This window comes from Schistocerca americana, chromosome 7 (genome assembly GCF_021461395.2).
Source record: "Schistocerca americana isolate TAMUIC-IGC-003095 chromosome 7, iqSchAmer2.1, whole genome shotgun sequence".
Taxonomy (NCBI): Eukaryota; Metazoa; Arthropoda; class Insecta; order Orthoptera; family Acrididae; genus Schistocerca; species Schistocerca americana.
Window position 1 is genome coordinate 312,275,453 of NC_060125.1, and position 144,179 is coordinate 312,419,631.

Genomic DNA, 144,179 nt, shown 5'->3' on the forward strand with positions numbered 1-144,179 from the left:
CACTAAGAAAAAAGTTAGGACATATATAAGTCAGCTTAAGGTTGGGCCTGATAACTGTGATGCTGAACCACAATCTATACCTTAATCATATTAGTGCCTATCCCCTACGCTTCCTTTTAAGGGAAGGGCAATGGAGACTTGCATGCGCTAGTATCGATACCTGACGCTCATAAAACTTCTCTGTACTTCGTGTTACAGCGATGGGTTCGCCGGTCTACCATCAGAGGCAGCATAAGCGCTCGCTGAGCAGATTTAATTGCAAGTGCGCCCTCTCCTGCTCTCAATGTTTACCTGTTCTTCTCCGTGATGACTAGCGTTGTTCACCGAGGAGAGGTCCAGTTTGTTATGTTAAGAATGGTGATCTTTAATAGTGAAAAGTGGGCCTATGACATTCGAGGAATTACTGCTTGCCACTGCCTTTGTGCTTGCAGGTTCACAACTACATAGTGGGCACGTTTGTCATTTCTACTGCTTCGGCTTGTGGATGCTGAACTGCCAGTATTTGTCAGGGACGACCAAAAAGTTTCCGTTTGACGGCGTTGCTGGAACCCTGCGCAACTCCGATGCGGGTATGTAAGTACCGTCATGATGGCAAGAGGTTGGTGTGGGTTTCGAACGGAAGTTTTTTGATTGTCCTTTATACTGTACAACCGAGGACTGACACAGAAAGAAATCTGTGATCGTCTTTTGTTAAGTATGACAAAAGTACTTGTTGTGATTAGCGAAAACGCTTATTCTTTGAGCGAGGCCTTGTTATAGAAATTTTGCTTGGGTTCTCGAACGTAGCACTGTCCAGCTTTGATTAGTGACTTTCATATTTGCCTAAGGCCTCAGTGTGGATCAACATTCCGAATGACCAGAAAATACCTAAGTTATGCTAATGCCCACTTGTAAAATGTAGTACCTTGGCAAACTGAGACTCTTTTACTATTTGGTCAATATGGCTGGGCACGAAAAAAAATCAGTCATTTTTAAATTTAGTCTTTCCTTTTAAAGACACATGAGTTAAAATTGCCGTGAAAAATTAATATTTTGAATTGTTTGTTCCCTTTTAAATACTCACATGTTAAGCTGCCACAATTATTTTCAAGATTACTGAAACGAAATATAAAAACGTATTTTGTTAACAGTTAAAGTCTGTAGGGGCCTTATGAGATCTTTCGGCGTGCGATTTGTAATTAATTTCTTCTGTTAAGCTGGCCAGCTTACGTCCATACTTTTTAACCAAGTGTATTTGCTTTGAGCTTCTTGAATTGTGATTTAATACTGATAACATTTTCATTGATTACGTATGATTTGAACATTTTGTTATCTCACCTGTTGAGTAACGGTAAATAGTAGTGAAACTTGTAAATTCTGTTGTTACTGATTCTGAAATTCTTTGTGGGATTCAAAACTCGAAAGTGTACTATTTTAAAATTTTCTTTCATTGTTTAAGAGAATATCTTGTAGTGTCATTCTCATTGTGTTATTGATTAATAGCTTTATGGTGGTTCCTATATCACCTCTTTTGGAAGAAGGCAAAATAATTGTGTGTTTCCAGAAATATTATCTTTCTCAGTATTGTCTGAATTCCGCTGAGGCGATTAACAGTTATAATAAAGTCTCTCTTTTTTCTGGATTTGTTGAGTTCAGAAATTTACCACTCCTAGATCCAAGATATAGACCATTTCACTAGTATTTCGAAGAAATTATAAATTAAACTGACGTATACATCATTGATCTATAAGTCTGGTCTAATTAGAATTTTGTACTATGCTACATCTGTACTGAAAGGGGAATAAATGAAATATATAAAAGCTACGTCAGTGCCTCATAAACATATCGGATGAACATTGTACGTTAGTTTCTTCACTTTTTTCCCAGGATATGATTTATCAAATTTCCTTTATAACTATTTTTTGGATCCACCAAAATTTTGCAAATCAATCCCACAAATTATTAAAAAGTAGATACGATATTTGTTTTCTCTTGTACAAAATGAACTAGTTCGTACAGCTTCCTTAACTGAAATATAGTCGTAGTACTTCTGCTAGTTCTTGTTCGAACAACAGACTAAAACTGTATTACTTACTTAATCCCGAGTTGCACTTAAATGGGCGAAGAAGAGTCCCCGTAGTAAGTGCACACATTGACTGGAAAAGTTTCTGTAGTGCCTTTTTGGTGTGCAAGTCTGTTTAAAAGAAGACCTTATTTATTTTTGACAAATATTTATTTTAACATCATACAATAACACTTACAAAACAGTTGATATCACATGAAATGGCAAATTCTGACAGATATCCGACAGTTAGAATCATTCTGTTCCCATATAACGGACGGTGAAACATGCAATGGTGGAGGAATTAGCGGCGAGAAAGAGATATCAACCTTCATGACGCCCAGAGGGGGGCCTATGGCTCGTCAGCGGTTGCAACTCAGCCTCCACGCTTTCCTTCCCTGACTACACAATCTCACTAAGATCTTGGCCTCCGCTGGCTGGAGGACTACAGCGAAAGGCCATTGGCAGTTAACAAAATCATCAGTCCTGCCAGAGGTGAACTGTTGAAACTCGATCTGACGGATTCCTGCACAACAGCCCTTCGATTGCGGCATCGAAATAGAGCATTAGGACTTAAAAGAACAGAAATTGGTTTAAATTGAGACACAATGTCGCGAAGGAGGCACAGCATCCCTTTAAGATTGTCTCGTTTCGCTAAATAACAAATATCCACTTCTTACGAGTAGAAATGGTTTTTGGACAGAAACAGAAACAAACATTGTTCAGAGTATCGTGTAAAGTGATGAAGCTACTAACAAACAAAGTAGCATCAGCACTTGACACGATACGTTGTACGATGTTTGATCCTGATATCGCTGAGATGGCCCATGCTCGGACCGCGTCAACAAAGCATTTACGAGTATAACAAGTGTATACTTGTTATTTAGTGACATTAGACTACATTAAGTATGTGTACCTAGTATAAAACTTTTATTTCTCACTCTTTGTACTTCATATTTGCGATCCTACTAATGGCTACATGCTACGAAACTGACAAGTAAGTCTTAAGTGCAGATTCTTTGTATGATGAAAGTGATGCTGTTGTGCCCAGCACCAACCACAAATTCGTAGCATCTGAAGATCTAACATCCACAGAATTTTGGTGCAGTTAAGCTGTTCAGTACTTAACTATTACTTCGATGGTTCTATGAATTAATGTGTGATAAATATTCACCTACTAAACCACTACACATTATCCATATGATTTACTAAATACAGTTGTTCTCAGCCTAGGCATGCCTAAGGATACTGTACTTCCGAAGTGAATTCGTCCGTCAGCCGTAAACGTAATTACAGTGAAACTCTTCGACGCTGTATCATATTCACAAGCAACCTGATACCTGCCAACCCCAAGCACCGTTGTGCATTCACGGCGACCACATTGCCAGCTTCCCCTAATATGTGTAGTGGATCGTCACCTAGATCGGCAGATACAAAATACAGTAAGGTTAGCTCCTTCAAAGGTGGTCCGAGGACGGCGGGTCACCGTTGGTGGACTGCATGCACTTCCCCAAGTCTTGACGCTTGCTCTGCATTCAACCACCTGGAAGTCAGCTCTCTATGTACAGTGGATCCTGAATACAGAAGTGTAACCTCCTCCAAAGAGGACCTGAGGGCAGTGGTTGATCGTCGGGGGGCTGTAAGTAGATCTCCAACTCCAGATGCGTGGGAAGTGCCCAGCCGCCTGGGAGCCTAAGCCAGCTTTCCCTGCTGTGTACCATGGACCATCACCTGGCGCGTCGGATCCAGAATACAGAGGAGGAACCTCCTCTGAAGACGGCCCAGGGATAGCAGGCCACCATCGGTGATCTGTACGCAGTTTCCCAAGTGCGGACACGCGGTCGGCGTCCAGGCGTTCGAGCGCCTACGCAGCGTCGGGTGCGCGCTTGAAACAGAGCGGGATCCCGCCAACTGTTCCAGTCATAAAGGAGTACTTGTTGAAGCGCAGCGGCGGTGTGGGCGTGTCCTCGGCCGGCACCACCTGCACCCCGCTGGATATTATCTTCACCAGTGCCAGACGCATCACCATCTGAGCGAACCGGGTGCCTGCAATCAATAAATCCGCCACTGTGACGAGGAATACTGCACTTGACAGAAGGTTTACAATGGCTACAGAGAGTAAACTTCAAAATGAATGAAAACACACGTAGCACTAATGTAATATTCTACAATATTTATTATTTATTTCACAAAACAATTTTTGGCTGTTACGCCATCATCAGGTATAAAGATAAGTAGATATTGACAGATGTGAAAATTACCGAACTATCAGTTTCATAAGTCACAGCTGCAAAATACTAACGCGAATTCTTTACAGACGAATCGAAAATCTGGTAGAAGCCGACCTCGGGGAACATCAGTTTGGATTCTATAGAAATGTTGGAACACGTGAGGCAATACTAACCTTACGACTTATCTTAGAAGAAAGATTAAGGAAAGGCAAACCTACGTTTCTAGCATTTGTAGACTTAAAGAAAGCTTTTGACAATGTTGACTGGAATATTCACTTTCAAATTCAAAAGGTGGCAGGGGTAAAATACAGGGAGCGAAAGGCTATTTACAATTTTTACAGAAACCAGATGGCAGTTATAAGAGTCTAAGGGCACGAAAGGGAAGCAGTGGTTGGGAAGGGAGTGAGACAGGGTTGTAGCCTCTCCCCGATGTTATTCAATCTTATATTGAGCAAGCAGTAAAGGAAACGAAAGAAAAATTCGGAGTAGGTATTAAAATCCATGGAGAAGAAATAAAAACTTTGAGGTTCGCCGATGACATTGTAATTCAGAGACAGCAAAGGACTTGGAAGAGCAGTTGAACGGAATGGACAGTGTCTTGAAAGGAGGATATAAGACGAACATCAACAAAAGCAAATCGAGGATAATGAAATGTAGTCGAATTAAGACGGGTGATGCTGAGGGAATTAGATTAGGAAATGAGACACTTAAAGTAGTAAAGGAGTTTTGCTAGTTGGGGGGCAAAATAACTGATGACAGTCGAAGTAGAGAGGATATAAAAGGCAGACTGGCAATGGCAAGGAAAGCGTTTCTGAAGAAGAGAAATTTGTTAACATCGAGTATATATTTAAGTGTCAGGAAGTCGTTTCTGAAAGTATTTGTATGGAGTGTAGCCATGTATGGAAGTGAAACATGAACGATAAATGGTTTAAACAAGAAGAGAATAGAAGCTTTCGAAATGTGGTGCTACAGAAGAATACTGAAGATTAGATGGGTAGATCACATAACTAATGAGGAGTTATTGAATAGAATTGGGGAGAAGAGGAGTTTGTGGCACAACTTGACCAGAAGAAGGGACCAGTTGATAGGACATGTTCTGAGGCATCAAGGGATCACAAATTTAGCATTGGAGGGCAGCGTGGAGCGTAAAAATCGTAGAGGGAGACCAAGAGATGAATACACTAAGCAGATTCAGAAGGATGTAGGTTGCAGTAAGTACTGGGAGATGGAGAAGCTTGCACAGGATAGAGCAGCATGGAGAGCTGCATCAAACCAGTCTCAGGACTGAAGACAACAACAACAACAACAACAACAACATATAGTGCAATGAAATTTTGTTGGATCAATGATTTTAAACCAGTGCATCTACAGAGTATCTCCATATTCAGAGATAAAAAATGTTAACGTTAGGTGTAGGAATAAAACGAGAGGGATTATTTCAATGTAAAAGCGGTGTAAGATTGGTTAACTAAGATAAAGTATCTGAAACATAAACTAATTTACTGTGTACAAATTACAACAGTTGTTCATAGAAAAAAAATAAATTGAACAATAAACTCTGGTGATGTGTTCCAAAAATATGTCTGAACAAAATAACCTTGCCTTTAATAGGTCCTAGATTACAAGCAGATAATAACTGAAGCAGCTGTGATTATATATAGTAATTTTCTTAACACAATAAGAGAATTTAAAGTAAATATAATAAAGGGAAATGAGACTTGTGAGTAAGAGGGGTAATTTACAACATGACATGGATGGGATTATGAATAGTATCTGCAGTTAGAATTATCGAGTAAGAGAACTGTGTCTGGCCATTCAGGACTAGTATCTGCAGTTGGAATTGTCGAGTAAGAGAACTGTGTCTGGCCATTCAGGACTAAGCTTGGGCTGACGGCCATATGTTTATTAATTTCCATTACTTCAAGATAGCCCATCTTCCTTTCTTTATGGATGTGATTTAATGCTTCATATTTCACCTTGTAACTGTAGCCCTTCTTTAAGCAAGTGGTCTGTAATAGTAGTCTCTCATTTCCTAAGTGTCCAACTTCTGTGGTGTTCCTTAAAGACGATTATTTTGTTCAGCCAGATCTTTCGAACACGACACCGAAGTTTATTATTCAATTTATTTTCTTCTATGAACAACTGTTGTAATTTGTATATAGTTCATTAGTTAGTATGACATATATTTCCTCTTTGTTAAATAATCTTACATAGGATTAACAGTGAAATTACCCTCTTGTTTTATTCGAAAACCTAACGTTAACATTTTCAATCTCTGGAAATGGAGATACTCTGTAGATACACTAGTTTAAAATCTTTGAGCTAATAAAGTTTCATCGCACCATATAAGTACCTTTGTACCTGATGATTGCGTGGCTTCCGCCAGCTCCCCCTCCCTGATGATGTCCTCGTCCCCTCCATCTACCCCTCTTATCAACTTTGATCCTCCCCCCCACCTCCTGTGTCCTCTCCTTTAGGCACCCTCCCTCCCTCCCTTCCCTTCCCTCCTCTTTCCTTTCCCCCCTCCCTCCTCCCCTCTCCACCGGGCTTCCCCTCCCCCTTCCTCCCTCCCCCTCTCTCCTTTGCCCATGGCATCTCTGCTCCCCCCTCTCCCATTCCCCTTCCCATTCCTCCTCCTCCACCTCCTCTCTTGGCAGGTCCCCGGACTCGTACACGCTCAGTGAACATTCGCGCGCCGGAGATCATCGCCGTCAGTGTTTCGTGTGTGTGCCTTCGTTTGTGTGTAGTGTTGTTCGCCGTCACGCCCCCACCGTTCACGTGCCGTCGCCATCATCCATGTTCTGTGCATCGTGTCGCCCAGTGTTAGTGATGTTTCTCGTCCAGCGTGAACGGCTACGTGTTTTTTCGATTTTTAGTGTCTACATTTTTTTGCCCACCGTTTTTACTGTCTACTCTGTGCCACCTTTATGTACTACTTGTTGTAACACTCAAGGCTGAAGAGCGGCGTATTGTGCTGCTGCCAGCCCGCCTTTGTATAAGGTGTTAAAATCACAATAAAGAAAAAAAAAAAATGATGATTGCGTAGTAGCCAAAAATAGCTTTGTGAAACAAATAACAAATATTGTAGAATATTGTAGTGTGTGTTTTCATTCATAATGTATAAAATATTCCACCAATAACTGACAGAACAGTCAATCAATAGAAATAAACTTCAAAACACGAGAAAAGGAATACCACGGAGAAATTATACAGAGCGGTTACCCCCACATTAGCTGTCAAGCAAAGTTAAAACTAGTAAAGCAAACCCCGATGTAGAGCGGCATGTACAAACCTAGCAAGTAATAAGTTGGACCATTCTGTTTTATGGAAGCTAAAAAGTGCCAGAACTGTTTATAACCTCGAAGTACAATGTCTGGTACGTAGCACAAAAAAGTATACAGAAAATATGTATACTGTTAATATTTGCAGTAACTTCTCCTCAGTTGCTACTTCAACTACGTTTATCACAGGTGGACAGTAAACGCCTAACGCAGATGCTATATATTTCTGGATTGGTTGGTTTAAACCGAGCGACATTCTCCGTTTGTAAGAGTAATGGTGGTTTACAGACTATTTCTGACACAATGAGCCGGAGGAGTGAGGGAAAGACAGCAGATGATGTACTCTTTCGCTGTTTGCGTGGAGAGGGGCCGTTCCAATGACGCTCTTGAAGCAGGAACACGTAGCGGGAGCGAGTGCACTCTTTCGTGTACACAGAGAGCGAGGAACAAAGTCTCTACTCGTTACTGCACTGAGAGAGCACCTCTGTCGCTAGCGAATCGGAATGATACCCTATACTGAGTTGCTCGCCATTAAGCGTTTGTTCACTGTGTTGGCCGCGACACTTAATGTGCGGTGTGAACACAGACGTAGTATTAGTTAGCGCCTGCGGGCGAACATTGAGTGGCACCGCAGTGGACTGGTTATCTGACCAGTGTACCAATAGTTAGACTAGGGGCAGATAGGAGTCCTTGACTTCATCAAGGCGCAGTGAGAGTTCGTTTGGTGAAGGTCAATCCAGATAGAAAGAGATAGTTTTGTTATTTTTCAGCGGCGAACGACGCAGGCAGCAGTCGTCGCAGCTCACGGTATTGTGTGCTACAGCGTAGGTGAGCCCCATCTTTCCTCCATTAGAAATAAAATACCTTATTCACGTCACTCTATTACATTTCTCACGCGACAGCCTCGACCGTACTTAGAAAAATTCAATCGGATAATTATTCAAGTTGAGTAGGCATAGCTCTCAGCCATTCTGCCGAGTAAATAACATTCTTAAAGAAAAGGGATAAATGAGCTTTCCCACACTTTGTACATAAATTTCATTAACAGGATTCCGAAAAAACGCAGAAATTTGTGTATCAGTTTGTAAATAAAAGTTTCACTTGATTTTCTCAGATTTTGTAATAAGTAATATTTTCCATTCGTTTAATGTTTTTGTTACACTAACTAGCAATACTCCAGTACCCAAGTATCCCACTAGTTACGCAAGAAAATATAATATTTTTGTGTCTTTTCCTTACAGCGGTCGACTCCAGAAAATATTTATTGCTGAAAGTTTTTCAGGCATTTCTTTTTGGTACGTTAGGAGCGTCGAGCGTCTGTCTGACTTCTGTAGTAGTGTGGGGTGGAAATTACTTCTTGCAGGAGCCAAAGGGTACTTGCCAGATCAATCCGTTGCGCAACTCGTCAACAAAATAAAACACACACACACACACACACACACACACATACACACAGTGAACAAAAGGCGAACGACTTTTATGATCAAGTCTACGGTGAGGCCGTAGATTTGAACACATTTCTTTGGCGAAAGGCGAGATTTGCCAAAGTTCCCTATTACAATGTCAAATTTCTTTGACATAATTATTTGACATATCAACTTTGAGAAAGAAATATAGTATAATACCGGCCTAAGGTACTGTTGTTATGTTCGTTGTTTTGGATCGTATGAAAAATTTTGACTTTCCTTAACTGAATAAATGAAAAGAGAGTAAAATTGTTACCAATGCAGATGCGAGGTCCGTCGCCGAAGGGCAGGTAGCCCTTGGGTCCCTTGCCGACCACCTCCGGAGCGAACCTCTCCGGGTCGTAGCGGTCGGGTTCTGGGAAGAGCTCGGGGTCGTAGTGCATGGCCATGACGGGCACCACGATCGGCGTGCCCTTCTCGATGCGTAGTCCGGGCACCAGCGAGTCGCACGTTCGCACGCACTCACGGTCCAGCTGCGGCAGCGGCGGGTACTTGCGCAGCGTCTCTGTAACACCGACCACCGACCACCGTGACGCTCTGGCCAGCTAACAGCGGCCGACCACCACAGGCAGAGTCCGCCTTATTAGCTGCCTTACCCCCTACTGACAGTGTGAAGGTAGAGCGTAGCCAAATGTACATCTACACCTATACTCCGCGAAACACTCTTGGGTGTGTGGCAGACGTTATCTCCAGTACATCTACATGGATACTCTGCAGATCACATCTAAGTGTCTGGCAGAGGGTTCATCTAACCATCTTCACAATAATTCTCTCTTATTCCAATCTCATACAGCTCGCGGGAGACACGAACACCTATATCTTTCGGTGGTAGCTCTGATTTCCCTTATTTTATTATGATGATCGTTTCTACCTATGTTGGTCGGCGTTAACAAAATATTTTCGCATTCGGAGGAAAAAATTGGTGATTCAAATTTGATGAGAAGATTCTGCCGCAACGAAAAACGCCTTCTTTTAATGAATCCAACCCAAACCCTGTAACAATTCAGTGACAATCCCCTATTTCGCGATAATACAAAACGTGCTGCCCTTCTTTGAACTTTCTCGATGTACTCAGTCGATCCTGTCTGGTAAGGAACCCACACCACGCAGCAGTACAGTAAAAGAGGACGGACAAGCGTAGTGCATGCAGTCTCTTTAGTAGATTTGTTACATTTCCTAAGTATCTTGCCAATAAAAGGCAGTCTTTGATTAGTCTTCCGCACAAAATTTTCTATGTGTTCCTTCCAATTTAAGTAGTTCGTAATTGTAATTCCTAGATATTTAGTTGAATTTACGGTCTTTAGATTTAACTGATTTATCGTGTAACCCAAGTTTAACTGATTTCTTTTAGCACTCATGTGGATGATCTCACACTCTTCGTTTATAGCGTCAATAGCCAATTTTTGCACCATACACATATCTTCTCTAAATCGTTTCGCATTTTATTTTGATCTTCTGATGACTTTAATAGGCGATAAACGACAGCAGCCGGCCAGTGTGGCCGAGCGGTTCAAGGCGCTTCAGTCTGGAACCGCGCGGCCGCTACGGTCGCAGGTTCGAATCCTGCCTCGGGCATGGATGTGTGTGATGTCCATAGGTTAGTTAGGTTTAAGTAGTTCTAAGTTCTAGGGGACTGATGACCTCAGATGTTAAGTCCCATAGTGCTCAGAGCCATTTGAACCATTTTTTAAACGACTGCATCATCTGCAAACAACCTAAGACGGCTACTCGGATTGACTCCTAAATCGTTTATATAGATAAGGAACACTATCTTGGGGAACGGCAGAAATCACTTCTGTTTTATTAGATGACTTTCTGTTAGTTACTACGAACTGTAACCTCTTTGACAGGAAGTCACGAATCCAGTCACATAACTGAAACGTTATTCCATAAGTACCCAATTTCACTACAAGCCGCTTGTGTAATACTTATCCCCATCCTCTGTCATCACTTCTAACTGGATGGATGCGGTCCGAAAGGAATTCTTCTTATGCGCCAATCTCTTCATCTAAGAGTAGCACTTGCACCCTACGTCATTAATTATTCGTCAGATATATTCCAATATATCGTCTCCTACAGCTTTTTTAACACTGTACAGCTGCCACAAGTACGATGTAAGTTATTCTTCGATGTATTAACACATATCCTATCATACGAATTCTGATTTTGTGCCAACCTCATCGTCTAAGAGTAGCACTTGCACTCTACATCTTTAATTACTTGTTGGATGTATTTCAATATATCTTCTCCTGCCGCTTTTTAACCCCATAAAGCTCCCTCAAGTACGATGCAAGTTATTCCTTAATTTATTAACACGTGTCCTATGATACTGTTCCTTCTTCTAGTTAGAGCATTTCACACGGCTCTCTGCTTGCCGAATTTGTGGAGAACCTTCTCTTTTTTAGGTTTCCGTAACGCAATCGGTAAAAACGAAATTCTTGTAGGAGCGCTGTCTATGAATCTGTGTGTCTGACTGTTAAGAATCCATTTTCTCAGGAGTAGGAAGACGTATCAAGTTCAAATTTATGTCACATATTAACACCTATGGTCCCTTGGCAGTGTAAAAATTTAAGCTTTTAACTCAGTTCAATAAAAAAATACGGCCATTTATGTCACACATTTCGATACTCGCAAACTCATTCAACAAAACCTGTAGGGTACTTTCCGTTGACCAAGAACAACGAAATTTGTCAAGAAGCAAGATTTCACGGTAAAAGTGAAGGGAAAAAATCCAAAAATTTGTAATTTGTAATTATATAGCACTATAAAATATTTTTTGTCGTTTTTCATCCGCCCATCTCTTTGTCTGTCCGTCTGTAAAGCCCCATTTTTCTCTCAAAAGGTTGGCTACCAAATTCAAATTTATGACACATACAAAAATCTATGGTTCCTTGGTGGTGTAAAAATTTTAAACTTGTAAGTCAATTCGATCAAAGGATACAACCTTTCACGTTACATACTTGGATACTCGCGAACTCGCTTATCAAAAACTACAGGGGACATCCCGTTGACGTAAAATCATGAACATTGGCAAGAATCGAGGTTTCACAGTACAAGTAAAGTAAAAAAAAAATCTGAATGTTGTTAAACTGTAATTATATCACATAAAAATATCTGTATGCCATCAAACGTACATTCCATCATGATACGTCAAAACGATGATAGGAAAATATTACTGCATGCAAACAAAATGTAAAGTGTACTCATGTTTCAATAACTAAATAAAAAACATTTTATTAAATTTTGTGTATCTACATGCCGGTATATAAACTAAAACCACCTGCTCCGTGTTTTTGGAAGGCCGGGCTAGTATGAGTAGAGATTCTGATACGGTCTTGAATTCGCGAGACCGATATGTTTCCGGACTCTATATCGAAAACAGGCAAAAATGGTTGGAGTTGTCGGAAGTACAAGTGACCGGGAGACACCAGGGGGCTTCAGAAATAATACATCTAAATTTAAACTCCGCAAGCCACTTGACGGTGCGTGGTGGGGGGTACTTTCGGTGACACTAACTGATCCCCCCTTCCTTGTTCTTTTCGCGTATGGCGCGTGGGAAGATCAATTGTCGGTAAACCACCGTGTTAGCTCCAGTTTCTCGAATCGAATTTTCTCCTTAAGGTCATCGCACAAGACGCTTGTAGGGGAAGTAATATGTTGTCCGACCTTTCCTGGAATGTACTCTGCGGTATCATTGCGACACCCAATATTGTTTCCCGTTACAAGCAAAGTGTTTTTTGAAGCGGACATTTACGTGCCCATTTGATTGAGCGGTGCCAAATTATTCCAGCGCGATATTCGTTTTACCGAAGTGCTTTTTGATGCGGAGATTTACGTGACCATTCGATTGAGCGGTCCCAAATTAGTCTGTTGCGATATGTGCTCTATCGAGATTTATTAACGTGAACAGTAAAACACGAAGAGTAACCAGTACTCCAGCGGCAACGGCACCGCCCTGGCCCGTGCTGACTGCTACCCCCATTCAACGGCACATATCACAACAGACTAATCTGGGACCGCCCAATCAAGTAGGCTCGCAAAATTCCCATTTGAAAACAATTCTGCTCATAACGGGATACAAACCGACACTTTCTGTAGGTACTGGACGTCTCGTGGAACACGTGATGAGCAGTATTTACGTGGACTGACTCCAGCTACACGTTGCAAAAAATAAATGATAAATATCTGCGGAAACACCAGAGAAAATGCGCCTGACGACTCTTAGGAGTGACACACTGTATATGCAGAGCTATTAAAAAAGAAGGAACGCACTTCAAACATTTATTGCTGTCAACACAATTCCAACGTTCCTGGAAAGAGAAAAGTTCAAATTTTTATGGATTCAGTGTAAACACCATGTATCAATACAGTGGCTCATTCCCTGCCACACACGAAGCAGCTGGTCCCTCGTTATCGAATTCACAGCTTCAACAGTGCGATGTCGCCGACTTTCAAGTGTGTGAGACATAGAGGGGGTAAGAACGCAGTCTTTTACGTAACTAAAATAAACTCCTCCCGAACAGGCCACGAAGGCTCAACTGTACCGACCGGCCACCGTGTCATCCTCAGCTCATAGGTGTCACTGGATGTGGGTATGGAGGGGCATGTGGTCAGCACACCGCTCTCCCGGCCGTACGTCAATTTCCGAGATCGGCTTTTACGTAACTCCACAGATAAAAGTCACAATGTGTGAGGTATGGAGACCGAGGAGGCCGTCGGTAATGAAGTTCATCTTCTGATTCTCCTCTTTCATTCCAACGTCCTGGAATGGTACCATTCAGGTAACTTCGGGCGTGCTTAGGGAACTTCTCTAAGCACGCACAACGTTACCTGAATGCTTAGAGAATCTCGCACCTCTGGGATTACATCAAGACTTTGGTGTACGAATTCCCCGTAGAAAGGGATGAAGAACTGACTACTGGGGCCCAATCTGCCTGTCTCCTGGTACAACGGACAGCAGGGATCTTTGAGAGAGTGCGGCAGAAATTAATGCGCCGTTGCAACACGGTGGTCGTCACACTGGCCGTCGTCACACTGAACAACTAATGTGAGGTACGTTGTTGTCATGTGGTGTACGCTGTATATGTCTACAACACAATAATTATGCACTTCCGACCATTTCCCTGTCTCAGTATAATCGGTTGCGGACCAACTATCACCTATTTCAATCTGACCTAAAAGGTTTGAGACACACTGTAGATGTCTGCGTAATTGACGGATGTAAGTTTTCACAATTTAATCTGCTAACACGCCTGAAGTTTGCTGGCTTTCAAATAAAATGAAATGAAATGAGGTGGCTCTCAACTACGTTCCCCCCGACTCAGAGTTGAAGTATTAAAAGTTTTGGCTGCTCTCGCTGTCTAGGGGCTAGGATACGTAGTTGCCGCATTACAGGCCAAATACTGCTGAGTCTACAGTATACGATAGGAATACACACATGAATCGAATGGTCGAAGGTTTCTATCACTCGGCAATTGCGAATTATGAAAGTAACATATAAATTCGTAAATGAAAAATTGCAATTACGAGGGCAGTTCAATAAGTAATGCAACACATTTTTTTTCTCGGCCAATTTTGGTTGAAAAAACCGGAAATTTCTTGTGGAATATTTTCAAACATTCCCGCTTCGTCTCGTATAGTTTCATTGACTTCCGACAGGTGGCAGCGCTGTACGGAGCTGTTAAAATGGCGTCTGTAGCGGATGTGCGTTTCAAACAAAGGACAGTGATCAAGTTTCTTTGGCGGAAAACCAGGGCATCTCAGATATTCATAGGCGCTTGCAGAATGTCTACGGTGATCTGGCAGTGGACAAAAGCACGGTGAGTCGTTGGGCAAAGCGTGTGTCATCATCGCCGCAAGGTCAAGCAAGACTGTCTGATCTCCCGTGTGCGGGCCGGCCGTGCACAGCTGTGACTCCTGCAATGGCGGAGCGTGCGAACACACTCGTTCGAGATGATCGACGGATCACCATCAAACAACTCAGTGCTCAACTTGACATCTCTGTTGGTAGTGCTGTCACAATTGTTCACCAGTTGGGATATTCAAAGGTTTGTTCCCGCTGCGTCCCTCGTTGTCCAACCGAACATCATAAAGAGCATAGGAGAACCATCTGTGCGGAATTGCTTGCTCGTCATGTGGCTGAGGGTGACAATTTCTTGTCAAAGATTGTTACAGGCGATGAAACATGGGTTCATCACTTCGAACCTGATACAAAACGGCAATCAATGGAGTGGCGCCACACCCACTCCCCCTACCAAGAAAAAGCTTAATGCCAGAACTATAGACCTATTCTGTTCGATGTCCTTCCCCATGGTCAAACGATCAACTCTGAAGTGTATTGTGCTACTCTTCAGAAATTGAAGAAACGACTTCAGCGTGTTCGTAGGCACAAAAATCTGAACGAACTTCTCCTTCTTCATGACAACGTAAGACCTCACACAAGTCTTCGCACCCGAGAGGAGCTCACAAAACTTCAGTGGACTGTTCTTCCTCATGCACCCTACAGCCCCGATCTCGCACCGTCGGATTTCCATATGTTTGGCCCAATGAAGGACGCAATCCGTGGGAGGCACTACGCGGAGGATGAAGAAGTTATTGATACTGTACGACGTTGGCTCCGACATCGACCAGTGGAATGATACCGTGCAGGCACACAGGCCCTCATTTCAAGGTGGCGTAAGGCCGTAGCATTGAATGGAGATTACGTTGAAAAATAGTGTTGTGTAGCTAAAAGATTGGGGAATAACCTGGTGTATTTCAATGCTGAATAAAACAACCCCTGTTTCAGAAAAAAAATGTGTTGCATTACTTATTGAACTGCCCTCGTAAATAAAATCTGCAGGTACTATCTTAACGACTTTAAATGATGGGTACGATAGTAGAAGTCCTTTTGAGAATGCCTTATATTTCTGCAAAACACTTATTGGTGTCGATGGTCCAGCAATTAAATAAAATATAAGCTGAATAACAGGGAAACAATAGATTCCTACTGTACGTAATTAGTTATGAACAACAACATAGCTGGCGAGATATTCACTTCTAAACGCGCACTACGTCTTCACTGTAGAAGCCACGGAAATCTCACAAGTGCTCAAGTCGGCACTCCAAAGTATTTCTCTCTTCCGCGACCTCGCGCAAACAGCTCCGCTCTCCAAGTCTGTCTCGCGACCGTGCGTCCGCCGCGCCGTCGCGTCCAGCCCTCCTGTGCCGTACTCCGCACTCTCCCGAACTGCACTGTCCTCTCTGGAAACGATGCTCTTCTCCCGCTTCCATCCAGTCTCCCCATTCACGAGCACTGTGATTGGCTAGAGCGCTCGCGCCATGTCTTCAAGGTGACGCACCCACAAACATATTTAAGCACATAGGAAATACTGGATCTACATTTAAATACTTGAAATTAAATAAATATTCCTACAGCTGGACCATAAACACGCTCTAACACACATTATATGTTCAACAATGTGATGCCGCCGACTTTCAAGTGTGTCAGACACTAGGGGGTATAAGAACGCAGTCTTGTACATTATATATATAATATGAACATCAACAAAAGCAAAACGAGGATAATGGAATGTAGCCAAATTAAGTCGGGTGATGGTGAGGGAATTAGATAAGGAAATGAGACACTTAAAGTAGTAAAGGAATTTTGCTATTTGGGAAGCAAAATAACTGATGATGGTCGAAGTAGAGAGGATATAAAATGTAGACTGGCAATGGCAAGGAAAGCGTTTCTGAAGAAGAGAAATTTGTTAACATCGAGTATAGATTTAAGCGTCAGGAAGTCGTTTCTGAAAGTATTTATATGGAGTTTAGCCATGTATGAAAGTGAAACGTGGACGATAAATAGTTTGGACAAGAAGAGAATAGAAGCTTTCGAAATGTGGTGCTACAGAAGAATGCTGAAGATTAGATGGGTAGATCACATAACTAATGAGGAGGTATTGAATAGAATTGGGGAGAAGAGGAGTTTGTGGCACAACTTGACAAGAAGAAGGGACCGGTTGGTAGGACATGTTCTGAGGCATCAAGGGATCACAAATTTAGCATTGGAGGGCAGCGTGGAGGGTAAAGATCGTAGAGGGAGACCAAGAGATGAATACACTAAGCAGATTCAGAAGGATGTAGGCTGCAGTAAGTACTGAGAGATGAAGAAGCTTGCACAGGATAGAGTAGCATGGAGAGCTGCATCAAACCAGTCTCAGGACTGAAGACAACAACAACAACACACATTATTAAATACATAAACAAATTAAATAAACATATATCAAAGGAATCGCAACAAGAGGTAGGCCAGTAGCGTAATGTCTCTGTGCTTTCTAAAACGCAGTAAATATTTAACCAGTTTCTTCATGAATAGTATATATTGGATATAAACAAAGACAGAGATGAATAAATATATTTATAAGTATGCTGCTACCGTTTTTTCGTGTATCTGTGGAGTACTTATTGCCTGACGCGATCAATAGTAATCGGCCACTTTGACCTCCAATAGCTCATGAAATATTCAAGTTACATGCCTGTAATTTATACCAATTTAGGGTTACACTAATAGCTTTGTAAAGACACGTCGATCGACGAAATCGGATGAAGCGTTTAAATTTCGGAAATTCGTTCTTGGGTGTTACATGTATAATTTACCGTCAGATACTAAACTTTAAACTAATAAAGATATTGAAAATCTGATTACACCATCAGAATCGTCGTGCAAATACTGTTTCTTTTTGAGGTATCATGATTCGTCTGGCTACTATTAATTTCTATACGAACTGCAGAACGTCTGCCATTAAGGTTTCACAAAGTCCACCATCTTTGTCCCTCCCGGCGTGTCTCCGTCATCAACATAGTGTCACCATGGAATTCCCAGCCACACGACTGGACCCCCCTTGCTTCGGCCAGCGTCCGCCACCACGTGGTCGGCCTGCCGAGCTGCCCGTGTTGCCACTGCTTCCCCCGAAGTTAGAATATTTTCAGGGCGCGACGACTCGCCCGTTACCTCACAAGTTATGAGTTACGAAGATGGTTTAGGATCCTCCACCATCTGTACAGTTTCTATTCTCAGCGTTTGCTGCACACTGTAACGGATGAAAGTGAGGCGAGTGGGTGTACCGACCTGCGATGCACATGTTGAGGTATCGGATGTCGGCGACCGTGTCGTAGGTGAGCGGCCCCTGAGGCGCCTTGGCCAGCGCCTCCAGCACCTCCGCCCTGAGGCGCTCCTGCACTTCCGGGTTGTGCGCCAGCTCGTACATCATGAACGTCAGCGCCGAGCCCGTCGTCTCGAAGCCCGCCGAGAAGAACACCGACGCCTGCGCCACCAGGTCGTCGCCCTCGAAGTCTGCAGTGGAAAATAAAACAAGTAAGCGCCGTCTCTTATTTTTGGTCCCACAGGCTGATTGGTTGATTTGGAGAGGGAACCAAACAGCGAGGTTATCAGTCTCCTCGATTAGGGAAGGAAGGATGGAGAAGGAAGTCGGCCGTGCCTTTTCAAAGGAATCACAACGGCATTTTCCTGTGACGATTTAGGGAAGTCACGGAAAACCTAAATCAGGATGGCCGGACGCGGGTTTGAACCGTCGTCCTCCCGAATACGAGTCCAATGTGCTACGCGCTGCCGGCCGCGGTGGTCTAGCGGTTCTAGGCGCGCAGTCCGGAACCGCGCGACTGCTACGGTCGCAGGTTCGAATCCTGCCTCGGGCATGGATGTGCGTGATGTCCTTAGGTTAGTTAGGTTTAAGTAGTTCTAAGTTCTAGGGGACTGATGACCACAGTAGTTAAGTCCCATAGTGCTCAGAGCCATTTGAACCATTTTTTTTTTTTTTTTGCTACGCGCTGCGCCATCTCACTCGGTGTCGTCCCACAGAAACTACTGTGTGTCCGAGAATTTCATATATTCCTAAAGCAAAACCGTATATTCTGTACCGGAGTATGTATACAGGGTGGTCCATTGATCGTGACCGGGCCAAATATCTCACGCAATAAACTTCAAACGAAAAAACTACAAAGAACGGAACTTGTCTAGCTTGAAGGGGGAAACCAGACGGCGCTAGCATAGGTCAAATGGATATCAACTGCGTTTTTTTAAAATAGGAACCCCCATTATTTATTACATATTCGTGTAGTACGTAAAGAAATATGAATGTTTTAGTTGGACCACTTTTTTCGCTTTATGATAGATGGCGCTGTAATAGTCACAAATATATGGCTCACAATTTTAGACGAACAGTTGGTAACAGGTAGGTTTTCTAAATTAAAATACAGAACGTAGGTCCGTTTGAACATTTCATTTCGGTTGTTCCAATGTGATACATGTATCTTTGTGAACTTATCATTTCTGAGAACGCGTGCATGTACAGCGTGATTACCTGTAAATACCACATTAATGCAATAAATGCTCAAAATGATGTCCGTCAACCTCAATGCATTTGGTAATACGTGTAACGACATTCCTCTCAACAGCGAGTAGTTCGCATTCCGTAATGTTCGCACATGCATTGACAATGCACTGACGCATGTAGTCAGGCGTTGTCGGTGGATCACGATAGCAAATATCCTTCAGCTTTCCCCTCAGAAAGAAATCCGGGGACGTCAGATCCGGTGAATGTGCTTCGACGACCAATCCACCTGTCATGAAATATGCTATTCAATGCCGCTTCAACCGCACGCGAGCTATGTGCCGGACATCCATCATGTTGGAAATACATAGCCATTCTGTCATGCAGTTAAACATCTTGTAGTAACATCGGTAGAACATTACGTAGGAAATCAGCATATATTGCACCATTTGGATTGCCATCGATAAAATGGGGGCCAACTATCCTTCCTCCCATAATGCCGCACCAAGGCCGCTGATTTTCCACTTGTCGCTGCCATCGTGGACTTTCCGTTGCCCAATAGCGCATATTATGCCGGTTTACGTTACCGCTGTTGATGAATGACGCTTCGTCGCTAAATAGAACGCGTGTAAAAAATCTGTCCCGTAATTTCTCTTGTGCCCAATGGCAGAAGTGTACACGACGTTCAAAGTCGTCGCCATGTAATTCCTGGTGCATAGAAATATGGTACGGGTGCAATCGATGTTGATGTAACATTCTCAAACACCGACGTTTTTGAGATTCCTGATTCTCGCGCAATTTGTCTGCTACTAATGTGCGGATTAGCCGCGACAGCAGCTAAAACACCTACTTAGGCATCATTTGTTGTAGGTCGTGGTTGACGTTTCACATGTGGCTGAACACTTCCTGTTTCCTTAAATAACGTTAACTATCCGGCGAACGGTCGCTTGGATGATGTCGTCCAGGATATCGAGCAGCATACATAGCACACGTCCGTTGCTCATTTTGATCACAATAGACATAGATCAACACGATATCGACCTTTTCCGCAATTTGTAAACGGTACATTTTAACACGGGTAATGTATCACGAAGCAAATACCGTCCGCACTGACGGAATGTTACGTGATACAAAGCACTTATACGTTTGTGACTATTACAGCGCCATCTGTCTCAAAGCGATAAAAGTGGTCCAACTAAAACATTCATATTTCTTTACGTACTACACGAATATGTAATAAAAATGTGGGTTCTTCTTTAAAAAAACGCAGTTCATATCTGTTTGACCTGTGGCAGCGCCATCTAACGGGCCAAGCATAGCGCCATCTGGTTTCCCCCTTCAAGCTAGACAAGTTTCGTTCTTGGTAGTTTTTTCGTTTGATGCTTATTTCGTGATATATTTCGCCCGGTCACTATCAATTGACCACCCTGTATACAAGAATTCGGTATCCAATGAATCTACAGGGCGTTTCAGGAAAATTAGTTTATACACTCCTGGAAATTGAAATAAGAACACCGTGAATTCATTGTCCCAGGAAGGGGAAACTTTATTGAAACATTCCTGGGGTCAGATGCATCACATGATCACACTGACAGAACCACAGGCACATAGACACAGGCAACAGAGCATGCACAATGTCGGCACTAGTACAGTGTGTATCCACCTTTCGCAGCAATGCAGGCTGCTATTCTCCCATGGAGACGATCGTAGAGATGCTGGATGTATTCCTGTGGAACGGCTTGCCATGCCATTTCCACCTGGCGCCTCAGTTGGACCAGCGTTCGTGCTGGACGTGCAGACCGCGTGAGACGACGCTTCATCCAGTCCCAAACATGCTCAATGGGGGACAGATCCGGAGATCTTGCTGGCCAGGGTAGTTGACTTACACCTTCTAGAGCACGTTGGGTGGCACGGGATACATGCGGACGTGCATTGTCCTGTTGGAACAGCAAGTTCCCTTGCCGGTCTAGGAATGGTAGAACGATGGGTTCGATGACGGTTTGGATGTACCGTGCACTATTCAGTGTCCCCTCGACGATCACCAGTGGTGTACGGCCAGTGTAGGAGATCGCTCCCCACACCATGATGCCAGGTGTTGGCCCTGTGTGCCTCGGTCGTATGCAGTCCTGATTGTGGCGCTCACCTGCACGGCGCCAAACACGCATACGACCATCATTGGCACCAAGGCAGAAGCGACTCTCATCGCTGAAGACGACACGTCTCCATTCGTCCCTCCATTCACGCCTGTCGCGACACCACTGGAGGCGGGCTGCACGATGTTGGGGCGTGAGCGGAAGACGGCCTAACGGTGTGCGGGACCGTAGCCCAGCTTCATGGAGACGGTTGCGAATGGTCCTCGCCGATACCCCAGGAGCAACAGTGTCCCTAATTTGCTGGGAAGTGGCGGTGCGGTCCCCTACGGCACTGCGTAGGATCCTACGGTCTTGGCGTGCATCCGTGCGTTGCTGCGGTCCGGTCCCGGGTCGACGGGCACGTGCACCTTCCGCCGACCACTGGCGACAACATCGATGTACTGTGGAGACCTCACGCCCCACGTGTTGAGCAATTCGGCGGTACATCCACCCGGCCTCCCGCATGCCCACTATACGCCCTCGCTCAAAGTCCGTCAACTGCACATACGGTTCACGTCCACGCTGTCGCGGCATGCTACCAGTGTTAAACACTGCGATGGAGCTCCGTATGCCACGGCAAACTGGCTGACACTGACGGCGGCGGTGCACAAATGCTGCGCAGCTAGCGCCATTCGACGGCCAACACCACGGTTCCTGGTGTGTCCGCTGTGCCGTGCGTGTGATCATTGCTTGTACAGCCCTCTCGCAGTGTCCGGAGCAAGTATGGTGGGTCTGACACACCGGTGTCAATGTGTTCTTTTTTCCATTTCCAGGAGTGTATTTCAGGAGGCGGTAGCATAGCCTAATGAAAAAAGTACAAGCGTTTTGAATACTACATTGAGTGGGTGATTGGACTAAAGAGTTTCTAGCAATCAGAACACAGTATTTTATGTATATAGACTGAACCGGCGAGTAAAAAGTTTGCACCATGGCCAGGAATCGAACCCGGGTATCCTGCTAATTAGTCAGGTGCGATAGCCACTATTTTTTTACTCTCTTTTTTTTTTAAATCTCATTTTGTTCAGTATTGTTCGTTGCATTTGTTCATGGCGGATATCCCATGACACCCACTGAAGTTCATGATTGATTCATTCACTTGGTTTTTTAAATTTCAGGTGGCATCTAACCCTCGATCAGAACACGCTGAGCTACCATGCCGGCTTTTTTATCTCATTTTGTTCGTTAGTGTTCGTTGTATTTGTTCGTGGCGGACGTCCTTTGATGCTTGTTCAACTTCCTTGTTCGACCATTAACTCATTTTATTATTACAGAGGGCAGCTAACCTTCTGACCAACACGCTGAGCTACAGCGCAGCGCCGGCGCCACTAGGCCACCTCAGAACAGCAGTTCCAACAAACTGCTCGAACTACCCTGGCACCCCTCCCTCCTCGGTCCAAACTCTTACTGCCGCTGCAGTCTACTTTAAATTCCCCTTCCACACGAACAGAATTGTCGAGGCTCTCCGTGTTCTGCAATAGCACCTCAGCATCGAAAGTAAATGTGGTATCCAGCCTGAAACCCAGGTGAAAGTACTCATGCGAATGTCCACTCACCTCATCAGTCTATACGCATAAAATTATATCTGTATGAGACCAGTAAAGTCTCTGAAATTTTAGAACACAGTAAGTCATTCTGAACGCAAGGAAGTCTCAAGACGTAAAAGTAGCTTTGGCGTACCACGGGGGACTGTCATAGACCATTACTTTTCACAAAATGTAAAATGACCTACTAGATAATGTCGGAAGTTTCATGAGGCTTTCTGCGGATGATGGTGTTGTATACAGAGAAGTCGCGACTCTGGAAAATTGTAGCGAAATGTGGGAAGACCTGAAGAGGATCAACGCTTGGAACAAAGAGTGACAGTTCACCCTCAACATAAAGAAACGTAACACATTGCTAATACACAAACAGAAAGACTCTTTTGTGTGTGGTTACAGAATTGCAGAACAGTCACTTGAAGAAGCTGCTTTCATAAAATACCTGGAAGTAAGCTTACGGAATGATTTGAAGTGGAGCGACTACATAGAATTAAAAGCGAGTGAGTCAGATGCTAGACTGAGAATCAGTGGAAGAATCCTCAGGAAATGTAGTCCATCAACAGAGTAAATAGCTTCCAAAACACAAGTGCGACCAATACTTGAATATTGCTCATCATTATGGGATCCTACAGGGTAGGACTGGTAGAAGAGATCCAAAGAAGAGCACCAAGTTTCGTTACAGGTTCATTTAGTAAGCGCGAAAGCGTCACAGAGATGCTCATCCCGGTCTAACGGCAGGCGCTGAAAGACAGGCCTTCTGCATCATTCACAGTAGTCCTCTCAGATCGTTTACAGATGATGCTGTCATACACCGTCATGTAAAGTCATCAGATGATCAAAACGAGTTGCAAAATGATGTAGACAAATTTCCGTATGGTGCAAACATTGGCAATTGTCTATAAACCATGAAAAAGTGTGGAGTCATCCAAATGAGCACTTAAAAGAATTCGCTACACGACAAATCACACAGTTTTAATGGCGTAATCTCAACTAAATACTTAGGGATTACTATTACGAATAACTTAAAACTAGAACAATCACATGGATAATGTTGTAGCGAAAGCAAACCAAAGACTGCCATTTATTGGCAGAACACTTAGAAAATGTAACAGGTTTTCTAAAAAAAGGTTGCTTACAGTAGGCTTGTCCGTCCTCTTCTGGAGTATTGCTGTGGGATGTGGAATCATATCAGACAGGACTGACGGAAGACATCGAAAGAGTTCAAAAAAAGGGCAGCTCGTTTTGTATTATCGCGAAATAGATGAGAGAGTGCCAAATTTTTCGCTCCGGCAGAACCTTCACATGAAATTTCAATCACCAGCTTTCTTCTAAAAGTCCGAAAGTATTTTGTTGGACCCAGCCTACATGGGAAGAAGTGATCATCATAATAAAATAAGAGAAATCTGAACTCACACGGAAAGATTTAAATGTTCGTTTTTCCCGCGCGTTGTTCGAAAGTGGAACTGTAGGGAAGTAGCTTAAAGGTGATTCGATGAAACCTCTGTAAGGCATTTAATAGTGAATTACAGAGTAATCATGGGGTCACAGATTTCCATTGTGGTCTACTCTTAAAATACCAGGAGCGTACCTTCCTAGAAAAGATAATCGATATGTTGCTTCCTCCTACGTATATCTTGCTAAAAGTCCATGGAGATAAAATTAGAGAGGTTCGAGTCCACAAGGAAGGTTACCAGGAGTCGTTCTTCCTGCGAACCATATGCGACTGGAACAGGAAAAGCAGGAAGTGCACTGGTGCACAAAGTTCGCTTCGCCACACACCGTGAAGTGACTTGCGGAGTACAGATGTAGAAGTAGACTAATACAAATAAAACGTTTCATACTCGGTGGGGAAAATAAAACTTGTCCATAAAATATTTCACGCACCTTAAGATAGACCACCCAACTTCTGCACTCGGGGAAGATGGTGGAAGTGGGGTTGCCTACCTTCAGGTGCTTGAAATATTTTATGGAGCACTTTTATATTACCAACCTTGCATACCCTGCGTCCCATATATATCTGTAACATAGACACGGCTATTGGAATGTAAACTAAACTGCGGCGTTGGTGACCAAGAACTATGAAAATTTCTACCGTTGCATCTTGCGTGGAATGTTAGGTTAAGACGATGTGTTACCTGACTGCCAGGATATGCAAGGATCCCTGTCATGCTGGGAGAACTGACCTACCCGTGTATCCAAAGAAATCTCTTCCACCAATGCTCGAAGCTCGTTTTCAAGAGAGTTTAGATAACGGGGTGATTTAAGACGATTCGGTAGCACAACACTCCCATTCAAGTGATTGTCTGTCATACCACACCACATATTTACAGAGAAGCATTCTTCAAAATGTGTCCCGACAAAGTCATGCGGGTTTCCGTTGGACCACCATTGTGAGTTACGAGTGTTACTGATACTATCACAAGTGAAAATGGCTTCATCAGTAAACACTATTACACATACATCTACATCATACTCTGCAAGCCAGCTAATGGTGTGTAGCAGAGGGCACTTCTGGTACGACTAACTTGATCACCCCTTCACCGTTCTACTAGCGATTGGCGTTTGGGAAGAATGATTGTTCGTAAGCGTCTCTATGAGTTCTAAATTCTCGGATTTTCTCGTCGTGGTCATTTCGCGAGACGTATGTGAGAGCAAGTGCTCTCTTGAAATTGAAAAATTAAGCCTCTCTCTCATGCATAATGACTTTCTTATAGCGTCTGCCTGCCGGCCGAAGTGGCCGTGCGGTTCTAGGCGCTGCAGTCTGGAACCGCGAGACCGCTACGGTCGCAGGTTCGAATCCTGCCTCGGGCATGGATGTGTGTGATGTCCTTAGGTTCGTTAGGTTTAACTAGTTCTAAGTTCTAGGGGACTAATGACCTCAGAAGTTGAGTCCCATAGTGCTCAGAGCCATTTGAACCATAGCGTCTGCCACTGCAGTTTGTGGAGCACTTCTGTAACGCTCTTGCGCCGCCTAAACAATCCCGTGACGAAACTCGCTGCTCTTCTTTGGACCTTCTCTAACTCTTTTATCAGTCCTACCTAGTGAGGATGAACAATATTCAATAATCGGTCGATCAAGCGCCTTATATGCCGCTTCCTTCGTGGATGAGTTACATTTCCTTAGGATTCTTTCTATGAATCTTAATCTAGCATCTACTTTTACTTTCCCTACTATCTGTTTTATGTGGCCATTCCACTCAATATCAATCTGGATAGTTATTCCTAGATATTTTACAGTAGATAACGTTTCCAGCAATTTGTCATCAATAGTGTACTTCTATAGTAGTGGATTTCTTGTCTTATATATGCCAATATGTTACATTTATTTACGATCAGGGTCACTTGCCAGAACGTGCACCATTTATCAATCCTCTGCAGCTCATTCTACAAATCGATACTGTCTTCTGGCTTTCTTATAGACAACAGTACCATCTGCGAACACTCTCAAGATTTTCCGGTGCTTTATTCTAATCATTTATATATACTGTCAATACCAACGATCCCATCACACTTCCTTCGGGTACTCCGGTAATTATCTGTACATTTGTCGATTTTGTTCCGTTAAGAGTTCTGTCTGCATGGAATTCTTGAATCCAGTCGCAAATCTGATCCAATAAACTCGTTTTTTTTTTTTTTTTACTAAACGACAGTGCGAGACGGTGTCAAATGTCTTTCGGAAATCGGGGAACACTGCATCAACCGGAGCGCTATGTATGGATCTCATGCAGAAAAAGGGCGAGCTGAGTTTTGCAAGAACTCTGTTTGCGGAATCCATGTCGATTTTTATAGAGGAGATTGTCGTTCTCCAAAAACGTCATAATAAATTAATGAATTACTCGACGATTTGCAACTAGTCAATGGCAAAGTTCCAATCCTCTGCGTTCGTCTCCGTCTGGAATGTGCTGAACATGCTGCAGTTGATTACGATAGATACGTAACGTTCGCGACATTCTCGTCTGTGCAGTACCAATACATGCAGAAATTCTACACGTGGAATATGCTCCACCAACTGAATAATGCCTTTAACTTCATTCACACCTTGTTTATTTGCAAGTTCAGGTGAAACAGCCCTGCTGCCCGCTGCAACAGTCTCATACAGCGTACTGGAAACACCGGGTAACACCCTTCAATTTGGTTATGTGCAGTTAGGAAATCGTATACTGTATTCTCTACAAGCTTTCGTGGAAACCTCGAAATTCTCCAGTGTATTTCGGTGTCGAGGAGAAAAATAAACTGTAGATGGAAATCTATGTCTGAAACCATCATCCCAAAAGGCAACAGAGCATTGCATTCATAGGAGACAAGGCCTGTCTACGCAGCAGCTAGCTCCATCTTCTCCACTGGTGATGGGGTAATCAGTCGCGATCACTGGATAACAAACAACATTGCGAGACGATCCACCAGCGGCCCGTCAGCGCACACAGTGACGTCTGCTGCCGAGGGGATGGCCTATGGCAGGCGCCGGCGCCTACCACTCCGACACTTTGTAGCGTCGTTGGATGACGTTTCCGGACACGGTTTTTCGTGGTCTCGATTTATTCCTCAAGACACCCTCTATAACTCCTCGAAGTTCGTCACAACATTCCCGGGACGTACTGTGTAGAGTACCAAAACAGAAATGCTCACCTTAACAAAGCATCAACCAAAGCAAAACAAGATCGACCACATGCTGTCTTATGGAAATGTCATAACAAAGAAGTAAGAAATTGAGTATAGTGAACAACGTCACTTACTGCAATAGTGATAATGGAAAATAAAGGACATGAGGCACATGACATTGTGTGTTACTCCCCTGAAAATCTTTTCTTCAATATTATCCAAAAATAAAATTTTCTTCGATTTTTTCGTGCCTTTTTGATATAGTTAAGTCTTGAAAAGCATTTGTGGCTATTTTTCAGCCTCCTTCTTTATTTCCTTTATTGAGCGATTGGAATAGCTAGTGATTCATGTAATCCTCTCAAGCACGCTTATTAATGATACTTTTGCTTCCTCGTTTGCCACTTGCAGCAAAAATTTAATAGTATTGCATGTAATCGTAGCTGTCTGATTATGAAGAACATTTCCTGCTCCCATGGAGCGCAATGACTGCTGTGCCACTCTAGGTGGCAAAGTGATAGCAACTAGAGTGTTTGAAGTGCGCAGGTCAGCAGTCGACAGACAGACAAATGGACTCGCCCCGCTGTCTCAACTAGGATGCGCTTTTGCGCCGGCGACACCGTATTTTGCAAGAAATCTCCTTGTAGGAATGCGCAGGTAGAGGCTTACCGAATAGTCCCTTGTCCTTGGCCTCCACATTGCTGCCGTCCTTCTCCTCCCCAGCTGGCGAGATGACGCCCTTGTTCTTCAGCTGGATCAGCAGCTCCACGAAGTCACTCCTCTTCTCGCCACTCTGTTCCCTGTAACAGAGCAAACCGGTTGGTGGCCTTACATTTAAGCAGACACAAGGCGCTGTGACAAAGCTTGTACAAACCCTAGGGATTGGTCGATGAGAGAATACGGAACAAAAAAGGACTATGAATTTATGTCCGTAAAGGCATGGTTTCCACGCAAGAGACCATTTATTAAATCATGCTTTGTTACAGAGAGTATGGTCTAATACCATCTGTACCGTGCAGCCACAGTTACAATGTGCTGAATATGGTTTCCTTGAGTATCGACGCATGCGTGTACGTGTCGTAGCATGTTCTGTCTCACAAGTTCACATTGACCACGCTGCATCCGAACAGTGTCAAAGGTAGCACGAATACACTGCTCCAGTGTCCCAACGTATGGAATGGGCTCTGCACACACGATACTTTTGAGATGGCCCTATTACCATAAATCGCACATGTTGAGATCCGATGAACGAGCAGGCTATGCAACTGGACCTCCTCGTCCGATCCATCGACCTGGGGAGACACTATTGGGATGCATCCGTACGTTAGCAGCGAAGTGAGCTGGAACTCAAACCATCATGTAGCATCCATATAACCCTTCGAATCATCAATGGCACTTCCTCCAGCAGGCGAAGAAGGAAGGAAGACTGGTCCCAAAATACGGCCATCAATTATACCGGCCCACATATTACGGCTCCACCAATACTGACGATTCGCTGTCACCATACCATGGGGGTTCTGCATACTATCCCACAGATGACTGTTACGAAAGTTGAAGATACCACTCCGCGTAAAGATGGCCTCATCTGTGATACGAAGTATGACACAAATTCTGGAATCGTGGTTGCCTGGTGAAGAAACCAGTGGCAATACTGCTCCCGAGGTCTAAAGTCTGTTCCTAGTAAACCCTGGACACGCTCTCAGTGATAAGGGTAGTAACAGTTGTCATGGAGAATGTTCCACACGGTCGTCTGGCTTACCCTGTACTGGCGGGTCAACTGCCTGGTACTGACACGGCGGTCGCCTTCCACAGTGTCAATCACATTTTGCTTCGAGTCTGATGTCCCAACATTTCGGGCACGTCTTACACGATTTCTTGCTTCGTGAAACGACCCTGTATTAGACAAACGGCGTAACACTGTTGCAAACATTGAATATTGTGGTGGTTGTCGGCGGGGATAGATCTCCTGATACAACGTCCCTCCCCGCCGCCCATTGCCATTTGCCTTTTCGTAAGTAAACACTATGTCCCCAAGCTCACGCTTTGAATAAGGAACCATTGTGTACAACGCTATACCACATTCACTACAAGGGGAGCCAGCAAGAGAAGTGAATCGGAGGCAACATTTCCAATTACTATGGCAGCAGAGTGCACTAGGGCATGACGTATGAGGAACAGTACCACTCCTGGGAGGAAACCATGCGTACTGTAACTGTAGCTGCAAGGTACCAAACTTCTGTTCACTGTCCCATTGTTTTATGCTAGTAAGAAGATAAATACCATGCGCAGCAGAATGTATTATTGTGCACAATATTTGTTTGGCATTACTGACCAGTAGGGTTACTCGACAGCTGAGTAGTGTGAAAGAGGTAGGTCATGGGCATCAACAGAAATTTATCTCGCGGAGAGGGGTCAAGATTCTAAAACTACCAGTTTTGACAGGAGTGTAAATGAACTGGTCACATTCAAGACGTGTCATATCACAAGAACTGAAACCGAGCGAGGTGGCGCAGTGGTTAGCACACTGGACTCGCATTCGGGAGGACGACGGTTCAATTCCGTCTCCGGCCATCCTGATTTAGGTTTTCCGTGATTTCCCTAAATCACTTCAGGCAAATGTCGGGATGGTTCCTTCGAAAGGGCACGGCCGATTTCCTTCCCCATCCTCCCCTCACCCGAGCTTGCGCTCCGTCTCTAATGACCTCGTTGTCGACGGGACGTTAAACACTAATCTCCTCCTCCTCCTCCTCCAAGATCTGAATTTCATAGGTGACACAAAAGAGTTACCGGTATCATATCACTGACAATTGATGGGTACCCATACAATATTTGTTATAGGTGGATTACCTTGATACTTAAAAGGTAAGTCTTTTTTGTGTTACTAAAATAATCATGGACATGGCACATTTTTGAAGTTGATCTGAAGTTATAGGTGGATTAAAAAAAATGGTTCAAATGGCTCTGAGCACTATGGGACTCAAGTGCTGTGGTCATAAGTCCCCTAGAACTTAGAACTACTTAAACCTAACTAACCTAAGGACATCACACACATCCATGCCCGAGGCAGGATTCGAACCTGCGACCGTCGCGGTCGTGCGGTTCCAGACTGTAGCGCCTTTAACCGCTCGGCCACTTCGGCCGGCATAGGTGGATTATCTTGATACTTAAAAGGTAAGTATTTTTTGTGTTACTAAAATAATCATGGACATGGCACATTTTTGAAGTTGATCTGAAGTTATATCTTAATGGGATTTAATGTGAGATGTATCGAACACAATGATCAGTAAGTTAGGAAATAAAACAGTAAAATATTTAGGAAAGATATTTCTGTTCATATTGCAATAACATTAGATTGATACTGAATATGAAAAGTGTGAAGTATGAAAAAGTCAGAAATGAGAAAATACTGTTGGTCATAGACAAAAAAGTCACTTAACAAGGTGCCTTTGACGAACCTTCGTCGAAAGTGATTGCCTTGTTACGATTGAAACAGACACATCTGCTGCAAGCCACAGTTTCGTTCTTCGTGTAAAACTAACTGCAGTCTCAGCAAGCTACCACAAGGATTGTTTGTGCACAGACGAAAAGTCAAGTGCTGCAGTGTCGAAGAGAGTTGAGGTGACTTTCTGAGAACTGGTGACGGGCGCCGGCCAAGTACACTACTACCATCTTTACGTAGCGCGGTATTGAAAAGAGGAAGGTTTCATTCCAGGATTTCCTGGTGGCCTGTCTCTGTGTTGGACTGATCCTTGTCTGTACCCTGACAAGGACAGGTAGGAGGAATCGACAGGAAATGGACTGGGAGGGGGGGGGGGGGGGGGCGGCTCTTTTTCAGCAATCTCCAGCAAACGCCTGAATTTTTTTGAGTTTAGGTCAGCGCAAAGTCGCAGCTGTGCCGGATGAATTAGTACAATTTTCCATGAACATTGTGACAGCCAAACACAAGTTATACAGCAGTTGCTAAAGCATTGTATGTAAATTGAAGCCCGCATCTCGTGGTCGTGCGGTAGCGTTCTCGCTTCCCACGCCCGGGTTCCCGGGTTCGATTCCCGGCAGGGTCAGGGATTTTCTCTGCCTCGTGATGGCTGGGTGTTGTGTGCTGTCCTTAGGTTAGTTAGGTTTAAGTAGTTCTAAGTTCTAGGGGACTGAAGACCATAGATGTTAAGTCCCATAGTGCTCAGAGCCATTTTTTGTAAATTGAAGGGGGATCACTGCTGTCAGCTGCAGCGGGGCATTAAGCGGAATAGATGGCGCTCGCTGGGAGTGTGGATCGGCCGTGACGTGTGCCGGGATAGTAGGTGACAGTAGGCGATAACGCTGTCCCCTGCATGGCGCAGTCGTTACCCCACCTGTCTAGTAAGCAGGAGATCCCGGGTTCGAATCCCAGTCCGGTACACATTTTCGCTCGTCGCCGCTGATCCCTCTTAATGTCCTGCTGCAGCTGACAGCAGTGATCCCACCCCCGCCCCCCCCCCCCCCTTCCTCAATTTACTTGCAATATTTCGAAGCTGCGGACACCACACACTCAATAACTGTTGAAATGGTAGTATTGTCTCACTGCTATCAGCTAGATTGTGCTACAGTTACCTAAACGAGAGGTTTAGAGGAATCTCTACTACAGTTATTAGTCCAACAGCTATCTGAATATGGAATTCTCTAATGAGTAAAAAGTCTGTACTCGAGAAACAACTTACGGGCGCCTACGGGTGCATCCCCGACCAATTTTCCGAACTCCGAGCTGTTAGCTCACAGTGTGTGCTCGGAATGTGATCGCGAAAAATAATTTTGTGGGTAACCACAACGTCATTAATTTATCAGTGACGAGAAGGAGGCAGTAATGAAGGAACGCGTAGGCAAACCTTTAAAGTTGAGAAAGTCCATACGTGCAAAATACAGCTGGAGGAGCACAATGCTTAGTGGAGTGGAAACAGAGAAGAATAAACAAAATCCCACTGCCTTTATGAAATGTGTTGATAAGGTTTGAGGACTACTCTCAAACAAAACTTTGTTGTGCTATAGAGAAAATGGTTCAAATGGCTCTGAGGACTATGGGACTTAACTTCTAAGGTCATCAGTCCCCTAAAACTTAGAACTACTTAAACCTAACTAACGTAAGAACATCACACACATCCATGCCCGAGGCAGGATTCGAACCTGCGACCGTAGCGGTCTCGCGGTTGCTGACTGTTGCGCCTAGAACCGCTCGGCCAGCCCGGCCGGCTGCTATAGAGAGCATATGCATATAGACGTGTAGCAAATAACACGGCTGCACATATAATGTGCAGGTGGTCACTCGATTGGAGGGAATGAGAATAATTTATTAATTTTTTAAAAAGTTTGTTTGGTCAAGGTTAATCTCTGCTAGAAGACAGTTTCCACAACTCTGTAGTGGTGCCGGTTGTGTGGCTAGGCTGACGTTGTTGTCAGTGTTGCGGGTTGCGGACGAACGGACGCTTCGTTGCCTACAACCCTCAACAAATCGGAGCGTAGGAAACTGCCCACGTGAGGTCTCGTGAGCTGGCAGCAGTGTGCCGAGCTGAGGCAAGCTCTCTCTCACTTCTGCTGGCTCCCAACCCGACATGTTCTTTACCTAATCTTCTGAAATGTTAAAATTACTTGTTAGTTAACATTTCATGCGTTGGAGCTGGTTTCCTACAATCAGTGTGCTCAGTGTCACGTCTGAACTGCTCGTCACTGCCAGACAACCACAAAAAATGATCAGTTCACTCTGAGTTCCTTGTCCAGCTTCCTTTCTTGATTTCCAGTATAATGTGAAGTGATGGTGCAGTGCAGTGGTTAAGATACAGTCCTCCTATGCAGAAGCTTATGAATTCGAATCTCACAAGATGATACATATTTTTGTGTTTAAATCTTTATCAATATGATTTATTCTTATTTTTGTTCAGTTAATTGGTTCAAATGTAATTCTCTTTTAGTTTGAATTCTTTATTGTGTCATTTTCATTATCATATTGACTTTTTTCTTTGATGTTATATTTTTCTTTCTATCATTCTTTTTTCGTTTGGGAACTACTTGTGCTGCCTATAATCCGCAGCCGAGTACCAACAAGGACTGCTGATCCATTAGTATCGCGTCAGCTCATATAGTCAGCGTCGCAATGAGAGCGAGATATTCCAGCTCGCTTTTAGTGATGAAAGTGCAGTTTTCCTGTCTTGAGTGGGCTCGTAGAGGTCAGCTTTAATCGCCGTGAACAAAGATATCGTGAATAATGATTTTGCCGCAGGTTGCTGACCGCCGTTTCCTCGCATTCATTGCACACCACGAGGTTGTGGTTCGGTGCTTACCCCACATTTCAAGTAAATGTGTACAACAGGGTCGTTCCTATTTCACGTCTAATATGCTATTTATTGTTAGGACCAGGAGTCATCGTAAAATAAATGAGTGTGAGTCCGTAGCTGTATGGTTTAAAGGCCAAGGAAATTGTGTCGAAATAAAAGTGACTGATGATCTTACCTTTCATTATAGAAACTGAAATAAAGTACCCCTCCTTCTGTAGAACGCGTCGTCTACCGCGGTACGACACTGGTCACTTAAAATCGGCTGTGGACTGAGCAGAGAAACTACTTCCACCACAGCTCCGTGTTACATGTAACAACACATCAGCACTTGTGAAGTGACCCGCTGTGTTTGTGTGTCGCCTTCAGAGTAACTGATATGCAAATTGCCAATAGATAAGTAATTTTAATCGGACTATAACTACAGCGCTTAAATCCGGACAAATTTTAATTTGAATTTACCACCATATCGTAGTTCTGCCGAAGGTCACGACTGGCATTCTTGAAAACCATAGGCATCTAGTAAACAGTCAGAACCTCAAAATGGCCGAGATGTTACGGACAAGTGCGGAGTACAAGAGAAAGCAGCGATTATCGAAAGTCTTCGCGCTGGGCTTTGGCCCACTGAAATATTTCCATTCTTCGGGTATCCGAGACCAGGTGTTTACGGTATTGTGGTAAAGTATAATGCTTCGGAGAAGTCTGGGGAAGGTTCTGCTAACCCGGCGAAGTAACATCATTCAAGGAAATGTGTGTCACGAATGGCGGCAGTCATAGAAAAGGCTCAGGCGCTAATTTTGAAGGACCCGGGCCAATCGCTGAGGAAATTGGCGTCAGTGCCGAATGTCAGCGAGCGGATAATGTGTCGAATGGCACAGGAGGACCTCATACGAGCCATTTGCTATAAAACTGGCTCTCGGATAACGTAGACACGTTCGGTCAAAGAACTTCTGGCCCCCAAATTGGCCGGATTTGAACCCCCTCTACTTCCATGTTTGGAGCGTAGTCGAAAGAGTTACCAACTAGACGAGGCACCCCAATGTCGCATTTCTACTCAACTTTGTCGAAGCAGAATTAGCGAATATGGGCAGCGCTGTTTTAAAGAGTGCTTGGAATCGCTGCAGGACAAGACTGGAGGCTGTCAATGCGGCTGGAGGGGGTTGCATCGAGTAATGTTACTCTTGAAAGGTACCACTATTTATATATAAAAAGATTCGCATTTTCATTTGTATTTTGTTTTAATAAATTTGGTGCAAAAAAGTTTCATTCATCCTGATTTAAGCGTCGCACCCTGCATGTCCTACTCGACACTCTGGCCGTAATGACCCCTCCAGAGGTAAGGCACCTTTCCTGGGTCGGCCTTGTGTATCCCTGAACAGATAATTAATCTGAAAACATGTTTACGCCAATTGTTTGCTTACTACTGGAAAACCACAAACTTTAGATATCTGCTCCCTGGCCTGATCTCCTTCCATCCTGCACAATATATTAATTTCGTGTGACTTGATGGCCAGGTGTAAGTCTTTCGATTTGGCGCCTTTTCGGAAACTTGAATGTCTCTAATCCACCCAATTTATCCACCCAGGTTAAGGGGACCTAGAGTGTAATGTGTAAACTAAACAACGCGACTCCTCACATCGTGGAGAGGTGAAGGCCTGATTAAAGGAGGACTGAAAATTTCCCTGCTCCAACTGAGATTCGGTCCTGCGACCTATCGGCTTCCACGCGTACGCTTCACCTTGGACCACTTTTTTGCGACATTATGAAATTTATTATCTCTAAAAAATTTTGTCATCCCATATTTAATAAAAATAATTTCACGGAAAAATTTTACCTATCCGAGTCTTCTAATGCAAGCTGTTCTCTACCTTGCACTGCAATTCCGAAGTTGACAGAGACATTAATAAACAGATGTACATAAAAATTAATTGTTTTTGACAAATCATATTACCGCAGTATTTACGTCAACTTTTTGAAACCCACTGAGCAGAAAAGTTTGATTTAACCAATCTTGGAAGTCCGAACATTTACAATAAATGTGACAGGTATTTGGTATACTATTTGCCACAAAGCTGAAACAGTGATAAATGTAGATATTAAATGAATTACCTGAACCAACTGCAAACAGGCAAATCCATTAAAGTAGAGTTATTACGAAGCAAAACAAAAATGTGTGTACAGACAAAAATTTTCTATAAAATTTTCAATGAGCACATGTACGAGAGCTGTCCAGAAGGTAACAGACAATTTGGGCTATCACGACGGTAGACGGGTTTACAACCGCCATTTTGGTGCCATAACGTTCCCACTCTCAGTACCCACCCAGCGGTGTTAGCGTGTGGTCTGTCTCTCTCATACTTTGCTTTTTATGACGTGTTAAAATATGTGCTACTACTGTAAATCCTGCAACTTGTGAGGTGCGTTCTGTGGTTAGGTCTTTGTCGGCAAAAAACTGCGAACCATTTTAAATTTATCGCGATCTTGGTAATGAATATAGGAAAAGGAATAATGAGTGAAAGCCGAGTGAGATAATGGTGCATTGATTTTAAAAATGACCGTACCAATGTTCACGATGAGGATCCCAGTGGTAGGCCTAAATAAACGACAAAATTCGTGAAAACTATTGTTTCACGATTAAGGAGCTGTCACTGCATTTCCTCAAATTTCACTGAGTTTGGTGCCTGAAATTGTGGCAGAGTAGTTTGGTTATCACAAATTTTGTGTTAGATGGCTTCCCAAAATCCTAACGGAAGACCACAAAAAACAGAGAGTGACTGCAGCACTGATCTCCCTCGAACATTACGAGAAAAATGGTAGCAAAGTTATCGATCGGATGGTAACTGGGGACCAGACTTCGGTGAAATATGTCAACACTGAAACAAAAAGGCAGTCGATGGGATGGGGACACACAAATTCCCCAGGAAACCAAGGAAGTGTTTGTAAACGCTGTCAGCGAGGAAGATCGTGGCTACTACGTTCTGGGACTGTAAAGGAGTGACTCTCGTTGATTTTCTTAAATGTGCTACAACAATTAACACAGAGCGATACAGCCTAATACTGATAAAGTTAAGGCAGGCGATATAAAACAAACGCCACGGAAAGCTAGCGTAAAAGCTTTTTTTTTTCATGACAACGCGCGTCTACGTACAGCTAATCGTGTCCGAGAGCTTGTAAGGGGTTTTGGATGAGAGGTGTTTGATCGTCCACCATACAGCCAGGATTTGGCGCCCAGCGACTACCAACGCTCGCCAGCAATGGATACATGGCTCGCTACACAGCGCTTTGATACTGACACCGAACTGCGTGCCGATATAAACCAGTAGTTGCAGTCGCCGTCGGCAGATTTCTATAAAGATGATATTGAAAAACTTGTGCGGCGGTTTGATAAGTGCTTCAATTTGAGTGGATATTATGCAGAAGCTTAAGACTGTGCCTTTAAAATGTTTATAATAACATTTGGTTCTTCCGTAATGTTAATTTTTTATTTAAAAAAGTTTGTTACTTTATGGATACCTCTCGTATAATTATGTGTAAACAGAACTAAAAACGTAGCCATTTGGATATGGAAACCTGAAATACTTGTAAACTAGACCCGACTGTCAGAATAAGGGAATGTACTTTATTAATAGATCACCAACCAGATTCTGAGGCGTAAATTAAAATGTGATCTAACTTGACTTTGCCGAATAATACACCGGTGCTGGCGACTTACAAGCACGTGCTGTGTTAGCTGTTGTTACTGACAATGTCTGCAATATTGTGAACTGTACGGTGCGGACGTAGCTTACCTGCCCCTGATGACTTGCCACAGTGAGTTTCTGAGGAACTTGCTGGTCTCCGACTGGAAGAAGCTGAAGCCCAGAATGTCACTGAGCCACGGCGTGTAGAAGATGCCGTTTATCTCTGTGCCACGGGCCCTCGTAAACTCGAAGATCTTGCGGCCGAAGGCGCGGAAGGGGGACTTGGGGTCGCCCATAGCATTTGAGTTCACGCCTGTTCACAAACAATGGTTATATATGACATTGCACATTATACAAAGTTGAAGCGTTTTGCTACGCACACTGAAATTTTAAGCTGTATCTATACAACAATATATAGATGTTTCTATGTACAAGGTGATTCTTATTACCGTTTAAAACCCCCAAAGCGACGTGGATGATTCTAAGACAAGCAATTAAACATAAGACACATGAGGCAGAAAATGTCGGGAAATAGCTCAAAAGTGGATAAGATATGTTGAACATGTGGTGAAACTCTGTCTCGAAATCTGGCAGAAAAAGCAACGAGATTCTGCTCACATGTAGAGAGCACCAGCGGCAATCAACTCCACCATTGTGCAATAGCAATGATAATGTTGCTGATGGCAGTGCAACTAACGTAGTGTTACTAAACCGTCTAGTAAAGGCATCAGATAATCAAAACCAACGATCTAGTGTTTGCAACCAAATCGCTGAAGCATAGGCTTGATCCGATTGGCACTGTGTTGCTGACTTTATCGTGCAACAGGATGATTCCACCAACAACATTCCGACAGCCTGAGAACAAACAACAACAGTGGAAACTCTCACATCTCTCCTGCCAAAGAAATCCAGACTTGTCCACACAAGTTCTGGTAACGTCATTATGATGTCCTCTTCCGACTGCAGGTGCCCTCTTCTCGTCGAGTTCCTGCAGCGTGGGATCTCAATCAATGCACAGCACTATGAAGACACAGTGCAGAAACTGAGACTTGCCATAATGTGAATACCGCCAGGCATGATGTCGGAAGGAATCATCCTTTTTCACGATAACCCCCGTCCCCAAGTACGAACGCACAAGTGCAGCCCATCCCTCGAAATCACTCAGGGGTGCACTGTAAATCTGATGTAAACTGCCAAGATAAGAGAAGCTCTTTCTACGGGCAGTGTTGTCCTTCGACAGAGTGTGTGGCGGCGAGGGGCATTGTGGGCAAGCGCCGTTTTCAGAAGACACCGTGGCTCCCGGTTGGCGGCGTTCCGGGGCTATTGGTATCTACATGGTATTGCCAACTGGACGAAGGATACGCTTCACCGATTTGGTTGGGAAATACTCCAACATCCTCTTCACAGCCCGGATCCTTCACTGTGTGATTTTCAGATGTTTGGCGATTTAAAGAAAGACATGCTTGAACGTCGGTTTCATTTGGATGAGGAAGTTAACAAGTGGTTATAGTTGTGGATATGTCAGCGGCAGACTGCGTTCCACAAAAAAGGAACTGATCGTCTCCTCTCCTAATGGGATAAAAATCTTAATGGTTGTTGGGTGATTGATCTCGGAAGGGGGACCAAACAGCGAGGTCCCATCGGATTAGGGAGGGACGAGAGAGGAAGTCGGCCGTGCCCTTTCAAAAGGAACCGTCCCGGCATTTGCCTGAAGCGGTTTAGGGAAATCACGGAAAACCAAAATCAGGATGGCCGGTCGCGGGTTTGAACCGTCGTCTTCCCAAATGCGAGTCCAGTGCGCTAACCACTGCGCCATCTCACTCGGTAATATCTTAATGTGTATGGTGATTACTTTTGAATGGAACCATTCCATGGTACCGGTGTGGCGGGAGTTCGGTTTTCATCTGACTATCGGCTATATTTTTTCCTTTGTTTTTGATTGATTTGGATGCATCAGCAAAGCCCCAAATTGGCGCTGCACTGAGAGACACGAACTGCTTCTTTCTGGTAGTGTGAGAGTAGAGGCCGGAGCAGAAAGGTACTCACCGAAGGCGCAGTTGCTGATGACGTCGGTGGTGAAGCGGGCCATGATCTCGCGGACGTCGACGGCGCCTTGCAGGAGTCCGAGCAGCTGGTCGGCGCAGCGATCGACAATGGGTGCCATGCGGCGCAGGTGGCCTGAGGTGAAGGCGGGGCTCAGCTTGGAGCGCAGAACGCGCCAGCGCGGGCTCCTCATCAGGAAGAGGTTGGCGTGTCCCAGCGGGTCGCGGAACTGGCCCGTGCGCGCGTGCCGGTCAGGGAAAGACGCGAACTCGGACACCAGCACGCGCTGAACCAGCTCGGGGTCGCGCACCATCAGCGCTGGCCTTCGAATAAAGTACAGCGTGACAATTATTGAACTATATGAAAACAAAACCTAAATTAGTTACAAACTTTATTCAGCATGTAAACATCACTACAGATATTCGGTGATAAGTTATGACATGTTCTACAGGGTGTTACAAAAAGGTACGGCCAAACTTTCAGGAAACATTCCACACACACAAATAAAGAAAAGATGTTATGTGGACATGTGTCCGGAAACGCTTAATTTCCATGTTAGAGCTCATTTTAGTTTCGTCAGTATGTACTGTACTTCCTCGATTCACCGCCAGTTGGGCCAATTGAGGGAAGGTAATGTTGACTTCGGTGCTTGTGTTGACATGCGACTCATTGCTCTACAGTACTAGCATCAAGCACATCAGTACGGAGCATCAACAGGTTAGTGTTCATCACGAAAGTGGTTTTGCAGTCAGTGCAATGTTTACAAATGCGGAGTTGGCAGATGCACATTTGATGTATGGATTAGCACGGGGCAATAGCCGTGGCGCGGTACGTTTGTTTCGAGACAGATTTCCAGAAGGAAGGTATCCCGACAGGAAGACGTTCGAAGCAATTGATCGGCGTCTTAGGGAGCACGGAACATTCCAGCCTAAGACTCGCGACTGGGGAAGACCTAGAGCGACGAGGACACCTGCAATGGACGAGGCAATTCTCTGTGCAGCTGACGATAACTCTAATGTCAGCGTCAGAGAAGTTGCTGCTGTACAAGGTAACGTTGACCACGTCACTGTATGGAGAGTGCTACGGGAGAACCAGTTGTTTCCGTACCATGTAGAGCGTGTGCAGGCACTATCAGCAGCTCATTGGCCTCCACGGGTACACTTCTGCGAATGGTTCCTCCAACAATGTGTCAATCCTCATTTCAGTGCAAATGTTCTCTTTACGGATGAGGCTTCATTCCAACGTGATCAAATTGTAAATTTTTCGCAATCAACATGTGTGGGCTAACGAGAATCCGCACGCAATTGTGCAATCACGAATCACGTCATCAACACAGATTTTCCGTGAACGTTTGGGCAGGCATTGTTGGTGATGTCTTGATTGGGCCCCATGTTCTTCCACCTACGCTCAATGGAGCACGTTATCATAATTTCATTCGAGATACTCTACCTGTGCTGCTAGAACATGTGCCTTTGCAAGTACGACACAACATGTGGTTCATGCACGATGGAGCTCCTGCACATTTCAGTCGAAGTGTTCGTACGCTTCTGAACAACAGATTCGGTGACCGATGGATTGGTAGAGGCGGACCAATTCCATGGCCTCCACGCTCTCCTGACCTCAACCCTCTTGACTTTCATTTATGGGGGCATTTGAAAGCTCTTGTCTACGCAACCCCGGTACCAAATGTAGAGACTCTTCGTGCTCGTATTGTGGACGGCTGTGATACAATACGCCATTCTCCAGGGCAGCATCAGCGCATCAGGGATTCCATGCGACGGAGGGTGGATGCATGTATCCTCGCTAACGGAGGACATTTTGAACATTTCCTGTAACAAAGTGTTTGAAGTCACGCTGGTACGTTCTGTTGTTGTGTGTTTCCATTCCATGATTAATGTGATTTGAAGAGAAGTAAGAAAATGAGCTTTAACATGGAAAGTAAGCGTTTCCGGACACATATCCACATAACATATTTTCTTTCTTTGTGTGTGAGGAATGTTTCCTGAAAGTTTGGCCATACCTTTTGTAACACCCTGTATATGCCTCCCATCATTAGCGATGATGTGCATAAGACGAATAGCGAAATTCTGCATGAGCCGCCGAAGCGTCGGAACATGGATGCTGTCAATGATCTCCTGAACGGCTGGTTTCAGCTCAGCAATGGTTTTGGGGTTATCGCTGTACATCTTGTCTTTAATATCGCCACATAAAAAGGCGTCGCATGTGTTCAGATACGGGGAATATGGCGGCCAATCGAGGCCTATACCAGTGGCTTCTAGGTACCCTGGAGCCAGAATGTGGTCCCCAAAGTCTTCCTCCAAACATCAGACACTCTCCTACTTCGATGGGGTCGAGCTCCGGCTTACATGAACCATATCTTGTCGAAATCAGGATCAGTTTGGACAATGGGGATGAATTCATTTTCCAAAACCTACACGTATCATTCGGTAGCCATCGTGCCATCGAGGAACATCACATCGATTGTTCCGTGACTGAACATTGCGCAGCACACACAGTCACCTGTTGAGGGTGAAAAGCCTTCTCCATCGCGAAACGCGGATTCTCAGTCCCCCAGATGCGCCATTTTTGCTTATTGACGAATCCATCCAAATGAAAGTGTGCTTCGTCGCTAAATGGTTCAAATGGCTCTGAGCACTATGGGACTTAACTGCTGAGGTCATCAGTCCCCTAGAACTGAGAACTTCTTAAACCTAACTAACCTAAGGACATCACACACATCCATGCCCAGACTGTAGCGCCTAGAACCGCTCGGCCACTACGGACGGCTCGCCGCTAAACCAAACCATATTCACATCAAAGTCCTTTTCGTCAATTTTGCGTCGGTGAAACACACTCGCTGTTCCATGGCCCTGGGGCTTAAGGGGTCATAGGTTTGAATTTTGTATGGGAAGAGATGTAGTTCTTCAACAAAAATTTGTCACAGTGTCTCCCAGTTGATCCCTACCTGTTGTGCAGCTTGTCTGATCGATTTTACGGGGCTGGTTTCAAACACAGTGACTGTGTTATTCATGTTTTCAGGCGTTTTCGCCGTTATTGGACGACTGATATTGCCAACCCTGTCATCACGAACATTATCCGTTCTCTCAAACTTGCGAATCAAATTCGTCATTGTTAGCACACCTTGACCGGTCGTCTTCAACTTGAAGTCGGTCGCAAACTTCCCTTGAACCGCAGCTGGGCTATTATTGCTCGCGTAGTAGGCCTCCTTCACTAGTGCTATACGCTCAGGTACTCTCTATCGGGCAACAAAGCGCTTGTGCATACTGATTCCCATCATGCCCCGCGGCCAACCGTGCAGTTTGAACATCCTAAAGCAAACTGTTCAAAACTTCTGACAATTCTATTTCATATATTTAAATAACTGTCACACTGTAAGTCACGTCAGCTCGGACGATAAACCACTCCCCTGCAGTCCCTTACAAAGATTGGCACACTCTGCTCTAGGTATCCGAAAGCTTTGCGATTGTTACAATTGGTTCGTTCGAGATACGGTTGCAAACACTGCAAGCACGCGAATGCGTTCGACGCAGTCATTCTAGCAATACCCGTGGTTTGCGTCTGGGCGAAAGATGTTCAGGTGGCAGATAATCGACGGCTGCAACTGGTTTCGACTGACCAAAGGAAATTCTTCTGACTCAAAAGCGTTTAATAAACATGCACCAAAGAGATCAGTGCGTGCATGCGCGTAGCTTTTTGTGATTAGTCTCGTCGTCTTGTTGTTGAAAAAAATAAGTATTAGGTTCCTGCCACCCCATGAAATGAACTACACATCTCACTTTTTTGAAAATTTAAAACATCCTAGCGGCTCCTTTAAGACTGGATATGGCGTAAGTAGAAACTTGGACGCTGTACTGTAACACGTATTTTGGTGAAACTGAGCTGCATACCAGATTCATAACCATTGGACACATTGCCGCCAGTGCCTACCAACTACACCAGTGATAATTTTTCTTAAAATTAGATAATTTCCAGCACTTTTAATATTTGGCTATTTATTGCATTGTAATTTATTAACATTGGCATTAATTATTTGCAATTTATAATCAATCAGCAATAAAATTTTGTGTTACTAAAATCAATGAGACAAGTTTATTAAATTTGTCATCGTTTGTATATAATAAAAATATGTAAAAGGAAACAGGATGTTGATGAGGAAAGTGGCAAGTGTCAGAAAGAATTCAGAACTCCCTCAGTTAACATTATGTACATAACTGCTTCTCCAAGAAGTGCCGATCACAAGTGGGAAGCACAAACGTTTGACTCAATTTCATTCATCGTAATCGATATTTCTGGAAAGCCTGCATCTGTACTTAATTATTTATCTAATGAAGCATTGCACCACTTACGTATTTTTTTCATTCCAGAATTTCTTACTGTCACCAACAAATACTTACATTAGTATTTTGTGCGTTGTACTGCCCCCCTTGCATTGTAATAGTCCTTTTGAAGTTATTAGGTACTGTGCTGAAAACCACTACTTGCAAACAATTGTTCACACTGTTTGTTTGTGAAATTTCACACTGTGTGTGTGGTTTTCTGCATTATGGAGGCGGCACAGTATCTTATAACGCCATAGTACATTGCAAGATAGGCATAACACACATACAGACATTACACAAAATACTTATGTAAATATTCGCACTTGACTATAAAAATAAATTGGCGAAACGTATAGTGCTAGGCATACGTACCAGAAGCAGTGTTTCATTGCTTAAATCAAAAACATTTGAGCAAAGGTGTCAACCAGCGTACAGGTGGCCAAAAAACGGAACACGGGACTAACGCGCTCGAGTAAACGCAAAGGTTTCTGATGGTCGAAACTATCGCAAAGGAGTGCATCCGCAGTAGATACAGTTTAAAAACAGTTGCACTCTTTTATGATACCTTTCCTCTAACGAATCTAATGTAACTGCCACATGGACTGTTCGGCATAAACACACTGGTTTACCACGTGTGTCTGTTGTGTTTTCCGTGTCTGTATTACTAGTGCACAGTACCTCCACACTAAAATTAGTACTTCAAAAATGAAAGGCAGGAAACTGAATCGTCAGTCTCAGCAGACTGTACACAATGTTTTAATGTTTATGGAAGGTGAGTCATCTCAGGGAAGGAACATTACGGTGCACAAAGTTCAGCTGAGAGCGCATATGGCCACAGGCGTTTCGCGTTGCGCTGTCTAGAAAATTAAAAGAGAAGGTAGGCTATGGACATCTAGCGGAGAAAGGAAGTTTGTAACTCCAGATATAGAACGGAAACTCAAAACAATTACAGACAGTGATAGTTTTGATGAAGCCATTGTTTAAAACTTTTATCTCGTCGAAAACGAGTGCCTATAGTGAAATGAATTAAACACGAATTGAAAGAAACTGTAAGCTTTCAAGCAACGCTAGTGTAAGGCAGTTGTGGAAGGAATTAGATTTCCACTGGAAGAAAACAAAATCATGTAGTTTCATATTGTTAGAGAGAAGCGACATCCGCGAAAAGTAATTGCGTATTTGAAGCAATTAAAAAAAGAAAAAAACAGGGAGGAAAACACAGTACTTGTTTAGTGATAATACAACTCACCGTCTCTTCAAACCGGTATCAAAGGGATAGTGCCTAATAATATCCCATGCAGGCGGTGAAAATTGCTTTATTCCTAACGTGCTTGTTGCGTGGAAATCAAATCAAGCAACGGAAGATCACCGCAACCACATGAACCAACAAAATTATGAAAAATGGTTGACAGAAAAAATGATACCCAATTTAAAATCCAACTCTGTACTAATTTTTGTCAGTTCTCCATATCACAACGTTAAAATAAACAAAGCTCCGACATCTAATTGTACTAAAGACGATGTCAGAAACTGGTTAACGAAGGAACGTATCACTGAATACAATTCGACTCCAGTCAATGACATTCCAGGCCGAAGACGTTTCTGGAGACGCCCAGGACAGCGGTGTGATGCCAGCCTGACTGTCGCCAGCCGTACAGTCGAACAGCCTGGAGTGATGGTCTGGGGTGTCCCAGCAGGACCCCTGTGGTTGTCATCCACGGCACCCTTACAGCACTCCCCGTTTTGTTGCCCTTCACGCAAGTTATCCTATGCCCACATTTCAGCAAGATAATGCCCTCCCGCACAGGGCGAGTGTCTCTACTGCTTGTCTCTGCGCTTGCTATGCCCTACCTTGGCCAGCAACGTTGCCGGATCTCTCCCGAAGTGAGAATGTCTGGAGCATTTTGGACAGCGCCTTCCAACCAGCTAGGATTCTGACATTTAATGGGCCGTTTGGACAGAATATCCCTCAGCAGGACATCCAATACCTCTATCAATCAATGCGAAGCCGAATAACTGCTTGTTTAAGGGTCATAAGTGAATAAACGCGTTATTGACTTACTTTATTTATGAATCTCTTTCTCTTGAATTAATCATCCAATTTTTCTGATATTTTAATCATTTGTATGTATTTACATGTAGAGTACATCACATCTACAGATTTCCATCCCATTCGTATAATTCCTTCGTGGTGCATCTTTTTTTGTCTTACAGTGTACGAGGTCCATTATGGTTACTAAAAATAAATTAATGCTAGCTGCTTCATGGCACTTGAGCGGTTGAAAAATGAGACTTCGAAACCCATGTCGTGTCAGGCAGATCTTTGTTTCGTTCGTCATTGTGTAAGCAGCATGCGACTGAAATGGACTGTATTATTGTATCTCCCGCCACTTGTGAGGTATGTTCTGCGATTCATCTCTTGCAAGTAGAAGGACTCAATGCGGACAAAACTCATCTTCGATTGTTCCGGATGTATGGGAATAGGGATGTGAGTGATGATGTTATGAGCAGTGATGCAGAATATTAATGCCTGGTCACACAGGTGAGCATGTCGAAAGTGGTCGAGGATGACATGAATTTATCTAATATGTCTACGAAGTTGTGTATTAGAGACGTCTTTTCTCAGTTTTCGAACTTTCGGAAAATCTGACTAAGATTTCAAGGGCAGCCCTCTTTAACGTTGTCACAGATGCTTTCGGTTATCACAAGTCTTATGCACGGTGGGTACCAAAATGTCTAATCGATGTTCACAAAACCAAACGAATGGGTAAGGCCTCGATTGCCATCATACAAAGTGGCGTAGTGGCTAGCGCACTGGACTCGCGTTCGAGAGGATGATTCAAACCCGCGTCCCACTATACAGATTTAGGTTTTCCGTGATCTCCCTAAATGGCTTCAAGCAAATGCCGGGATGGTTCCTTTGAAAGGGAACGGCCGATTTCCTTCCTCATCCTTCATACAGTCCGAGCTTTTGCTCAGTCTCTAATGGCCTCGTTGTCGACGAGACGTTAAACTGAACCTTCCTTCCTTAATAATCTTCAGCGCTACAATGAAGAGAGGGAGGATGTTATGAAGAGGACCTTACGGGGAGCGAGATATGGATGCAGTACGTGATCTCTGAAACTAAGGAACAGTCAAAACAGTGGGTGCACACTCATTGTCCCAATGAGCTCAAAAAACTCAAGCAGATGCTATCAAATCTCAAAATATTTGGTACAGTTTTTTGGGATCGCAAACGATTTTTGACAATAGACTGTATGTAAATAGCGTTTGAGATAACTGTGACATCACAGATTTCTTGTGAGCCTCTTCCTAAACTCCGGGCAATCCAAAAAATGTGGTAATTACCAAAGGAATGACAATGCTTGACTCTATACTGTGAATCGACTGAAGGAAGACTCAGACTTTTCAGCAGGTAGATTTTCGAGCATCCCCCCTTCCGCCCCTTTATAGTCAGAACTTGGCACCAAACGACTATCGTCTCTTCCCCAAGATGAAGACCTGGCTAGCTGTTCAGCATTTCACTGCCAACGATGAGCTCAAGAATGCTTTCAACAACTGGCTGAAGCACTATGCAACATCTATTCTTGATGAAGAGGTAAAGGAACTGGCGTCATGGTATGGCAAATGATTGAATTTGGGTGGTGACTACGTGGAGAAGTTCTGTCAACATTTAAGTACAGATTGCATATAAAAATGTTCTTTTTTTTTCTTTTTTTTAATGGGCAATCAGAGGTTAATTTATGACTATCTTTCATGACTTCCTTATAGGGTCTCCAAACAACAGAGCAATGGGCAATCAGAGGTTAATTTATGACTATCTTTCATGACTTCCTTATAGGGTCTCCAAACAACAGAGCAATACTCTATAATTGCTCGCTCTAGTCTCTTGTGGGCGATTTCCATTATACAGTTGCACTACATTTCCCCTGACCAATTCCAAAAAAAACGAAGTCCTTTATTTGCCTTTCCTGTTACAGGCTTTACTTGATCATCCTACTTCATACTGCTTCTTCATGTTATCTGGAAATACTTATACCACGTGAAATGGTCAATGTGTACCTCACTGACCTTGAGAATAGATACTGCCGGGTGCAGCATCTGGTGGCTGGCTTATTTATTGCTCCGGTCAGTTATTACATTGTCTGCTCCGCTTGTTCCGGCCGGCATCCTCCTACGTCGCACTGAAGGTAAACAGGAGACCACTACTTGGAAACTCTGAGTTACTTGCCGGTGACCTGGGTTCGGTATCCAGCTCTAGGACGTAATTAAAGCTCTCCAGAGACGTGACTCGTAGTGTTCACTTTGCTCTGGTGTGCGAGAAGGGGAGTATGGATAAACTTCGCAGAGCTTGGCGCAAGGTGCCGAAGATAAGACACTGAGGACAGAGCCAACTTCGCGGCTTACATAGCCACGCAGAAATAACGTAGACGCGCTTAGATGGAGAAGTTGCAATGTGTGCAGGCTTCATACTCCTGATCTATGCCTCGTGCTGCATTGTGACGTAGCTAACCATCATGTTCGCTTAGGACAGTTACTGGGAGGGACCATGATCGGTTACGTACCGTTTTAGGCCCCTAGCAACTGAGTCGTCAGTTTCCGGTAACGTTCAAGTATTGCAGTGGATCTTCAAATGTTTGACATGTTGCTAGGTTCCAAATATAGTAAATAGCATTTTCCGTTAAAAATGTGTAGCTTCGACTATCCATGTTTTTCAGTTATCCGGAAAGTCTCTGGTGCTTGTTATAAACCCTGATTTAGGATGACATTTTCATTCAGCTATCCTAACTTCATTTAGCAGCAGCATCATCCTATCAACTGGCTATAACACATTCTGGGTGATACAAAACTTCATTTATACAGCAACAGCTCAGCACATACTGGGTATAACAGAAAAAAATGTAATGTAAACAGAAAACATGTAATGTAGCAACTCCACGTACGCTATAAGTTAAAAGTTTATTTAATGCTCGACTACTACAACATAGTCTTGGTATAACACAAAACTTCATGTGACGTAACGACTATTACAACACAGAAAACTTCATGTGACGTATCGACTATTGCAACATAGAAAACTTCATGTGACGTAGCGACTATTACAACATAGTCTTAGTATAACACAAAACTACATGTGATGTAGCAACGACGCACTCAACATCTTCGTCGAAGACGTATTATTAGAGGCCACACAAAATTCTACTCGGCGTGTCTTCATTTTGTTCGTAAACAGCTTCGGCATTATAAGTCAGCATTTCAAACAGCTTCGGCATTATCAGTCAGCATTTCGGCTTCCCGTGAAGGGTCTGAAAAACGAGGAATTATGTGAGTACGGGGCTAGTGTGAATCCCTGGGAGCTCCTAGCACGCGGTCTGTCGTCAGAACGTACCTCGGTGTCATTCTCCCAACTGCTTCGACGCCGCCACCTCCACTGCCTCTGCGTTCCCCGTGGCTAGGACACGACGGCGGCTTCGCCGAAAACTTCAGTCTTCACAGTCTCAACTTTGGCCATCACAGCTTTTTACAGCTGCCGAGGTTTGTATGCAGCGGCGGTGTCTCGGGAAGACCAGACTCCTTATTCTCCCACAGCCTCCTGTTACGAGTTGTGTGGCTTTCAAACTGTGTCACAAACGATTAGCATTTCTCCTTTTATATCTTTCCAACAATGTTAACTTAGGTTTCCGTGGAAATATCTCGTGACGTTTTAGCTTCGGCTATTGTTTTCAAAAACCGCCTCATTACATATCCATTTTAGATGTGTAATCAAGGAAGATCGATTGTGATAATAAGCAACGGGCCGTCTATTCGTTATAAGTACTCCACTTACGTCGAAAATTTAGAGAACATGTTTGAAGATTATTATCCAAGTCGCATCTATTTGCCAGGATACTGCTTTCATGTTGCCTTCACAATTGCATCACGCAATGGAAGGCGTCACACGCCTGTAGAGTTGCAATTGGCGTGTGCTCGTCCATGTGAAAGCGAGTGCGACCGAACCACATGGATAGCGAGTCTTAGAGAACGACTTCCGCACACTCGGCTTCGGCACAAGGATGCAATGCTCTGGGTGTATGTAGTGCCTAAAAACCCCGGCGAACGTACAGGGAAAAGATAATGTTGTGGAACAATCTTCTTCCAGTTGGAAGCAATTTTTCGCCGTGCACAGACGCCTACGAGAGTCTGAGTAATTCAAGCCGCAGTGAGATCGCAAAAGTCTTCGACAAAGAATTGTTCTCACAGAAGAATCAGAGTAGACATTATTTGACCATGAGCGAAAAGAACGAATTTTGTCGGAGCGGAGGAGTACGCGCTAATATGAAACTTCCTGGAAGACTAATTCTGTGTATCGGATCAGCACCCGAAACCGATACCGGTAATTTCCAAGAATGATTGCCTATCAAAGTCGGTGGATTCCAAACAATTCATATCGAACGTGCGGTCGTAAATCGATCATGCGACTCCGGTAGCGGGCGTTGTGATCAATGATTTGTGATCGTCATTTTTATCTGTTTTCCGTCATTCCCTTACTTGCTCTAAATTACATACCTCCACGAATTATTTGTGAGTTGCTAGGGAAAGACAGACGATTTACGTCGTTAGTCAGTGGGATGTCTGGTGTTCTTGATGTTATTTTGGCGGATTCTCTCACATGGAAGACTCTAATTCCAAGTTTATAAAGCGTAGAAAATTGTTCGACTTTTTGTCGCAAATATGAAGTACTACTGGCCGAGGAAAGAAGGGACTGTGTAGACTGTGGTGGTGCGAAGTGTAAGAACAGTTTCGATGCTGAAATACCGTTACAATTTCATTGCCGACAGTGCGGAAAACGGACGAGTATCAGGAAGAACACATGGTTCGACTCTTCCAAATTATCCATCCAGACCACCGTAATGGACTTCCACATGACGACAACACCGACGACGAGTAAGGTAAGTCATCTCCTTCGCAATAACAGGTATTTTTGTAACGCTCTTGTTTTGTCGTTGCTGTAGTGACCAACGTAAACATATTCATAATGCCCGTCACCAGAGTCGCATGATCGATTTACTATCACACTTTCGATGTGTATCGTTTGGACCCACCGACTTCGATAGGCAATCATTCTTGGAAATTACCCCGAGACCTTTACCTTTCGCGGGCAAGTGCTCCACCAACTGAGCTGCCCGAGTACGACGCACGATCCGTCCTCACAGATTTACTTTTACCAATACCTCGGCTCCTACCTTGCAAATTTCACGGATTTTTCCCTGCGAAACTTGTGGAAGTAGCCCTCCTGGAAGGAGGGATATCGTGAAGACATGGTTTAACCACAGCGTGGGCTTCGAGGAGTACTAGTCCCGCATGTTTCGCGTGAGAACTTCTGTGAAGTTTGCAGGGTAGGAGATGAGGTACGGGCAGAAGCAAAGTTGTGATGAGGGCTCGTGTGTCATACTCGAGTAGCTCAAAAAAAATGGTTCAAATGGCTCTGAGCGCTATGGGACTTAACTTCTGAGGTCATCAGTCCCCTAGAACCTAACTAACCTAAGGACATCACACACACTCATGCCCGAGGCAGGATTCGAACCTGCGACCGTAGCAGTGACGCGGTTCCAGACTGTTGCGCCTAGAACCGCTCGGTCACAGCGGCCGGCCGAGTAGCTCAGTTGGCAGACAATTTGCCAGCGAAAGACAAAGGTCCTGACTTTGAGTCCCGATCTGGCACAGAGTTTTAATATGCCAGGAAGTTTCGTGTGGGAGAAGATTCATCAGCACACATTTTAGCCTATGAAATGGTTATTCTACGCCTTCTCAGTGTAGCCTGCAGATATAAGTGTGACCCGTCAGGTGAGTTCTATTACGACTCTTAATCACGTAGCAGTCGGAAGTTAGTATGAGGGGCTTTTAATAAGTAGTACGAAACATTTTTTCTCGCCAAGTTTCGGTTGAAAAAATACGAAATTCGTGTCGGGATATCGTGGAATATTCCCGTTTAGGCCTCTATAGTTTTATGAAGTTCCGATAGGAGTTGGAGCTACACCTAGCCTCCAAAATGGCACCTGTAACGGAAGTGCGTTCCAGGCAGAGAGCTCTCTTTGAGTTCCTTTTGGCGGAAAACCAGAGCATCACAGATACTCAAAGGTGCTTGCAGAATGTCTGAGGAGACCTGGTAGTGAATAAAAGCACGGTGCGTCATTGAGCGAAGGCGTCTGCCATCATCGCAACAAGGTGCTCTCCCGCGTGCCAGTCGCTCGCACACAGATGTGACTCCAGCAGTGCTGGAACGTGCAGTGAGTCTCATTGGAGGTGAGCGGCAAATCACAATCAAACACCTCGCTGTACAACTGGACGTCTTTGTTGGTAATGCTGACACATGTGTCCAACAGGTGGGGTACTGAAAAGTGCCCATCTTTGGGTTCTTTGCCGTCTAGCAGAAGACCATAGAGCAACGAAGGACCGTCTGTGTGGAATTACTTGCGCGTTACGAGGCTGATAGTGAGAACCTTTTATCGAATACCGTCGCAGGCGACGGAAAATTGGTTTATCACTTCGAACCGGAAAGAAAACGGCAATCCATGGAGTGACGCCACACCATCTCTCCTCCGAAGAAAAAGTTCAAAGCCGCACCCTCGTCCGCTAAAGTCATGGTAACAGTCCTCTGGGACTCTGAAGGGGTTATTCTGTTTGCTGTGCTCCACAATTGTGCAACGATCAACTCTGAAGTGTATTGCGGTACCCTCAGGAAACTGAAGAAACGACTTCAGCGTGTTTGTCACCACAAAAACGCAAACGAACTTCTCCATCTCAACGCAAGGCCTCACACAAGTTCGCACCCGAAAGGAGGTCACAAAATATCACTGGACTGTTATTCCTCATCCATCCTAAAGCTCGGATCTCGCACTTCCCAACTTCCATCCCTCTGGCCTATGAAGGATGCACTCCTCAGCAAACAGTACGTGGATGATGAGAAGGTTACTGACGCAACAAAATGTTGGCTTCGATGTTGACCGGTAGAGTGGTACCATGCAACTACACAGGGCCTTCGAGTAAGGCGCCGTGAGGCCGTAGCACTAAACAGAGATTATGTAGAAAAGTAGGGTTTTTAGCCAAAAGAGTGAGGAATAATGTGATGTATTGAAATTTTGAATCAAACCAAACCGGTTGAAGAAAAAAAATGTATTACTTATCAAAAGTTCTTTGTACAGTTCTATGTTCAAAGAAGCATATTAAATAAATTTCCTATCACGAACAACCTATGGCCAGTATTTACATCGGGCAGACTTTTTGCAGGACTCAGCCGGACCTTACTTCAATTTTTATTGCAAAAAAGTTACAGGTCTTGTGAATGGGAATGAATAGTGTAATGAGCATGCACTATGATCAGAGAGTAAACCCAAGTAAGACGAAAGTAATGAAGAGCAGCAAAAATCATAGTAACGATAAACTTAACATCATAATAGGGGTTTTCACAGCAGACAAAATGAAGGAATTCTTCTATTTTGGAAACAAAATAACACGTGCTGAACAAAGCAAGGACATAAAAAGCGGACTAGCACATGAAAAGAGGGCGTTCCTGACCCAAATAAGTTTTCTAGTACCGAACATCGACTTTAATTTGACGAAGAAATTTCTGAGAATGTTTTGAACACAGCGTTGTGAGGAAGTGAGTCATGGACTGTAGGAAAAATGGGAAACAGAGCCAAAGGTTTTGATCTGTGGTGCTGTTGAAGGATGATCAAAATTAGGTGGTCTCATACGATATGAGGATGTTTTCCGCAGAATTGGTAAGGAGAGGACCATGTGAGAAACACTGTCAAGAATAAGGGTATTATACGCGGTCCAATCACATTAATCCTCTCAGACATGATTTTTTTCTGGAGGGAGGAAAGTTCCTCTTTGTGTGCTATTGCTGTTAGGTGATTTTTAATGATTTTAGATGCAAGTTTTATACAAAAATATGCACCCGTTTTCAGGACATACTTTGTACAGCTTGGCTACATTTCATGGACTAAAGTAACTATGTAGTAACCTTGATACGCCTGGGCATTGAGTCAAACAGATGACGTGTGCAGGTACAGCTGCCCATGCAGCTTCAACACGATACCACAGTTCATCAAGAGTAGTGACTGGCGTACTGTAGTAACTAGTAAAACGATCATTCAATAATTACCACGCGAAATAACAATAATAATATTCGATTATACAGTGGAATAAAGCGAACGAACCACATCTATGTACACTACTGGCCATTAAAATTGCTACACCAAGAAGAAATGCAGATGATAAACGGGTATTCATTGGACAAATATATTATACCAGAACTGACATGTGATTGCATTTTCACGCAAATTGGGTGCATAGATGCTGAGAAATCAGTACCCAGATAAATCACCTCTGGCCGTAATAACGGCCTTGATACGCCTGGGCATTGAGTCAAACAGATGGCGTGTGCAGGTACAGCTGCCCATGCAGCTTCAACACGATACCACAGTTCATCAAGAGTAGTGACTGGCGTACTTTGACGAGCCAGTTGCTCGGCCACCATTGACCAGACTTTGTCAATTCGTGAGGGATCTGAAGAATGTGCTGGCCAGGGCAGCAGTCGAACATTTTCTGTATCCAGAAAGGCCCGTAGAGGACCTGCAACATGCGATCGTGCATTATCCTGCTGAAATGTAGGGTTTCGCAGGGATCGAATGAAGGGTAGAGTCACGGGACGTAACACATCTGAAACGTAACGCCAACTGTTCAAAGCGCCGCCAATGCTAACAAGAGGTGACCGAGACGTGTAACCAATGGCACCCCATACCATCACGCCGGGTGATACGCCAGTATGGCGATGACGAATACACGCTTCCAATGTGCGTTCACCGCCATGTCGCCAAACACGGATGCGACCATTTGATGCTGTAAACAGAACCTGGATTCATCCGAAAAAATGACGTTTTGCCATTCGTGCACCCAGGTTCGTCGTTGAGTACACCATCGCAGGCGCCCCTGTCTGTGATGCAGCGTCAAAGTAACCGCAGCCATGGTCTCCGAGCTGACAGTCCATGCTGCTGCAAACGTCGTCGAACTGTTCGTGCAGACAGTTGTTGTCTTGCAAACGTCCCCATCTGCTGACTCAGGGATCGAGACGTGGCTGCACGACCCGTTACAGCCATGCGGATAAGATGCCTGTCATCTCGACTGCTAGTGATACACGGGGCAGTTGGGATCCAGCACGGCGTTGCGTATTACCCTCCTGAACCCACTGATTCCATATTCTGCTAACAGTCATTGGATCTCGACCAACGCGATCAGCAATGTCGCGATACGATAAATCACAATCGAAATAGGCTACAATCCGATCTTTATCAAAGTCGGAAACGTGGTGGTACGAATTTCTCCTCCTTACATGAGGCATCACAACAATGTTTCACCAGGCAACGTCGGTCAACTGCTGTTTGTGTATGAGAAATCGGTTGAAAACTTTCCTCATGTCAGCACGTTGTAGGTGTTGCCACCGGCGCCAACCTTGTGTGAATGCTCTGAAAAGCTAATCATTTGCATACCACAGCATCTTCTTCCTGTCGGTTAAATTTCGCGTCTATAGCACGTCGTCTTCGTGGTGTAGCAATTTTAATGGCCAGTAGTGTGTATTCTGGCGGTCACGAACTGCCGTACACTGCTGCGTTGACTTGCTGATATTTTCATAGTGATGCTCAACAGTTGGCAACACTTGCACATAAAGAAAAGGTTGAACATTCACAAATGTGTACCTCAGGTTTCCATTCGGAAAAAAAGCTTCTGCTGCAGCTAAGACAAAGTAAAAGTTAATGTACACATTTGAAGTCAGAGGGTCTGAAAGGGTTAAAGTGACCACCGCCTATGTACGATGTCAAAGTGCAATAGCCATTCGCAGCGGCAGGTGATAGCAGTAGCAGTAGCAGTGAGGGGTGTATAAAGCATGTCGGAAAAAGAGTGCAGTCTTTGTTGACTAATGCGGAAACGCAGGCATTTATCTGACGTCCCAAAGGGCACATAATTGGCTTTGCGGCCAAAAGTGGAATCTTACCGCAATGGCTAAGTTTGTAAAGTGTTCGTGTGCCGCCACAGAGGAGCAGCTGTTGAGCAACTGACGGCCCAGATGAACCAAGGAGTTATTGACAGCATCTCTTCAACGGCCGTTCAACGAACGTTGCTGCGCAAGGGCCTCCGGAGCCGGTTTCATGCACCCATGCTAATTGCTGTTGATCGATGACGAGAGCTGGACGTCAATGCCGCAATTGGACTCCGCTGGGTGGCGACAGGTATAACCTTTTCAGATGAAACACGTTTTATGCTCCATAATCGTCAGAAGGGTGTAGACCGGAGAAAGGGAGCGTTATGATCTGGGGAACGTTTTCGGGGTGATCTAATCGTTCTGGAAGTTACAATGGATCAACACAAATGTGCATCTATCTTTGGAGACCATGGCCACCTCTACATGCAGTTTGTTTTCTCCTCGGCACGATGGCATCTATCAGCAGGACAATGCAACGTGTCACGCAACTTTCAGTGTAAATGCGTGACTCGAAGAGCATAAGGACGTGTCTGCCATGTTTCCCTAGCCATCGAACTTCTCGGATTTAGACCCAATCGCGAATCTGTTGGACCACCTCGTTCGGGCCATTCACGCCGTAGATCTTCAACCGAGAAATCTTGCACAGCTGGCGACGGCTGTGAAGTCGGCATGGCTTCACATCCCTGTCGGTACGGTTCAGAACCAACTGATTCTTTTCCCGCAAGTCCACGCTGCAAGCGTTGCTTATTCAGGCCTTTTGGCAGGTCGCCACTTTCATGTGAGCGGACCGTGTAATAGTACGAGTGTTAAGGCGTCAAGGAGTAACTACCAATGTACTAGAGGGAGTTAAAGGGGGTAAAAACTGCAGAGGAAGAGAGAGAGGCTGGGATACGAGGTGCGACAACAAAGTAATGAGACTGATGTGAAAAAAAATGTTGCTTACCGTTTTAGTCAAGTTTAGTGTTGTCTCCTTCAAAGTAGTTCCCTGCTGATTGCACACACTTTTTCCAGCGCTTCTGCCATTGATGGTAACATTTCTGGAACTCATCTTTGTGATATCCTCCAAGACCCTCGTCACAGCTTTTTGGACATCTTGTGTTGTTTGAAAATGCTGTCCCTGGACCGCCGTTTTGACTCTTGGAAATAGAAAAAAGTCGCACGGAGCGATATCTGGTGAGTAAGGTGGCTGCGGTAGTACTGAAATTTGTTTTCAGGTTTAAAATTGCTGTACTGACAGAGCAGTATGGGATGGTGCATTATCGTGATGCAGAATCCAATTATCAGCAATGTCAGCGCGGACACAAAGAAATCTTTTGCAAAGTCTTTCTAAAATTTCTTTGTCGTAATATTGGTTAACTGTTTGTCCAGGAGACACCCACTCTTTATGAAGAATTTCCTTGGAATCAAACTAGCACACAAGTATGCCTTTCGCTTTTGACTTTGACATGCGAGCTTCTTTTGGTCTGGGTGGTCCCTTCGAGCACCTTTGCGAACTTTGATGTTTTGTCTCTGGATCGTACTGAAAAAACCAACTTTCATCACCAATGATAACACGGCTCAACAATTCTGGATTGATTTCCGTTTGCTCTTCGGCTGCCACATTTCTCCGTGTTTCTCGCTGTTGTGGTGTAAGATTTGTGGGGACCATTTTTGCACTAATCTTTCTCATACCAAGATTTTCAGTTATTATTAGACAAACCGTTTCTCGATTGATGTTCAGCTCTTCTCCAATCATTTTCACGGATAATGTTCGATCAGATCGCACGAGTTCGCGCACCCTGACCAAGCTGACATCCATCCGTGAGGTTGAAGGTCGTCCACTACGGTCTTGATCTTCAACAATCGTTCTGCCTTCACTAAACATTTTATGTCAACCAAAAACTTGAGCTCTTGACATAACCTCCTCTCCAAAATCCTTCTCAAGCTTACCGTAAGTTGTCGTCGCGTTTTCACTCAATTTAAGGCAAAATAAATGGCATACCGTTGCGCAATATTATGCCGTTCCATTTCCGTGACGAGAGACTCAAACACGTGTTAACTTATTACAGCACAACTCACGACTGAGCAGTTCCATCGATGTGCCGCTTGTACTAGAAGCAGCTTATAGACCAAGGTCAAAGATATTGTGCCTACGCAAGCCTGCAGGTTTGCCACATCTTGCAAAGAAAATCAGCCTCATTACTTTATTGTCGCACCTCGTATGTCGTTGGGGCAAGCGCTACTCTGAGATGAGGGGGTTGTCGATTGTTACAGTGGCGCGTGAGAGGAATTCGTGGCGGCTCGCATTAAAGAGCATATGGACTATCAGACCAATTATGTAATTGGATTGAAGAATTCCTAGATAACAGAACGCAGCATGTCATTCTCAATGGAGATAAGTCTTCCGAAGTAAGAGTGCTTTGAGGTGTGCTGCAGGGGAGTGTCGTAGGACCGTTGCTATTCACAATATACATAAATGACCTTGTGGATGACATCGGAAGTTCACTGAGGCTTTTTGCGGATGATGCTGTGGTATATCGAGGAGTTGTAACAATGGAGTATTGTATTGAAATGCAGGAGGATCTGCAGCGAATTGATGCATGGTGCAAGGCATGGCAATTGAATCTTAATGTAGAAAAGTGTAATGTGCTGCGAATACATCGAAAGATAGATCCCTTATCATTTAGCTACAAAATAGCAGGTCAGCAACTGGAAGCAGTTAATTCCATAAATTATCTGGGAGTACGCATTAGGAGTGATTTAAAATGGAATGAACATATAAAGTTGATCGTCGGTAAAGCAGATGCCAGACTGAGATTCATTGGAAGAATCCTAAGGAAATGCAATCCGAAAACAAAGGAAGTAGGTTACGGTACGGTTGTTCGCCCACTGCTCGAATACTGCTCAGCAGTGTGGGATCCGTACCAGATAGGGTCGATAGAAGAGATAGAGAAGATCCAACGGAGAGCAGTACGCTTCGTTACAGGATCATTTAGTAATCGCGAAAGTGTTACGGAGATGATAGATAAACTCCAGTGGAAGACTCTGCAGGAGAGACTCTCAGTAGCTCGGTACGGGCTTTTGTTAAAGTTTCAAGAACATACCTTCACCGAAGAGTCAAGCAGTATATTGCTCCCTCCTACGTACAGAGTTATTATAAATGATTGAAGCGATTTCACAGCTCTACAATAACTTTATTATTTGAGATATTTTCACAATGCTTTGCACACACATACAAAAACTCAAAAAGTTTTTTTAGGCTTTCACAAATGTTCGATATGTGCCCCTTTAGTGATTCAGCAGACATCAAGCTGATAATCAAGTTCCTCCCACACTCGGTGCAGCATGTCCCCATCAATGAGTTCGAAAGCATCATTGATGCGAGCTCGCAGTTCTGGCATGTTTCTTGGTAGAGGAGGTTTAAACACTGAATCTTTCACATAACCCCACAAAAAGAAATCGGATGAGGTTAAGTTGGGAGAGCATGGAGGCCATGACATGAATTGCTAATCATGATCTCCACCACGACCGATTCATCAGTTTTCCAATCTTCTGTTTAAGAAATGCCGAACATCATGATGGAAGTGCGGTGGAGCACCATCCTGTTGAAAGATGAGGTCGGCGCTGTCTGTTTCCAGTTGTGGCATGAGCCAATTTTACAGCGTGTCCAGATACACGTGTCCTGTAACGTTTTATTCGCAGAAGAAAAAGGGGCCGTCAACTTTAAACCGTGAGATTGCACAAAACACGTTAACTTTTGGTGAATTGCGAATTTGTTGCACGAATGCGTGAGAATTCTCTACCGCCCAGATTCACACATTGTGTCTGTTCACTTCAACACTAAGAAAAAATGTTGCTTCATCACTGAAAACAAGTTTTGCACTGATCACATCCTCTTCCATGAGCTGTTGCAACCGCGCCGAAAATTCAAAGCGTTTGACTTTGTCATCGGGTGTCAGGGCTTGTAGCAATTGTAAACGGTAAAGCTTCTGTTTTAGCCTTTTCCGTAAGATTTTCCAAACCGTCGGCAGTGGTACGTTTAGCTCCCTGCTTGCTTTATTCGTCGACTTCCGCGGGCTACACGTGAAACTTGCCCGCACGCGTTCAACCGTTTCTTCGCTCACTGCAGGCCGACCCGTTGATTTCCCCTTACACAGGCATCCAGCATACCATCGCCGAATGGAGTTATCAGATGGTGGATCTATGTTGAACTTCGTCCTGAAGTGTCGTTGCACTCTTATGACTGACTGATGTGAGTGCATTTCAAGCACGACATACGCTTTCTCGGCTCCTGTCGCCATTTTGTCTCACTGTGCTCTCGAGCGCTCTGGCGGCAGAAACCTGAAGTGCGGCTTCAGCCGAACAAAACTTTATGAGTTTTTCTACGTATCTGTAGTGTGTCGTGACCAAATGTCAATGAATGGAGCTACAGTGAATTTATGAAATCGCTTCAATCATTTGTAATAGCCCTGTATATCTCGCGAAGAGACCACGAGGATAAAATCAGAGAGATTAGAGCCCACACAGAAGCATACCGACAATCCTTCTTTCCACGAACAATACGAGACTGGAATAGAAGGGAGAACCGATTGAGGTACTCAAGGTACCCTCCGCCACACACCGTCAGGTGGCTTGAGGAGTATGGATGTAGATGTAGATGTAGATGTAGAAACCACTTAGAAGACTGATGGGAAAACAAATCACCCTACGGGTACCAGTACAGCCTGCAGTGTGGATGTGGCGACCTCACCCACTAGCAGCAATAAGCTACGAGATACATTAACTAGTGCTAAATAATTTTTATGCGTGTTGCGGAGGCATTACTCACTTGTGCATGAAGTACATGCCGACGTAGGGGATGCCCTGTCCTGCGTCGTAGACCCGCTGTAGCAGGTCCCTGGCGGACTCTCTCAGCAGCGCGAGGTTCTGCAGGTGGCCCAGCAGAGGGTGCGGCCGCAGCGGGCACGCCACGCCGCGCTGTTGCCAGTAGCTGTGCGACTGGCGCACCAGCCACCAGCACAGCAGCGCCGCCAGCGTCGCCGCCGACAACCACAAGCCCGTCATACCTGCCGCCTCCATGCCGACCTGCAAAACAAGCACCAATTGTTGTTGAGCCTAACACTGCCACGTCACTCCCACATATCTATGGTACATGTTGACCTGCAAAGAACACGCAAACCTGCATTTAGCTTCACAGTGCCGTAACCATAGGATCTCGTATTAAGTGTTTTCGATGATAATACAAACAGAACGTAGATGTTACGAATTTAAACAATAATGTTTCAATATCGATACACCCGGTAGCTAAGTGGCAGTTCCGCCCTCCCTTATGCCCTCACTCACGACGCAAGACATACCCCCACTCTTCTACTACTTCGGGAACTTTTACATTGAACACAGCTATGTCCGTATCGCAGTACCACCGACGAAATGGGCGTCGGCGCGGGATATACAGGGTGTTACAAAAAGGTACGGCCAAACTTCCAGGAAACATTCCTCACACACAAATAAAGAGAAGATGTTATGTGGACATGTGTCCGGAAACGCTTACTTTCCATGTTAGACCTCATTTTCTTACTTCTCTTCAAATCACATTAATCATGGAATGGAAACACAGCAACAGAACGTACCAGCGTGACTTCAAACACTTTGTTACAGGAAATGTTCAAAATGTCCTCCGTTAGCGAGGAAACATGCATCCACTCTCCGTCGCATGGAATCCCTGATGCGCTGATGCAACCCTGGAGAATGGCGTATTGTATCACAGCCGTCCACAATAGGAGCACGAAGAGTCTCTACATTTAGTACCGGGAATGCGTAGACAAGAGCTTCCAAATGCCCCCATAAATGAAAGTCAAGAGGGTTGAGGTCAGGAGAGCGTGGAGGCCATGGAATTGGTCCGCCTCTACCAATCCATCGGTCACCGAATCTGTTGTTCAGAAGCGTACGAACACTTCGACTGAAATGTGCAAGAGCTCCATCGTGCACGAACCACATGTTGTGTCGTACTTGTAAAGGCACATCTTCTAGCAGCACAGGTAGAGTATCCCGTATGAAATCGTGATAACGTGCTCCATTGACCGTAGGTGGATGAACATGGGGCCCAATCAAGACATCACCAACAATTCCTGCCCAAACGTTCACGGAAAATCTGTGTTGATGACGTGATTGCACAATTGCGAGCGGATTCTCGTCAGCCCACAGATGTTGATTGTGAAAATTTACAATTCGATCACGTTGGAATGAAACCTCATCCGTAAAGAGAACCTTTGCACTGAAATGAGGATTGACACATTGTTGGATGAACCATTCGCAGAAGTGTACCCGTGGAGGCCAATCAGCTGCTGATAGTGCCTGCACACGCTCTACATGGTACGGAAACAACTGGTTCTCCCGTAGCACTCTCCATACAGTGACGTGGTCAACGTTACCTTGTACAGCAGCAACTTCTCTGACGCTGACATTAGGGTTATCGTCAACTGCACGAAGAATTGCCTCGTCCATTGCAGGTGTCCTCGTCGTTCTAGGTCTTCCCCAGTCGCGAGTCATAGGCTGGAATGTTCCGTGCTCGCTAAGACGCCGATCAATTGCTTCGAACGTCTTCCTGTCGGGACACCTTCGTTCTGGAAATCTGTCTCGATACAAACGTACCGCGCCACGGCTATTACCCCGTGCTAATCCATACATCAAATGGGCATCTGCCAACTCCGCATTTGTAAACATTGCACTGACTGCAAAACCACGTTCGTGATGAACACTAACCTGTTGATGCTCCGTACTGATGTGCTTGATGCCAGTACTGTAGAGCAATGAGTCGCATGTCAACACAAGCACCGAAGTCAACATTACCTTTTTTCAATTGGGCCAACTGGCGCTGAATCGAGGGAGTACAGTACATACTGACGAAACTAAAATGAGCTCTAACATGGAAATTAAGCGTTTCCGGACACATGTCCACATAACATCTTTTCTTTATTTGTGTGTGAGGAATGTTTTTCTGAAAGTTTGGCCGTACCTTTTCGTAACAGCCTGTATATCATGTCCTACAGCAGAGGCGCCCATCAAACAACGTGGAGACCAAAAGCCCTCAGGTTAACTGGAAGGTGGTGTGGAAGACGATTCACGCGGTTACACTGGCCACAGACGTCCGATCCACATGGTACATCACAGTCAATGGTAAACAGATCACCCGATCACGCCTCCACAAGTTAAACATGGCGGAATCGCCTCTCTGCGTAGACTGCGGGATACCAGACACGGACTAACACAGTCTCACATGTGGCGCGGCAGAAGACGTATGGCGCTTGGTACGACAAATTTTGTCGTATTTTCTACGAGTGACTCCGGAACACATTACACCTCGGTTTCTACTATTTCCGGATCAACAGTATTTCCCGCGCGCCAAGACCAACGCTGTCACGTGGATCCGTGCGCATGCAGTACACTACTTATTTCACGATGGACCTAAAGATGTATTCGACTTTTGGAACTACCTACAAGAACATCTTTGCAAGATCGTACGGAACCCAAAATACAGACAGTATTTTTCTAATTACTTAGGGAGTGCCCTACGCGACCGTCCACGCAGCTGGATCATCAACAGGTAAGAGAAGACACCCCTTGAGTGAGCTGACAAGACTAAGTTCGATTCTCGGTGGAAAAACATACGACAAACGTGAAGACGTACCTGGATGATGAAGCGTAAGGAGAGTAGCGACACGCCCTTCTGCGTCATGTACGCAGCACTTTTTTTTTCGTTTTCCCCATATACATTACCTCGGTGTAGGAACGTGCCGAGATATTGTTTTCTTTACTCAGAGCACGATGCGGTGCAAGGTACATTTATTTTTGTTGTGGTATAAAGTAAAACTAAATTAACAATATATTAAAAACAAAAAATAAACAAATAAAAAGAAGTGGTCAGCGCGACAGAATGTCAATTCTAAGGGCCCGTGTTCGATTCCCGGCTGGGTCGGAGATTTTCTGCGCTCAGGGACTGGGTGTTGTGTTGTTCTAATCATCATCATTTCATCCCCATCGACGCGCAAGTCACCGAAGTGGCGTCAGATCGAAAGACTTGCACCCGGCGAACGGTCCATCCGATGGGAGGCCCTAGTCACACGACATTATTTTAATATCGATACTTCAGTCTGTAACATAAGCAATATGTAGACTGTTTGGTTATGTGCAAGAGAGGATCTGATGACCCTAATATTGCCAGGTTAAATGAATCTATAAATAAATAAATAAAATAAAAACAAAGTCTTTGAAACATCATAAAGGTACCATTACATGTAGGATTCGAATCAGCATTAGTAAGCGCAAAATGCATAGATGCACACACGTCTCCAGGACCTGTATCACGACCTATATGAGTTTGCTACTTGCAAGTCATACATGTATGATCGTGCATTTACATCTGACAATTTGAATCATTGCCTTCGATGGTGCAGAGTTGTTCGGTATTCACGATAGCTTCTCAAAACGTTGTGCAAGATTTTACATTTTTATGTACTGATGCACTTGCCCTTTTGGATGAAGAAAGGAAAACCCATGAAACACAATGAATAGAACGGACTCCACAGAACACTCAAGATAAAATAGGCATTTGTAAATAAACATGGCGGCATGACGCCAAGGAAGACTGGTACTGTGCATGCGTGACTTCCGCAGCTTGTCGAGAATATCGCGAAAAAACTACATTAAAAAATGCATATGCGACTTGTATAAGCGGGAAGGTCTGCATAGTTGGGTGAACTTTAGTTTGAGATGATGTATTGCAACATGTCAAATTAACATGACGCTGATACAAGTTGCGATACATGTATCTCAGTGTAAACGTGCCTTTACATGTAATAACAACTTCAGCGTATCTCAATGGCCTGGTAATAGGCTTTTTATTATATGCTACTTCGGCGACTAGCGTGCCCGTAAGTACCCCAGTTATCCAACCGGGGAAAGAAGTGCTACAGTCTAGTGTGGAATTCGAACACCTTCTTGCTGACGACTCCTTACTTCATTGAGAGGTGAAGGATATGTTAAGTAGAAGACTGAAGAACCCGTGGGGATCCGGTTCCGCGACCTCTCTGTTTCCATGCTCACACTGTACCGCTAGACCGCTATGCCCGAGTTGAATACAAGTAAATGACAATTAATCGAAACCCTCAGCTGCCAACTAGTGTGGTTGATATACCTCAATGGGGACAGCTATCTTCATATAGTTAAAGGCTACCCAGCTACTGACTTTCTTCTGTGCGAATGCGCACGCTTTGCCCGAACTCTTACGGGAATCGTCACCTTAGTTGGCGCGAGTAATGAGTGAATGGGCAAATATCCTTTAGGATCATTACGAATGTGGGTTGTGGACATTTGGGAATGTGAGTCTCACGGGAAGTGTGCAAGGGATAAGTCCCTGCAGACGCGCTGTCGTCTGTGCCCTCGGTGGCTCAGATGGATAGAGCATCTGCCATGTAAGCAGGAGATGCCAGGTTCGAGTCCCAATCGGGGCGCACATTTCCAGCTGTCCCCATTGAGGTATATCAACAACACCTGTTGGCAGCTGAGGGTTTCGATTAATTATCATTTCTTTCTAGAGAAGCTGTATGGTCATCAGTGGTATCTGTTCGTTCGGAACAGTTATTATCTTCATATGAAAACAAAGAGTTCATCTATAGGATCTGATGAGTAAGTTTGCGAGTATCAAAATAGGAGATATATATGGCCGTATATTTTGGTTACATTGACGTAGAAGTTTAAACTTTTTGCATTGATAAGAGACCGTAGATTTAGTATTTAACATAAATTTCAACTGTTGACAGAGCGACAACAAATGCCGAAAAATGTATATATTACACTATGTAATTACAAATTACCAATTTCGGGTTTTTTCATTTTGTGTATTGTTAAACCTCGCTTCTTGTTAATTTTTGTGATTCTAGGTCAATGGGAAGTACACTATGGTTTTGATGATTGAGTTTGCGAGTATCGAAAGAAGTGACAGAAATGGCTGTATCGTTGGGTTATCTTGATACGGAACCTTAAATTTTTCGCATAGCCAAGGGAGCCTAGACCTTAGTATGTGACATAAATTTCAACTCGACACCTCTATCTATTCCTGAGAAAAAGGGGTCTTAACAGTCGGACAAGACAGATAGACGGACAGACAGACGGACAACGGAGGGATCCTGTAGGGGTTCCGTTGCTACTGACTGAAGTGCGGAACCTTTAAAAAAAGTGCTACTTATTACCACGAAAACAATTTTTTGTCGTTTTAGGTGAGTATGGTAGGTGGAAAAAGGCACATACGAGGAAAAGAACTGGTGACGTGTCAGAAGAACTGGTGATCGATATGGAAGGCAGAACGGACCCAGTATTAGAGTCAGAGTTTAACATGACTTTGGAAGATTTGTGATCAAATAATGCAAAAGCGAAAGCTAACATTCCTATAATATAAAAATCTCTAGGTGAAGTGACAATCAGATGACTCTTCAAGTCGGTATTTATGAGACTGGAAACACACCATCACTCTTTCGGAAAGGTATTATCCACAAAATCCCACAAAGAGCAAGGGCAGACAAATACGAGAGCTACCATACAGTCAGCTTAACAGCTCATGGATTCAAGTTGATGATAAGAATAATGTACAGAAGAATGGAAAAGAAAAATGAGGACCTGTTAGATGACGATTAGTTTTGCGTTCGGAAAGGTAAAGGCACCAGCCAGGCAGATCTGACGCGATGCTTGATGATGGAAGCAGTACAAGGGGACCACACCGTGGTTCAAGTAGAAAAAAATTGATTCATCATATGTAGATAAAAGATGAAGGTTTTATATAAGTGCTCTGAAAAGGATTTTGCTGAAAATTTTTTTTTTTCGAGCATTGAAAGAGCATTTTCCTACCACGTGTGTTTATGTGCCACGCCCACTTCACTGTCAACCACTTTTCTGTATATATTTTAGATCTTTATATCCCCTACATTGCACATTAGGGATTTTTTTTTACTCCCGAGTGTGTAGGCTATCCTTCGAATGCAACGGTCGGTATTCTTTTGTTTCTGCTGTTTGTAAACAACACGCTTTCAAGCACGCGGTTAGTTTTGTTCAAGTGTGATTGCGAGTAGTTGTTGTACTACGTTTGGAGTGCTTGTTTACGTATGTATTGTTGTGTTTATTGAAGATGACGAAACGTAAAGGCATTTTCAAGAAACGATAATTTAAAGGAAACAAGTTTAGAAAGTTTTCTGTACAAGACGTTATGTCGTCTGGCAACGATGTTTATAATTGTAATTCTTCAACAAGTGCATCATCAAAGGAGCTCTCACCATTTCTGCTCCTGCTGCAGTTATTACAGCAAGTAAACCTATTTTCAGAGACTTTGCTCACCCTGACCTTCTAAGGAAATGTCTGCATGGGCAGACACAGAACCCAAATGAATGTTTCAACAGCATACTTTGGAACCGCCTTCCTAAAACTGTACTTGTAGGCATGCATACAATGAAACCAGTAGTTCATGATGCTGTTATTACATTCAATTGTGGTAATATTAGAAAGTGTTGGATACTGAAAAAGCTGGGAATTAATCCTGCAACATTGCGATAAAATGAGGATAGCCGATGCAGACAGGTCTGCATCTAATATGGCCAAGAAAGCAGGACAAACATCCAGGAAGGTGAAAAAGATGCTGGAAGACCTGCTAGTGGCCAAAGAAGGGCCATCATATGCAGCAGGACAGTTTTAATTAACTGTAAGTAACAAATTTCAAAAGTTTTTTCTTTAAAGCCAATTTCCTGCGAACCAAAATTTTCAGTCCATATGCCCCATTACATCAGAAACTATCACAGATAAATGAATGAAATTTTCAGAGACTCTGCATAACATAAAATGCCACGTCTGATACTACATTCATTAATATTTCCCCATTAGAAAGTTCACAAAAAAATATTTTCTGCAGAAAAAACTTAATATTTTTTGTTAATAAGTTTAAAAAAGTATTTCTCAAAAACTATAAAATGGATAAAGTAGATTTTAGTACAGTTGACTCCATTAGCATTATGTAGCATACCGAAAAAAGGTCCTGCATCAAATAGTTTTTTTCAGAAATGGGTCAAATACTTGCCTAAATTAACATGGGTTAGACGGGCAACATGTGGTCCTCTTAAGGGACACTTTCGTAGAATTTGTGCACCTGGAAAAAGCGTCCGACAGAGTGAAGTGGTTCGAAAGTCTAAGAAAATATAGCACTAAGCTATAGGGGAAACGGGTAATATATGTATATGTACAAGAACCTAGAGGGTACACCAGTAATGGAAGATCTAGAACGAAGTGATCAGATCAAAAAGAGTATAAGGCAGGGATGCAATCTTTCACCCCTGCTGTTCAATCTATACACCGAAAAGGTGATGACCGAAATAAAAGAGACGTTCAACAGTTGATTCAGGGTGACAGGATGTCAATGATAAGATTCGCTGATGATATTGCTATTCTCAATGGAAGTGAGGAATAACTACGAGATCTGTTGAATGAAATGAACGGCCTAAAGAGTAAAGAATATGTGTTGAGAGCAAACTGAAGAAAGACGAAAGTAATGAGGAGTAGAAGAAATGACACTAGCCGTGAACTTAGCATCAAAATTGGTGCTTACTCAGCAGAGGAAATGTAGGAACTCTGCTACCTTTGAAGTAAAACAACGTATGACGGACGAAGCAAATGACATAAAAAGTGGATTAGCATAAGTTAAGAGGGCATTCTTGGCTAAAATAGATCTATTAGTACAAAATGTAGGACTTCATTTGAGGAAGAAATGCCTTAGGATGTATGTTTGGAGCACCGCATTGTATGGCGGCGAATCACGGACAGTGGGAAAACTTGAACGGAAGATAATCGAAACGTTTGAGATGTAATGCTACGGATGCCCGCCCGGTTGGCCGTGCGGTCTGCGCACGACTTTCCGGGGGGGAGGAGCGCCTGGTTCCCGGCACGAATCCGCCCGGCGGATTTGTGCCGAGGTCCGGTGAACCGGCCAGTCTGTGGATGGTTTTTAGGCGGTTTTCCATCTGCCTCGGCGAATGCGGGTTGGTTCCCCTTATTTCGCCTCAGTTACACCATGTCGGCGATTGCTGCGCAAACAAGTTCTCCACATACGCGTACGCCGCCATTACTCTACCGCGCAAATATAGGGGTTACACTCGTCTGGTGTGAGACGTTCCCTGGCGAGTCCACCGGGGACCGAACCGCACAATAACCCTGGGTTCGGTGTAGGGCGGCGGAGGGGTGAAGTGGACTGCGGTAGTCGTCGTGGGGTTGCCACTGCTCTTTACCTAATTGGATAGTGCCTGACTATCTCTAGGTTAAGCAAGTTAAGTGCTTTGCACTATTCCTGCGTTTCCTAATATGTATATTGTGTGGGCCTATCGTGTGTGTTGGTCCTATTTTGTGATGAGCATTTTATGTTAGTTAATAATCGTTACTGTAGTGGTTTTTACTGCCGTAGCAGGTCGGGCCATCTTGTGGTGCCCCTTCTATGTATCTGGTTCCCGAGGTTCGAGACCAGTCTGTTCTCTGACTGCCGTGATTTCTCATAGAAAAATTGAGCGGTCTGTCTTATTCTTTCCTTTATTGGCTGCACTCCAGTGATGGTATGCAACTCCCTAGTGGGAAAATCACGCGGGAGGTTCGTGATCATCCTAAGTACTCTACCCTGTGTAACGCCGGAAATGCATATCCTCCTATTTCCATCTATTGTACTATTATTTTTTTTCCTTGTTTTGTTACCTCAAGATATGACATTTCTGTCTCTTTATATATTGTAATTGTTTTACTGTTTGTGTATATATATATATTTATGCACTTATGTCGATGTATAATTGGTTTGTTTCGTAAATATTATTTGTATTTTTGCGCTGGGTCTTGCCTAGGGAAAACTGCTATCGAACGATTACATCGATAGGTCGTGTGAAGACTCAAAGTGTGTAGGATCTTTGGTAGTGTTAACTCTGCCGCGTGAAGCGCGGGCGGGGCAGGGAGAGTCTGGCGGGAGTAGCGAGTGGAGCAGGTGTTGTGTGACGCTCCCGCGAGTTGCCGCGCTTTCGGGGTTTGGCAACATGTAATTGCGCTCGACTCGCGATGATAGTTTCTGACATGGTGTCGCGGACGGGAAGCATTAGCTGGCGCACATCAAGAGCCCGTTTCGCCTGGTGACCGTGTCGAGAAGAAGGCGCGCCAACATCCAGCTTCTGCAACAGCGACGGCCGACAATGAGTGACTGTCGCCACCTCCTCGATCGACGGCTTCAAACCTTCAATCAACCAACAAGGAAGACTAAAAGCACGTAAAGTTTCAGAACTGTATGGCAGACCTCAGCTTTTCAAATTGTTCCATTTGCCTCGCAAAATTACAGCAACTTAGCAAGAACCTTTGTTGCTCATTGTCCCAATTGCATTGCCAAGCAGGGTCCCTTCCTTTTCCGAAATGAACCCGAGTGTCGTTGAAATTCAAACGCCAGCATTAAAATAATATAATTAGATTTCACTGCTTTAATTTCAAAGTTCAGTAGCTGGCTACAATATTTAGGTTACACGAGCACAAATTAAGAGTGCGAGTTTTGTTACCGTATTTTAGTTACCTGTGACTGCAGCTCAGCTTGGTACGTACTAAATTTTACTATTGTTAATTGTTCAGAATCATTTAATTCAAGTTCAAAGTTAATTCTCTTATTTCTAAATTGCGTAGATTCAAGTAGCTTTTGAAATGATTGTTGAGGTAGTCCAAGACTAACCTTATTTTACTGAATGTCGATGTGCTTCAGAAAGAAAGCTCACTATTAACTTCAGTCACTAAATTAACTTTCGATTTTCCGGTTTCATTAATTCTTTTGCTAAATTAAGTGTAGCGAAATTTATTACTTCTGACAAACTTTCAGTTTTCACACTACACGTGTCAACCTTCAGTTGCCACGCTTCTAGTGCTAATTATATGTGTAATAACCTTTCTTTTTCAGTTATTACAGTAATTGTCCATAGGACTGGCGACCGTGATTTACCCAAAATCTCAAACATCTAATTACCGCTAGTTAATTGTTAACGTAACGGCCGCACATTTACTTTCTTCATTAACTTTACCCCTTTTCAAAATTAATTTCCACCAGTTTCATTTGCATTTTTCCTTTCATTTAGATGTAACCCTTTCCTCCCTCTTTACCGACAGGTTAACTTCGGTGACGATTGCTTTTCCCAAATTTCCATTAGGTACACGCGGTTTAATTTTTCACTGTCATTAAGGTCGATAAGTGAGGGGGGAGGTTACACGTGGCGACCGTGACAGGACAATCTTCAAATTTGAGGTTGTTCTGGACACGAATTTTGCATTGTGCAAATCTCGTAACAAAGTACTGGTTACGAAATGGTCGATACGTCAGCGAGAATATTCGTGTGAGGAATCCTAATTAGAGTTGAGATTTTGCATTTAAATTGAAAATTATTAAAATGAGTGAAGGCAACAATTACCAAAATTTGGTAGACTTGGATACGGAACAATCGGTCGAACAGTGGGAAACGCGCACAGCGGTACCCATTGTTCCGGGGCAGGCGGCTAGCATGAAAGATGCGACCGCCGAAACGCAACAAAGAGCAGAAATGGAATTCCAGACTTTAGAAAATGTTTCGGAATCGGAAGTGAAAATCAAATCTGAATCCCTTGATGACGAATACGGGGGGACAATGAAAGAGGAAGCCGCTACGGAAGTAAAACCGGTGGTTTCCGGGAATTTAACTGATTTATTGAATGTTTTGATTAACGAAATCAAGAGTCAATCGGCAGAAATTAAAGATCAGGCTGCCAAGCAAGAAGCTCAGGCTGCCGAGCAAGCAGCGCAGGCTGCCAAGCAAGTAGCTCTGTCTGAAAAAATTGAACGAATGCTAGACAATCAGAACAAAGCTATTAATGTTGTTAACAACAATGTTGAAGTTGTTAACACAAAAGTTGATAAAATCAAAGACGATATTGTCGTGATTAATACCGAAATCGGTAACCTTAAACAGGAAATGATAGGCGTTCAGGCGGAAATTGCGAGCATAAATACTCGTTTTGATTCCGAAATTAGCAGAATCGAGAAAAGTGTAGGAGACGCAGTTGCTCCGATCATCGAGAATAAGGTGACGGAACAAATTCAATTAGTGAGAAAAGAGGATCAACAGAAGGTGGAAACTTTAAAGGCTTTAGTATCCGAAGTAGATACCAAAGTGACGAAGCAGGCTAACACCTGCGAAGAGAAAAAGAGGGAAGTGGAAACGCTTGCGACAACCACTTGCCAAGTGATTACGAGGGTGTCGGAATTAGAAAGGAAACTTGACGAAAAACAGAGCTGTGTGCCAATCTGTGCACATAGTTCGGAGTTGTTGACGAAAGAGGAGCGGTTCGACCCCTTGAAAAAAGGCGGTATACACCCGACGGATTTCATTAAAAATTGTGAAAGAGTTTTACCCAGATCATGGACAAATGAGAGAAAAATTAATGCGGTTATTGATGTGTTGGCTGGTGATGCCAAGCGTTGGGGCCTAAATCTCAACATTACGAACCTGACTTTTGACGAGTTTAAAAATTTGTTTCTGGCTGAATACTGGTCAGAGCAAAAACAGCAAAGTGTCTGGCGCGAATTTGTCGTATCGAGGCCTTTCGATGCGAATTCGCGCGGCTCGATGAAGGAGTTTTGTGAGGGCTGGATCCGCAAGTTGGAATATTTGCGTGATCGCCGCACGGAATCCGAAATAGTCCGGGAACTCTACAAAAAGCTTCCAGATGATACAAAACGCTACGTAGGAAGCAATTACAGGACAATAAATGATTTCCTGGAAAGAGTGGAGGACGAGGACAATTGGCGCAATAATCGCGACAGTGGTAGAGGCCGTGGTAACAACAACGGGTACCACAGCAACCACAACAACGATAACCATGGGAATAATGCATACCGCAACCATGGCGGCAATAACAATAATGGTTCGGACCGTAATAACAATCGGTACAATGCAAATAATAACAGGAATGACGGAAACCAGTATCACACTAACGTGATACGGGCTTCACAGAATAGTAATAACGCCAGAGGGTGTGATCAGCCGCCTCAGCAGCATCCGGGGAGCGTATCTGCTGGGACGAGACAGGGAAACCATTAGCCGCGCCGGTGAGGGGCCGAGCGGGCGTGGAGAAATTTTGGCGGCCCAATAACAAGAGAAAACCCAGGTGTCGTCGTTATGAAAATTCCGTATGGAATAATCAACGGCGGGAGAGTGTGCCAGTGTTAGGAGAAAGGAGTGCGCCCACAAGTAGTAAATCAGCTGTATACATGGCAGCAGAAAATACATTCACTGTCAGTGAGAACAATTTAAGTAGTGTTCCGGAAATCGATTATAAAGTGGCAGCTGTAATACCCACAGCGGAACTGGAGATTGAGTTTGAGAATGATTCGCAATTGTTGAGAGAAGATCAGATGTCGGATAAAACGTCCGTCATCGAGCGAGGGGATGCAGAGAGGGATGAGGTCTGGTTAAGGCAGTTCGGTCGCTTATACGACGAACTAAGAGATTATAGGGGCCTGTACGGGAGGAGTGTTTATAGGGAGCGCGGGCAGGATTTGCCGCGTCTCGTCCCACAGGAAGATAGTATTAGTGAAGTGATGGAAAGTTCTGGCCCTAACCGGCAGACTTTACCAGAAATAGTTGATGTTAATGGGGAGCACGAGCAGGATTCGTCGTGTTTCGTCCCGCAGGAGTTAGATGTTGAAGTAGTAACGGAAAGTTCTGGCCCTAACCGGCAGACTTTACCGAAAGTTATAGTGGTAGAAGTAGCCGACCCATCCGACGCAAACCTCCAGTTTAAACATTGCGAGAGTATTAAGGGGAAAGATTACGAAAATTTTAGTGATAGCCGGACACGATTGGTAGAAAACCACATAGATTACAGTGTGTATGAGGTTAGAGCTGACGTTATGCGGTCAGACGGTAGCAGTGTGGGTTGCGCAGATCCAGAGGAAGTAATTTCAGATGCGATTGTGCACATTCCTCCAGGTAGATTGGCAGATGAGATCAATCTGATTAAAGAGGAATCAACGAAGGTGACAATTAGTGAATTGATAGCAAAGCAACACTCACTAGTTGACGAGTTACAGGAAAAGGTTTCGGTATTGGAGGCGAAGCTAGAGACTAAGCCTCAGGACAAACGTGTTGAAATTAAAACTGTATGTGAACAGAGGCTGAAAAAGCCGCCAGATAAACCGGATTTAGGATCAAAGCCGGATGGTTTTTTCTGGAATGACCTGGATATAGACGAGGATTTACTGTGGGAAAATAAAGAAACAGTCGAGGACAAGTGTAGACAGATAGTAGTGTCCGTTAATATGCACGACCTACAACTAAACGTGTTGATTGACACCGGTGCAGAATTGAGTGCTGTATCTGGGAAAATATTTGAGTTACTGAAAGACAGACCTGGCATCGTAGTTATGCCAGTAACAGGAGTGAAAATTATCGGTGCTACTGGGAAGGCCAGTAAACCGGTCACAAAACAGATTTTCGTCAACTTCGAGATATGTGGGGCACGATTTGAACAAGAGTTTGTCGTCGTGCCAGACTTAACTACGGAAGTAATTATCGGGTTAGATTGGCTATTAAAGTACCGTGCAGTGATTAACTGCGAAAGCAAAACGTTGACATGTACGTCCCAAGATAAAACAATAGTAGTTAGTTTTGACGAGGCAGGAGACGGTGTGCATAGGCAATACCAGCCTATACACATTGTTAACTGGCCGGATGGTATTGACATAGGTATGAATCTGAACTGCTATAACATGAGGAATTTCGGCATTGACAAAAGTGTAGAAAGTGAATTGGAAGAGATAATCAAATTCCCTCCACGAATTAACATTAGTATTGGTGTGAAAAAAGATCGTTTGCGAGAAGTAATGAAGCTTAAAGCCGATGCTCGCATACGTCGTCTTGACGCTAAAGCGCGTTTTGCTAAGTTTGCAATCGGAGACTTAGTACTTGTAAAAGCTCATGAGAAATCGAGCGAGTTAGAAGATTTAAGGATGTGCCATGTTGCGATGCTTTTGCCTGACCTAGAGATCATTAAAGAACTTGTAATTAACAAGTAATTAATTTTGATTAGACGTTTAACCAACTGAAAAATCCAAGCTGCTAGTTTAAGTTTTCAGCTGAGTCACAGTAGATTAAGCAATTTAAATATGATTTTGTAAATAACTGTAAGATTTCATAAATATGTGATTTACTAGTCATTGCCGATGTACTTAGACGCTGTTTTAAGTTTCAGGCTAGTACATGCGTGTGATGATGGACAGTGTTGAGTTATCCACTGTGATAGTGTTTATGGACTCCTTGAGATTACTCGGGAGTGAGTTTTTCCGAAAGAATTCAGTGAAACGGACGTTCTGGAAACGCCGCACAAGGGCGAGTGAGATCAAGCGTGCCGCACACGCGGGCGCAACAATACTGGCGAGGCGAGCCGCTGTCGGCTCTTGTGCCGCTGTTGGCTCTTGGGCCGCTGTCGGCATTCTTTGTACTTGCGAGTACGGAAGGCGGAATTGTTTTTCTTCCTGGACAGCTGAAAGAATTCTACTGTCAATATTTATGTTTTTTTCGATCTGATGTGTGTTATTTTCTTGTTTAGCGTTTAATGGACTCCCATGACGAGAATATTAATTATGAAAGGGTTATGTAAAAATGTGTATTCTATGTAATTAATTATTAATTTGCGTATTTTGATCTACCTGTTTTTATGACCATGTACTCTGATTAATTTTGTAAATAATATTCCATGTCTTGATACTGTTGGGAATTTTGACAATTTTAGAATAGCTAAACCATTTTCTATGTTTTCTATGAATTTTAATATGTTGTCAACCTGTTTTATTTTGTGCAAGATGACAGAGTGGAATAAGATTAGGAGTGTCTCCACTCAATTATTATGGTCTAAAAATTGATTTATGGTTAATTAGACGAATGCTAACTTTTGTTGATGTTTTGAGCATATGCATTTCCGCAGTTTCTTTTTTGGGACATTTTCTGAGTCTGTTTACGTTACACGAACATCCTCAGACAATGTGGGGCACGTGTAACGCCGGAAATGCATATCCTCCTATTTCCATCTATTGTACTATTATTTTTTTTCCTTGTTTTGTTACCTCAAGATATGACATTTCTGTCTCTTTATATATTGTAATTGTTTTACTGTTTGTGTATATATATATATTTATGCACTTATGTCGATGTATAATTGGTTTGTTTCGTAAATATTATTTGTATTTTTGCGCTGGGTCTTGCCTAGGGAAAACTGCTATCGAACGATTACATCGATAGGTCGTGTGAAGACTCAAAGTGTGTAGGATCTTTGGTAGTGTTAACTCTGCCGCGTGAAGCGCGGGCGGGGCAGGGAGAGTCTGGCGGGAGTAGCGAGTGGAGCAGGTGTTGTGTGACGCTCCCGCGAGTTGCCGCGCTTTCGGGGTTTGGCAACGTGTAATTGCGCTCGACTCGCGATGATAGTTTCTGACATGGTGTCGCGGACGGGAAGCATTAGCTGGCGCACATCAAGAGCCCGTTTCGCCTGGTGACCGTGTCGAGAAGAAGGCGCGCCAACATCCAGCTTCTGCAACAGCGACGGCCGACAATGAGTGACTGTCGCCACCTCCTCGATCGACGGCTTCAAACCTTCAATCAACCAACAAGGAAGACTAAAAGCACGTAAAGTTTCAGAACTGTATGGCAGACCTCAGCTTTTCAAATTGTTCCATTTGCCTCGCAAAATTACAGCAACTTAGCAAGAACCTTTGTTGCTCATTGTCCCAATTGCATTGCCAAGCAGGGTCCCTTCCTTTTCCGAAATGAACCCGAGTGTCGTTGAAATTCAAACGCCAGCATTAAAATAATATAATTAGATTTCACTGCTTTAATTTCAAAGTTCAGTAGCTGGCTACAATATTTAGGTTACACGAGCACAAATTAAGAGTGCGAGTTTTGTTACCGTATTTTAGTTACCTGTGACTGCAGCTCAGCTTGGTACGTACTAAATTTTACTATTGTTAATTGTTCAGAATCATTTAATTCAAGTTCAAAGTTAATTCTCTTATTTCTAAATTGCGTAGATTCAAGTAGCTTTTGAAATGATTGTTGAGGTAGTCCAAGACTAACCTTATTTTACTGAATGTCGATGTGCTTCAGAAAGAAAGCTCACTATTAACTTCAGTCACTAAATTAACTTTCGATTTTCCGGTTTCATTAATTCTTTTGCTAAATTAAGTGTAGCGAAATTTATTACTTCTGACAAACTTTCAGTTTTCACACTACACGTGTCAACCTTCAGTTGCCACGCTTCTAGTGCTAATTATATGTGTAATAACCTTTCTTTTTCAGTTATTACAGTAATTGTCCATAGGACTGGCGACCGTGATTTACCCAAAATCTCAAACATCTAATTACCGCTAGTTAATTGTTAACGTAACGGCCGCACATTTACTTTCTTCATTAACTTTACCCCTTTTCAAAATTAATTTCCACCAGTTTCATTTGCATTTTTCCTTTCATTTAGATGTAACCCTTTCCTCCCTCTTTACCGACAGGTTAACTTCGGTGACGATTGCTTTTCCCAAATTTCCATTAGGTACACGCGGTTTAATTTTTCACTGTCATTAAGGTCGATAAGTGAGGGGGGAGGTTACACCTGGAGGCCCTGTCATCTCCGGATGTGGCAGTCTGCCGCGTTGCCCCACACTACTGCCGCATACTCCATCACCGGCCTTATAAGGGCGAGAAACAGCGTAATGCCGCAGCGTGTGGGTAGGGTTGTCTTCGGGTTCAGGATTGGGTATAGCGCTCTCAATCTGCCATAGGTTTTACCCACAATGTCCCTTATATGTGGTCCCCACGTGAGGCACCTGTCTAGTGTCACCCCAAGGTATTTCGCAGTGCGGGTCCTGTGATGGGGCCTCCCATGATCCGCACCGGCTGTAGGTCGATGGGGATTCTTTTCCTCGTAATAATGATTGCCTGGCTTTTGCTGGCATTGCATTTTGGGCGCCACTTTGTGGCCCATGTACCTAGAGCTCCACATGCCGTCTGGAGGCGGCGGCGCATGAGGTTCACGTTCGCGCTTCTGGTATACAACGCGGTGTCGTCGGCGTACAATGCGAGCGAGACTCTGTTAGCCTCTGGCGTGTCCGAGGTATATAAGGAGTAGAACAGGGGGCCAAGGACAGAACCCTGTGGCACTCCCGCCTGTATGGGCCTTGCTGTGGATATACCCGATCCCGCACGGACATTGAACGTTCGTCCACTAAGGTAAGACTTGATGAGTCGAACGTGTGGCGTAGGTACCCCCATTGCAAACAGTTTGTAGAGGAGGCCCTTGTGCCACACGCAATCGAAGGCCCTAGAGACATCAAGCAGCACTACCCCTGTGTACTGTCGACTCTCCAGGGCACCCATCGCATCCTCCACAAGACGTAACAGCTGTTGCTCTGTGCTATGTCCACGTCGGAAGCCGAATTGTTCCGGCGGGATCAGCTCCTCCGCATTTACGTGAAGCATTAGCCTTTTAGAGTACGGGCGCTCAAATACCTTAGAGATTGCTGGTAAAAGGCTGATCGGCCTGTAATTCTGTGGAAGCCTGATGTCTTTGCCCTGTTTTGGTATGGCAACCACCTCTGCATGTTTCCATGCAGAGGGGAAGTTGCCAGTCTACATTATTCGATTGAAGATCGCGGTGATGGGGCGAATGGCTGCTTGTGGTAACTGAAGTAGTATTGCATTTTCTAGCTGGTCGCACCCCCCCCCCCCCCCCCCCACCCTGCTTTCCTCGGGTTTAACTGCTTCAATTGTGCCTGTACTTCCTCCTCTGAGAAGTCTTCTATGTCTGTTCCTGCATCACTTTCGAGGAAGACTGGGAGCCGTTGCTGCACTAGACGAATGTGCTCCTCATCAATGGGATCCTCTACAGGAGTGAAGTTCTCCGCAAAGACATCGGCCAAGGCACTGGCCTTGGCGTCAGGCTCGCATATCGCCTCTCCCCTGACTTGTAGGGGAGGGATGCTTTGACCTTTCCTCAGAAAGTACTTTGTCGTTTTCCAGGCTGACCCATCGTTAATCTGCAAGCTGGCTATTTTCCCTTCGCATTCCCTATTACGATGGCCTTCCACCGCCACTTTCAACTCTCTCCTGAGCCTGTTGAGGAGACGCTTAGTGACAGGACTTCTGGTTAGTTGCCATTCCCGAAAGACTCTATTTTTGCGGGCTATAGTGTCTATTAGCTCTGGGGGGAGCTGGCGTGAGAGGTCTTTAATTTTTTGTGGGCCTCTGGGGGACGCATTTGCTACAGCCTGTATTGTAGCTGCATTAAGTCTTCTGATTGCCTCATCTGTACCTATGTCAGCTGGGTCTGGGATGTCATTGAGGGTACCTTGCAGGCTCTCTCTAAACTGTTCCCAGTTGACTTTACTTAGTGGCCTTCGGTGGCTCTGGAGTAGCTCGCCTTGATCCTCCAGGTCGAATATTACCGGTAGGTGATCCGACGAGAGCGCGTTTCGGGTTGTCGCAGTTGTGCGGTTGCCCACTCCCTTCAGCAGTGCGATGTCGAGCACGTCGGGACGGCCGCCTTTTGCAGGGTAGGAGGTGGGATCATACGGTCCCAGGGCGACTGCGTTGTGCTGCCGAACCACATCTAACAGGCGACGTCCACTCGTGTTGGTCACTCTGGAGTTCCATTCGGCGTGTTTGGCATTGAGGTCCCCCGCGATAAAGATTTTGCCGCGGATGGGCAACAATGCCGCGAAGTCCGCCGGGTCCAGTAGTTTACCTGGTGGTCGGTAGGTTGCAACGAATGTGGTTTCGCCTGACGATGTTTTCACTACAACTGCTGTGGCTTCAACTGTGCGAAGTCTTGGCAGTTGCACAATGTGGTGTTTGAGGCAGTTTTTAATATAAATAGCAGTGCCTCCTCCATGTGTTAACCTATCTGTGCGGTGGCATGTGTAATTCGCCGCGCGTACGTAAATACCTGGTTTTAGCTTAGTTTCCGAAACTAGGCATATATCTATTGCCTCGTCCCGGAGAAACTGCCTGAATTCCCCTCCTTGGGTACGTATGCCATTTGCGTTCCAGGCGCAAACTGTTAATCCATGAATGCCGTTATTCATTGATTATAGTGGTTCCAGATGGTTGTTGGGCCTTGTTGGCTGTCGTAATTGCAGTTACTAGAAGCTGCGGGAGTGTTTTCATCATTTCGGCTACCGATGTCATTAGAAGGCGCATCTCGCGGAGTTCTTCAGCGATGTTTGTGTAGGTGTTATTCGCGTCATTGGTGTGTTCTGTGGTCGTCACTGTTTCGCTCGTGTTAGCTGCGCTCTCGGTGGCTTGCTCGTTCGCGCTTCTTGCGCCTGCGCACTTGACACCCGCTGTTGCGCATCATTTCGCGGCTTGGCAATGCTGGAGTAACTTACGCCATTTTCGATTTTCCTGGCTGGTGTGGTGTTTTTTCTCGCCGGTATGTTGTTCCTAGTCTGTTTGTTGTCAGCCTTCTTGAAGACCACGCACCTCCTGTAGCTTGCTACGTGGGCGAGCCCACAGTTGCAGCACTTGGGCGTGTTCGTGCTTGGTGCGGGGCAGTCTCTACTTTGGTGCTCCCCTGCGCATTTCACACACCGTGGGGGCATTGTGCAATATCTTGCCACGTGGTTTAACCCTTGGCAGGAGTAGCACTGTGCCCTGCGCCCTTTACCGCGGAACTTCTCAACTTGCACGTTCGTAATGTTCGCGACCCTAGTTACCTGGAATATCTTCCTGTTTTCTACGTTGTCTACCAGGACGACCATGAACAGCGGCGTTTGCCGATTTGTCTTCGGCGTCTTCATGCGTGATACAGCCCTTATTCCGTAGCCTAGGTCCTCAAGTTCCTCTTTCAGATGGTCAGGATCCATCTGGAAGGGGAGTCTGCGGAACACTACCTTCAGGAGCCTCAATGGTTCCGTGCTGTGAGTATATGAGTGCAGCCGTTTATCTTTCACTACCTTCATAATATTGTCGTAGTCCTCTCTGGATTTTGTGAGGACCTTGTAGGTATCTCTGCCTGCCACCTTGAATGATAGTGTGGACGATGTCACACCCTTCAAAAGTATTTGGAGGCTTTTGAAGTCCTCGGTCCATACAATGACTATTGGGGGGATTTGAACTGTTCTCTGTGTCGGTTCCTCAGTGGGTTCCCCTATTGTTGGTTCCCCTATTGTTGGTTCCCCCGGCGCGCCCGTGAATGTGACGTACCTATTTGAGGTGTCAAGTGGTCGTACTTGTTTGGGCACCGCTGCTCTGGCCGCGTGCCTCTTTTTCGGCACTTGGAAGTCGTCCTTAGTTAGCTGTACTCCTTTTGTGGCCTTTGTGCCGGCATGTGATGCCTTTTTGCACGTTTGCAAACTGGGAGCTTTTCCTTTCGAGGTGGTTGGCTTTTCTGGGGATTTTATTTGGGAAGTTGCCGCTGACCTCTTTCGTGGGACATTTTCCTCTCCTAAATCGGTCTGTTTTGGAGGGAGTCTCTTCTCAGAGGCCGCCTCTGAGCACCCCTGCTGGTCAGCCGCCCCGTCTGTCGCTGCCTGGTTCCTTCCTGGAATCAGACTTGTGAGGAACTCTAAGCTACTACTAGCCGCATCCATTCCCGCGTCTGCAGAGTTGGGTTGTGGACCACTGCGGCTGCGGCGGGGACGGAGCCTCTCCGTCGTTTCTAGGTCCCCGGTTAACATACAATACAATGCTAAGTATAAAACATGGGTAACACTGAAAAAAAGATGGGACTAGATGATACAACGTTTTGAGACATCAGGGAATAACTTCGCTGGTACTAGAGGGAGCTGTAGAGGGCAAAAACTATATCGGAAGACAGAAATTGGAATACATCCAACAGGTAACTGAGGACGTAATGTGTAAGTGTGGCTCTGAAATGAAGAGTTTGGCACAAGTGATGAATTCATCACGTGCCATGTATGACCAATCAGAAGACAGACGAATAAAAAAAGGGGGCGTCGACTAATGCCTTTAATTGTCTATTCAGTTGATACTATTGGGGGTGACAAGTTGTTTACCCATCTTTTTGGATTTTCTTTTTCTAGCTGCTAGCCGGCTGCTGTGACCGAGCGGTTCTAGGCGCTTCAGTCTCGAACCACGCTGCTGCTACGGTCGCAGGTTCGAATCCTGCCTCGGGCATGGATATGTGTCATGTCCTTAGGTTAGTTAAGTTTAAGTAATTCTAAGTCTAGAGGACTGATGACCTCAGATGTTAAGTCCCATAGTGCTCAGAGCTATTTGAACCATTTCTTTAGCTGCTAAAAATAACACTTCGAATTATGTAAGCACACACTAGCGCAGCATCCGTGCTAGCAGCTGTAGTTATTGTATATCTGGCAGATGTTCGTGATATCCTGAGACCTATAGGAGTGGCTACTCGTCAAATTTGAGTAGAAAAGTTCGTTCTAAAGTGTAAATGAATCTCAGTAGCTAGTATGTTTAATATCAGAAAATCCAGCTTGTAACCAATAAACAGCATAGGAGAGAATCTGAACAGTAACACCATGACAGAAATCAAAAAGCGCTATCTATTAATTTAACACTTTAAGATATTAGCCACTTCAACGTTGCTATATCCTAGAATCAAGCATATGCACTTACAATATACTTCAGCATGTCTGAAGGTTCACAAAACTACTAAGTATTTCCTTGCAGCTGTTGCAACGACAATCAACGAGAATGGACAACATGTTGATACGTTATAGGAAAACTGAAAAAGAAAACATATTTGATATGTGGAGTGAACATTATAAAATAGCACAGGATAAGAACGATTTGCAAACTGGAACAGAAATGAATCTACAACCACAGTTCAGTTACTATCTGAAAGACTGTCTTCTAGATCTTAAAAAAGATCATTAGAAGTACAGAATAATGTCATTCGTACTATTTATCCAAAGTTACAAAAAATTGTACTAAGTCTGTCAAAAGTAGGATGTGCTCTGTCAGCAACGTAATAAGCTGAAGGGGAAACTTGTCACAAAAATGATGGTTTTACGGTTTGTATGCAAAAAGTTTGGAGGTATGTTATTTATGTATTTGTTGATTAATAAATAGATTAATAAATATCTTAGAATTATGTGTATATTGCTTTTTAAGACGTTCTATAAAATAATAATGTAACATCGATGTTAACAACATCAGTCAATGGTTTCGATTATTATCGGCCATCGAAGATTAGACGTCGATGATGAAATCGAAAACAGCATCGATGATGCGCCAAATTTTCACTTCCTTACTTAAGACTCGACTCGATGGCGATATGTAGCTTCTGAATACCCACATGACAAGTATTATAATGAGGGTTACTCAATCCCCTATACCGATTCGAATGGCATCCAGCAGAAAGCACAAACATCTATATCTACATCCATATCTATACCCTGAGGGTCATTATGAAGTCCCTGGTAGAGGGTATTTTTTATTTTAGGGGATTGTCTGAAGAGTCGTTTGCAAATTTTGTAAACCACTTTCAGTAGCTGTATAGCAAACTATTCGAAAGAGTAATGCTTTAATTAATTCATCAATTGTATTGGTTGTAGGAACTTCGCGGCTGTGTGTTGTGCTGGGTAGGAAAAATAAAACTAACACAGAAAATATTTATAAGACAGGCGGAACTGAGCCTTGTTGACGGCCCATGACAGAAATTGCTGGAAACCGTGATTTCGATGCAACGATTGGTTGCTGACATACGTCTACGCATGCACATCTCCTGCGTGCTCTGTCGCCAGTACTTCGATGTGTCATTCCGTTTGAGTGAGTGATAGGAGCAGACGAACTAGTGACCGCAACTCAAAATGGTGCTCATATTAAAACAACGCGTATTCCTTGCCAAGTGTTATGCGAAGTAGAGTTCGTTGGAAAATGTGTGCGTAAATGTAGTTAAGGACTACAAGTCTTTTGGCAAGACCTCCAGCAAAGTTGAGGAAGAAAAACTTAGTAGCGAAATAGCGCTACACCGGTTTTGTAGCGAATAAAAGCCGTAATTATCCAAAAACAGTTCCATCACCGGGAAACATTGCTCGAGTGAAGAAAGGCCTGAAACTGAGTCCGACGAAATCTCAACGCCTTTTATCAGCACCAGTGGGAATTAGAGATCGTCTTGTAGAAACATTATCGAAAAGGACCTGCATCCGTATCCTTAGAAATTTACTGTTATGCATAATTTAAGTGTCCAGACGATCTTTCACTTGTTGAGTTCTGAGTGGTGGAAGATAGACTACTTGTCCCTGGTTCAGCGTGTCGAGGTACGCGAACTCCGAAATACGTGCCATTATGCATCGGGAAATCCCCATCAGAACTTTAAATAATCATTGCATTATCTCATGATAGGTGTTCGGTACATGATTGTTTCACCTAACGGGTAATGCTAACCAGCATTTCCAGAAACGATTTAGTACATATTTCAGAAAGACGTAGCTGCAGCACAGACTTCTTTGACAACCTCATCATAAGTGCATGAGCTGTTCAGTGAGGAGAGGGCAATCAGCAATGGCAGGGCAAGCTCCTGGCCACCACGATCGCCTCCTCTCTCTCTCTCTCTCTCTTTCTGTGTGTGTGTGTGTGTGTGATTTGTAGCTCTGGAGCAAACTGAAGGGAGAGATGTACTTAAATAACGCTCACATACTGGAAGAACTACAGCAGAACAACGAAAACGCTGTTGCTGCTAGGACAGCTGTCATTTTTAAAAAATATCGAGAATCTGATAAATCGATAGTTGAAGAAATATCGTTGTCGGCCCAGACATGTTGAAGAATGTAATCGATACATCGACGCAGAGAATATCGACGTACCGGCCTATAAAAATATACGCTGCACATTGCAAATATATAAACGGCTTTAGACTTGAATATTTAAGTATTGATTTATTACTTGATATTCTGCAGATCAACAAGTTAGCAACCTGCTTGCCCCTCTTAGAGCAGGAATTGAAAGGAAAACAATTCAAGTTCAGGCTTAGTGATAACCACTTTGCAAACGGTGATAACTGGATATAAGTGGCACAATAGAAGGTGTCCGATGGGTATGCTGGATGTTTTCTGGGCAAGTTTTAATTTGTACCCTTTGGACTACTCTAAGAAACAGAAGATCCAGCCAATCTGTGGTTGGTAGCTCTATTTCCTAATATAATGTGCTTCTTTCAGTACCTTGTCGATCGATTTCGTCACATATCGGACTTAACCAGACCCCTTAATGCCAATTCCCCCGTTTTATCATTTTTGCAAACGCCAGCGACCTAGCAGTGATGAAGTTAAACGTTGCAGTTTCTGTTGGTACCGCCGAACGCAGATTACAGCACCATTTCCTTTCACAGGTGACGACTCACGGCAAAGACCAATCTTGTTATTTAGAATTTTGTTCATCATTTTCAGCAACTATTTTCGAATAATCACATTGGTGTAATCGAATTTCCTCTTTGTGCCATCTAAACTTGCTTCACACAACAAAGAGAAAGACTGGACGTGATGAAAGCTCAAAAAGTAGTAAGATTCCTTCACACAATGAAAGTAAAATTACGTTCTACTACAATTTCAAAAGAACAGTTCCAAATAAATAGCGAAAATTGGCGAAAAAACTATAATACAAAATAAAAATATCGGGACTTGATATTGTCATTTAGGTATCGATATATCTATACGTCGGTGAATAAAATATCGGCGATAAATATCGGTATCTTTGGGAAAAAATCGACATATCGATATATCGATATAGTATCAACAACCCTAGTTGCTGCTGTCCCTCAGGCGCGTCTCACAGTTCATAAATCGAGCGGAGCGTTACATCGACGTCAACGGTGGCCATTTGCAGCGTCTTCTGTGATGATCATTAACAAGGGCCAATCCCACGTCAGCCTTACTTTAAATGTTTTCTGGGAAAGTTTTATTTTGTATGCTTTGTACTACTCTAAGAAACACAAGAACCAGCCAATCTGTGGTTGGTAGCTCTATTTCCTAATTTAATGTACTTCTTTCAGTACCTTTTATGCTTAACTTAGTGTTGCCGAGCATGCTTACAGGACGATAAACAGCGTTAAAGGAGGAACGAAGGAAGATTAGTGTTTAACGTATCGTCGACAACGACGTCAAAAGAGAAAGATGTGGAAGGAAATCGGCTACGCTCTTTCAAAGAAACCATACCAGCATTTTCCTTACCGGTTTGGGAAAATCATGAAAAACCTATATGGGGATGGCCGGACGGGGATGTGAACCCTTGTCCTCCCGAGCGCTTGATAATAAATTCAACTGGGAGGAGCACACCACAGAACTGCTGAAGCGTCTTAACAAATCTCTGTTTGCAATGCGAATTTTGTCAGACATAGGGGATATAAAAATGAAAAAGCTGGCATACTATGCTTACTTTCATTCCATAAAGTCATATGGGATTATTTCTTGGGGTAATTCATCAAGCCAAGCTAAAGTTTTCCGGGCACAAAAACGTGCAGTAAGAATTATATGTGGTGTGAACTCAAGAACATCCTGCAGAAGCCTGTTTAGGGACCTAGGGATACTAACTATTGCTTCCCAATATATTTATTCCTTAATGAAATTTGTCATTAAAAATATATCACTTTTTCAAACCAACAGCTCAATTCATGGAATCAATACTAGAAATAAGAATAATATTCACAAGGATTTAAAGTCACTTAGTCTTGTACAAAACGGTGTGCATTATTCAGGAACACACATTTTCAATAACTTGCCAACAGCCATAAAAAGCTTAACAACCAATGAAATTCAGTTTAAGAGAAGCATAAAGGATTTATTGGTGGCCAACTCCTTCTACTCCATTGATGAATTTCTTAGTAAAACCAACTGATTTGTATATAAGTACAACATAAGTTCTGCACAATTTCAGTGCAGTAATGTGTTCATTGAAAATTTGTGTGTGTGTGTGTGTGTGTGTGTGTGTGTGCGTGTGTGTGTGTGTGTAAGTATAATCTAACTTCTGCACCATTTCAGTGCAGTTATGTGTTCATCTTCCCCCATGAACCATGGACCTTGCCGTTGGTGGGGAGGCTTGCGTGCCTCAGCGATACAGATGGCCGTACCGTAGGTGCAACCACAACGGAGGGGTATCTGTTGAGAGGCCAGACAAACATGTGGTTCCTGAAGAGGGGCAGCAGCCTTTTCAGTAGTTGCAGGGGCAACAGTCTGGATGATTGACTGATCTGGCATTGTAACATTAACCAAAATGGCCTTGCTGTGCTGGTACTGCGAACGCCTGAAAGCAAGGGGAAACTACAGCCGTAATTTTTCCCGAGGACATGCAGCTTTACTGTATGATTAAATGATGATGGCGTCCTCTTGGGTAAAATATTCCGGAGGTAAAATAGTTCCCCATTCGGATCTCCGAGCGGGGACTACTCAAGAGGACGTCGTTATCAGAAGAAAGAAAACTGGCGTTCTACGGATCGGAGCGTGGAATGTCAGATCACTTAATCGGGCAGGAAGGTTAGAAAATTTAAAAAGGGAAATGTATAGGTTAAAGTTAGATATAGTGGGAATTAGTGAAGTTCGGTGGCAGGAGGAACAAGACTTTTGGTCAGTTGATTACAGGGTTATAAATACAAAATCAAATACGGGTAATGCGGGAGTAGGTTTAATAATGAATAAAAAAATAGGAGTGCGGGTTAGCTACTACAAACAGCATAGTGAACGCATTATTGTGGCCAAGATAGACACAAAGCCCATGCCTACTACAGTAGTACAAGTTTATATGCCAACTAGCTCTGCAGATGATGAAGAAATAGATGAAATGTATGACGAGATAAAAGAAATTATTCAGGTAGTGAAGGGAGACGAAAATTTAATAGTCATGGGTGACTGGAATTCGTCAGTAGGAAAAGGGAGAGAAGGAAACATAGTAGGTGAATATGGACTGGGGGGGAAGAAATGAAAGAGGAAGCCGTCTGGTAGAATTTTGCACAGAGCATAACTTAATCATAGCTAACACTTGGTTCAAGAATCATAAATGAAGGTTGTATACATGGAAGAATCCTGGAGATAAAAAAGGTATCAGATAGATTATATAATGGTAAGACAGAGATTTAGGAACCAGGTTTTAAATTGTAGGACATTTCCAGGGGCAGATGTGGATTCTGACCACAATCTATTGGTTATGAACTGCAGATTGAAACTGAAGAAGCTGCAAAAAGGTGGGAATTTAAGGAGATGGGACCTGGATAAACTGAAAGAACCAGAGGTTGTAGAGAGTTTCAGGGAGAGCATAAGGGAACAATTGACAGGAATGGGGGAAAGAAATACAGTAGAAGAAGAATGGGTAGCTCTGAGGGATGAAGTAGTGAAGGCAGCGGACGATCAAGTAGGTAAAAAGACGAGGGCTAGTAGAAATCCTTGGGTAACAGAAGAAATATTGAATTTAATTGATGAAAGGAGAAAATATAAAAATGCAGTAAATGAAGCAGTTAAAAAGGAATACAAACGTCTCAAAAATGAGATCGACAGGAAGTGCAAAATGGCTAAGCAGGGATGGCTAGAGGACAAATGTAAGGATGTAGAGGCTTGTCTCTCTAGGGGTAAGATAGATAATGCCTACAGGAAAATTAAAGAGTCCTTTGGAGAGAAGAGAACCACTTGTATGAATATCAAGAGTTCAGATGGAAACCCAGTTCTAAGCAAAGAAGGGAAGGCAGAAAGTTGGAAGGAGTATATAGAGGGTTTATACAAGGGCGATGTACTTGAGGACAATATTATGGAATTGGAAGAGGATGTAGATGAAGACGAAATGGGAGATAAGATACTGCGTGAAGAGTTTGACAGAGCACTGAAAGACCTGAGTCGAAACAAGGCCCCGGGAGTAGACAACATTCCATTAGAACTACTGATGGCCTTGGGAGAGCCAGTCATGACAAAACTCTACCATCTGGTGAGCAAGATGTATGAGACAGGCGAAATACCCTCAGACTTCAAGAAGAATATAATAATTCCAATCCCAAAGAAAGCAGGTGTTGACAGATGTGAAAATTATTGAACTATCAGTTTAATAAGTCACAGCTGCAAAATACTAACGCGAATTCTTTACAGACGAATGGAAAAAACTGGTAGAAGCGGACCTCGGGGAAGATCAGTTTGGATTCCGTAGAAATGTTGGAACACGTGAGGCAATACTAACCTTACGACTTATCTTAGAAGAAAGATTAAGAAAACGCAAACCTACGTTTCTAGCATTTGTAGACTTAGAGGAAGCTTTTGACAATGTTAACTGGAATACTCTCTTTCAAATTCTGAAGGTGGCAAGGGTAAAATACAGGGAGCGAAAGGCTATTTACAGTTTGTACAGAAACCAGTTGGCAGTTATAAGAGTCGAGGGGCATGAAAGGGAAGCAGTGGTTGGGAAAGGAGTGAGACAGGGTTTTAGCCTCTCCCCGATGTTATTCAATCTGTATATTGAGCAAGCAGTAAAGGAAACAAAAGGAAAATTCGGAGTAGGTATTAAAATTCGTGGAGAAGAAGTAAAAACTTTGAGGTTCGCCGATGACATTGTAATTCTATCAGAGACAGCAAAGGACTTGGAAGAGCAGTAGAACGGAATGGACAGTGTCTTGAAAGGAGGATATAATATGAACATCAACAAAAGCAAAACGAGGATAATGGAATGTAGTCAAATTAAATCGGGTGATGCTGTGGGAATTAGATTAGGAAATGAGACACTTAAAGTAGTAAATGAGTTTTGCTATTTAGGGAGTAAAATAACTGATGATGGTCGAAGTAGAGAGAATATAAATGTAGACTGGCAATGGCAAGGAAAGCGTTTCTGAAGAAGAGAAATTTGTTAGCATCGAGTATAGATTTAAGTGTCAGGAAGTCGTTTCTGAAAGTATTTGTATGGAGTGTAGCCATGTATGGAAGTGAAACATGGACGATAACTAGTTTGGACAAGAAGAGAATAGAAGCTTTCGAGATGTGGTACTACAGAAGAATGCTGAAGATAAGGTGGGTAGATCACGTAACTAATGGGGAGGTATTGAATAGGATTGGGGAGAAGAGAAGTTTGTGGCATAACTTGACTAGAAGAAGGGATCGGTTGGTAGGACACGTTTTGAGGCATCAAGGGATCACAAATTTAGCATTGGAGGGCAGCGTGGAGAGTAAAAATCGTAGAGGGAGACCAAGAGATGAATACACTAAGCATATTCAGAAGGATGTAGGTTGCAGTAGGTACTGGGAGATGAAGAAGCTTGCACAGGATAGAGTAGCATGGAGAGCTGCATCAAACCAGTCTCAGGACTGAAGACGACAACAACAACAATGTGTTCATTGTAAATAAGTATTACAGTAGTTGTATTAGATGTTTATTACCTTATAAATAAATAAAAAACTTTTTTATTTTAAATTCAGTGCATTAGTATTTGTAAAATGACTCTTAGTGTTCATTAAAAAATGACGATCATTCCACTTGGGACCTGTGGAATGGTACATTAGCTTATTTGTTTTAGTTGTAAATATTTGTTATGTATTGTTGTTTTTCTGACATGTTCCACATCCTGGAGGACCTCCTCACTACGGATCAATTGGAATGAAAGTAAATCTAATCTAATCTCGTGATGGATGTGTGTTTCGTAACAAGTGGTGCCTCTATTGGGTAACGTGTTACAGTGGGAGAATGACTCGTAACACATTACTACCAATTCGAAGTGACCTAATTTGACGACTTTATCCTTGACATTTGTGTTTACTTATGTAAATCGTTAAGCGATTTAATGACGTTGGAACTAAAAATCACCTCTATCAAAGAGTTTGATGACTAAAATTAATATCGTAGTCTGAGTTTATATAAGGACTTTCAAAAAAATGGCTCTGAGCGCTATGGGACTTAACATCTATGGTCATCAGTCCCCTAGAACTTAGAACTACTTAAATCTAACTAACCTAAGGACATCACACAACACCCAGTCATCATGAGGTATATAGACTTTACAGGGTGATCCACCAAAATCTGCCACCTCATATATTTTCGAAACAAAACAAAATGTGAAACATGCATTTGGCCAGGGATGCATCTATGTCAATGGCTCACACAATAGGCAGGAATGCACAACCCTTAAATGTAAACAAACATGATTTTCAACACAAAGTTATGGTTTTTTATGGCACTTGTGAAATGAAAACTTGACGTGCAATTAGTGACAGCAGACCTGTTTTCACTGTTCTAAGCGTTATACCTTCTGATATACGTAGACTTCAAATGATGGCAACGGCACTACAGTTTTCTGCCCTAATGAACAGAACGAGGGTTGCCTACCGCAGGCTACAAGACTGTGTAGGCAACCCGCTTTACGGCTCTATAGCATTGTGGCAGAAACTCAGGTTCTCATTATTTACAGGTATTAGGTTTAGAGGAGTGCAACCAAGTCTGCCATCACTAATTGCACCTCCAGTTTTCATTTCGGTAGAAAAAAAAACACGTGTCATTTAAAAAAAGTAATTTTGTGTTGAAAGTGATCTTTGTTTACTTGTAAGGATTGTGCATTCCTACCCATTGTGTGAGCTCCTGACATAGGTGCATCTCTGGCCAATTGCCTTTTTCATATTTTGTCTCATTTCGGAAATAGATGAGGTGACAAATTTAGTTGGCATATCCAGTATATAAACTCAGGCTTCTCGTGGATGATGCTGATAAATGCCGAGAACAATTGTAGCGAAATACAGAAAGACTTGTAGAGAATTGACACTAGGTGCAGGGACTGTAAATTGACCCTCAACATAAACAAATGTGATGTATCGCGCATAAAAAGGCAGCAAGACCCATTATTGTATGATTAAACGAGTGCTGAACAGTCACAAGAAGAAGTCACACGCATTAAACATCCGGGAGTATGCGTTCAGAGCAATGTTTAAGTGATAGGAACACATTAAACCAATGGCAGGTAAGGCAGATGCTGGACTATTTTATATATGATCTAGTAGATAATCGAAATTCTATGGCGCTTGTCACTGATGATATATCTAGTTCTAAAGTACGCTTCTTGACACACAAAAGCCTCGCTTCCGGCACTGACAACGATGACATAAACTGACAGTAGCAATCTCATGCATCTGTGTATAGAGAGTTACTTGTTTTCACCCATTAATCTATTGAGTCGATCGTGCAACCAGCTAAATAAAATGAGAAAATAAATCATAGCGCTCCGACCTAAAGCCCCCTCCCCCCTTCATCCCCCACCGCCACCCACTCACCCACCGTGCTGCTAAGTAGCTATCCAGGATGTAGAAAGCACGTTTAAAAGCAGTAAGCACATCTAAAGAACGCTACATTCACAACTCACTATATGATAGGTATGAAACCACTTCGGAGAGGCTAGTCGAAGTGGCCGAGCGGTTCTAGGCGCTACAGTCTGGAACCGCGGGACCGCAACGGTCGCAGGTTCGAATCCTGCCTCGGGCATGGATGTGTGTGATGTCCTCAGGTTAGCTAGGTTTAAGTAGTTCTAAGTTCTAGGGGACTGATGACCTCAGCAGTTAAGTCCCATAGTGCTTAGAGCCATTTTTGAACTTCGAAGATGATAGCCTATTTGTAAGCAAAGCAGGGAAAAGAGAGAGTTTTATTTCGCCTAGGCTACTATTAATGTTGAATACGAAATGGGTTGATCAAATGGGCTCTGTCGTAGGTAAATGAAGCGATAAAATTTGGCTCACAGGTACAACACTAGGTAAAGTGGTCAGTCTAAAAAATGGTTCAAGTGGCTGTGAGCACTATGGGACTTAACATCTGAGGTCATCAGTCCCCTAGAACTTAGAACTACTAAAAGCTAACTAACCTGAGGACATCAAACACATCCATGCCCGGCAGGATTCGAACCTACGACCGTAGCGGTCGCGCGGTTCTAGACCGAAGCGCCTAGAACCGCTCGGCCACACTGGTCAGTCTACGTAGGCCAAGTGCATGGGACCCATACCAAATGGGACTATCAGTAGATATTATCGTATACAAAGAAGAATGACAAGAATGATCATAGGTTTGTTAGAGCAATGGGGGAAGGTACGAAATAGACACCAACTATCTCACGGATCTCTGCTTACCAAATTTGCAAAGCCAATGTGAAGTGAGAAATCTACCCCTATGTATCTACACGTCAGTTCCACAGGGATAGCGAAAGAAGAGTAAACTAATTACAACAAGCCCAGAGGCAGTTACGCAAACATTCTCCATTCGCTCTATACGCGAATGGGACGGGAAGAAGCTGTAATAAGAGATGTAATGGGAATTACTCCCTGTCTTGCACTGTACAGTGGGTTTTAGGATTCAAACGATAATAACTTTGAAAAGGAGGACTACGCAGAGAATGCCGAAATACTAAACATCTTTTTAGAAAACTGTTTCCGAGAGGGACGTCGCACTATAGTTCCTCCTTTAAATCACCACATTAACGACGAAATGGCTGATATAGAATTAAATGACTATGGGATAGAAAAGCAACTAAAACAGTTCAACAGAGGGAAGGCCGTTGGACCTGACGGGATAGCAACATGGTTATGTGACAGAACTTGCTCCTCTTCTAGCAGCAATATACCACGGGGTTTTTGAGTGAGGAGATGTTCCAGATGATCGAAAAAAAAAAAAAAAAACACAGGTCCTCCCTGTCGTTAAGAAAGGAAGTCGAACACACGCACAAAACTATAGGCCTATATACCTCTGACGTCTGTCTGTTGTAGAATTTTGGAACATGCTCGAGTATTACGACACTTCTGGAGACCGATTATCTCCTCTATAGGGATCAACGTGGGTTCCGAAATCAACGATCGTGTGAGACCCAGCTCACTCTGTTCGTCCACAGGACCCAGAAGGCAGCAGATGCAGGTGCCCAGCTAGATCTTTTATTTCTTAACTTCCGTAAGATATTCGATACAGTTTCGGACCACCGCCTGATGAACAAAATACGAGTGTAAGGAAAATCAGACCAAATGTGTGATTAGATTGAAGAGTTTCTGACAAACAGAACACAGCATATCATTCTCATTGTAGAGAAGTCATGACGCTAGAAAACTGTAGCAAAATGTAGGGAGACCTGCAGAGGATATCGACGCTTGGTGCAGGGAGTGGCAGTTGACCCTCATTGTAAGCAAAAGTAACGTATTGCGTGTACATAAACAGAAAGACCCATTGTTATATGATTAGACGATTGCAAATCTATCACTGAAAGCAGTTACTTCCATAAATGTCTACGAGTCTGCATACGTAGCGATTTAAAGTGCAACGACCACATAAGACTAATCACAGGAAAGGTCAACGTCAGACTGACATTCATTGGAAGAAACCTCAGGAAATGAAGTCCATCAACAGAGGAGGTAGCTTACAAAAGTTTAGTTCGATCAGTACTTGAATATTCCTCGTCAGTGTGGGATCCGTACAAGACAGAATTGATAGAGGAAACAGAGAGGATCAAAAGAAGAGCAACACGTCTCGTTACGGGTTAATTTAGTACACACGAAATCGTCACAGGGATAATTAAGCAACTCCAGTAGCAGAGAGGCGTTATGCATCACAGGGTGGTTTATTGTTACAGCACCGAGGGAATACGTTCCTAGAAGAGTCAACAAATACAATGCCTCCTCTTACGTATATCTCGCGAAAAGAATGTGAAGACAATATTACAGAGGTTCGAGCACACACGTAGACTTAGCGGCAATCGTCCTTATCGTGAACTGTTCGCTACTGGAATAGGAAAGGGGCAGGGGTGAGAGCGGTATCCGAACTACCCTCCGCCACACGCTGCAAGGTGGTTTGCTGAGTGTATTATGTACATAGCTGTTTATAACGTACCGTATAAATATAGGAGAAGTCGAGACTGTCAATTTGTTATAAGACGCTTGCGTTCTATCAAGCCGCTAAACAACACCCAACTGGTTTACAGAAGCCACCTAAGCTACAACACGTGCGTTCCAGGTGAGTTTTTTTTAATGTCTTTCCGCCCTGTTATGCCAACGGCTTTTGTTAACATTACTAAGTCAACCTTTCCTGTGACCGTAATGAAAGGAAAAGACTTTTCAACACATTATGCAAAAACTGATTACACTTTCAGTTCGATATGGACTTATAAGTCTAGTCGTCTCGTAGTAAGAAGGCAGAGAAACAAAAAAAAAATTGTTAATTTTGTGCTGATAGTGAGGTAAAACGTCAATTTTACATTTCATATTAAATCGGTCGATGCTGCGGGAATTAGATTAGAAAATGAGACACTTAAAGTAGTAAAGGAGTTTTGCTATTTGGGAGCAAAATAACACACGATGGTCGAAGTAGAGAGGATATAAAATATAGACTGACAATGGCAAGGAAATCGTTTCTCAAGAAGAGGAATTTGATAACATCGAGTATAGATTTAAGTGTCAGGAAGTCGTTTCTGAAAGTATTTGTATGGAGTGTAGCCATGTATGGAAGTGAAACGTGGACGATAAATAGTTTGGACAAGAAGAGAATAGAAGCTTTCGAAATGTGGTGCTACAGAAGAATGCTGAAGATTAGATGGGTAGATCACATAACTAATGAGGAGGTATTGGATAGAATTGGGGAGAAGAGAAATTTGTGGCACAACTTGACTAGAAGAAGGGATCGGTTGGTAGGACATATTCTGAAGCATCAAGGGAGCACCAATTTAGTATTGGAGGGCAGCGTGGAGGGTAAAAATCGTAGAGGGAGACCAAGAGATGAATACACTAAACAGATTCAGAAGGATGTAGGTTGCAGTAGGTACTGGGAGATGAAGAAGCTTGCACAGGTTAGAGTAGCATGGAGAGCTGCATCAAACCAGTCTCTGGACTGAAGTCCACAACAACAACATTTGGACGAGTAAGCCGGTGACACAAGGCTGTGAGAGGATATTAAAAATTTCGTGCGGCGCACATGCGCTGCCACTTATGAGGTTTCGTAGGCCGTATTGAGGTTGTTTTCTCGGCTTGATAGACCACAAGTGTTTGGTGTCAAATTGTTCGCCCCGACTTCTTCTACGTCACTGTGGTATGCTGTAGACAGTTATCATTCACACCCTGTAGATGTAGAGGTAGCTGCAGAATACTTTTCAAAAGTCTGTTATTAAGAAAAAAATATAATATCGCCTACGGATCGAACTTGGAACCACAGGTTTACACCCGAGAATCTGCGCCCACTATGCCAGAAATAAGGAAGAAATAAGTTGGTAAACGACGAGAACGTGAAGTTTTTCACTATAACTGTGACTTGCAGTTACGCATCAAATGTCAGATTCCATGTCAATCAGTCATTCTGCTGAACGTACTTTAGAGACCCTAAAACTTCTTCACCATCACATCGTCGGATACACCCTGTGGTTTTCCGAAACATAGATCAGATCACTTGTCACTCTTGAACACTCTTAGAAGCTACCTATCTCTGGCTACATAACATAACAGAACGTTTCGCTCTGCAACAAACTGTCATCGTCAGCGGCACTCACCTCCTGCTGAGATTCCGGGCAACCGCGCTTACGCCAGTGGCGTCGCAGACGCCGGCCGCTGGCGGACACGCGTCTTTATACGAAACTTCAGGGTCGTGCTAGAGCTGTTGACTCTGGCACAAGGACGTCTAGACACGTGAGGTTACGCGGCGCTTCCGGCACGGCCAGAGCAGGGCAGTTGTTTCACCGGCTAGATAGGCCATCCCAACAAGACATATAGCAGGTGGGCCCTGGCACAGCTTCTGATGACGTAACATCGACCTCGCGCATGGTCACGTCTAGTTTCTGTATCGTCTCTGGAGTAAATTACGACTTATCGTCTGGAGTGCTCTCCCAATACGCGCAAAAGGTTTCTAGCCTTTCATATAGAGAAAAAGATGGATTAATGCCCGTCGACGACGAGCTAACTAGAGACAGAGGATCTACACTGAAGCGACAAAAAGTCATCGGATAGCGATACGCACATATACACATGGAGGTAGTATCGCGTACACAAGGTATGAAAAGCCAGTGCATTGACGGAGCTGTCATCATGTGGACAGGTTTTCTACGTGATTATGGTCACATGAAGGGAATTAATAGACTTTGAAAGCGGCGTGGTAGTTGGAGCTAGATGCATGGGACATTCTATTTAGGGATTTCAGTATCTCGAGATCCACAGTCTCAAGAGTGTGCCGTAAATAACAAATTTCAGGCGTTACCTCTCACCACGGACAACACAGTGGCTGACAGACTTCACTTAACGACTGAGCACAGCGGCGTTTGCTTGGAGTCGTCAGTGTAAACAGACAAGCATACTGCCTGAAATAACCGCAAAAACAATGTTGGACTTAAGAGAAACGTATCCGTTAGGAATCAACATGGATTCCGGATACAGTTATAGTCTGAGACCCAACTCGCTTTATTTGTTCGTGAGACCCAGAAAATATTAGATACAGGCTCCCAGGTAGATGCTATTTTCCTTGACTTCCGGAAGAATCAACATGGATTCCGGAAACAGCGATAGTGTGAGACCCAACTCGATTTATTTGTTCATGAGACCCAGAAAATATTAGATACAGGCTCCCAGGTAGATGCTATTTTCCTTGACTTCCGGAAGGCGTTCGATACAGTTCCGCACTGTAAGAGCCTACGGAATATCAGACCAGCTGTGTGGCTGGATTGAAGAGTTCTTAGCAAACAGAACACAGCGTGTTGTTCTCAATGGAGAGACGTCCACAGACGTTAAAGTAACCTCTGGCGTGCCACAGGGGAGTGTTATGGGACCATTGCTTTTCACAATATATATAAATGACCTAGTAGATAGTGTCGGAAGTTCCATGCGGCTTTTCGCGGATGATGCTGTAGTATACAGAGAAGTTGCAGCATTAGAACATTGTAGCGAAATGCAGGAAGATCTGCAACGGATAGGCACTTGGTGCAGGGAGTGGTGACTGACCCTTAACATAGACAAATGTAATGTATTGCGAATACACAGAAAGAAGGATCCTTTATTGTGTGATTATATAATAGCGGAACAAACACTGGTAGCAGTTACTTCTGTAAAATATCTGGGAGTATGCGTGCGGTACGATTTGAAGTGGAATGATCATATAAAATTAATTGTTGGTAAGGCGGGTACCAGGTTGAGATTCATTGGGAGAGTCCTTAGAAAATGTAGTCCATCAACAAAGGAGGTGCCTTACAAAACACTTGTTCAACCTATGCTTGAGTATTGCTCATCAGTGTGGGAACCCTACCAGGTCGGGTTGACAGAGGAGATAGAGAAGATCCAAAGAAGAGCGGCGCGTTTCGTCACAGGGTTATTTGGTAAGCGTGATAGCGTTACGGAGATGTTTGGCAAAATCCTGTGGCAGACTCTGCAAGAGAGGCGCTCTGCATCGCGGTGTAGCTTGCTGTCCAGGTTTCGAGTGGTTACGTTTCTGGATGAAGTATCGAATATATTGCTTCCCCCTACTTATACCTCCCGAGGAGATCACGAATGTAAAATTAGACAGATTCGAGCACACACGGAGGCTTTCCAGCAGTCGTTCTTCCCGCGAACCATAAGCGACTGGAACAGGAATGGGAGGTAATGACAATGGCATGTAAAGTCCCCTTCCCCACACACCGTTGGGTGGCTTGCGGAGTATAAATGTAGATGTAGAATGGTGAAATCCGGCATTAACGGGCTATGGCACAGACTACCGACGCGAGTGCCTTTGTAAACAGCGCGACACCGCCGGCAGCGCCTCTCCTGGACTCGAGACCACTTTAAAACCGTGACCTCATCAGATGAGTCCCGATCTTTGTTGGTAAGAGCTGATAACAGAGTTCGGCACGGAGTGTGGCACAGACGCCACAAAACGTTGGACTCAAGTTGTCAACAGCGCATTGTGCAAGCTGGTGGTGGCTCCTTAGTGGTGTAGGCTGCGTCTGCGTGGAATGGACTGGGTCCTCTACTCCAAGTGAATCGTTCATTGACTGGAAATGGTTATATTCGACTTCTTACAGACCAGTTGAAGCCGTTCTTGGACTTCATATTCCCAAACAACGATGGAATACTTATGGATGACAATGCGCCGTGTCGTCGGACCGCAACTGTTCGCAGTTGGTTTGAAGAACATTCCGGACAATTCGAGCGATAATTTGGTCACACAGATCGCCACACATGAATCCCATCGAACATTTATGGGACGTAATTGAGAGGACAGTCCGTGCACAAAATCCTGCCAGGCAAAACATTCACAATTGCGGACAGCTGTAGAGACATCATGGCTCAATATTTCTGCACGGGTCTTCCAACGACTTGTTGAGTCCATGCCACGTTCAGTTACTGCACTACGCCGGGAAAAAGGTGGTCCAATACGATATTAGGAGGCATCCCGTGACGTTTGTCACTTCATTGTAGTATGCTGCTTCCAGGATCCTGAGGAGCGAGTCTGAACCCGTATCGAATCCGCCATGTGGATCAACGACCAGCTAACCTGGATGTGGTTTTTAGAGTGTTTCCCACATTCAGCTGAGTGCATACTAGGCTGGTACCGACATCCCCTATCAAATACACGCAACAAAACCATTTAGAATACGTTCTCACGGTTGAACAACAAAATTTTCTCTAGATGACGAAAAAATGGTTCAAATGGCTCTGAGCACTATGGGACTTAACATCTGAGGTCATCAGCCCCATAGAACTTAGAACTACTTAACCCTAACTAACCTAAGGGCATCACACACATCCATGCCCGAGGCAGGATCGAACCTGCGACAGTAGCAGTAGCGCGGTTGTGGACTGAAGCGCCTAGAACCGCTCAGCCTCCGCGGCCGGCTTCTAGATGAAGACAGACAGTGCACACAATGTCCGTCCCGGAGGGAGTGATGGTTCAGGAAGGTCTACCTACCACTGTCACTAACACTGAGAAAATATATAACAAAGAAGAATAAGATTAAAGGCGTTTATCCTCAGTCTCTGAGTTATGCGAAACTCTTTGTTTAATTTCCAAATGAGTTTACTTTCGCTTAATTAGACTCAGATTATTCATATAGCACCAATATTATGCTAACATAAATCTTTACACTGAACATAAAAATTGTTGGACGCAAACAATGGCTTCATATTAGAAAGAGATTTTCACTCTGCAGCGGAGTGTGCGCTGATATGGAACTTCCTGGTAAATTAAAACTGTGTGCTGGACCGAGACACGAACTCGGGACCTTTGCCTTTCGCGGGCAAGTGCTCTACCAACTGAGATACCCAAGCATGACTCACGCCCCATCCTGGCGGAAGTAAAGCTTTGAGGAGGCGCCGTGAGTCGTGCTTGGGTAGCTGAGTTGGTAGAGCACTTGCCCGGGAAAGGCAAAGGTCCTGAGTTCGACTCTCGGTCCGGCACACAGTTTTAATCTGCCAGAAATTTTCGGCTTCATATTACATTGCTTAGAACTTTCGGTAATTATTTCTGATTTTGAGAATAACATTCCCAGCAAATTTTACAGACCTTGTAGCCACAACGGAATTATAACTTCCTCCTTTTATATCCCTTTTTTCTTTAATATCTCGTACCTAATAATTCGAATTATCCCAAAATTTTTGGCCTTTATCTTGTCCCTACACTTTTTTTAATCTCTCATTTTGGCCATTTGATGTAAAATAATGTCACCACTATTCGTTTTGTAGATTTTGGAATGTATCTGAGTTCCTTACTGTTCTTGAAACGGAAACTGAAAAGCACTAAAACAAAAGGGATAATTGCTCTCACTCAGAAATGATGGCATGAGTTCAGCTGAAACTAAAGAGCAAAACTGATTCGAAATTGCATTTGTATTAAAATTGTGTGAGTAAGACTTTATAAATTTTTAATTAGACTCAACATTTTGAAAATACACTTAATAGTTTCAAAATATATTAGCAAAATTTGTAAATTGTGAAAGAATGAAATATTCAAGAGTAACGCCTTTTGGGCACACGCCACCTGTAATTTCTTTTAAAACTCCGTGTGTGGCACAAGTGTGTGATTTGTACTCGTATATAGTGCAAATTTAGTGACACTGCAGAGATTGCAGAAGAGTAGTTTTGTATAAAGATTAAGGAATATGACTTGGACAATAAATAGGCACCTTTAAATGAAAATAACATAATTTCTAATGAAACTGATAAGCAGATTTTCCGAGAAATGTCGCGACAAATCTCGAAGGTTATAGAGGATGTCTTGAGGAACAAATCAAGGGTTTGAAAGGTTTGAAATGAAACTGATAAGCAGATTTTCCGAGAAATCTCGCGACAAATCTCGAGGGTATAGAGGATGTCTTGAGGAACAAATCAAGGGTAGAAAAGCACTGTGCAAAATTATGCAATGAGGCCACCCCTTCGTCAGAAAACATGACTTTGTACACTGCCGGAAAGTGGGCAGAACGTCTCGCAAAGTGGTTTGTTATTCAGTTATCGTGACTGATGGCCACGATCGCCAGTCGAGAGGATGGAGCTAACTGCTTTCCTCCATAAATACGATGCTCTGTTGCCTCGGTGAATGACGCTTTCGGACAAAGGTTTCGAGCTCCCCATTTATTTTTCTCCTGGAACCCTCTAAATTGTCCATAGTTTTCTGATACACAGCAAAATAAAAAAAAATAAAAAATGAACGCCGGGTGGAAACCGTGTCCGAAACCGTCATCCAGTGAGTCAACAGAGCACTGTAATAATGGGAGACAAGGCCTTTCTATGTAGCGGCTAGCTCCTTCTTTTCCACTGGCAATCGTCGCAATCAGTCGCGATCACCGAATAACAAACAACATTGCGAGATTTTCTGCCTTCAGTCTATCTGCGCACAAAGTCACGTTTGCTGCCGAAGGGGTGTTGTAGCGGCAGGCGCCGGCACCAATAGCTTCGATGGTCTGTAGCATCGTTGGATGACGTTTCCGGGCACGGGTTCCTATCCTCGATTTGTTCCTCAAGACACCCTCTATAACTCATCGACGTTTGTCGCAAAAAAAAAAAGAAATACCTATGTATTCGAAATTTCAGAGTGTTATGGGAAAGATATTTCAACCTGTATATTGAGCAAGCAGTAAAGGAAACAAAAGAAAAATTCGGGGTAGGTATTAAAATTCATGGAGAAGAAATAAAAACATTGAGGTTCGCCGATGACATTGTAATTCTGTCAGAGAGAGCAAAGGACTTGGAAGAGCAGTTGAACGGACAGTCTCTTGAAAGGAGGATCTAAGATGAACATCAACAAAAGCAAAATTAAGATAATGGAATGTTGTCGAATTAAGCCGGCCAGAGTGGCCGTGCGGTTCTAGGCGCTACAGTCTGGAACCGCGCGACCACTACGGTCGCAGGTTCGAATCCTGCCTCGGGCATGGATGTGTGTGATGTCCTTAGGTTAGTTAGGTTTAAGTGGTTCTAAGTTCTAGGGGACTGATGACCTCAGAAGTTAAGTCCCATAATGCTCAGAGGCACTTGAGCCATTTTTTTGAAGAGTGGGAGCAGAAGTTGGACAGAGAGAAGGGTAGGAGGAGACAGACAAGACTTTGGAGTTGAGGCGGTGTCAGAGAGAGGGGAAGGAGGGACCGAGGGAGAGGGTGGGGGAGATGGACAAAGAGGAGGTGAGATGAAATAATACAAGACTAGAATAAATAGATACCCAGGCAACAGCAGGTATTCAGCCAGTTATCCAATAAAAATAATTTACTCCTACCTTAGCCTACATTTTCTTAATTTTACTAGCTTTTTACCAATGGCTTCACCTTCATACCCATATGCTCTTTTAGTTCACTCTATATATATATATATATCACATATTTAACGTATTTCGCTTATATTTGTACACATATTACATCTGTAACTGATTGTCGCTGTAACTGTCTGATTCTCCGTTGATTTACACCGTTCGATTCTAGAGAGAGAACTTTTAATATATCTCTGGTAGTCGGCCGTAATGCATGATCTTAACCGCTAAACCTCCTGAAAACTCCCGACCTGGTTGACGCACTGAACAACAGAAGTAAGATATCGATTTCGCTTTATACTTTTAAGTTATTCAAAATCAGCAAATTGCAGGAATAAATACCAACAGGTCGTTTTCGAATATTTTCACATGTCACCTCGTCTCATCCCGATCATGACCCTTAGGGGTATTAGGGGTATCTTAAAGGTATAGTATTTAATATATATAATATATATAATATAGAATGAGTCATATATAGGATTCGGATGAAATTATTTCAGCGTTCCTGACTCACGTAATCCCCCTTTCAGCCCACCCTCAGTCATAGAGAATATAGGAAATAGGGAAGTGTAATCGTCACATAACATTTTTCAGACGACAAGTTATACATGTGCAAGTTTCGCAGAAACTGATTGAGGCGTTACACACATATACTGGTATGCTACTGTCTTTGCATCCTTCCCACACTCCTGGAGGTGAAACCTTATCAGGGCTGTCACCAATGAACCTAGCGACCAAAAAACTATCTACGTCTACATCATTACTCTGGAACTCATAATTAATTGCCTGGCAGAGGGTTCATCGAACCTCCTTCAAGCTATTTCTCTACCTTTCCACTCTCAAACAGCGCGCGGGGAGAACGAACGCTTAAAAATCTTTCCGTGCGAACTCTGATTGCTCTTATTTTATTATGATGGCCATTTCTTCCTGTGAAGGTGGGCACCAACAAAAGATTTTCTCATTCGAAGGAGAAAGTTGGTGATTGAAATTTCGAGAGAAGATCCTGCCGCAACGCATTCGGACGAATGAGTTAATTATTGAAATTTCTTGAGAAGATTCTGCAGCAACGAAAAACGTATTGTTTTAATGATGGCCGCCCCAATTCTCATTTCGTGTCCGTGGCACTCTCTCCCTTACTTCGTGATTATACAAAACGAGCTGCCCTTCTTTGAACTTTTTCAATATCCCGGTCAGTCTTATCTGGTAAGGATCCCACGCCGCACAACAATACTGTAGCAGAGGACGAACAAGCGTAGTATAGGCCGTCTCTTTACTGGGCTTATTGGATTTTCTGAGTGTTCTGCCGATAAGCCACGATCTTTGGTTTGCTTTACTCACAATGTGATCGTTCCAGTTTAAGTTATTCGTAATTTTAATCTCTAAATATCTTTAAATATGTTTCATTTATCGTGTAGCCGAAATTCAGCGGGTTCCTTATGGTACTTATGTGGAATACTTCACACTTTTCTTTATTTAGAGTCAATTGCCGCTTTTCGCAACATACACATATCTTGTTTAAATCATTCTGCAACTGATTTTGATCACCTGATGACTTTACGAGGCGGTACAAGACTGTATCACCTGCAAACAAACAAAGAGGGCTGCTCAGATTATCTCCTAAATCGTTTATGTAGATCAGGAACAGCACAGGTCCTGTAATACTTTCTTGGAGAACGCCAGACATTACTTCTGTTTTATTCAATGAATTTCCATCAGTTGCTACGAGCTCTGACCTTTCTGACAGAAAACCACGAATCCAGAACGAAATTTCCTGAATCCGTATTGGCTATATATCAGTAAATCGTTTTCTCCGAAGTAATTCATAATGTTTGAACACAGTGTGTGTTCGAAAATCCTACTGCATATCGACGTCAGTGACATAAATCTGTAATTCCGCTGATAACTTCTATTTCCTTTCTTGAGTATTAGTGCAACGTGTGCCTCTTTCCAGTCTTCCGGTACGAATCTTTCGACGAGCGAGTGACTGTAAGTGATTGCTGCGTACGGAGCTATTGTTTAAGCTTACTCTGAGAGGAACGTAACTGGTATACAATATGGACCACAGACCTCGCTGTTGTTAAGTGATTTAAACTGCTTCGGCACAACGAGAGTATTTACGTCTAAGTTACTCATGTTGGGAGGTGTTCTTGATTTTAATTCTGGATTCGATTCCAATATCGAATAATTTTACAAGTCACTGCTTCCCACCCTCACCCCTGGGGGTGGCAGGGGTATGTAACTCCCACAGTATTTTATGCAAATGATGACATATGTATTACATACAAAATTTGGTTGAAATTACTCCAGACATTCCTGAGTTAATCTTCTACATCGTTCCCTTTTCACCCACGAAAGCATTCCCACTATTATAGGGGGTAGGTAGTTCTTACCCCCAAAGTATTTTTTTCCAGTTAGCTACTAACATGTAGAGGGAGACCAAGAGATGAATACACTAAGCAGATTCAGAAGGATGTAGGTTGCAGTAGGTACTGGGAGATGAAGAAGCTTGCACAGGATAGAGTAGCATGGAGAGCTGCATCAAACCAGTCTCAGGACTGAAGACCACAACAATAACAACACTAACATGTGTACCTAGTTTTGTTGAAATTGGTCCAGTAGTTTAGACGGAGATGTTGAACGTACACACGTACACACACACATATTAGGATATGTTAAGACGGACTGGCAATGGCAAGAACAACGTTTCTGAAGAAGAGAAATTTGTTAGCATCGAATGTATATTTAGCATTAGTAATTCTTTTCTGAAGACATTTGTTTGGAGGTAGCCTTGTACGGAAGTGAAACCTGGACAATGAAAGCTCAGACAAAAAGAGAATAAATTGTTTTGAAATGTGGTGCTACAGAATGTACTGAAGATTAGATGGGTGACTAGTGAGGAGGTACCGGATAGTACATGAGAGATAAGAAATTTGTGGCACAACTTGACGAAAAGAAGGGGTAGGTTGATAGGATGTGTTCTGAGACATTGAGGGATTACCAGTTTAGTACTGGAGGGACGTGTGGGGGACAAAGATTGTAGAGAGAAACCAAGAGATGAATACAGTAAGCAGGTTCAAAGAACTTAGGTTGCAGTCGTTTTTCGGAGATGAGGAGGCTTGCACAAGTTAGAGTAGCAGGGACAGCTGCATCAATGGAGACTCCAGACTGAAGGCCATAAAAACGACAGCTACAATGGATAGAATGTTAAGAGGATTATAACGTAACTGACAGCATAAAGGTGAAATGAAGTGGAATCTAGAGAGGACTTCAACCGAGTGCACTGATAAAACAGGTAACTTTTACCTTCTGCCAAGCATTGTTAGTAGTTTGTGAAAGTTAATGTAATAAGAAGTAATAATAATGATAATAAGTAATGCGTCTTCTTGAAAACGCAATAAGGATGGCCTACCTTTGGCGACGGCGATCGCTGCAACGGAGTACTACGTTTGCGCAGCAGGTTCCGCCTTTCTTTTATACCGTGAATCCTGACCGTCTGACAGGTATTTGCTACAAATAAGCAAGGTGAAAACAAATAAGCACTTTGCCAATTATAGCAACATGACACCACCGAAACAAGTTCCGTGTAGACCGGTTTGCCAGCAAGAGCAATGCAATTGTCCGCAAATGTAATTATAGAGTACGTTCAAGCTACGTCACGTAAGGCGTCCCGTGTCCCAACAGGGTTGTTCGCTCTGGGTTATGCTCCAGAACATTCTGCTCTCCAGGATGTTGTCAACAGGCCATCGTCCTCAGCCGCTGTGTTTTTATTTTTATTGTCTACTTGCTGATTACCAAACGTCACTCTGTTACTTATTTATTCTGATCTTCAATTAATCAGGAAAAGACTTGAACTCCAATTATATTTTCAAAAATCCTTTTATTCCCTTCTTCACCACCTTAGGGGTGAAATTTCGTAAATATCTAACTGAACAACGCCCACAGTATGTGTTGAACATCTTTTGCAGAACCGAGCGAGGTGGCGCAGTGGTTAGACACTGGACTCGCATTCGGGAGGACGACGGTTCAATCCCGCGTCCGGCCATCCTGATTTAGGTTTTCCGTGATTTCCCTAAATGGCTCTAGGCAAATGCCGGGATGGTTCCTTTCAAAGGGCACGGCCGACTTCCTTCCCCGTCCTTCCCTAATCCGATGAGACCGATGACCTCGCTGTCTGGTCTCCTTCCCCGAAACAACCAACCAACCAATCCTCTGCAGATTTCAAGTTCCTGTCCTTAACAGTTTGGATTGGGCGATGATGAGTCAGTAAATTAATGAGATTCCATTATATGAGTAGCTCCTTAGGGGTTGAATTTCCAAAAACACAGCTATGCGCATTTTTTATTTCTAACTGAAAAGACAAATACAAATTTTCATAGATATATCTTCAAAAAATGCCTTCATATTGAAATATTTTCGTAAAATATTTCATGCTCTATTTAATCCCTAGAGGTTGAATTTCCAAAAACGCTGAAACACGTATTTTCTTATTTCTAACCGAGAAGTCAAATACCAAATTTCATGGATACAGCTTTAAAACTGCTTTAGTAGTGCTTTGATAAAGACTTTCACCCAGTATTTTACCCCCTTAGTGGCTGAATTTTCAAATATGCTGAAAAACATATTTCTTCATTTCTGACTGACAAACCAAATACGAACTGTTGCAGTTCTAGCTTCAAAATTGTCTTAATAACGACATATTTTCAAAGAACCTTTCATCCTCCATTTCACCCCTTCAGAGGGTGGTATTTCGGAAAATCCATTATTAAACGACGCCAAAACTATGAGATCAACACCCTCTCCAAATTTCAACCTTCTGTCCGTAGCAGTTTGGGCCGGGCGACGAATGAGTCAGTCGAAATTAGAATCATATATTAATACCTTCAGCTGCTGACGGGCATTGATGTATATCAACGGGGACAGGTGAAAATGTGTGCCCCGACCGGGACTCGAACCTAGGATCTTCTGCTTAGATGGCACACGCTCTATCCATCTGAGCACCGAGAGCACAGAGGATAGTGCAACTGCAGGGACTATCTCGCGCACGCCTCCCGCGAGACCCAAATTCTCATCTTATATGTCCACACACTACATTCGTAGTGTCCATACCCAACACACTCATTACTCGTGGAAGACATTCTTACGAAGTCCTGTAAGAGTTCGGGTAATATGTGTGCATCCGCACAGAGGAAGAAGGTTACGGCCGGTATTGCCAAAACTATATACTTATATGGATATACTTATATGGATTCGGACATGTCCGAAAGAACAGACACCATATCCATATACGAGCCAGCCAGTCAGGACATTTCCTTTTATATACGAGAACACTGACGTGACGAGAGTCACGGGATACCTCCTAATGTCGAATCGGACCTCCTTTCCTCGACGTAGTCCAGCAAATCGACGTGGCACGGACTCACCAAGTCACTGCAAGTCCACTGCAGCGAATGTTGAGCCATGCTGCCTGTACAGCCGTCCGTAATTACGAAAGTTTTGCCGGTGCCGGATTTTGTGCACGAACTGACCTCCCGATTATGTCCCGTAAATGTTCGATGGGATTCGTGTCAGGCGATATGGGTGGCCAAATGATTCTCTCGAATGTTCTTCAAACCAATGGAGAACGATTGTGGCCTGGTGACATGGTGCATTGCCAAAAAATTCCATCGTTTTTGGGTGTAAGTGATCTCCAAGTAGCCGAACATAACATTTTCCAGTCAATGATCGCTTCAGTTGGACCAGAAGACTCAGATAATTCCATTTAAACGCAGCCTACACCACCAGCTTGAAGAGTGCCATGTTGACAACTTGGGTGCTTGGCTTCGTGAGGTGTGCGCCTACTCGAACCGTATCATCAGCTTTTATCAACTGAAATCGGGACTCATCTGACCAGGACACGGTTCGTCGGCCGTGGTGGCCGAGCGGTTCTAGGTGCTTCAGTCTGGAACGGCGCGACTGCTACGGTCGCAGGTTCGAATCCTGCCTCGGGCATGGAAGAGTGTGATGTCCTTAGGTTAGTTAGGTTTAAGTAGTTGTAAGTTCTAGGGCACTGATGACCTCAGATGTTAAGTCCCATAGTGCTCAGAGCCATTTGAACCAAGCTAGGACACGGTTCCCCAGCCGTCTAGCATCCAACTGATGTGGTCACGAGCCCAGGACAGGCGCTGCAGGCGATGTCGTGCTGTTAGCATAGGCACTCACGTCGCTGGTGTGCTTCCATAGCCCATTAATGCCGAATTTCGCTACATTGTCCTATCGGATACGTTCTTCGTATGTTCCACATTCATTTCTGCTATTATTTCACGCAGTGTTAGTTGTTTGTTAGCACTGATAACTCTACGCACACACCGCCGCTCCGTCGTTAAGTGAAGGCTGCCGTTCACTGCATTGTCCATTGTGAGGGGTAATGCCTGAAATTTGGTATTCTCGGCACACTCTTGACGCTACGGATCTCAGAATATTGAATTCCCTAACGATTTTTGGTATGGAATACCTCAAGCGTCTAGCTCCAACTACCATTCCGCATTAAGAGACTATTAATTCCCGTCGTGCGGCCACAGTCACGTCGGAAACACTTTCACATGAGTAACCTGAGTACAGATGAGAGCTCCGTCAATGCACTGCCCTTTTATACACGGTACTACCGCCATCCGTGTATCTGCGTATTGCTAGTCCATCATTTTTGCCACCTCAGTGTATAGAGATAAACGTGGTAGTTGTTGGGCTCCTTCAATCTGAAGATTGGTTTGATGCATATCTCCATGTTAGTTTATCCTGTGTGAGATTATAGGCATAATTATAGCAACCTAACCGCAGTGAAGCCTCCTGCAGTCAAGCCCGGGTCTCGCTCTACAAGTTTAACCTCTCCGTCACCGCACTTCCTTTCATTACCCAAGTGACAATACCTTGACGCACGAGAAAGTGTCCTATCAACCTATCTTCTTTTTTTATGTCCATCCTTTTGTCTGGAGGTATGGGGGATCACGCCTACAACCGTCCTTATGACCTTATTTATTGTGTAGCTATCAGTTTCGACGCTTTATTTCGCCATTTTCAAGCCTTAGTTGATGCTGAAGGGGATATCACGATCCATATATACGATGCATCAGTGACCAACATAACTGGTTTACGCAGACTATCGGTAGCTGTGATGTTGACTCTGCAACCTTCACGGTAGTATGCGTAAACCAATAATGTTGGCCACTGATGTGTTATATATATGGATCGTGATAGCTATATGTGTCGTTATAACCCCTTCGACATCTTTTAAGGCCTGCAGATGGCGCATTGAAGCGCCGAATCTGGCAGCTACACAACAAATAAGATCATAAGAACGGCTTTAAGCGTTTCATTCTCTTAAAACATCCCTCCTTTAGTGAAGTTGTGGCATGAATATCATTTGCCCCCAAAATTCCTCATTTAAATTTATATTCGCCGTTAGCAAATTTCTGTTTTATAGAAATACCAGTCTGAAATTTGTACTCTCTCTATTTCGACCATCGTCAGCATTTTTACTACCCAAATAGCAAAACTCACTTACTATTTTTAGCGTCTCATTTCCTAATCGAATTTCCTCAGCATTGCCTGTTTTGAATCTATTACATTCCCTTACACTTGTTTCACTGTTCTTGATATTCATAGCCTCTTTTCAAGACACCTCCCCTTCCATTCAACTGATCTTCAAAGTCCTTTGCCGTCCATGGCAGAATTACAACGTCATCGGCAAACATAAGAATTTTTATCCCCTTTCCAAACTTCTGCTTGGCTTCCTTTAGTGCTTGGTCAGTGTTCAATTTGAATAGAATCGAAGATAGGCTACAACCCTGTCTCATTCCCTTCATACCTTTCATTTCTTTTAATACCAGCCTGGTTTTTGTATGACGTACATAATCTTTCGCTCTCAATATGTTACCTTCAGAATTTCTGAGACTGCATTCCGATCAATATTATTAAGAACTTTCTCTAAACGTGCGAATGCTATAAACGTAGGTTTGCTTTCTTCAACCTATCTTCCAATATAAGTCATAAGGCCAGAACTACCTCAAGTGTTCTTGCATTTCTTTGGGACTCAAACTGATCTTGCACGAGGTGTGCTTCCTATCATCTTTCCATTCTTCTGCAAATGATTCGTATATAACGGGTGGTCAAACGAAAACGAGGCAGATGGAAAAAAGGAAGTAAACTGTTTATTATCTCAAAATTAATCGCCATAAATGATAATACATTTGTCCCACTGTGAGACAAGACGGTCGCTGTCTTCACAGAAAAATGTTTGCTGTTACTTGCGGAACATGATTGTACCCAGCACTCACCTCTTCGTCCGTTGCAAATCGACGGTCGTAACTGTCTACATCCAAATCTATATCTACATCTACATCTACATAGATACTCCGCAAGCCACATACTACGCAAGCCACCCCACGGCGAGTGGCGGAGGGTACCCTGTGCCACAACTAGGCATTTCCTTTCCTGTTCCACTCGCAAATAGAGCTAGGGAGAAATAACTGTCTAGATGCCTCCGTCTGAGCCCTAATTTCTCGTATCTTGTCTTCGTGATCCTTACACCCAATTTATGTTGGTGGCAATAGAACCGTTCTACAGTCAGCTTCAAATGCCGGTTCTCTAAATTTTCTCAACAGTGTTTCTCGAAAAGAACATCGCCTTCCCTCCATGGATTCCCAGCTGAGTTCCCGAAGCATCTCCGTAACACGTGTTGTTCGAACCTACCGGTAACAAATCTAGCAGCCCGCCTCTGAATTGCTTCGATGTCTTCCTTCAGACCGATCTGGTACGGCTCCCAAACACTCGAGCAGTAGTCAAGAAAAGGTCACGCCAGCGTCCTATATGCTGCCTCCCTTACATGTGAACCACTCTTTCTTAAAAGTCTCACAATAAACCGAAGCTCGACATTTCGCCTTCCCTACAACATTTCTCACATGCTCGTTCCATCTCATATGGCTTTGCAACGTTATGCCCAGATATTTAAACGACTTGACTGTGTAAGTCGCATAGTGCTCAGAGCCATTTGAACCATTTGAACTGTGTCAAGCAGGACACTAGTAATACTCTACCCAATCATTACAGTTTTGATCTTCCTATACTTCCGCGTTAACTTATATTTTTCTGCATTTAGGGCTAGCTGCCATCATTACACTAACTGGAAATTTTGTCTAAATCGTCTTGCATCTTCCTACAGTCAAATGGTTCTGAGCACCATGGGACTTAACATCTGAGGTCATCAGTCCCCTAGAAATTAGAACTACTTAAACCTAATTAACCTAAGGACATCATACACATCCATGCCCGAGGCAGGATTCGAACCTGCGACCTTAGCGGCCGCGCGGTTCCAGACTGTAGCGCCTAGAACCGCTCCGCCACTTCGGCCGACTCCTACAGTCACTCAACGTCGACACCTTACCGTACACCATGGCATCATCAGCAAACAGCCGCAAATTTTTGCCCACCCTGTCCGCCAAGTCATTAATGTATACAGAGAACAATAGCGGCCATATCACGCTTCCCTGGGGCACTTCTTTCAAAAATATGGAAACCACATGGCGAGAGTTCGGGACTCTATGGAGGATGTGTAAAGGCTTCCCAGCGGAACTTCTGCACGTTGGTAACAAGCATCCTCCGTAGAGTCCCGATCCCTGCCCCTGTGCTTTACCTATTTTGGGAGCCCTGAAGAAATACTCTCGTGGCCGTCTGTTGCTTCGGACGAGGAAGTGCAAGCCTGAGTACAACCATGGTTCCGTGGGCAACCACAAACATTTTCCTTGAAGGCACCGAGCGTCTTGTCTCACAGCGGAATAAATGTATTGCTGATAACATAATAATAGACAGTTTACTTACTTTTTTCCATCTGTCTCGTTTTTATTTGACTGTCCCTTATATGCTGTCATGACTTATTAACCTATTAGTTCCGTAATATTCATACCACCCAGTATCTGCTTCTTTTGGAATTGAGTTCCTGAAGCATCTCCGTAGCTCTTACGTCTTGATCGAACGTACTGGTAACAAATCTAGCAGTCCGCCTCTGAATTGCTTCGATGCCTTCCTTTGAAGTCTATAGGGAGGAAGAAAGTTTGTTTGTCTTATATTGGTCATGTATTCTTTCCACGTTTCAGCCTTCCCATCTTCGTTTAGTAATGGCTTACCACCTGAGATCGTGACCTTCACACTGTTGTTTCTCTTTCCTCCAAAAATCTGTTTAACTTTCCTATAAGCGACATCTATATTTCCTCTAGGCATGCCTGCTTCTACAGCCTTGCATTTGTCCTCTAGTCATGCTCACCCATTTTACATTTTCTGTCAGTCTCATTTTTTAGACATCTCTATTCCCTATGCTTGTATTATTTGATTCATTTGTTGTATTTCCTCCTATCGTTGATTGAGTTCAATATCTCGTGAATTATCTAAAGATATTTACTGGGCGTAGCCGTTTTGCCTTTTTGATTCAGTGCTGCATTCACTATTTCATCTCATTAATTACCAATATGTCTAGTATTAATCTCCCCTGATTCATCTAATCATTTTCCAGTGCTCCCATTGAAATCCTAACCAGTCTCTGGTTCTTTCAGCCTACCGAGTTCTAATCTTAATTTCCTAGCTACCTCCAATTTCCTCGGTTTTATTCTGCTGTTCGTAACTAATAAATTATGGTCAGAGTCTACACTGGCGTTAGAAATGTTTTGCAGATTAGAATCTGTTTTCGAAATTTCTCTCTTACCCTTATATAACCTACCTGAAACCTTCCGGTGTTTCCAAGTCTATTCCGCTTATGCAACCGTCTTTCATCACTCTTAAAACCAAGCGTTTCCAATTATTGATATGTGTTTCGTCCAAAATTCTCCTACACAAGTTCTTTTTCTCAGTCCATACTCTTACTATTTTTCCTTCTCTTCCTTTTCATGCTATCGAATTCCATTTCCCTATCACAATAAGTTTTCATCTCCCATACGGTTTAAGTTCAAATGGTTCAAATGGCTCTGAGCACTATGGGACTCAACTGCTGAGGTCATTAGTCCCCTAGAACTTAGAACTAGTTAAACCTAACTAACCTAAGGACATCACAAACATCCATGCCCGAGGCAGGATTCGAACCTGCGACCGTAGCGGTCTTGCGGTTTCAGACTGCAGCGCCTTTAACCGCACGGCCACTTCGGCCGGCTACGGTTTAAGTAATTTATTTTCTCTCTTCAAACATTCTTTCAGTTTTTTCAGCATCTGCTGTGATAGTAGACATATAAACTTTCACTACTGTGGTGCATGTTGGCCTTCTGTCTAATTTGTCCTTGATAATGCGTTTGTATTGTTATTTATGCTAGCTCGCCCGGATTTCTATTTTTTTACTCGTTGTTTGACCTCCTTCTGCATTATCCGTACCCGATTTTGTTTTGATCGTCCTATATTGACCTGCTCTTCCTATAACTGCCTCGCACACTGAGGCGCCTTGTCACGGTCCGTGCAGTTCCCCCCGTCGGAGGTTCGAGTCCTCCCTCGGGCATGGGTGTGTGTGTTGTCCATAGCGTAGGTTACTTTAAGTCAGATTAAGTAGTGCGTAGTGTGTAGTTTAAGTCAGATTAGGTACCAATGACCTCAGCATTTTGGTCCCATAAGACCTTACCACAAATTTTCAGTTTCTTCTTACAACCGCGCTTCACTAATTCTTACTATATCTAGCTTCACCCTGTGCATTTCACATTTTTAATTCTCTAGGTAGTCCCGCCCAGATATAAAGCCTAGTTTACACGACCACACTAGGTTGCATGCAACTACGCTGCCGGCCACTGCGCCTGCGCGTCGCGCGTTTGCGCAACTCGTTGGTGAAACTAAACACTTTCGGCGTGTTCCAACTTTGGCGACACTAGTTGCATGAGTTTTGAGGTTATGTGTGTTCGTAGAGTGTAGATAAATTGAAATATGAAGTGGGGAGCGGAGAATAATGTTCGCTTTTTAGATATCTATGCTACTATGCTTTGCATAGGTGTTTGTGGGATTTCAGTGATGCTGATTACAAAAAATAAGCAACATACTGCTGCCGCTGAGACCGTCATGTGCGATCATAACATAGATGGTTTGACAATATCTGAGCTGCAGGGCAAAATTTATTGCGTTAGGAGCACATATACAACTGAATTAAAAAAAATACGAGCAAGTGTAATTCTAGCTGAGGCAATGCTCTCGTCTACAAGACTAAAATCCCACTGTTCGAGTTGGCCAACTCTTTGTCAAGGAATATTGTTGACAGGAGGGAAGGCTATACAAATTCAAGAAGCTGCATCATTCATTAGATATTCATCTATTTAAAACGTCGGTGCAGAGCTCCCCATTCACATATGTTAGAATTTTGAAATATTGCCACTGCACAGATCTATCTTCAAGAGAGTAGTTTGCAAACCATTCTCTTCTTAATGCGGCCTGCTTCGAATAATTACTGCTGTTAATGTTAATAATTATTGGTGTTAACGAAAAAGCGTCATCACCAACTAAAACAGCATCTTATAGCATGCCGAGTGTTCTCGATTTTAGTGCACTCAATACGACACGTAATTTCAGTTCTGGCGACAGTGCTTCATGCATTACAATATCTTTATTCCTTATCGCATAATTATTTAGAAGAAACGGTAACAGTTCCGGTGACATTCTAAGACAATTAAAAGAACTTCTTGAATCTACCGTTATAAATTATTTCAGCAAGGACGCTGAGCAACCGAGCTGACGTCTTTTCTTCATCCAGTCACGAATCTAAACACGTTTCTTAATGTGATTCTTGAGTTTCTCCCGGCGTATTTGATAATCAAAATATCCACGGTAAATCGAGCAGACGTATAGTTGTGACGACCACGGCGGACAGAGCCATCACACCGACGTCATCTCAGACGCCGTCGCAATCTGTTCCACCGCGCGACCGTGGCCCTGGGCGCGGACGGCGGAGGGAGCGCGCCGCGGGCGGAGGGTATTTAAATCGGCCGCCGCCGCGACCGAACCCAGTTCCCTCTGAGCAGCCATAGCGTACGGATCTCCGTGCCGGCACGTTCACAGGAGCTCAGTCCGTCAGTTCACCTGATGATGGCGACATGTTTGATCGCCGAAATATTGTGCCCGTTGGACACTATAGACCGGCAGCATACCCGTGGATATTTTGATTATCAAATACGCCGGGAGAAACTCAAGAATCACATCATACACCTTTACGGGGAGGAGATGTATCACAGCATGAAGAAATTTGAAAAGTTGCGCCACCGTAGATGTCGTTTGCTAAGTACTCTTGCCTTTCTAAAGAGATGTCGTTCCGAGAATGTTGTTCCAAATTTTGCTAAGGTTATGCATCACATCGATTCTGCAGCAGCTAAGAGAATCAAGAAACGAGCCAGCATCGCATTGGTACGTGAGAGAGTGCAATTCACCCGCCGGAGCCTTGAGTTTATCTCACAGGAATTACTCAAACTACATTTGCAACTGGCGAGTAAGTTCACTTCTTGTTCCTGGGATTGGATTGATGGTGTCACCTGGGTGTCAGCTGATTCGCCCATAAGAAGGCTACGGGACGTCAAACAGCTAAGTTCTCACGTCTTCTTGACAAACCATCCCTGCAGGTTCCGTGCAATACTGTCATCAATTTGAGTGGCATGGTGTTGAGTGATGCTGCGGTCTCGGTTTTGCAGAAAGGTCTCAACTTCGCTCCCACCCCCAAGTTCACTCCGGTCGCAGAAATTGTTAGTGCTGTTGAACAGGTTGCAGCTCGACTTCCGCCAGAATCAGCCGAGGAAATACGTCGTGAAACTTGTCGTGCGTTGACGAAATCCAAGCCGATGAAGTCAAATATCAGCAGTAAAGAGAGGGCGGCCATTCGTGATCTGAGGGAGCGCTTTGAAATTGTTGTCTTACCGGCTGACAAAGGCAATGCTACAGTTGTTGTCTCCCATAAGGACTACACTGATAAGATGTAGAGCCTGCTAAATGACGATTCCTACCGGAAGATCAGCGTTGACCCTACAAAGAAGGTGGAGAACAAGACGAGGGCGCTTCTCAAGGACGCAGATTTACCGGAGGGTGACGCTAAGAAATTGTTACCCCAAGGTCCGGTACCGCCTAGACTATATGGACTCCCGAAGGTTCACAAAGAGGGGGTACCATTACGCCCCATTGTCAGTAACATCAGGGCATCTACATATTTGTTGGCCAAATACCTGACGGGATTATTAAGTCCTTATGTGGGTAAATGCCCTCATCACATCCGTAATTCCGTGGATTTTGTTAAACGCCTTGATAGCTTCAGGTTGGAGGAGTCAGATATCATGGTGAGTTTTGACGTCGTTTCCTTGTTTACGAGGGTACCCCTGCGAGAGTCACTAGAATTGATTAGTCAGAAGTTTGACGAGAAGACCACTGAACTTTTTAGGCATGTCTTGACTTCCACGTATTTTCTTTTTAATGGAGAATACTACGAACAAACGGAGGGAGTCGCCATGGGTAGCCCACTCTCACCGGTGGTAGCGAATTTGTACATGGAGAACTTCGAGGAGGAAGCCCTGTCGTCATCCGTATGGAAACCTACTTGCTTTTTCCGTTACGTTGACGATACGTTCGTCATCTGGCCACATGGTATGGATAAACTCCTTGTCTTCCTTACACATCTAAACTCCATACACCCCAACATCAAATTCACTATGGAGACTGAAACGGAGGGTAAATTACCTTTCCTTGACGTCTTGGTCAAGAGAAGGGCTGACGGCACCCTAGGTCATGGGGTGTATCGGAAGGCTACGCACACTGATCTGTATTTGCATGCAGACAGCTGCCACCACCCTTCACAGAGGAATGGGGTACTTAAAACTCTAGTACATAGGGCGCGCACTATCTCTGACGCAGAGAGTCTACTCCAGGAATTGGAACATCTGAGAACTGTATTTCGAAAAAATGGGTACTCAGAGTGGCAGATTCAACGTGCTCTCCGCCCAACCACTGCAGCACAACCTGTTGAGATGGATGAAGTCACGAGGGAGGAGGTAGGCACTGCATTTATTCCATACACAGGCGCACTCTCGGGAAAAATCGCCCGCATTCTGAAGAAACACCGGGTCGGAACTGTGTTTTGTCCTCCAAATAAAACTCGTGCACTGGTGGGGAGCGCCAAAGATGACCTCGGTTTGAGGAAGGCCGGCGTGTACCAGATTCCGTGTCAATGTGGCAAGTCGTATATTGGTCAGACGATGCGTACCGTCGAGGATCGATGCCGTGAACACCAGAGGCACACTCGACTGATGTATCCGAGCAAGTCGGCGGTCGCTGAACATTGTTTGTCGGAAAATCACGCCATGGAGTATGACCGCACGAAGATTCTGGTACAGACGTCGAGATACTGGGACAGCGTTGTTAGAGAGGCCATCGAAATTCGCACCAATGACGACCTCATAAACCGTGACTGTGGCTATAATCTTAGCAAGGCTTGGGAACCAGCGATCGGGTTAATCAAGAGTAAATCGAGCAGACGTATAGTTGTGACGACCACGGCGGACAGAGCCATCACACCGACGTCATCTCAGACGCCGTCGCAATCTGTTCCACCGCGCGACCGTGGCCCTGGACGCGGACGGCGGAGGGAGCGCGCCGCGGGCGGAGGGTATTTAAATCGGCCGCCGCCGCGACCGAACCCAGTTCCCTCTGAGCAGCCATAGCGTACGGATCTCCGTGCCGGCACGTTCACAGGAGCTCAGTCCGTCAGTTCACCTGATGATGGCGACATGTTTGATTGCCGAAATATTGTGCCCGTTGGACACTATAGACCGGCAGCATACCCGTGGATATTTTGATTACGTTTCTTAATGTTTTATTATGCAGCGATTCTACGAAACAAGCTTTAACTCCATCACAACTCGTACGACTTGCCATAACTTTCATTTCAGACACGACTCAGGAACCCACAAAACGACGAAATTGAAGTTTATACTGGTTTCGCCGTGTCTACAGTCAACTATGAAACCATTTGCGTGCAACTCATTCCACGCAACGAATGGTGCAACCCAATGTCGTCGTATAAACTAGGCTTAAGAATAGGGAACAATTTTGGCTTCGGCATATTCCACCGGCAATTTTGCCGCCACTGTTAAGCTATACAAGTGGGCTACATATCTTAGGGAAACATAAAGGCTGTAGTTCATCCTTGAATTCAACCATTCGCAGTACTAACATAGCCAAGTCATGATAGCTGATACTACAATCAGTCAATGTTACAGATATGTCAATTATCCAATCTGTTCGACCTGCAACTACTGAAAAGCTACTAGCCCTCTTCCGGAACCACAGGTTAGTCATATCTCTCCAAAGACACTCTTCCAATGTGGTTGCAGCTATCGTTCGGCTATCTCTGTTCTTCAGGTACGTAAAGGGCACTACCTCGGCAAGGTTTATGGTTCATGGGAGGCCACAGTACGAAACTAAATCTAATCTGTTTGCATGGTATTTCCATGTGGTTTCCGTGAATTCGTTGGAGGTCACTAATAACGAGAACTATTATAGAAATTGTGAAAAATTTGTAATCTGCCGTTTACTGTGAACTGAGGAAATTTATGAAAGTTTCGGCAATGTGAATATCTTTTTCCCTACCTTATATAATCTCTCATTTTAGTAACATTATCTATTTTGTGCTGAAAATGGCACGGATATAGACGGACAATGGTGTTTTTGGGCACTGGAGTGTAAAAGATATTGTTGTAGCAATAAAATGGCCCTGAGCACTATGAGACTTAACATCTATGGTCATTTGTCCCCTAGAACTTAGAACTACTTAAACCTAACTAACCTAAGGACAGCACACAACACCCAGTCATCACGAGGCAGAGAAAATCCCTGACCCCGCCGGGAATCGAACCCAGGAACCCGGGCGTGGGAAGCGAGAACGCTACCGCACGACCACAAGCTGCGGACAGCAATAAAACATGTTAGAGAAATTTAAATTCTATTTTCCAGAGTTGCGAAACGATTCATTTGGCCAGGAAGCACACCACGTGCTGGGACAGTCGTTCCCAACTTTTCTGAGACCATCACCCCAAATTTCAAACAGAGATCAGCTAGTATCCCCAGTGCCCGCTTCCACCATTAGCGCCCAGTTAAACATCAGAAAGGAAAAGAATTTTCCTTGAAGACCCTCATTTTTAAAACGACGACGGATAAGGGATATTTGGTTTTTGTGGGTGATTAATTAAACCAAGAAATAATCAGTCAGTGAGACAGTTGGTACCAGTAACTTCTAATATCATTTTTAAAAAATAGAATGACGAAGGAATTCTCAATGCATCGCGAATGCTATCTACAACTCCTTCTCAGAAAAGAAACTAACTGTCTACATTGGGGAGGGGGATAGACACTTGTTGCAGGGCAACTTTCCTCTGCACCATTCCTCTCCCTAGCGACAATTGCTTCACCTTTACCCCACGCCCCCACTTAAAATCAGCCTTATTAAAAAGGATACGATATTTCAATGCCTGTGTTGTTCACAATTGCGATGGAACATACATACATGTCCGAAGAACAGGCACTGAGGTGATTACAGCCATTATGAAATACATTAAATTTATCCGCAGTTGCGATTATGGACAACCATCAGCCTTATAATTTAAAGACGACATGTGGAGATTTGAGTCTGTTCGTGGCGCTTGCTCGGATGGTGTAATACTGCCGGCACGGTAGCTCAGCATGTTTGGTTCGTGGACTGGCTGTCTTTTGTAACAAAAAAACTGAGTGAAGTATTCAACGACGATGTTGATGAGATGTCATGTGACGTTGGTCCAGACCAAAAACCGAGAAAAGACAGACAAGACTGGTAAAAAAAAAAAAAAAAAAAAAAAAAAAAAAAAAAAAAAAAAAAAAAAAAAAAAAAGAGGCAACGCAACAGCTCGCAACAGGCGGGAAATCCGGGTTCGAGTCCCGGTCAGGCACAAATCTTCACTGTCGTCATTTCATTATACAGCTGATGCTTTGTCCATATTCATATATTTCATTTATATTAATGTGTACGCTACACTTATGCCCAATGTTTGTAAACCACTTAATTGCTGGACTCCTTACTTCTGAACTATCGGAAATTGGAAGACTTTAGGCCACTAGAACTATCCACAATTCTGAGAGCGCATTTTAATTAGCTATGTAAGAACGTTTGATGTATGTATCTCAATTTTACTGTCCTAGATGCATTCAGGAGGACGACGGTTCAATCCCGCGTCCGGCCATCCTGATTTGGGTTTTCCGTGATTTCCCTACCGGGATGGTTCCTTTGAAAGGGCACGGCCGACTTCCTTCCCCGTCCTTCCCTAATCCGATGAGACCGATGACCCCGCTGTCTGGTCTCCTCCCCCAAACAACCCAACAAACTCTCCTAGATGCATTCTACAAAACACAAAGTATATGCGTAGTGGGTCGACTATTTGAGGAAGATGATGTTTATACATTCGTTTCACTAACTGCAGTCTCCACCACACTGTGTCACGATTTGATGATAGTTGGAAAAATATGTAATTGGTGGTAACGTATGTAATCAGACTTATAGTCCTACGAAATACTTGCAATAAAAACGCTCCTTTGAAAATAATTTAGTTTCATAATCGAAACGCAATTGAACACTTTTGTTTTTAGCCCTCAGAAAATTATATTTTAGCGCTCAGAAAGTAATTGTCCAAAGCTCGGGAACCACTGTGCTAGTATGATTGCAGGGATTTCACACAAAAGGCAAATTGGCGAATTTGCTACTCACGGAGGATCGCTTTGTCGATCATATTTTCCTGTTATTGGAAAGGCTTTGCTTCGCCAGTCACAGCCCTGAGTTCTCTATCGATAACGTCAGGCAGTCAGAGCTACGAACAATAGTGGGATCCTTCACCATACCATACATACCATAGCACATCATATGGGGGGGGGGGGGGAGGGCGGGCGGGGGGGGGGGGGGGAGGGGTCTTGACAACTGCTGTACAGAATGTAGTGGTTTCTCTCATGCAGATTAATCTCGTGAAAATGGGCTGGAAAGAAAGTTCGCAGTAACTGTAGACATGACGGGGAAAAAGACTGCAAAAGACTTGAAACTTTACGAAGCCTTAGGTTTCAAATTAGTGACGAGATCAGCATCGTCAGGGAAAATCCAATGAAACTTTGTACAGATGTGTGGGGAAATTTCTGTGGTATGCCTGTCGATGGCCTCACGTCGGACCTTTCGGTTCTGAGCGCGCGTTGGACACATAAAGATGCTTAGAACAGTAGATTCTACCGCAAAGTGTGAAGTGCGTGCTGAGGGGTTCCGCCTGATTTCGTGCAGCTCACGTAACGTAACCGTCATGCCTTTCTTTCATCGTGAAAACGCTCGGCCACGCACTGCAGGTGTAACAACTACGCTCCTGCAGCGTTTTCGGAAAGAGGTGTTTGACCACCTACAATACAGCCCGGACTTGGCTGCCTCCCATTTTCATCTCTTTGCTCACCTGATCCGCTGGCGATGCGGACAGTATGTTGGCGCAGACAGCGAGCTGGAGACCAACACGGGGAACTAGCGGAAAGCACAGGTGCGTGCGTTCTGTGACGAGCATTTTGAAAAGCTCTATCACGCTATGAAAAATGTCTTAAGTCGGAGAGGCGACTACGTAGAGAAGTAGCTGGAAGTTTTAGCTAAATGTTGCAAATAAAACATTTTCGATTCCGACTGTGGTTTCATTTCGCGACCAACCAGAGCTTTTTAAAAAGAGCTCTCACGTTACAACTTAAAAAAAATATCGGAGCGTAATAATTATTATTTCTGTAACCAACAATTAAAATATCTTTTTCCAATTAAAGACAAAGAAAATGTCAGAAATTATAATGAAATATTTTATCTCATAACGTCTCGAGATGTCGCTAAATGACCATAAGTTTAATATGTACACTGAGTAGCCATGTGAAGGCACTGAATGTAACGTTGACAGCAAGTCTCTCCCCCGCTGCTCAAGACAGTGCGGTGCATTTGTCTCCCTGCAGTGCTGGTAGAAATGGGATCCTGACGCCCACACAATTATATTAACTGACAGCATAGTGTCCATTACCCGTATGGCCTTAAGAGGGCGATGCCCTGTCTGTTCGCCCAATACTTGTGACAGCGATTGAAAATCGTCGCTGTGCTGTTGAAGATCCACACTTGGTACTTATGAGCTCGGAAAGACGAATTCTTGTGTAAACACCAGTACGTTAAGACTCAGCCATCTAGCTCTAAGTATTATCTAACGCTCAAAGTTAGTTATCTGGTGTCGGCCAGTGTGGCCGAGTCGTTCTAGGCGCTTCAGTCTGGAACCGCGCTACGGTCGCAGGTTCGAATCCTGCCTCGGGCGTGGATGTGTGTGATGTCCTTAGGTTAGTTAGGTTTAAGTAGTTTTAAGTTCTAGGGGACTGCTGGCCTCAGATGTTAAGTCCCACAGTGCTCAGACCCATTTGAACCATTAGCTATCTCGTAACGTGCTGACATGTTCATTACACATCTGCCTGTAACAGACTGGTAAGGTATCGTGTTTACACTGCTGCCATACACCGTATCTAGACGAGTCATTCTGATGTCATACATGACGCGCCTTCAAATGGGACAGTCCTTTCCGTGGCTTTCAACCACTCAGCTTTAATTCTAAAGGAACGTCTTATGATTTGTATCTCTGGCATAAAATCTGTTTCACCCTTTTGAAAATACCATCAAGTGTCTGAAAATTAAAGAACTTACTAAGCAGTCTGACAGCTTCTCCTCCCTATACTCTGCATATCACCAGCAGTTCTAAGAAAATGCCAGAAGAATCTGTTGAGTTATGTTCGACGAAACTTCAACTTTATTTCATCATTGTGATGTGCCGGTTGAACTGTTTAATATACGCCTAAGATACTACAGATCTGATCCCTGGTGACATACAGAGAAGGAAAGCTTCACATAAGGGCATGCAGATTTCAGAGAAACAATGTCACACAGTAGATAATGTTGTATTAAATAAAAATTACTAGTGGCGACCCAATAAGCTTGAAAGTATGGGTACCACACACACCTTACGTGGCTATATTAATGAAGAGGAGGTATTTTCTGTCTTCTTCCCCCACAGCATTGGTTAACCATGACAGAATCCGTGAGAAGCAACAAGCGACCACTATAAAAATTTCTTTTATTGTCATAAGATACAAAAACGATTTATCCACTGAAACATGCATATAAACATTTAATAAGTGGAGCCATGGACCTCGCCGTTGGTGGGGAGGCTTGCGTGCCTCAGCGATACAGATGGCCGTACCGTAGGTGCAACCACAACTGAGGGGTATCTGTTGAGAGGCCAGACAAACGTGTGGTTCCTGAAGAGGGGCAGCAGCCTTTTCAGTAGTTGCAGGGGCAACAGTCTGGATGATTGACGGATCTGGCCTTGTAACACTAACCAAAACGGCCTTGCTGTGCTGGTACTGCGAACGGCTGAAAGCAAGGGGAAACTACAGCCGTAATTTTTCCCGAGGGCATGCAGCTTTACTGTATGGTTAAATGATGATGACGTCCTCTTGGGTAAAATATTCCGGAGGTAAAATAGACCGCCATTCGGATCTCCGGGCGGGGACTACTCAAGAGGACGTTGGTATCAGAAAAAAGAAAACTGGCGTTCGACGGATTGGAGCTTGGAATGTCAGATCCCTTAATAGGACAGGTAGGTTAGAAAATTTAAAAAGGGAAATGGATAGGTTAAAGTTAGACATAGTGGGAATTAGTGAAGTTCGCTGGCAGGAGGAACAAGACTTTTGGTCAAGTGAATACAGGGTTACAAATAAAAAATCAAATAGGGGTAATTCAGGAGTAGGTCTAATAATGAATAAAAAAAAATAGGAGTGCGGGTAAGCTACTACAAACAGCATAGTGAACGGATTATTGTGGCCAAGATAGACACAAAGCCCATGCCTACTACAGTAGTACAAGTTTATATGCCAACTAGCTCTGAAATGATGAAGAAATTGATGACATGTATGATGAGATAAAAGAAATTATTCAGGTAGTGAAGGGAGACGAAAATTTAATAGTCATGGGTGACTGGAATTCGAGAGTAGGAAAAGGAAGAGAAGGAAACATAGTAGGTGAATATGGATTGGGGGTAAGAAACGGAAGAAGAAGCCGTGTGATAGAATTTTGCACAGAGCATAACTTAATTATAGCTAACACTTGGTTCAAGAATCATAAAGAAGGTTGAATACATGGAAGAACCCTGGAGATACTAGAAGGTATCATGGTAAGACAGAGATTTAGGAACCATGTTTTAAGTTGTAAGACATTTCCAGGGGCAGATGCGGACTGTGACCACAATCTATTGGGTTATGAACTGTAGATTAAAACTGAAGAAACTGCAAAAAGGTGGGAATTTAAAGAGATGGGACCTGGATAAACTGACTAAGCCAGAGGTTGCACAGAGTTTCAGGGAGAGCATAAGGGAACAATTGACAGGAATGGGGGAAAGAAATACAGTAGAAGATGAATGGGTAGCTCTGAGGGATGTAGTAGTGAAGGTGGCAGCGGATCAAGTAGGTAAAAAGACGAGGGCTAGTAGAAATCCTTGGGTAACAAAATAAATATGGAATTTAATTGATGAAAGCAGAAAATATAAAAATGTAGTAAATGAAGCACGCAAAAAGGAATACAAACGTCTCGAAAATGAGATCGACAGGAAGTGCAAAATGGCTAAGCAGGGATGGCTAGAGGACAAATGTAAGGATGTAGAGGCTTATCTCACTAGGGGCAAGGTAGATACTGCTTACAGGAAAATTAAAGAGACCTTTGGAGAAAAGAGAGCCACTTGTATGAATATCAAGAGCTCAGATGGAAACCCAGTTCTAAGCAAAGAAGGGAAAGCAGAAAGGTGGAAGGAGTATATAGAGGGTCTATACAAGGACGATGTACTTGAGGACAATATTATGGAAATGGGAGAGGATGTAGATGAAGATGAAATGGGAGATACGATACTGCGTGAAGAGTTTGACAGAGCACTGAAAGACCTGAGTCGAAACAAGGCCCCAAGAGTAGACAAAACTCCATTAGAACTACTGACGGTCTTGGGAGAATGGCAGTCCTGACAAAACTCTACCATCTGGTGAGCAAGATGTATGAGATAGGCGAAATACCCTCAGACTTCAAGAGGAATATAATAATTCCATCCCAAAGAAATCAGGTGTTGATAATGTGAAAATTACCGAACTATCAGTTTAATAAGCCATGGCTGCAAAATACTAACGCGAATTCTTTACAGACGAATGGAAAAACTGATAGAAACCGACCTCGGGTACTATCAGTTTGGATTCCGTAGAAATGTTGGAACACGTGAGGCAATACTGACCTTACGACTTATCTTTGAAGAAAGATTAAGGAATGGCAAACCTACGTTTCTAACATTTGTAGACTTAGAGAAAGCTTTTGACAATGTTGACTGGAATACTCTCCTTCAAATTCTAAAGGTGGCAGGGGTAAAATACAGGAAGCGAAAGGCTATTTACAATTTGTACAGAAACCAGATGGCAGTTATAAGAGTCGAGGGGCATGAAAGGGAAGCAGTGGTTGGGAAAGGAGTGAGACAGGGTTGTAGCCTCTCCCCGATGTTATTCAATCTGTATATTAAGCAAGCAGTAAAGGGAACAAATGAAAAATTCGGAGTAGGTATTAAAATCCATGGAGAAGAAATAAAAACTTTGAGGTTCGCCGATGACACTGTAATTCTATCAGAGACAGAAAAGGACTTGGAAGAACAGGTGAACGGAATGGACAGTGTCTTGAAATGAGGATATAAGATGAACATCAACAAAAGCAAAACGAGGATAATGGAATGTAGTCGAGTTAAGTCGGGTGATGCGGAGGGAATTAGATTGATGGTCGAAGTAGAGAGGATGTAAAATGTAGACTAGCAATGGCAAGGAAAGCGTTTCTAAAGAAGAGAAATTTGTTAACATCGAGTATAGATTTAAGTGTCAGGAACTTGTTTCTGAAACTATTTGTATGGAGTGTAGCCATGTATGGAAGTGAAACATGGACGATAAATAGTTTGGACAAGAAGAGAATAGAAGCTTTCGAAATGTGGTGCTACAGAAGAATGCTGAAGATCAGATGGGTAGATCACATAACTAATGAGGAGGTATTGAATAGAATTGGGGAGAAGAGGAGTTTGTGGCACAACTTGACAAGAAGAAGGGACCGGTTGGTAGGACATGTTCTGAGGAGTCAGGGGATCACTAGTTTAGCATTGGAGGACAGCGTGGAGGGTAAAAATCGTAGAGGGAGACCAAGAGATGAATACACTAAGCAGATTCAGAAGGATGTAGGCTGCAGTAAGTACTGAGAGATGAAGAAGATTGCACAGGATAGAGTAGAATGGAGAGCTGCATCAAACCAGTCTCAGGACTGAAGACCACAACAATAACACAAGTGGAAAGAGATTGCAAATACGAATTACAGCCTTTGCACATGAAAGCATAATACGAAACTATATCATGGATATGGCCAATTACTGTGAAAATGGTTAATGACTTAAAGAAAGATCCCCGGAAAAGCAAGAACGAACACCAATATCTCGCCAGAGTGCACGATGGGTGCAGTTAGCTGGCTGTGAATGTTAAATGTGCACAATGAAGCACTGATGCGGATTAAGTAGCTTCGTGTCCCCTTGCCTCAATGGCAGCATATACGGTACATGATTACTACTCTTGAACAGTTCGAGTGCAAAAGATGGCTCAATAGCGGCCGGAAACTCTGAGCCCAGTTCATCCTCTGTATTTTGTTCTAAGTTGGAGAATCCCTCTATGCGAATGTCTTCTACAGTTGCCCATTGAGAAGTGCATTCTCGACAGTGTCCCTGAAGCAAGTGCTTCTGACTTAACTTTATGAAACGTGGACGATTCTGCCAGCATCAGAATCTCGTCCGCCAAACGCAGGACATCATGCAAATTCCAGCCAATAATAATGTTATAAATTAGTTTCGCAGTTTCCTACTCTCACGGATTTTGTCATGGTTAACCAATGATGGTATGGTTTGGGACACAAGGCAGAAAATCTCTTCAACTACGTAACAGATTTGCAACCACGATCAACAAAAAGCTGTAGGTATGCAGAGGTAATCCCCCTACTACCAAAATAATTGTTGTGAGCCATTCAGAGGATTTGAACAAACATTCCTGCACAGCACAGCAGCGTCTAATGACTGGTCCTGTGATCCGAAGTCGGAGTTTTCATCTGGCCTTCAGATCTTATCTAGCTAAAAAGTATTCTTTTTTGTTTCTCAAACAATGCAGTTTTTATGGAATGCATTACAGCCTCTACTACACTCATGTGCAGACACAGGAGACTGCCGTTTCTTTGGTCTATATCTTCTTGGAGACAACTTTCAGCAACAAACAAGTTTATGATACTACAGTCCTTCTAATATAACTTCCCTGTCATGAGCTAGCTGATGAAAGCTCCCAATACTGCAAAAATAGCGGGTCTCTCGTATCATATTAAAACAAAAGAGAAGAAGAAGTAGTCAGAAGTGCAATCACTGGCAGCAGTAAATACTAGCTGCAGTTTTCTTGCAGTGTTACGGAGCTGACAATACCGACTGCTCGTAACCGCGTAATATATTACAAAAATAACCTACATGGCAGTTTGGCATAAACTCATCCTCAACCCTACTAGCAGGCGTGGTTGTGGTGTGCTAGTCCCGTAGAATATTTTTTTATAGCTAGTTATATGTACACCGAAATTGATTACAGATGGCGTCCAACTCTCAGTATTTTTTGTTTTTGTTTTTTCAAAATGGCAAATTGCAAGTGCGTCAAATGTGATTGAAATTACCCCAGATGTTCCAAAAATATATAGGTTTACATATTTTGCTCCGTTGCAACCCCTTTCCTACCCTTAGGGGATCTTGCGAAACACAACTTGCTCTGTTCTTCCATGAGATCCACATTGCTGTAGGCATCGGGGCTCAGGTTGATGCCGTGTTTCCTGATTTCAGGAAGGCTTTTGACATTGTCCCGCAGAGTCGTTTAATGAAAAATATACGATCACAGCGAGTATAGGACCAGATTTGTGACTGGATTCAAGTGTTCCTTGGAGACAGAATTCAACACGTCACTTTCAACGAGGCAAAATCGACAGATGTAAAGGTAACTTCAGGAGCACCTCTAGGACGTGCGATAGGATCATTGCTGTTTACAGTGTATATTAATGATATAGTAGAAAATGGCGGAATCTCCATGAGGCTATTCGTAGATTATGCGGTCGTCTATAAGAAAGTAGCAATGCCAGAAGACTGTAACAATTAGGACCTACAGAGGACTGGTGAATAGGCAGGGAATGGCAGGGGACTCTGAACGTAAATAAATGTAACACACTGTGAATACTTTATTATATTTTTTAATTAATTTATTTATTTAAGGAGATTCTCTGCTTCTTATCTGTTTTTGGTATTTTTAGTTATGAATTCCTGTGGTTTTATTTAGGATTTAGCTTCAGTCTTTTAAAAGCTAAAGAATATAAGACTTTGGTTTTAAATACCACAGGAGAGCCAGATATATGTCCCGCAGCGTCGATCTCGCTAATACTCCTCGTCGGAATTGCTCCACCTGAAATCTCTAAAATGTTTATTTCGCCACGAAAATCGTTCGGCACAACTAGGTGCTGTGTTGTATGATGCGTATGGATTGATGTGTCTAACTTTTTTTATCAACGAAACGTTTATTGCTTCTGAGACATTCTCTCGAAGAATATTGAACGTGAAAAGATACAGGCTCGCACCATCATTCCACACTGCACCTCCGATTGATCTACGTCTCGTGATATCTGAAGAATATTTGTCAAATCTTTTATAATTTGATAAATACTCACCTTGAATGCGTATTATTTTCTTGAATTTGTTTATTGTGCCATCGACTAACTAAACATTCACAATGGAGCTTAATGGCGTCTCATAACAATAGCAAAATCTTTCCAACATAAAACACGTCTGATCTCTGTAATCGCTTAACACCGAGTCCTCAAATATATCTTTGGTTACTTATTCTAGAGAGATGCGTCCGTAGCACGGTACGTCCAATTCTCGCAGGCATCTCATACTACTCTCGGGATTAATAATTCGCCGCAGCTGAGTCCAACTGTGAATCCAGTTACAATCTATTACAACACGAAGGGTTGGGCATGTAGTAGTATACATCTACACTGTTGATGACGTATTTCTGCATACAACACGAAGGGATAGGCATTCAGTACTAGAGATGGACAAAAAGTGAAACATGAAATGGGCAAAAAGTGAAACATGAAACTGTTTAGAAACAAATGAAGCAGTACAATGTAATGTTTCGATACGTTGTTTAGAAACAGTGAAACAATTTGTGTTTTGTAATCTACTAATCCTACACAATTTATCATCTTGAATGTCTACTGTATAAGTATGTCCATATAAACACAAATGAGGTGCGAGAGCGTTAATCATATCGCAGAAAGTATGAAACTATCACTTTGGAGTCTTGGCAGTTTCGTGTTTCCTGCAGCAAATGCACAGCTTTCGTGTCGTTTGACTTTCATACTTTTCATTTGGCTGAGGACAGCCATAGCTGAAGACAGAAGAACCACCACGAACGGAGCTGGTAGCTAACTGCAGAAACATCGGATATGCTACTGGGATTCCCACATTCCGTTAGTATGGATAATATACCCATCCTGCTAATTTCCATGCACACAAAGGAAATCATTGTGGATAATAGGCATAGTGACTATGGACTCACAAATAACGCTAAATACTTCGAATAAATAATAAAATATAACAAAAAAATTTTGTCTTTCAAGGTGTTTCGAACCGTTACTATAAATTCACCATGCTTCCCAACCCTTCCCGTTCACCATTACACTATCAGTGATACGTCAAACAGATTGCTTGCAATTATACCTACATCAAATTAATGTATATGTCTAATAACTGTCAATCTACGCCTTTTTTTATTCAAAATGTTGTAGGCTTACTTGCGTTTCTTAATATGATTATTGCACATGAACAGAGAAGCGCATGTTATAAAAAAAGTGTAATTTAACTAAATGATTTTCACATATTTATTATTTTCAGTGTGAATAGTATGCGTTGTTTTATTGTTTTGTTAGTGTTTCTAAAGCAGATGTTACGCCATTTCGGAATAGGACAGTCAGTTAGAAACGAAGCTTTATTTTCGGATATCTTAAGCTTGATGCTATTTGTTGCCAAAAAGATTTCGACACTCTTGAAAGTGTTTCATGAAGTGGTATGTTGTGTTTCAGTACCTGTGCCGAGCCCGAACGTCGTCCGACACAGAGCGGAATGAAACATCCCTGTTTCGATACAATTAGTCCGTTCCAAGCACAGGTGGACTGAAACAGCCTTATTTTGAAACAACGATACAGTTTCTGTGTCTGGCTCGAGATCGAATCTGGTCCGGTTATCCGAGACAGGGGCGGAATGAAACACCACTGTTTCAAAACAGTGAACCACAGCCGTTCCGAGACACTGAAACAGTTCCACGTATCGATACACTGTATCGAAACATAGAAACAGTGGCCAAGTCTATTCAGTACTATACAACTACACTATTGGTGACATATTTGTTTATAATATTAAATATTCAGGAGTGTGTACCTGGAGCGGCTTTAAGTGTAAGTAAATTAGTTGAATATTCAGGAGTGTTTACATGGAGCGGCCTTAAGGGTAATAAAATTAGTTGCAGGACTGAGGTTCGTATGTAGAATCTGAAGGAAATGTAAATCATCCACTAAATACTGGCTAACAATGCGCTTGTTCGACCAATTCTTGAAAATAGCTCGTAATTCTGGGGCCCTTATCAGGTAGGACTGAGAGAATAGATAAAGCAGAGCAAATGAACAGCGGCGCGCTTCCTCACGGGATAGTTAGTCGGCGCGAGAACGTTGCAGAGATACTCAACGAACTCCAGTGGCCTTGCGCATCACGGAGAGGTTCATTATCGAAATTCCCAGAGAGTACGTTCCGCGAGGAGTCGTACAACGTATTACTTCCTCCCACATACATCTCGCGAAATGACCGCAACGAGAACTACGGAGAAATTAGAACTAATACAGAGGTTTACCAATAATAATTGTTCCCACTCATCATCTGCGAATGAATCAGGGACAGTGGGACCAGTTAGTGGTATCTGAAGTACCCTCTGCCACACACCTCCAAGTGGCTTGCGGTGTATTGATGCAGATGTAGGGCTGTGTTATCATCACGGTACATTTCGCAGTTGGCAAGTGCTCAAATGGATGACTTCACACTTTTCATGATTTATAATCAATTTCCAATTTTTGCATCATACGGATATTCGTCTACATCATTTTGAAATTCGTTTTGATCATCTGATGACTTTAAATGACGGTGGATGACAGCATCATCTGCAAACAATCTGGCCGGCCGCTGTGACTGAGCGGTTCTAGACGCTTCAGTCTGGAACCGCGCTGCTGCTACGGCCGCAGGTTCGAATCATACCTCGGGCATGGATGTGTGTGACGTCCTTAGGTTAGTTAGGTTTAAGTAGTTCTAAGTTCTAGGGGACTGATGACCTCAGGTGTTAAGTCCCATAGTGCTCAGAGCCATTTGAACCATTTTTGATTTCAGTTGATTGATGATGGGAACGAGAAAACTATGTGCATTCATGTTAATAGGAAACTACTGATCATTTGGAGGCGTTGAGTTACTACTGGTATGTTACGTCAGTCACTTTGCTTCTATTGCTATTTTTACTATTTTCGATTACATATAGTTATTTAAAACGAAGAAGATTGCGCCTGTTTTGTTCCAAGAATAAGATTTTCCGGACACCTCTGACCTGGTGTGCGCTATATATGTAATGAACGTATGTTCACTTATCTAAACATAATTCGAGTCTAAATCTGGGGCATGACAACTATGCACTCGTATTTTCCCTTTCTTCGACTATACTAATCTGTATCGAAATCAATATCTTGTGCTCTTGCTGATCATATGCCTTCTATGGTCGCAGCTTCCATCCTAAATCTCAAAATGGACCCGACTCTCCGTTTCAAAAGTAAGTCAACATCTTGGCAGGAAAATTAGAAAATTTATTGAAATTCACACTTAAATAGTTCATACATTAAATATTCAGATCGAACAATACAAATCTTAGAAACAACATGCTCAGGTGAAGGTAGTCTGTCATTTTTGTTTCATTTTTCTGTTCCGGTCTAAAGCAGTGTACCAGCAAAGTTGCAGGTATGTGCTATACGCTACTAACATTGTATCTTCCATGTTAACATGCCGAGCCCATGAAGATGCGGGATAGAGAGCAGGAGAAAGGAGAAAGAAAATGATCCCCAAATAAGTAGAGCAGCGACTTCTTAATGCCGTTGCTAGCAACTACTTTTAGCTTTTGGATAAGTGGTGAGAACGTTTCTTGTGACTAATCGCTACGTATTATTGTCATGATGGTTTTCTGTCCGCTTTGTGCATGTTGCCATCGATGTTCTGGATTTTGGACACATCTTCTGTAGGATTAATGTAGTTGTATAAGAACCGTGTAAACTGTCACCAGTTTGTGAATTTTGAGGTAGCTCTGGAGGACAGGTACCTTTAGTAACGTAGGCTAAAATAGGAGGACGATAAGAAGACAAGTTATATGTTGAGTCAGTTTTGGTTATAAGTACAGGGTTCTGAGTATCATAATGTCGACAGCATTTCATCTTTGGTTCCTAGGCCTAGAAATGTGTATCATGTTGCATGGGACACATGGAGCAAGTTGTGTTATGCCTATGATGTCCATTAGAAGAAAACTTTTTAGATTTTGTCAATATTGGAGTTCTACATTTGCAGTTTGGAGTTCAAGTCCCTGTTGAGAACGACTTTTCGATATGCCGAATATTTTCTCAATGTTTTCTTGATCAACTGTCTGTTTCAACTTAAGTATGTAGTTATAAGCTGTATATACCTTACGTTTTGTTTATTGTTAGAGCAGTGGCAATATACACACATCAAAAAAAGTTTTGCATCAACTCGGTTCCGAGAGTTCCGGAACCTGTACACAAAATTGGAATAGATATCAACATAAATATCATTTCCACCCTCTTTATTGCTCATGAAAACAACACACTGCAGGCTGTACCACCATACAGCGAGACCTTCAGAGGTGGTGCTCCAGATTGCTGTACACACCGGTACCTCTAATACCTAGTAACACGTCCCCTTGCATTGATGCATGCCTGTATTCGTCGTGGCATACTATCCACAAGTTCATCAAGGCATTGTTGGTCCAGATTGTCCCACTCCTCAACGGCGATTCGGCGTAGATCCCTCAGATGGTTGGTGGGTCACGTCGTCCATAACGGCCCTTTTCAATCCGTCCCAGGCATGTTCGATAGGGTTCATGACTGGAGAATATGCTGGCCACTCTAGTTGAGCGATGTCGTTATCCTGAACGAAGTCATTCACAAGATGTGCACGATGGCGGCGCGAATTGTCGTCCATGAAGAAGAATGCCTCGCCAATATGCTGCCGACATAGTTGCACTATCGGTCGGAGGATGGAATTCACTATCGTACAGCCGTTACGGCGCCTTCCATGACCACCAGCAGCGTCCGACGGCCCCAAATAATGCCACCCCAAAACATCTGGGAACCTCGTCCTTGCTGCACTCGCTGTGTCTAAGGCGTTAAGCCTGACTGGGTTGCCTCCAAACACGTCTCCGACGGCCGTGCGGTTCTAGGCGCTTCAGTATGGAACCGCGTGACCGCTACGGTCGCAGGTTCGAATCCTGCCTCGGGCATGGATGTGTGTGATGTCCTTAGGTTAGTTAGGTTTAAGTAGTTCTAAGTTCTAGGGGACTGATGACCACAGATGTTAAGTCCCATAGTGCTCAGAGCCATTTGAACCATTTGAATCATCTCCGACGATTGTCTGGTTGAAGGCATATCCGACACTCATCGGTGAAGAGAACGTGATGCCAATCCTGAGCGGTTCATTCGACATGTTGTTGGGCCCATCTGTACCGCACTGTATGCTGTTGTGGTTGCAAAGATGAACCTCGCCATGGACGTCGGGAATAAAGGTGGGCATCATGCAGCCTATTGCGCACAGTTTGAGTCGTAGCACGACTTCCTGTGGCTGCACGAAAAGCATTATTCAACATGGCGTTACTGTCAGGCTTCCTGCGAGCCATTACCCGTAGGTAGCAGTCATCCGCTGCAGTAGTAGCTCTTGGGCGGCCTGAGCGAGGCATGTCATGGACAGTTCCTGTGTCTCTGTATCCCCTCCATGTCCGAACAACATCGGTTTGGTTCACTCCGAGACGCCTGGACACTTCCCTTGTTGAGAGCCTGTAATGCCCCAAAATTGAAAAGTAGTGTGAGTGGTATATGTATGTGTCATTACGTGCGTAAGTCGCCTCAATTTATTATCAAAGTGTCAATTTCGATATATAAAAATGGGTTGCTAATTTTATTTGTATTTGCTTCTGAAAATGTTGTCAAAATTATGTTGTAGAAAGAGCATATGCAGCCGAGCATGTCGCGGCCAGAGATGTCACACAACCGCAACGATAGCAGCAGCGTGGCGCGCGGCAAAGGTATCGACTGATGCGCAGCTGGCCGCTATTGAAGAGGAACGAAAGCATCTAATAATGAAAGCTGTGGAAACGAGACAATTAACGTGACATGTTTGTTTGTTCAAAAATTCTGGTTCTTGGTTTTGTCCCTTGTTTCAAGAGGAGTTACCGTTGAGATCTTGTGTATAGAGTTACATTTGAGACATCGGGGAGTTAGTCACCATTGAGGTCACGGGGTTTTGGAGTTGGCGCTCGAGTGATTTAATGTCGGATTTGGCCTTCTAAAGTTATTAGTTGAACTAGTAATGGGATTATGGCCTATATGGGAAGTTATATGTAATTATTGCGCGAGGTGTATTGTTCGCAATCGGTAGTGGGATGTGCGATGATATTTGGAGTTTTCTTTAAAAGAGTAACGCCTTGTGAGACACTCTAAGAGATTAGTTTTTTTCGCATTTTCATGTGATTAGTGGTAGTGTAAAGTTTGGTCAAGCTAACCTTGGAGTTACTCGCAATCAGGCGTTACGTATCTCGTGCTAAGGGGAGGTTCTTTTCAGTCTTGATTGTGTGTATTTGGTATCGCCTTCACGCGAAGACTTTGTGTGTGATTGGTTTAATAAGGGTAAGCACAAAGGTACATGTGCCGTTGCCGCTTGTGTAATATGGATTTGCTAAAGCCTTGGCGTGAGTGTGCGACTGTATTCGTTGTAATTGTGGGGAAGTCCTAAGGCAATAGAATCCCCAGCTGAAAGAACTCTCAAATTGAAGTGCGGTCTGTGATTGTCGTGTAATTATTGTGAGAACGGACGTCCTAGTTTGATTAATGTAAACGAGAGAACCAATCTGTGACAGATACTTTGTGACACACGAGAATTGGTGTAATAGTAATTTTCCATTCGACGAAACTGACAGAACCAAGACCAATTAACTGAGTAGAGCACGATAATTATCTCTTTGAAATTGTGAGTGCTGAGTGTTTTTAATTTGGTATGAGGGTCCGCGTATGTCAACGCCTGAATCGGGAGAGATTTGCTTTGATTTGTGTTAGTATTAATGATACTTTAAAGTGGCGGTGACGCTTAGGTTTTTTGTTTCTTTTTTTACTAGCTTCCGCTTAGTGGGGAAGTAGTTTACCACCAGCACTCACGCCTGACGCAACTTTGTGGAGACATTGAAAATTAGGAAAATGGCTCAATAAAATGATGCTCAGGCCCTGTGCATGATAAAGGAAAAAATTGGTGTCTTGTGTTATTAATCTCCCCCCCCCCCCCCTCCCCCATACAACATAACTTGAAAATACGATAACAGAATCTTTGAATCTCAAGAAGTAAAAAGGTTAAAGATTATGTAGTGAATCAAAACGGTGAAGTACAAGCAGGACAAAGGATATTAAAGTGAAAGATAAGTCACACTGAGAGTTTGTTACGATAATTACGTTAAGTTCGGCTTAAAGTATATGAAAGAGGTTTTTGTCTGACTGTTTAAATGATAAAAAGTGGAAAAGTTAAGTTATGGGGAATTAATAAACTATGAAGGTTGTGGCATAACCATTATCATTGATAGAGCGCAAATAGCGTTATCAATTGTGTGTGTTCGTAAAAAGAAATAAGTAAGGATAGAGCTGCAGTGCAGTGACTGTGTAGGATTAATAATCTCTGACTAGCAACGCTCAGTCAACACGTAAAATTACATCGCTGGGGTACTCTTACGAAAATTAAACTAACTGAAACTGGTAGCTAAGAAAGTTCAGTCTAGATTGGTTGCTTCAGTGGGGTTCTATTAAAAGGAACGCTTAAACTCCACGTTGGATAGTCTTCAAGCTGAGAAAAAGATAAGATAAATCCAAGGTATCAGCGTTGGAGTGTTGGATTACGTTTAAGCGAGGTTTCCGATCACTTTGCTGTGAAGTGTGGCACACCGCAGTGAGTTGGGTTTAACTGACTTAAGTAACACATCCTAATCAGACTTGTAGTTTCTGCTTGATTCCATCGACTAGTAGATTACTTTTGGTGTTAGCTTGCTGTTCGAACCTGTAAAATCTTGTGATAGTCGGATGCGTTAATTTAAATTTTCAATCGGGAGCTAACACTAGCCGATAAAACCAGAACCCGTTTGTACTAGTGGTGGTCCAGTTGCATCTTCGGCGGTAGCTATTGTGCGAGTGGTAAGCATTTGGTTAAACTTTCCATCCTCACAACTACTTGCAGATAGCTGATATAGTACACGGCGTTGCGGAACTCTATGAGTCTATGGTGTCGCTACGCTTTTTAATACACTTGATATCTCTGTGTATCAGTGCCATCCCACCCAGGTTTGACACTCTGGTAAATAGTAGTCACTTTAGCAGATGTTGTTGGCTAGCGCAGTAAATACAGAGTGATTCAAAAAGAATACCACAATTTTAAAAATGTGTATTTAATGAAAGAAACATAATATAACCTTCTGTTATACATCATTACAAAGAGTATTTAAAAAGGTTTTTTTTTTCACTCAAAAACAAGTTCAGAGATGTTCAATACGGCCCCCTCCAGACACTCGAGCAATATCAACCTGATACTCCAACTCGTTCCACACTATCTGTAGCATATCAGGCGTAACAGTTTGGATAGCTGCTGTTATTTCTCGTTTCAAATCATCAATGGTGGCTGGGAGAGGTGGCCGAAACACCATATCCTTAACAAAAGAAAAAATCGCAGGTGGTAAGATCAGGGCTTCTTGGAGGCCAGTGATGAAGTGCTCTGTCACGGGCTGCCTGGCGGCCGATCCATCGCCTCGGGTAGTTGACGTTCAGGTAGTTATGGACAGATAAGTGCCAATGTGGTGGCGCTCCATCCTGCTGAAATATGAATTGTTGTGCTTCTTGTTCGAGCTGAGGGAACAGCCAATTCTCTAACATCTCCAGATACTGTGGTCCAGTTACAGTAGCACCTTCGAAGAAAAAGGGACAAAAAACTTTATTGGCTGAAATGGCACAGAAAACGTTCACCTTAGGCGAGTCACGTTCATACTGAGTTGTTTCCCGCGGATTATCAGTGCCCCATACACAGACATTGTGACGGTTGACTTTCCCGTTAGTGTGGAAAGTTGCTTCATCACTAAACACAATCTTTGAAACGAAAGATTCATCTGTTTCCATTTGAGCAAGGATAAAATCACAGAAATCGATTCTTTTAATCTTAACAGCTGCAGACAGTGCTTGAACCAATTTCAGACGATAAGGTTTCATAACTAACCTTTTTCGTAGGACTCTCCATACAGTTGATTGTGGAATTTGCAGCTCTCTGCTAGCTCTGCGAGTCGATTTTCCTAGGCTGCGAACAAATGCTTGCTGGATGCGTGCTACATTTTCATCACTCGTTCTCGGCCGTCCAGAACTTTCCCCTTTGCACAAACACCCATTCTTTGTGAACTGTTTATACCAACGTTTAATACACCACCTATCAGGAGGTTTAACACCATACTTCGTTCGAAATGCACGCTGAACAACTGTCGTCGATTCACTTCTGCCGTACTCAATAACACAAAAAGCTTTGTCTTGAGCGGTCGCCATCTTAGCATCAACTGACGCTGACGCCTAGTCAACAGCGCCTCAAGCGAACAAATGTACAACTAAATGAAACTTTATAGCTCCCTTAATTCGCCGACAGATAGTGATTAGCTCTGCCTTTTGTCGTTGCAGAGTTTTAAATTCCTAAAGTTGTGGTATTCTTTTTGAATCACCCTGTATAATTTAACAGACACACCACCACCGAGGGGCAGTACAAGCCCTTCCTGGCACAAAGTAACAATGAGGACGCGATCGAACCGCGGTATTGACCGTCTAGTCATGGTTGAACTACACACAACACGAATTGTGTACCTCCTTCCTGGTGGAAAGACTGGAACTGAGCGACTGTCGGACCCTCTCCGTCTAATAAGCGATGCCCATGCATGGCTGTTTACATCTTTGGGAGGGTTTAGTGACATCTCTGAACAGTCAAAGGGACTGTGTCTGCGGTAAAAATCCACAGTCAACGTCTGTCTTCAGGAGTTCTGGCAACCGGGGTGATGTAAAACGTTTTTTAATGTGTGTACATCGCATTCAATATTACGACTCATTACTTCATACAAGTACATCTCATTGGCGAGTACGTAAATGATTAAAGCTTCAATTCTCTGTGACAAGTAGAACGACCACCATAGTGCATTAGTGGTATTCGTACTTAGAGCTGTTCCCAGGCCTGGAAAGATATAAAAGTGGCGTGAACAGCGTCACATGTTGAGGGAACTTAGTGAAGGACATGGAGATGCCGCGCACTCGTATAAAACAGCGTTATCAGCGCGTGACGCAGCTTGAAAAGGACCTTATTGCGGGTCTCCATCTGACTGGCTGGTCTAATCGTCCAGTATCAAGATTTCTGGGGAATACAGCTGTGTCAGCGGCCCGACGCTGGACTGCATGGGAACGTGAGGGCAGGTATATCAACCACATCTTACCACCACAAGGGAGGCTCAACGTACTGTGTACCAAGATCATCGTCACCCTTCACACCTGCGCCTGCCATCCGAGAACAGATAATGAACGCCCGGGAACAGTCTCTGTCATCGGACACCATCTGTCGGAGACTAGCAGCGGCTGGAGTAGCGAATTAACATCCCAAGCGTGGGCTGCCATTAATAGCACAAGACCAAACGGCTGCATTTGGAGTGGTGTCATGATCGGGAAGCATGGGCGTTGAAGAATGTTGGCGCATTGTGTTCAGTGCTGTATTGCGGTTCTGCACTACCCAAAATGACCATCATCATAGAGTATGGCGGTGACCTAAGGAGAGGTCCCATTCTTCCAATGTTTTGGAGAGGCACTTGGTGTTATGATGTGGGGAGCGATCGGGCGCGATGCAGGTTACTGTTCGTAGTGACTGAAGGAACTCTGGCAGCACAACCGTACGTCATGGACATACTGCGTCCTCATGTGTTACCTCTCATGCGACAACATCGTGCTGCCATTTTTCAGCATAACTATGCTCATTCACACATGGCAAATGTCTCTACGAACTGGCTGGCTGATGCTGAATTACTGCCTTTGATGGCAAAGTCCCTGGATCTGTCCCCGAAAGAATATTTATGGGACCTTCTGGAACGTCGACTCCGTCCTAGTGCCAGCATTCAGAATATCAACGACAAGTTACAACAGTTGTGAGCCAGTTTGCCTCAGGAGAGGATCCAATCTACATCTACATCTACATCTACATCCACACTCCTCAAGCCACCTGACGGTGTGTGGCGGAGGGTACCTTGAGTACCTCAATCGGTTCTCCCTTCTATTCCAGTCTCTTGTTCGTGGAAAGAAGGACTGTCGGTATGCCTCTGTGTGGGCTCTAATCTCTCTGATTTTATCCTCATGGTCTCTTCGCGACATATACGTAGGAGGGAGCAATATACTGCTTGACTCCTCGGTGAAGGTATGTTCTCGAAACTTCAGCAGAAGCCCGTACCGAACACTGAGCGTCTCTCCTGCAGAGTCTTCCACTGGAGTTTATCTATCATCTACGTAACGCTTTCGTGATTACTAAATGATCCAATGGTTTTATGATGTCCTTCCCAACCAAATCAGTTCGTACATCCAGTCCAAAGTGGATGCAACGTTATACCGATAAGTGGACTCGTACTGCCAAGTTCTTTGATTCAGTTTTGAAGCCACTGAAGTAACATCACATATCCTCTCAACCCATGAAGTTTCATTCCGTTTCCTCCTCCCCTTTCTGGTGCTTCACTTTTTTTTGTCAGACGGTGGATTTTTTTTCCAACACAGCGACGAGAACACCCTACTTCTTATCAGTGGCGTAGCGTGGTTGTAAAGGTTGGGAAGACTCTGCAGTTATTACAGGGAGACAAAATGGTACAATAAACAATAATTTAAACAAATGAAACAAAATGCATCAAATAAAACAACAACAACAACTACTACTACTACTACTACTTCTACCACTACCACCGCCACTAATAATAATAATAACTAACTGTTTCAAGAAATGATGACAAATTTGTAGAACTCCAGCAGCAAGAGAAGAAGCACTTATATTTTCTTGTACACAAGTGCAATTCGTCTGTCTTTTCTTTCCACGAGTAAGTCTATAACTCGGTCTACAAAGATCTGATCACTGGATAGCTCTCCAAACAGTGTCTTTTCTATTGCTAACGTGCTCAATCACGACTACCGGATGTTGGACATTGAATTCTTTAAATACTTTTTCACTCGTTTAAGAGTACTTATGATTCGTTCAATGCTTGCTGTAGTTGCGGGTAGGGTCAAAAGCAAACGCAGGAACTTAGTTGTTTCTTCATAAACGGAGTCTAAATCATTGTTGACAATGTACCTTAAGAGGATTCTTGGAGATGTTTTTTCTCATCAATATATATGTTACACAGTTCGTTTTCAAGTTGTTCTTGTTTGAAAAAAGGGTACTGTTCTAATAATTAAAGCAGTCTCAACTTTGGGAATTCTTTTTGATAGTTCGGGAAACACTTTTCGTTCAAAAGTTCAACAAACTGAATTTGGGGAATGTCTTGAAACCTTCTTTCCATCTGAACAATTTGCAAATGCAGTGTCTCGTAAGTTAGTGCCCTGAGAGATGTCTTTTTGACTGTCAGAATGATAAGTTGCCATTCAAACACAAGCTGCATTTAATGCATTCATCAACGAATGTTTCCGTTCTTAATTGTCGTAAGTTTCTCAAAACGGTTCTTATTTCGTCGTGCAAGCAGTTATACTGACAGATTTTGACTGAAGAACATTAAAGAGATGATCAACATAAACAAAGCACCCTCGGTAGAAGCGAAGCAAGTAGACAAACGTAGGATCATCCATCCGTCGTTTCATTCACACAGCACAGCTCAAAGATTCTGGGTCCCACTGAGAGTCTGTATCATCAAATAGATAATTAAAAACACTATATAGCCCTGAGAAATGACTAAATGTTGCTGAAACTGCCCTGGAACGAAAGTTCCAGCGAGTGCTGCTTGCATATGGCAGTTTAAATCCTTTCTCAATTAGCAATACAGTCCGTTTTGATGAACTGCTGAAAAACGAATGAAATGCAGTAAGATCACTTACAAACATGCGTACATGTCGTATGAGTTTGGAGGCATGTAACAGTACCAAATTCAGCTGGTGTGCGTAACAAAGAATAAACAGCGCATAGCGACAGAACTGCTTCACCAATTGTACCGTAGTAATCTTTCTCTGCCCGCCATTGCTGAAGCGCCATCATATGTATGACTAACCACTTTTCCTTCCACATTCCATTCTTTCAATACTGCATGAATAATGTTTGACAAACCTTCAGCAGTTTTATCTCCAGAAACATAGTAAAATCCAACGAATCTTTCCCCAATTTTGTCTGCAATATAGCACCTGAATATTACACTCATTTGACTCTTGCATGACACGTCTAATGTTTCATCAGACTGAATCGAAATGAAATTGCAGTTCTGAATTTCAGATTTTATTTTCTCATTAACTGCGAGAGTTATCATTTCTATTACATAATTCTGTATATCTGAAGAAGTTCCTTTAAAGGTTGAAGATGGTGATAGATGGTCTCGGATTACCTGCTCTCCTTGAGCTAGTAAATACAACAATTCCAGATAGTTACATTTGTTGCTGGAGGATTTGCCTTCTCGATGACCGCGAAAGGCTAGTTCTTCTTTACAAAGAAATATTATTGCCGGAATAAGACGAGCCAATACTCTCCTGCTGGATGCAACTTGTTCGTTGTATTTTATTGCTGTCAGACGAGCGGCTTCAGAAAGGGCGTGCTCAATTCTACTTTTGCCTAACAACTGAAATGATTCTTTGTTCTGCAGGTGACGTTTTGATATTTGATGCTTTTGTGCTTTCCTGTCAAATTTCTTTATTGTAAAAATGCCCTCATTGCATCATTCCTTTTCACCACCAAACAGAAGATACGTATAACAATAAAATCTGTTATTAACTGCATTCGCAGTCAGCCAAGCATACTTTTCGTACCAGGCTGTCTGAAAAGTGCGTTTTTGTTTGGCTTCACTTAAAACTACAGAAGGTCGTTTGTTCTTCAATTCGCACTTTTTTCGTGCATTAATGTAGAAAAAGGCGTTTTTAATAAAAGTTCTATAAGGTGTTCAGTTGCTGGCTCACTCATGTTGGCGACACAACGCAAATATGCACTAAAATCACTCAAGAATGACTGTGAACACAAATCGCGCGACTGTTCACTTCCGTGCTAAAAAGCCAGCATAGATGCGCCATAGACTAGTCTCGACACCTGCTAGCAAGTGCAGCGCACCGGCCTTCGTGGGAGACGGGAAGTGGAGGGGGCGCAGGCGCACACAGCCAGGTAAAGGAAGGGAGGCAGAGACTGAGAGCAGTCTAGTCTCAAGCAGGCAAATACACCAATATTCAGGGCGGGCTACAAAACTGATGTCTTCGCACATTTAGTGCTCTTAGTAGAAAGTTGTTAATATTTTTGTTATGAATTACTGCTGCATCTTTTTTAAGCACGAATACAGGGGAGACTAAGTCTCAAAGTCTTCCCTCACGCTACGCCACTGCTTCTTATTTACATAGATATTTCAGTTAGGAATACTACTCGTAAATGTTCTTCGTTTTCGCTGATAAAGTACTAATACATTGTTTTTTTGTTAGTGTAAAGCCATTTGCATTATAAATGCAGGTACTTCAGCTCTGTTTCCGTCAGGATGTGATGGTCCTCCCAGGTCTGAGATACCTTAGAGCAGATCCTTCAGGAGTGCAAAAATTTTGTCTTGTGATCAATTGCTTGTAGTATCTTTGTTGCTGTTTTTCTGTAACTTGCATTATATTTGGTTTTGCGGTAAATTTAGCAGCATTTGCGACGCTGGTGCCTCAGTTTTGCTGCTTTCAGATTTT

General features: G+C 43.5%; 1 protein-coding gene across 1 annotated transcript; it reads right to left on the bottom strand.

The window, feature by feature from the left end:
* Positions 1-2,163: 2,163 nt before the first annotated feature.
* On the bottom strand, positions 2,164-106,139 carry LOC124622039 (cytochrome P450 6k1-like). The gene is made up of 8 exons (XM_047147598.1): positions 106,116-106,139; positions 60,802-61,058; positions 39,639-39,958; positions 37,701-37,905; positions 28,286-28,416; positions 18,129-18,353; positions 9,276-9,524; positions 2,164-4,087 (listed from the first exon to the last, which is right to left on the bottom strand). The coding sequence occupies exons 2-8, from the start codon at positions 61,050-61,052 to the stop codon at positions 3,906-3,908; spliced, it is 1,563 nt and encodes a 520-aa protein (XP_047003554.1). The 5' UTR covers positions 61,053-61,058; positions 106,116-106,139; the 3' UTR covers positions 2,164-3,905.
* Between the last annotated feature and the right edge of the window lie 38,040 nt (positions 106,140-144,179).

Excerpts from the sequence above, each read along its gene's own strand:
- LOC124622039 (XM_047147598.1), bottom strand. The coding sequence starts at position 61,052 with ATGGAGGCGGCAGGTATGACGGGCTTGTGGTTGTCGGCGGCGACGCTG. Across the intron at positions 37,906-39,638 it reads CATCAGCAACTGCGCCTTCG|GCGTGAACTCAAATGCTATG; the intron begins GTGAGTACCTTT and ends GTTTGTGAACAG. Across the intron at positions 9,525-18,128 it reads CCTCAACATGTGCATCGCAG|AGACGCTGCGCAAGTACCCG; the intron begins GTCGGTACACCC and ends TCGGTGTTACAG.